The sequence below is a fragment of the Leptosomus discolor genome, chromosome 1, assembly GCF_034619465.1.
Source record: "Leptosomus discolor isolate bLepDis1 chromosome 1, bLepDis1.hap2, whole genome shotgun sequence".
Classification (NCBI taxonomy): domain Eukaryota; kingdom Metazoa; phylum Chordata; class Aves; order Leptosomiformes; family Leptosomidae; genus Leptosomus; species Leptosomus discolor.
Window position 1 is genome coordinate 9,825,118 of NC_141391.1, and position 144,179 is coordinate 9,969,296.

The window sequence follows — 144,179 nt, forward strand, 5'->3', positions numbered from 1 at the left end:
GAGCAGGCTCCTGCCAGGACTTGCAGATCCATGGAGACAGAGGCCCACGCTGGAGCAGGTTTGGTGGCAGGACCTGTGACGCCATGGGGGCCCTATGCTGGAGCAGTTCATGAAGGACTGCATCCCATGGAAGGGACGCACTCTGGAGCACTTCATGAAAGAACTGTAGCTCGTGGGAAGGATTCCATTAGAGAAATTCATGGAGGACTGTCTCCCATGAGAGGGACCCCATGCTGGAGCAGGGGAAGAGTGTGAGGAGTCCTCCCCCTGAGGAGGAAGGAGCAGCAGAGACATGTGATGAACTGACCCAAACCCCATTCCCCAGCCCCCTATGCCACTTGCAGGGGAGAAGGTAGAGAAAATCAGGAGTGAAGTTGAGCCCAGGAAGAAGGGAGGGTTGGGGGGAAGGTGTTTTAAGGTTTGGTTTTATTTCTCATTACACTTCTCTGATTTGGCTGGTAATAAATTAAGGTTTTTTCCCCAAGTGGAGTCTGTTTTGCCTGTGACTGGTCACAGTTGCTGAAGTGACCTCCCTGCCTGTCCTTATCTTGACCCATGAGCCTGTTGTTATATTTTCTCTCCCCTGTCCTGCTGAGGTTGGCGAGAGTGATACGGCGGCTTTGGTGGGCACCTGGTATCCAGCCAGGGTCAACCCACCACAGTCCTGGACATGCCCTTCAGCGACAGACATTGCTGCAGGAAGGACTGCATCCATTTTAAACTGTGAGTGAAAACAGATCTCAGCTATTTAGTCTCTCATGAACAAAATCATCATCATTTATTGTCTCCTGGCACTGTTTAGTCAATCTGCATAGCTGAACACTAGATATGCATGAGGACAGATGATGGCACTTGATTAGAGTCACAGAAACGTAACTCAACCATTTGATACCAAGGCGGGCTTAAAAAATTTGCAAGCGAAAAATAATACGTTTATTTAGACGACTGAGAGAAAAATGCTACAGGATGAAGATGCTGGTTGAAATGGCCTAAGATTCAAGCACTGAGTAATTTCGTAATTTCTATTTAATTTTTGCAGAAATTGTCCTGAATAGTGAACAGAAACTACTTGAAAAGAGGCATAAAATGGCAGTTGTTTAGTGTGACACTCAAGGCAAAAAAATAGGAAAATAACAGAAGAAAGTAGAAATACAGACAACAAGTAAAACCAGAGTCTGGCCCTCTTAGGGAAAATGATTGATATTTTTCACCCCTGTTTTGGCAGAAAAAAGCTCTTTTTTATACACGGCAATACTGGCATTTCACTGTCCCTAAATTCTTAGCAGCCAGTGTGGCCCACAACCCAGAGTAGAAAAAACACTAATTAAAAAACAAACTCAGTCCAATAAGAGCTCCTTTCAACTCTTGCTACCCTTTCTATGAAAAGGGAAGAGCCACATCTTTGCAAAGTTCACAACGGACAAATATCACTACTGGTGTCTATTTCAGACAGCTGCTACAATGACAAGTATAAATATCCTGCAAGGAAAGGATGTTGGCAGCATGATATATTATATTTGGAAATCTTTTTGAAATTGACTTGGCTTTCAATTAGTGACAGCTTTAAGCATAATGGACACTTTGCGACAGGGTCTTCAAACTTAAACTGCTCATGAGACTCGCACATTAATCCTGGAGAGTAAAGGCCATTAGTCCTGCTCTTCACAACAGCTATCAAATCTGATCAAACTCTTATCTAACTTGGAAGAAACATCCCAGTGAACCCTCATAATGGGAAGGATAAACCCACCCAGACTATGAATTACAGGAAAACATGTGAATTTCCTAATGTAGAGCTCTAATCCCTCCAAAAATCCCAGCTTCTTAGTTTGTTAAAAGCAAACTGATTTCGCTCCCAATTGCGCAATTCTACATCTGAAGCAGTATTCCTGTTACAAATGAATTGCTCATTTGTTCCTTAGGAGTTTCATTTTTTGGCTCTCGTCTTAACACAGAACTGCAATTCACAGGCTGCAAACACTGCACAGGGAAGTTTCATTCTAAACGAAACAAACTGTTTCACCATTATTATTTGAAAACCACCCAAGAAAATGTATGCATGTGATGTATATAACAAAATTTAAAAACTCAATTTATACTGTGGCATCAGACAACATCAGCTTAAGATGTTTTCATTTCATCCGTGGGCTTTGGCACTATCCTAAAATAAGTCCTAAACGAAGAATGTAGTTTTATTTTCAATAAAGGATGAGATTTGTCACTGACTTTAATAAAAGCAGGATTCAACTCTATCAACACCATTCAAACACAATGCAAGAAGACAGTCATCTAACCATGTAACTGACTCAAATAAATGGTACATGATTTAGAAACTAAGCATCATCTGTCTCCATACCTTTACTTGAAAGTATTGTAATTCAAAGGGCTTTTATCTGAATATCACCGCTCTGGAAATCATGATCAAAAGTCTTCTGAAAGCATGACATCAGAATACATGTGCAAAGGTCAACAGAAATTTTCTGTGGAAGACATACCAAGCAGCAGCAGTTTTGAGGATGGGTTTACCATTTCATAGTTGCCTATGAGATATAAAGGACCAGATCCAGACAAGAATGCTAGGAAAAAAAAAAAAAAAAAAAATTACAAAAAAAAGTTGTAGTGCAACAATGCTATAATACTACTAGACATGTGAAGAAAGATTAAATTCAGGAATACTATTGCTGCCCTAATGGTCCAGTGGATAGGTTACACAACTGTAAATTCCTCCAAGGAGATATAACAGGGAGCTCATAGGCATATGGTTTAGTCTTATTTTTAACTAAAAGGAGTTCAGACACTATTGGGACAAGGATAGCAGTTGAACATACAGAGAATTAAAAGTCAAATATTGGGTTTCTTTGCCTGGATCGTTTGAAAAAATGAATAAGTATTCAAAGCTCTTATAAATATTATGACACAAATTTTGACCAGGACAGGAGTAAGTTCTCATTTTCTTGATGTAAAGTTTTACGACGATGACTATTACATGAGCACAGAGCAACTGCAAAAGCAATTGCTACAGCCTAGGTAGATTTGTTAACCTCAAACAGAATAGGATCTCATTTATAAAACAGAATAATGCCTGAGTACCTGTCAACAACCTGCAGAGACAAGTAAGTCACATAGATGTGTGTTGCTGAATGATGGGTAGAAACAGAAAAAAAGGGTAAAGGTAGGGGGAGTTTCATTCTCTGAGTGAGGCGGTGGTGGAGACGGGATAGGGTGGACTGTGCAGTAGAAGGAAAGGATCTCATGTCTCAGCATAGTAGGCAATATTCTGAGACAGGGAGCCTATGGGTCATGGTACCATAGGGTATGCTAGAAACCAAACACACATGTTAGTTAGAAAACAGGTATACGCAACAACACAACATTCCTTGACCTAATGTGATTGCAATGCTCATGTATAACCTCACAGCACCATTCACACACTCCCGACCATTGCCTGGAACACTGCAAACCTTGCTTTGTGGTATCACACACAGAAAACACTGCAGTTCTTTAACAAAATAACACTCCAAATTATTTTGGGGTGAAATTCAAGGCAGCGAATCTGATTAGACAATCTGTTGTTGATCTAGACTGTTCAGCAGACCCTTTCAGCTATGCCCATCTCATTTTCTGCGTTCTCCCTTTGTTCCAATGCGTAATTCAGTTATTCAATAAGAATTTTGTGGGTACAATTGCTATGTTATCACTATGATGGCAGCAGTCTTTCTTTTTTAGCTTGATCACTTTCTCCCTTTGCCCTACTGTCCTCTACAAAGGACACCAAGAGTAAGAGTACAAATGAGTGAAAAAAAAAAGAGCTGTTTCACCGTAACAATGTTCATTTGAGGACTGCTTTATATGTTTATGTGAATAAAACTGAAAATTGAATAAAACTGAGTGTGTTTTCTATAGAAGAGTGAGGCCCCAAAATCACAGAGGATCATTTGCCAGTTGACATAGCAAGTCAGAGCCAGAGTAAAGACAGGATGTCAGATGCAAACCTTCACAGAGCTCAGAGAGACCAATTTTCCAAAAGTAGATTCTCATGCCTGTCTGCAAAATCAAATGAACAACAGCAACAAAAGGATAAGGTCTTTTACTTTCTCTCAAATTGGATTCTTGCAATAACTAGCCATTTTTGGAAGTCTTAACACAGGTTTCTATTGCAGTTGTTAGATAACACTCTTTACCCCTGAACATGCATTCCAGTGTGGCATATAAGAAGCAGGTGAAGATATAAGAGCATATATTGTAAAGAGTACAGTTGGTGGGGATGTAAAAGCAGAGGCATTTTCATGTGATCTCAGGAGTAGTACCAGCATTGCCTATTGGAATATAAGCAGATATCTTCTGTAATAATAATAAAAGTTCAAGATGTTTCTATTCTAAAAAAAACCAAATATGCAAGATGGAATTTCCTCATGTATAACGTCTGGTAAAAATAGCCGCTAAGGTCTTCTGTTGCCATGTAGCACAGAACAGATCAACAAGGTCCAAGAGTACAGGTCCTTGCACAACCAGTTCCTGAAGCAATAGGATCAAGGCAAAGGCCAACGGTCAAACTGAGCTTCACAAATATTTCTCCTGTTAAAAGCGATTGGCTAAGCACCGAAGCATTGTCCTTACCAATGAAGTATCCCGACAGCCCAGCAAAATACCAGATAAGGAATTTGCAAGAGTACTTTATCTAACATAAAAAAGTATCTCCCACCGCCAACCAAAGCACTTAGCAACCTCAAGGATCTTTCATAATGTAAATATTCCATAAAGAGGACCATTGCAAACACATTTTTCAAGAATAATGTAACTCTGATTTTGCAGCAGAGGACTCTGGCAAGTAATTTACAGTTCCTGCAGTGCTCTATAGTTTGTGTCCCTCTTAAGTAATAGCAATATAACATGTTTGTTCTTTCCTGTGTATCTGTCTACTGAAAGTGAAAAAGTCTGTAATACAGCAGCTATTAGGGATCTATAAATTATACAATATATATTCTAGGAGGTCACCCACTGCTCTAGTGCAATATTAAGTTGAATAAAAATAATTTTATTATTACTGTGGTGGTTTGGTGTCTGGCGGGGTTTTGGTAGGGGTTTTGGTATTGGGGGAGGGGGCTACAGAGGTGGCTTCTGTAAGAAGCTTCGAGAAGCTTCCCCAGCTCCAGTTTCAGACCCACCTCTGGCCAAGGCCATGCCAATGGCGCCTCTGCGAGTAACTATTTAAGAGTGAAAGAAAGGTTCAGAGTGACTTTTGTTTGTGAGGGGAAGAGAGGAGGGGGATGTGAGAGAGACAGCCCTGCGGCCACCCCGGCCAGTGAGGCAGGAGAGGGGGAGCTGTGCCGGAGCAGAGGTTCCCCTGCGGCCCGCGGGGGGGTGGCGGCTGAGCCCCCGCAGCCCCTGGAGCCCAGCGCTGCCCCAGCCGTTGCCCTGCGGCCCGCGGAGGGCCCCGGGCCGGAGCAGGGACCGGCCCGGAGCAGCCGTGACCGGGCCGTGGCTCCGAGGCAGCCCGCGCTGGAGCCGCCCGTCGGCGGGAGGGCGGCAGCCCCGGGAGGGACCCGCGCCGGGGGGTTCTGGGGAGCTGCGGCCCCGCGGGAAGGACTCGCGTTGGGGCCGTTGGAGGAGGAATGTCTGCCGGGAGAGGGACCCCGCGGTGGGGCAGGGGAGGGCTGCGAGGGCCCCTCTCCTGAGGGGGAAGGAGCCGCGGAGACCCCTTGTGCCGGACGGGCTGTGACCCCCATTCCCTGTCCCTGCGCTGCTGGGGGGGAAGAGGGAGCAGAGCTGAGCCGGGGAGACCGGGGGGGCGGGGGGGGGGGGGGAGGTGTGTTGTATTTAAGACCTGGTTGTATCTCTCGTTATCCTTGATGGTGGTGGCTGTTTGTATTAAATGTATGTTGTTATCCCTGAATTGAGTCCGTCTTTTGCCCGTGACCATAACTGGTGAGTGAGCCCTCCCTGTCCTTTGTCTCGACCCTCTGGCCTTTTGGTTGTATTTTCTCCTCCCCATCCCTCCGGGGACGGGGTAGGGGTGAGCGAGCGGCTGCAGGGGGCTTTGCTGCCGGCTGGGTGGGCTCAAACCAGACAATTCTGAATCATGATATTGTTTCACAGCAATGAAGGTCAGTTTTATGTTCTCAGCTGTGTGACATTACTTTTGTTTGTTTGTTCATTTGCTTGTTTTTTAAAGACATTTGGAAGCTTCGAAAACTCTAATAGAAATGAATAGCAACTTAATTATTCATGACTGACCACCTAATCTTCAAGACTGGAAACAGAAACACACCAGCAGCTCGGGGTGTGCGTGTTGAACTCAAAATATCCTGAAAGTGTAAGGATGCAGCAACTTATTTCAGTGAAGGACTGGCAGTTAATATTCAAAGCAAAAGCTCCAATAGGTGTGTTCTTTCACATTACCTAAACTGAAGGCAAGTGATGACCTTGCCTTAGGACAACAGTAACTTTTTTTTTTTTTTTTTTTTTTTCTACAATGAAAATAAAAATAGTATTGCCAGCTTTTCTTTCCAGAAGAGAATGAACAGTGACTGCTGAAATCCTTCCTGGTTTACACATGTGAAATAAAGTAGGTCAGGAAGCAGTCAATGGTAAAGCCTTTCAGAAAAGCTACCAGCACATGAAATACGTGAGAAGGAAAGAAGTGGGCTTGTGATTTCTTGTCCGTGCAGCATCCCAAATGTGCAGGCTCCTGTCTAAGTTAGATCTAAGACAAGTGGCTACTTAGGAATTAACTTCACATCCTTGTCCCTTTTGAAGACCAGTCCTCAGATCAAAACTAAGGATAAGAAAACTGAAATAGGTGCTCGCAGAACTAAGACTTCACCCTGTTTCAGCCTCTTGCACTGTCCTTCAACCAATGTGTAAGAGAGAGGCACCACTGTGTAAGTATGAGGGACCCATGCAAGTGGTTCTCCCTCCTAGGTACATCAAGGTACATCATCACAGCTTCCTTCCTGCTAACTGATTTAAGGTGTTGGCTGCACCTAGCTGACCTGAGCTGCATCCCACCCCCATGCTGCACCTTTCCATCAGGTACACAGAGCAAGAGAAGAGCCTGCGGGACTGCACTTCAGCTACAGATTTACAGCCCAGCAGGATCCTGTTGAAGAGCACACTGTCCTACCATGAGACGCTGTGATCCCCGTACTCTAATACAATTTTCCATTTAAGCGTGTACATGACCTGATTTCCACCAGCCTGGAGTAACCTCATAGTGGCACCTGGAGCTTGTTGAGCCAGGAGCTTGCTGATGGCCAGGATACCGTTCTGGAGAGTGATGAGACTTACCTATAGAAAATCAGTTCTGCAGCAAGCAGAAAACCCTCCCTTTGTTCTTCTGCCTCACATGGTGACTGAAGAAAAGAAAATTACGTTACTTGGCTTGTTGCTTCCTCAGCCTACCCAAGTGCAAGATTCAAGGTTCCCCACCCATACAAATATTTTTGATATTTTTTTGCCACAGAGAAAAGACACTTCCCCTATGCTGCACCATCCTACATTACAAAACAGTTTGGTAGAAGTTCTAACATCTTTTCTTGTCATCCATGCAAGTTTTTCTTTTGGATTCAAACTTCCTTTGAAGGCTGCTTTTTTTTTTTTTTTTTTTTCTTTTAAGGGAAAGAGGTATTTAAAGAAACAAATTAAAATCCCAGAGTCCTTTTAGATCAATACTCTCCAGGCTGGACAAAGTCCTATTAGATTTAGAGAGTAGAACTTCATCTCTGACAAATGCTGCCAATCATCTCTCTGACTGAAGAATTTAAGAATCTTCTTTCAAGGTATGTAAGTCAGACTTCAACTTTTATGCCACTGATGATGTCAAAGTAGAAGAACAGAGGTGGTTTTGTTACATTAGTATACAAGAGTAGAAGGCTGGGCTGAAACAAGGAGATGGGATCCTAGCAGACTCCCCATACGAAGCATACTCCAAATACATTACAGTACTTCTAGTATAGGAATTAAATATAGAATTTGGGTTGTTCAGCCTGGAGAAGAGAAGGCTCTGGGGAGACCTTATTGCGGCCTTCCAGAACTTAAAGGGGGCCTGCAGGAAAGGTGGGGAGGGACTCTTGATCAGGGAGGGTAGTGATAGGACGAGGGGTAATGGTTTCAAACTGAAAGAGGGTAGATTGAGATTAGAGATTAGGAAGAAATTCTTTACTATGAGGGTGGTCAGACACTGGCACAGGTTGCCCAGAGAAGCTGTGGCTGCCCCCTCCCTGGCAGTGCTCAAGGTCAGGCTGGATGGGGCTTAGAGCCACCTGGTCTGGTGGGAGGTGTCCCTGCCCATAGCAGGGGGTTGGAACTAGATGGTCTTTGAGGTCTCTTCCAACCTAAACTGTTCTGGGATTCTATGATACTCAGTATTTCCCACTCAGTAGGTATCATGGGGTATGAGAGAAGACATAAGAAGGAAGTAAAGAATGAATGGGGGTGAAAAAACTTGAACAGAGTCTCTCACATTGAATGTATGAGATTTAACGAGTGCCAATGTAGTTGGTAGACCGCATGACAGCAGACACTGTAAAACTAGGACTATTGTTTTCACTGGCTTTGGCCAATATAACACGATTGAATGTGTATCACAAGCTGAGGATCTGACCTGACCTGACCTAACCAGATCAGAAAAACAGCTGTGAGCAGAACGTAACTCTCAAAGAATGAATTTACTCTACGGATTTAAATACATGACACAGGCACATCTTTGCACACATTCAGATTCAGCAGGCATGACTCCTCACTTTCCCAAATTGTAAATGCTGTAGTTGCACTTATACAAGGCAAGTGTAAGTGGAAATCAGAAGAAACAAACCCGTGATGTTCATTTTACAGTTGTATTTCTTTTTGCTGACTTCCTTGAAAGCAGAGCAGCGCTGTCAGACTGTGGTCTCGGGTCATAGGAGTTAAACAAATAGGAGGCGAATAGGCTCAGTTTGGTGGGCAGTCTGTGGTTGCCATCTGGTGGCTAAGTCTAAATACTGCAGGAAAATAAGGCTCCCGTCTCTCGACTATGCTTTCTTAACAGCATTTTTAGCGAACGTGCGTGTCTTTTCACTATTTTGTTTTCTTTCAGAGTTAGTAACATGTATAAGATATTCCGAGATTCATTACTTATATATGCAAATTCTCAGAAATTTAATTATTCTCTTTTATCTTTTGATTCCAGAAATCTTCATTATTGTGTTCTCCTTCACGTAACTTACTCTCTGCAGACTAGCTCTAAAAAAAAAAAAGTATTTGTGTCTAAGAGTAAGAGATTTTCATGTGGTCCTCATCCTTTGTTTAGCAGAGCACCAATCCTACAAATGTTGCCACCCTCACCAGCCCTGTACCAGCACATTCTAGGTCCTGTAAAATCTAGACAATATTGTTAGACAGTAACAGATGGAGTTGATTGACTGTGATGTTCAGGAAGCTGATATTGAGGTGGCCAAGAGCGTCTGAAGGACTGATGTCACTTAAGGCTGTTTCATTTATATTTTCAAAATGCCAAGATACAACTTTTGCCATTATTTCTCCCCAGCTTCCCTATTTCTATGCTGTCTTCTCAAAAAACTTTGGCTTGTTCCAACAGAAGAACAAGTTGCTATTGGCAACATTTCTTTTTTAGACCCCCTCTGCAGGATTGTCTAAAGAATTCACCCTCTGAGTTTGGAATGCAGAACACAACTTAGACCTAAATGAATTGCTGTAGTAAGCCTTTATTTAAGCTCTTCAGGTGAGGAAGAAATGACTACACCTTTTGGTAAAATACTCATTTAAAACCTTCAGTCAGGTGTGTGTGGTTACAGTGCCATATTTCACAGGCATCCCTACATATGCATAGCACCAGCCCGATCTGAGGCTGTAGGTGCTTCTATAACACAAATTAATAATATACCATATGAAATATCACATACATTGTACAGAAAACTAATGTAATTTTATTCAGATGATTACATTTACAGGCTTGGATGCAGAATGCAGCCAACCTTTGCAGGTCTTTCTTAGCATCCGTGAAAGAGCCTGTAAGTTATCAACAAGTTTGTTTTAGTAGTCTTGTAGCAGCAAAACCTAAAGTTTACATCGATTTCACTGACCATCAGCAGCTGCTGAAGGGCAAGAACCTGCGAGTTAAATGCTGTAACACTAAATACTTTAACAGAACTGAACTCTGTGTCATCAGTAAGATTCAGGCAGGACATACTCAACTGATCCCCATCCGTAGCTGCTGCCATACATCATTTCACTTCAGTCTTCCGCTATGGAGGTGCAGAAAATGTGTTCGGTTTCTCGCATAGCGACTGAAGCACGTGTGAGGAGACCTTTTTTTGTGATAATGATACTCAGCAATGAAAATAGACTAAGACATAAACAGGACCTGCCTTCTCATGCTTGCCATTCACCTACAAAGAAAAAAAAAACATAGACATGGCAGGTCTCCTCAGTGTCACTGCTTTCATTGGCCTCATACTTGAAGGTAATTTTAACTGAACCACAGCGGTGCTGGAATTATTAAGGTATCTCTTAACAAGACAAGAAGAAAAGGCATTTACAACTGAAGTAATTAATCTTGTAGTGCCTGAAGGAAGAAGTGGACCCCACAGATCCAATTTCATTCCCCTGCTTTCTGCCAGACTCTCATTTAGTTTAGTGCTTGTTTCAAGCTCTGCTAGAATGATGCATTTTCAACATAAAAAGGCTCAGCAGAAGAGGGCTTTCCTTACACCGCTGGGTAGAACAGCCAACGTGACTGAATTCTTGAAGTGGATTTATTTTTTCAAATAATATCAAATTCACTCACTGAACGCAGCGAAACAGATGTTAGCACTTCCTTTTCACATAGTTTCAGAGAACTGATGACTTCTTTTTAGAGGTCAGGGCAGGAGAAAGCATTCTTCCCCCTACACTGCAGGACTTTCACAAGAGTTATTTTAAAGAGTTGTTTATTTCTTGCTTTGCCTTTCTTCAGCTTCTGTCTTTAATCTGAACTCTGACCTTTGGCTCATATTTTTTTTTATACAGCTGCATATCCTTCTATTGCACTCTCAATTGCTTTTTTCATCAGAAGGTTGAGTGTACTCCAAGTTGTCCTTCGCGTGGTGATCACACGCAGTTCAGGAGTCTGATTTACTTGCGCATCATTCCAATTTCACACCAGTGCAGTTTCTTTTCAAAGCAACTAGAGAGTAAGACTGCGGTGATTCAGGCCAACACTACAGGTCTGTATGACGTACTGAAAATCAGTGAAGTATTTAAGTGCCTGCTTGGGGGACAGTTCATTTGAGCCCCTGCGATATTTTTCAAGGAAAGCTAATGCTTGAAATATGCAGACAAATGAGGGAAAAAAATTCTCCCCATTTTTTACTGACAGCAGAAATTATGACACAGTAAGAGGAACTTTCCCTGGTAACACTTTTTTTTCTGCGTGCATGCAGTGCATAGCTATCTTCGTCAAAACAAATTGCCTTTGCAGTAACAGCAATTGCAAAGACCAAGAACTGGTTAGCCCATCATCAGAAAGTCAAGTGCAGATTTAACCAATGCTACAGGCTTTGGATTCAGGGAAGTTATTGTAGTCTTGTGGTCAGGACACAGGGCTGAGAAATCAGAGACTTTCCTGTCTACTACAATGACCTCAGACAAGTCAGAAAGACTCTGTACTTCAGTTTCAGTGAGGATTAAAAGAAGGACCCTGCATAAAGTGCTTCAAACTAACCAGGAAAAATGGTGCTGTCTAAGGCCAAGTGTTCTAATTTCTCCATATAATAAAAGAAATAAAAAGAGATACAAGACCACAGAATTATCCTGAATAGGACAAAAACTGAAAAAGACATTGCAAACTTCTAGAGCAAATATTTATTTCTTACATCTGACTACAAAAAATCCCACTGAGAATTATTAGCCTTTCATTTCTGAGAAAATGAAATTCACAACAGGAAACTATTAAAAAAATAAGCTTCATACTTTGCATGACAATGCAACCACACAACGAACACAAATGTCCATAACAGTGGTGCCTATTTTTAACTTGTTTTTAAGATTTAAAGCTGCTATGTCTTGTTCACCAACAGAATTGAAATGGATCCCTGCTTCTGCCTACACATACTAAACCTCTTCCAGCTGCAACAGAAGATCTTAAAGAATAAACAGCTAGGAGCAGACAAAATTGCCAAAGCACGTAACAGTGATAACCACAGCAACACCACTATTCCGTGAAATTCAAATAATACATATTGGCTAACTGTGACTCACCATCAGCAAAGAGGGGCTTTTAACAGGCAGTACAATTTAAGTCTGCGTAGGTAAGCACAGAAACAAACCCTCTTATGCTTTGCTCCTGTAGCAGGCAATAACTAGCGCATTAGTAGGCTTCAGAGCACTCCAGTGCAGCTCTGAGGAAAGCAAAAATGGTCAGGATGCTCCTCTTAAGGCAGTAGTAACATGACTAAACTGCAGGTTATTGATTTCTTGGAGCAGAAGGGCCCATATTTTGATATCAGCTTTGCACTAACACCTGAGAGGATTTCCGTGTGTACATCATTAATTCTGCCCCATTCTCCTTGTTTTCCACGTTGGCATCCCAGTCTTTGCTGTAAGAACCACCAGAAGAGTCTGTGCTTGCCATATGTGAAAGATCATTGCTCTGGGAAGGCAAAAGCTGAAAACAGCCCCAGGAGAAATTGCCTTTCTGTAAAAACTTGTTCTCAATCCATAGAAAGATTCAAGGCAGTTAAGACATGGGGGCATTAAATCTGCAGTAATAACAGGCCATTTTCATTCTCATGGTGGCATTAACACAGGGCAGCTTGAACTGATTTAACATTCTGCTGCCACGAAAGGGGCAGATACTCCCTGGATCACCTTTTGCCAGGTCTGCAGCTTGTCTGACTCCTCCATGGGTCAGTCCAACACCATAATCCAGCAGCAAACTGAAGCGGAGAGAAGGAAATACTCTTCTGTGCCATACTGATGAAGCCTAATGAATGAGTTCATCAACAGCCCAGTGCGCATCACAATCGGGACAGAACTGACTTGTGAAGCCAACAGCAGGAGTGAGCAGCAAATGCTCCCTCATTCAGCGTGGCAAGCTGTTAAATCAGTGCAGGTGTCTTTACTTAGCTTTATCCTTCTGCTTCTTGCAACACTGGGGCTGAGACAATCTCTGTTACAATTCAGAATAACCTCAGGTCTTTCACTGTGTAGCACAGATCCTTGGAAGCCTTATACCATTTGCAGTACCTTCCTCTTCCTTCTCTTAATATTTGCTACCCCAAAACACTGTACTATTTGAATAACCAGACTCTCTTCTGCAAATAGAAGGATATTCACCTCTAGGACTTCTGTAGAAGCTGAAATGTTCCAACATTTCACTATCAAGCCCCAGAAGTCAGGAGTGTAATTATTTCTGACAGAGTAACAAATGTCACCATTCAAGACAGAAGGGAGTTAACAGAAGAACACACCTGAGCGGGTACTTACTATGGCAAATTTGTTATGATTTTCATTAGGGCATAAGAATGGATTCCCCTGCAGAATTTTAAGAGCTGGGAGAGGAGGAAAGAGGATACAAAACAAACTCAGAAGAGAGAAGGAGGACAGAATGAGCGAGCCATTATAGTAGGAAAGCAGCCCTGATACTGCTGCTTTTTTTGGTAGTTACCAGACTCTGAGCAGAAGGAATGTTATCACAGCCACGTAAATACTCCATGGATCTCTAAGTGCACAGCATAGGGACAAGGCACAAACCCAACACAGAAAGCTAATAAACTTGACCACCAAAAATTAAAATCAGGGAGGTGCTGTTTACATTGACTTTTGTCATTGCTCAGTGCTTCATGTAGGCACACAGGCAGCATCCTGACTTCTTTATACAGAGACCTATAGGGAGAAAGATGTTAAGAAAGCTCAAGTTTTGTTTCCAGTACGCAGCCATATGTGGCACCTTGCAGAATGGGACGTTTCAGAAGCACTGCAGTGACATGGAAATCAAAAGAAGTGATTTCTAGGCCCCTGAGAAAGTTTCATCTATGCAATTTCTATTGCAAATACGAGAAGAATATATAGAAGGGGGATGGAAAACACGACATAAACCTACTTACTATTTGCATGCCTTATATGAGTAAGCAGTGTGAAGCTGGTATTTTGAATAGTTTGAAAATATGAAGCTAGAATAAAGTGTAAGAAAAGTTTTCTAGGTGAAAAGTCTTCTAGGTTTCATTTCCTGCTCTTCTATTGACACTTTACAACAATACATAGAATTTAATTCACTCGTGAAGCATGTAACAATAACTTCTATCAGAAACACTTCAAATTTAATTAGTGAGTGGTTCTATAGCATAATAGACACTTGGAAGTCCTGAATTGCTTTACTTCTTTTCAAAATAAATGATTTAATCCTACAGAACCCTTGGGAGCTGGGCAAGTCTTTTCATTTCACTGTCTGTTATCACAAATTTGGAACAGAGAGCCACAGGCTTTAACATATACAAAGCAGACCGCGTATTAATCCACAAGCAGCTCTCCACTAAAAACACAGAATCATAGAAAAATATTAGAAGGGATCCCAGGAGGTCAGTTCAGACCAACTCCTACTCAAAACAGAGCTAACATCCAAGACAGATCATGTTGCACAGGGCTTTGTTCATGTGTTTTGAAAAGCTCCAAGAATTTCTGTGCCACATCTTTGGGCAGCCTGTTCTAGTCCTTCCCCACTCTCATGCTGAAGCACTTGTAATCATGAGACTTCTTCCAGTTGTTTAACAAAGACTTCATCCGTTTTCTCAGGTTTAGAGAGCAGTCAGTAGCAGACCCACCTGACGTCCCCTTGTTGGCCTCCCCTCAAACCCTGGCACATAAGCTCTCAGCCAGCCTGTCACCAACTCGACAGCAGAACTCCATGCATTTGAGCATCCACTCTTTCACAGTTAAAACCGTAACAAAGACTGGCAGCTATAAGCAAGGACACCTTTATTTGACAAGCTATAAAAGCTGTCCCCAGGCATTACAGTAGTGTTATCTCCACACTAAACTGGCTGTTCCTCCAGTGGGTTGTAAGGGACATAACTGGTTTCACCTTCTTCGCTTTATGCTCTAATCAAAAGAGTTTGTAAGCTCCTGTCCCAATCACCTATCAAACTAGCTTTGCGACTCAGGAATGAAAGGCTACTGCAAAAACTGCCACTGAGACAACTTTTCCCCACCCTTCCCCAAATCCCAAACTTGAGTAAACTCGCAGCATGCATTTAGTAGGTACGCTAAGAATGTACATCAAGTATCCCCACAAATATTTGTAAGCTGTATTTGCAGTAAATTAATGTGGCAACATTTTCACATGCTGAAGACTAGCAAAGCGTAAATCCTGCAGGTATATCAAAGGAAAGTAGCACAGAAGTTGATCTTATTGTATCTGTGTTTGAACAGCACCTTAACGTTACAAATAGGTTCCTCAACACCTTTCAAGTACAGATCCTACCTGAAATAGTCACAGGAAATTGGTATCAGTTGGACCTAGGGAAAACTGTGTCACAATAAATGACATGTAAAAGGATAATCCCAACCAAAACATTGCCTGAGGTTTGCATTTCAAAAAACAGTGAGTTTGTTTCTTCAGGTGGATGAATTGAAAAAACCCTTTTTTTCCTACATTCCTCACATCTCAGAGATAAGAACAATAAGTCATAGTACTTTGATTGATAGAAGATTTTCCACTAAGGCATAGAGAGAGGAGAAGCATTAACTTTTCCTACTTTTTGGTTTAGTGAAATGGCTTTACCTGCAGAGTGACCTATACAATTCTGTGTAGAAACAAGCATAGCACTTTGTGCATTTATCATAACTGTAATTTGTTCTTGAATAAAGCTTTCCTATGCCCTTTGGCTGCTGCTATTGTGTATCTTAGGGTCATAATGTTCTGTCCAAGCTGCAGGCACACTGAAAGACTATCCATAAAATGTCTCAAAGCTGTAATTTAGAGCTTCTAAGTGGTGTGGGCAGGTCAATTAGTTTCAGAGTACTGAACAGAACCAAACTTTTGACAATATTCCCATCTCAATTTCCTCACTGTTCCTTTCCATTTTACTTTACTTGAGTAGGTGTGGCCATTAACAACTGGGATTGCTTAAATCCCTCTGGAATATTAATTGAGAGATAAAACATGCTTTGGCTCAGTACCCAGTCCCATGGTGCTTCATTAACTTAATTTCCAAGTGCTTCAAACAGAAATTCACTGATCCAGGAGCAACTCCAAGTTTCTATGCCCAGAGGTGCCTTGGCTGTATTAATCTTTTTAGGAATACCAGAAGACTTGTCCATTCTTCAGCCCACTTAACTTAAATACCACACTGATTTCAGCTTCCATCAGTGAGTAGTGGTGGAGTAGCAAACACAGGCACATTATGCCTTCCAGGTAGAAAATGAGGAAGGAAAGTAGACTGCTGGGTAGAGGTACAACCTTCCACTGTGCTCGTTTCCAAACTGAAGTTCCCTGTATATTATAGGGGAGAGCTGGGCATTCCAGACTGCTCTCTACAACAGCCAGCACGCTGAGGGCAACTTGGCAGGCATCTGGGTTTGACCTGACAATGTGGCAGAGTACCCTGCTCAGGGTATCATTAAAACCAGGACTTTTGCACAATAGGGCCAGGCTGTGTAGGATAGTATAAAGCAGGAGGTGGGACTAATATCAGAAATATTGGTGCCTTTTTTTTTTAGTATCTGCCCAGTCATTTGGAGTTTTTTTGTCTCTTAGAAAAAATGTGACGCATGCTACTGCTGTGTCATTGGTGTATTGCTCTTTGCAACCAACACTTCTGCTTTCCACAGGGCCTATCTAGTGGTCTTGTACTAAGATTTCCCAGTGCAATGGGCTCTGCAGATGAGGTCAGTCAAAGTCCAGTTTCTGGAATTCATCCTAGAGCTAGGTTTTGTCTGTATCTGCAAGTCGTGTGGTGCACTAGGAGCAGTCCTGCAGCGCTTGCAGCTGCTGTAGGGAACAGGCTGCCCATACTATTTGCGGACATGGTCAAAACGTAACTACAGACTCCATGTCTTAAACATCATCTATCCCCCTAGCTAGCTCCTGAACAAGGGTTCTGAGGATGAAAATCTGTGCAGAACCCAGGAGGCCACCTGTGCCTGCAAAGTTCCTCTCTGTTCATGGACATAAAGGTGCTGCTTCATCCCAGATGGGATGACTGAACACGGACTGGGGAGGTTTTTCCAAAACAATACAGTGGAGATTTTAAGAGGCAGGAAAAAAGACTCCATCGAAGTCAAGGGTGTACAAAGTTTGATGACTGTCATCAAACCAGCAGTTGGGGTTGTACCTGTATAAACCAGGCAGAAACACAGAGCACAGAGACGCCTGGTAGTCAGCCTACCTCCCGGTGAATGAATCCACAGCGGAACGTCTTTATAGCCTTTCAGAAAGCATTGGGTATTGGGGCATAGTATTTCATACAATAAATCTCCGAGAATAATGGGTTTTACCTTTGTTCCCCCTCACACTTGCCATGCTGGTGTTGCCCGCTCTGGTGTGTGCCCCGTGGAGGACGGCGCGGCCCAGCCCTGTGCGGAGCAGCCACGGCGGAACCGCCGCCTTCCCCCCGCACCGCGCTGCAGCGAGGTGACACAAACACGGCGGGCGGGTACCCGGGACATGCAGGGGGAGAGCGGGCAGGCGGAGGGGCGGTGGGCACGGCTGGACCGACCGACGGACCTCAGCGGGAGCCTGGCAAGCGCCCGGGCAGCGGCTTCGGCAGCCGGGCGGGCTCCGACACCTCCAGCCTCGCCCGGGCGTGATGGGGGCAGCGCCTCATCCCCGGGCGGTGGGGGAGAGCGGGGCCCTCGCGGCCGGCCCCGGGGCTGCGTGTGAGGCGGCCGGGCTGAGGCGGGAACCGCTGAGGGGGCCGCGACCGACGGCCGGCGCCCGCCCTCCCCCTGCCCCCTCCGGGGCGGGCCGGGCCGGGCCGCAGCGGGACTTCGGCCGGCGAGGCGGGTGCTGCCGGGAGCGGCGCGGGGCGGCCGGGAGCGGGCCGGCAGCGATGTGGACGTCGCTCGGCGCCGTCACGGAGCCGATCGGCCCCAGGGCAGCCAGCGGCCGCTTCTGGGCCGTCGTCCTGGGAGCAGCGGCGGGGCTCTTCCTCCTCGGGTTCCTCCTCGGTACAGTGCAGCCTGTCCCCCTCCCGATCGGGGAGCTCTCCGGGCCGGTCCCGGCCCTTCCAGCCGGGGGAGGTGGCTCGGAGCCGGGCGGAGGAAGGGCCGGGTGGGGGGAAGGAGCGGGCGAGCTCCCAGCGCCCGGGGCGTTGTGCCAGCGGTGCCCGCGGTGAGTCCGTGCCCGGCCGGCCGGCACCTCCCTCCCTTCGTTCCCTTCACACCAGGAAGGTGCAGTCACCGACCCCTCCTGGGATTTCCATCTCCCCCTCAGGAGAAGGGGCCTTTGTCCTTTCGACTTGTTTGTCGATTTCCTTTCCGATAGAGTAGTTACGCTGTGGGCAAGAGAAGAGGCGCTGGGTTTTCGAGGAGGGGACAGAAGACGGGCCCCTCGACCCTGCTGGTTAGAACCACACCAGCCCAAGCCAGACGGCTGGGAAGGGTTTGAGAAGCGCTGACAGGAGGGGTGAAACAGTCTTTAATTTAATATCCCACCTCCCCCTCAGCCCGAGCAGGCAGGATTGGGGATTGCTGCCACAAGAGATTAGCCTGCCCTTCCTCCCCTTTGGTTCACGGATGAATCAGGATCGGTTTGGGGGAGGAAGGAAAACAAAATAGACGCTTGTATTTTGAAATGCCTTTTGGTATGTATTTGGGGTTCATGCCATTGGGAAGCCCTGACTGAATTCCACTCTGGTGTGGAAAGAGCCTTTTGCTGTGCCAGTGACCAGTGCCTCGCCGGTGCCAGCTTGTTACCGGTTCTCTGCTCCCCACTGGTTCTCTCATTGGCACTAGCCGTGTAACTGCGGGTGCATTTGCAGTGAACATGTCCAGTCGCTGACCCAGAAATAAAAACAGATGCCAGAAACACTTTCTTTCTAGCCAGGTGTTCCTCTCATCACTTTGCACAGTAAGGGAAGGATTCCAGAATAAGAGCCAGACAGAGCAGAGAGTGAGAAAGGAGTTACAAGACATCTGTTCCTTACAAAGGGTGTCTGGGTTTCTGTGCATTTTTGTAAAGCTGCTGCCTTATTACTGAGGTGACTGATAGGACTGACATGACTGACAGCATGACGTTCCGGTGCTAAAGGAAGATAGATAAGTCTCCTTAGCATCTACTGTAAAATAACTGTGATGAATAAATATAATACAGTATTTTATTCCCCTCAATATCTACCTAGCTAAGTAAGTTCTTCTAGTGTGTGGGGGACTGCCACTGCCATCACTGTGCAGCCAGCATTAGGTTATGGCTGCTTGTCTTGCTGAGGTAAAAACAGTTGTAAAACACACAGTGAAAATCTCGTGGTGATACCACAGAGAAATAGTGTGTGTCATGGGAATATTGCTCTGGTGTTTTTACTGTTGTATTTTGGTGTGTTGTACAGGCTGGTTTGCAAAACCTACAGAAAGGAAGACATCTGTGAGTCCTCATGAGGACATGAAGGTGGCATTTATGGCTGAAATGAAAGCTGAGAACATCAAACGGTTTCTTTAGTAAGCAAGTACTTAAAGTAATTAAAAATTGGCCAAGCTCTTCTTCAGCATTTGGTGAATGCTTGTGCAAGGTTCAGCCTTTCTCTTACATGTCCTTTTCTAGTGTTTGAGCCTTTAGTTCTTCCTACAGCTTAGGCCTTGATACCTTATTGCTACTCTCCCTTCACACTTTGTCATGCTGTGACCAAATTTATGTGTTAATCTGTCACGGTTCTGACCTGGTACACACTTTCATGAAGAAAGATTATGTTTCCAAGCTCTGGCCTTTGCGCAGTGAATATCTAGAACAGCCATAGTAGATATCAGCTAGTCATCTGATGGTACATCAGACTGTTCGTAATAAATCTGATAGTCTTAAAGCTTTAGGGACTTTTTTTTCCCAATATTTTTTTCATTTCATCTACTCTTTAGATTAGGTGATTTTAAATATACTCTGTTTCTTTTGTTAAATCTTAGAAGCAAAGCTGCTAACATTTGTTGCTGAAAATTAAAGCAATGGATGACCATATAGATTTTAAAAAATCTATTACAATTTAATTACTGTAATTAATTTCTTAATTTCTGTAACTACAAGGAAGCTGAGGTCCTATGTACACAGATTGTTTTTCTCTTAGTAGAGTGTAGTATTTGTTAAAGCTGTATTTATTCCAGTCAGTAACAGACCAGAAGTGATAGTTTATTGATAGCAATTTACTTTCTGTGTAAAGAAAGTGTTAGAGTATCAGTTATTTTAAGAGTAATCAACAAAGTCAGCTTTGCCTTAAATTCCCAGCCCAATTAAATAGCATGAAGTTCTGTCTTGCTACAGAACTAAATTGCTAAATAAACATTTTTCTTTTATAAGATTGTGGCAATCCCACTCATTTCATTTTAAGTGCACTTGCCACAAACTGTTGCAAATAAATTAACTGGAAAGTATGTTCTTTTTACTATGTAACAGCCATGTCCTGGACTATATAAACATTGAAGACTTCAGATTTTTTAGTCTTAACCTGTGTTTTGACTCCTACAAAGTCAATTGGTATTAAACAGCTCTGTAAAAGGTCTGCTTTCAGCGCTCTGAACTCCCTGTCTCTATGCCAACAGGAAACACTGTACCTTATTTACTGTCATGCGGCCAGTTCTGTGGTGAAATGTGGCAGATATTTAGTTACTGCTGAGAACGGCCAGTACAGGTAGTCAAAAGGTTACAAGAGGAAATGAAGAAAAACAAAAGTTCAGTAAATGGAAATAGAATATAGGAGAATGTTATTGCACAAGTCAAATTTTAATGAAAACATGAGACTTAAACATTCCTAACTCTTACAGAAAACAGCTGTTGGCTCTAACAATAACACATAACTGTGCTCTTGGTTCAATATATCATCCAGAAAATGGTACCGTCACTGCAGCGGGGACTTCTGGTACGGTGTCGATGCTGGATGTTGACTTTATCAGAGGAACATGGTTTTATCTAGCAACGTTCGATACAAAAGCAGAAGTGTGTAATTATTTCAAAGTGCTTTGTTTGATGGCTTTGTTCTCACTGGAACTCAAGAATGAATAATTTTCCCAACCTTATATCCCTTCCTTATTGAAGATCCAGTTTCCTTCATTGACACCAACTGGTGCGACACATGCTTCTGTGGCATGTTGATGGCATGGTCATGTGACAGGATGGGGACATCATGATGACAACCCCATTCAGCTGGGAGTTTCTCCAGCTGACTTCACCATTGGGCTTTCTCAATGGTCTAGAGAATTTTTTTTTTTTTAGAAAATGGATTGCTCACTATTTACGGTGTCTTTCGCTGTTTGTTATTCACACTGGATGACTTTTACGTCACAAACTGTTGAGTTTTTGGTTGAGTTTTTCTGTTCCTTGTTTGTAAGCCACTGTGAGCTCACTCTCTCTTATTTGCTAACAAAACACACTCAGAGTGAACTTTTAGATAAACCAACATTTGTGCCAAAATGAATTAAAATAGTGGGAGCCAAGGAGAATATCCAGCTAATTACAAGTAGGGATCACAGTAGCTATGCACCTTTCTACATTCAATACATGAAGGTAATTATACTCAAATCTTGTATCACTTCACAAGGAAGGTCGGTCTCGTTATGCACAGAAGCAATTGGCCTAAGGTCACCCAGAAGACAAGGAGTAAAGCAAGAACAAGACCCCACAGCTGATGCCATCATGCCATTCTTGCTGAGCCACGCTGTGAGGAAGATATGAACACCTATGGTAGCTCAGGACAGACAGAAAGCCTTTACCTCAGCTTATGTATAAGACAGGCAAAAACATAGCTGCAGAGGAGTCTGGGTCCTCACTTAGCCTGGGTACGTCTGGTCATCTCTAGTGGCTTTATTTCCTTGTAGGCCAAGAGTTCTGATTATGAGCTGCAATGCCTGATCCTGACTCATCGCTTCTTTTTCTCCAGCAATTTTACGCGGCTTCCTCACCTAGCAGGAACAAAGGAGAACCTCCATCTGGCACAACAAGTCCAAGCTGAGTGGAAGGAGTTTGGTTTGGATTCTGTTCAGTTGGTTCATTATGATGTCTTGCTCTCTTACCCTGATGACACTAAGCCCAACTACATCTCAATAATTGATGAGCATGGAAATGAGGTACAGAAAACACCAGTTTTTGCAAACAGGGACCAATATCACCTTCCTACACCTGGGAAGCCTGGGAGGGAAAGCTATCCTCTGCTTTGTTAATGGTGTTGTGCCTGATACAAAGCACACAGAAATCAGGGGTTCCAGTTTGCTTTGATATTTTGTGTCTTTGTTTCATAATGTGCTTGCTAGGAATAATAATAACTACCCTGATTCATATTACTTTATGTAATTCAGTTGTTTTAAAATTATTCTGTTATTTAGAAAGAGGAAAGCATCGTTATTTATGTTGATTCGTTATACAGTATCGATGATTGTGCTAAATTCAGTTTCTTGAAGATTAGGGCTTAGGCCTCAAGCTGTACCATCACAAGCAACATCAGTTCATTACGGAGTAGCTCTGTGTGCTCATAGAAGCTCCAGGGATGAGCAGAATGCAAGTGTTTTTTACCATTATGATCTAATCTGCCCTTATCTGCAGGATTCTGTGTGAAGGGCGGAGATGGGATTTGCAAGGTCGCACATTAAACCTGCATGCTGAAAAGGATGCCCAGTGCTTGCTGAAGTTTTGGCCACTCCTCATGTAGAGTTCTAAAGTTACAGTCCTTTAAACTGCAAAAATGCATGTGAAATGTGCCTGAATAGACAGTACTTCTTTTCCATATTGACTGGTTTACTTTTTTTGTTTCTTTCCCACTAGATTTTCAACACATCATTATCTGAGCCTCCTCCTCCAGGCTACGAGGCTGTTAGAGATGTGGTGCCACCCTACAGCGCGTTTTCAGCACAAGGAATGCCTGAGGTAACATAGTAGAATAGTGGAAGAAGTAGAAGTAGAAACAGAAACAGAAGTAGGAACAGAAGTATAAATAGAAATAGAGACAGACATAGAAATAACAGAAATAGAAAAAATGGAATACCATAGTGTAGGGTAGCATAGCATAGCACAGCACAGAGCAATACAGAATAATGTGAGATTTGTGGGTCTTAGGCTTTAGTTCAAAACCTGACATATCACCAGTAGGAGAGGTGCCCCAGCTCTGATGTTCTTGGGAGTTGTGCGATGGAGCAATGTTCGAATTAAGCAGTCATACATATATGTTTAATTTTTTTCTCTAGTGTGAGTCAGAACTGGATTTATTTTTACCTTCTTCTTAAAAAATATGGTAATATATCTTTATTGTTGTCAGCTGCTATAAGCTTCCTCAGATATTCCTGTGACTATGCACCATTGTTTCCCATCTTGGTGAACAAATAAGACTATTACATTTGCGTAGCCAAATGAACAATGTAGTTTGCAAAATGCTGCTTGCCCAAGGCTCCCGCTGACAGGTAGAACTGCACAGTGTACAGTATGCTTGTGAGTGGCTTTCACTAGCATTTCTAGCTGGTGCTAAAAGCCTTGCTGTGATCTGAGCTGAACGCTAATTCTTTCTATCTTATTGTACAGATGGTACCGGCTGACAGGCTTTCTTTTATAAAGCTGGCCTGTGTAACAGGAGTTTTCTGTCCTATGATCATTGGTGGTTTCAAGTAATATTTTGTAAGATTAGAAACTTTTTTGTTGTTCTCAGTATCTTTCCTGTCTATGCATAGAATAATTCAGGTTGGCAAGGCCCTCTGGAGATCATCTGGTCCAATGTCTACTTTGAAGTTGGATCTGACTTTGAAACCTGCTAACAATGCTTTTACTCACACAGGGCGTTGTTAGAGTCATGTACTTTCTGAACTTTGTTAATAAGCTGTGCAAGTCCAGAAAACAAAAGGCATCCTGTATTCATTTGCCTCGGATACTCACAGGAAAGTGGAGAACCAGGCAGATAGTCTGTACCCTAGCATATGAGAGCTTTGAGTGTTTCAAGAATTGCAGTGGGAATTTTGGAAAATAATGTAAGGTAAAATTCATGGATTCTGACTTTGTATTGTAACATAATATCCCCAAAGACAGGGAGAATCACCTCACTGCTTTATTTGGTTTGTGGAGAGCTACAGTAAGTGATGGGATATGGGAAATAATAAAAACAAGATTAGTAAGATGCAGCTTCCTTCTTTAGAAAATTATTGTATTTTAGATAAAAACTTCATTTCTGAAAAAACAATACCTAAAACACAGATAATCTTTTCAAAATATGATGCTCATCACCTTATTATATAGTATTTTGACAAGCTCCAGGCACCTGGCTAGTGCTGTTAGCAATAACATTCTCCAGTGAGCAGTTGTCTGCACCTGTACTGCAAACAGCATAGGAGGGACCATGTATATAGCTCAGCAGTGTGAACACTCACTGAGTTCAGGGCTCTCCTGAGTTCTCGCAGGCCTGTTTATGTATTTTACATTAAAACCCACTCTATTAAAAGACAGAACTAAGCTGTGGAGAGATATTTGAACCTGCCAAGTGCAATCATCAGTCATAGGTTCTCTTTCTGCTCATTAATTTTGTGAATGATTCCTGCATAATGCTCCAAGCTCAATGAAGGGAGAAGGCTGTAAAGTACCCACATCCCAGGCTAACTGCAGTCTTACGAGTAGGCCACCTTCCTGGAAAGTGGGAGAAATGGTCAAAGTTCTTCACACTGGGAGAGGCCAAGAATGCAGCTCACACGTTTTCTGGGTGAGTGCTATAGTCAGAGAGTTGTGGAAATACAGATTGGCACTGCTATTATGTTTTGAAGGTTAAATACTGTCAGAGTGGGATAGTAGCTACTTGCCTGCTAGAGTGACACCCTGCAGAGATTTAGAAGTAGTTCCCAGTCACTTCAGGTTCTCAGTAGATGGAATATATCCTGTATGAATCATTCTGCAACAGCAGGAAAAATGCTATGAATATGGATTATATACTTTATATCAGATAAAGTTATGAAGCTTCTTCTGAAGATCAGAACTGTTCTTTTCCTTGTGTGATGGCATCTACTTCATCAAAGACATTATTTAAAAAATGCCTGTAAAGTGTGAACAGATTTTTTAGCATAAAATGGTACTCTCCTGTTAACTTGTTTTGCACTTCAGTGTGGAACAAGGACCCTGAATATGAGAACCCCACAGGTTGCTATTAGTTGTTGTAATTACAGCTTCGTGATTGTGTAAACCAAACTTTTGAAATCAACATTTTTGTATTTGTCATAAAAAATACAATAGCCTACAAATGTAGGTATTCTTACAAGATAGTCTAAAGAAATTGTGTTAAAATGGAGGACTAAATTCCCCTTTTGCTTAATTTAGATAGATTGGAAGAACTGTCTTGACTTCAGTAGACTTAGACTTGATTTTACTGAGAGGGAAAACTACTCCATAAATTCAGAAAAGCCTCCCCAAGAATAATCCTTGTGTTTATGAATTATTCTCTGAACAGAGAGAATAGAATCTTACTAGATGTGAAACTGTTTGCCTTATTTAAATACAGGCCCCTTTATTTCATTAATTTGTCTGAAGAGTGCATTTTGCTCAATTTAAGAAGAAATTGCAATTTTAGCAGATTACTGGTGAAACCGGTACAGTCAAAATGAGTGTACCATGGTCTTACTAGGACATGCCATATGCTGTTGTATGAGACCACCTGAATGTCTAGTCAGTGGTTTTTATATGAGATTTAGGCTTATACCTTTTTGAAATTAAACTGAAGATATCTCTGGAGGTGTTCAGTAATATGGAGAAAGGCACTACGGAAGAGTTTCCCGTCACCTAATTTTAGTTGTCTGAAATTGTAGGCATCTTCCCTAAGCCAGTCTTTGTGGCTTTTTGTGGGTGTTTACTCTAAAACAGTCTTTGAAGTATAATCAATGAAAGGTATATCCTGAGGGCAATTTATTACTTCCTAGAGTAGGTGTTTAAAACAGGTTTGCGGTGAATTCTCCTGGAAAGGGTGAGTTCTTGGAGAACTCTTCAGCTCTTCACTGTCTATGAAGTGCACTACAGGACCTTCTTAGACAATGCACACAACTTTTAGGTACCTGACATTAAAGATGAATCGTGCACCAAGTACTGAATAACATGGTTGTAACACAATCATGAAGAATATTTATTCATGTTCAAGGTGTATTCATTTTGACAGTCAACTACCTGTAGCTTCTGCTGTATTGAACTAAGAATCAAGTCCTGAGAATTTCATAGGATATTGGCATCATTCAGTCTGCTGCATAAAATACATTTGATATTTACTGTGGTGTTTGGGTCCAAAATAACTCCAGATGTGCAAGACTGACTTCAGGTTAAACAGGCTACAAAGGGAAGTAAATGCCATACTCTGAGCACTTACTCTAGGTTTCTGGTTCAGAAGTCATATCTTAACTTTCTCCATTGTGGAAAAAGTCTGGCAGCTTTGGATGGTGGGAGTTTAAATTAATTAGAAGTCACTTGCCTACCTAATTGTCTCATGATCAAAGAAGAATTCATACTGGAGGCCCTCCCAGAGCTCACTGTTCCCATCTTACTTCCCTCTTACTACATCCTCCTTCTGACATGCTTACTGACGTTCTTGTTTCAAATTCTGCCTCTTTCTCTCAGGGTGAGTTAGTCTACGTGAATTATGGCCGCACTGAGGACTTCTTTAAGCTAGAACGTGAAATGGGAATTAACTGTACAGGGAAGATTGTTATTGCCAGATATGGGAAAATCTTCAGAGGAAATAAGGTAATGCCTCTATATAAAATGTTACTTGTACTGTCCTTCAGTTGATTTCAAGAGACTGAAACACTTACCTAAAGTGTTCTGGAGATTTTAGCATAAGTCGAGTTTTCACAGAACTGCATTCAAAGATGATTCTTTAATAGAAGACACAAAATACATGTTTGATCTGTAGGATCTATAATGCATGTATAGGATAAAAGTAAATAAGTTGGAAAATGTTATGTATTTTCATATTCATTTGCATACTATAAATTATTCCAAAATATTACTAACATTCTTGTGTAATACACTCTAATGCTGAACTAGACTGTTCTTCCCTATTGGTTCAGCTTTAAGATGCCTATACTGTGTTTCTTTATAATGGTTTCTGAACATCAGGCAGCGACTATAACTGTATGGAGGTTATTTTAAATTCTGTATTTAATAGTGTCCCTATCATATAGATGTTTGTAAACTACAGATTTCTGCAGATTTCCATGGCCTGACAGGAAAGGACACAATCATGTGCATACTTCAGGCTTACATTCAAGTCATTTCCTCAATAGGGATGTAAAAAGACATTTAAATGTGTTTGGCTCTTGTATAAAAATTAGTTTGACCCTAATTTGGGCAGGACTATAATTTTTATTTCTCAGTCACCTAAGGATATCAAACACTGAATGTTCTCAGTGGAATTCCAACTCTTATTATATGCTGTTGACTAATCTTCTGTGAGCTTTTAAGGGGGTAACTCGCTGTTTCACATATGTACCATTTTCACCAGGGAAAAGTAACATGTAACTCTATTCTGTGTCAGATAATGTTTTCACTAAATTGTTTACCACTCTTAAAGATACTATCTGAATGGAAAAGACTTAAAAATTGAAGAAGGTATTGCTGTCTGTGAATCTTTTCTTAAAATGAAATACAAACACCTCAGAGTTACTAATATCTAGGGGGAAAGTTGTCCCATGGTTTGGAAATTACATGCCCTCATTGACACAAAGGGAAGATATGTTCACTCTTATGGTAGTGTTTCTAGTGACTGTTTATATGCTAAAGAATTCAGTAGCCTGTATAAAATCTGGAGAACTGTACTGTCTTTTTCTTACTTCCTAATGGTGTGCAAGAATAGGATAGAGGATGAAGGCAAGTACTGTGTTTCCTAAAAAAAGCTATGGTATTTCTGAATTAAAATACCCAAATTTAAAACTCTTGAGGATTAGTTGTCACTCAGTTACTTATACATCGCTGTCATATATAGTAGCAAAACAGATTGGGATGTCAGAATGACGTACATTTTCTCTCTCTCACTCTCTACCAACCAGTATTATACAATAATAAAGTTGCATGAGAACAGTTTTTTAATCAAAACAGCATGCAGGTCAGTCCTTCTGCCATAATAAGCCTAAAGTACACAGTCTTTGGAGTTAGTCTTGTTCACAGCCAGAGACAGTTTCAAGCTCTCCAATAATAATCTTGCTGTGCAGTCTGAACCCTGAAGCACATTCAGGAGAACATTTAGGTAAATACATGACTGAAAGATAAGATTGCATCAAGGTGATAGAGTTTTTTGTCATCCATGATTGTATTGATCTGGATGACAGAATACAAACTCAAGTTATGTAGCAATACTGTGAAGGATGTTTTCCATACCACTGCAGTTATCTCCTAACTAAAATTCAAAGGAACAGCAAACCATTTAATTTCATTTGGAACCTGATATCTGCATATATGTTTTCAGAAAATTTTATGATATGATACAGTTATGGGCCCTTTACTTAGCCCAACTGTAAAAAGCTTTGAGGAATAATCACTGTGGTTTATATTACTTTGTCATGGTTTGAGGCTGGGCCGGCCACTAACGAATGACAGACGCTCTCTATTAACCCCTCTCCCCTCCCAAAAGGAAAAGGAGAGAGAGAACAAGGGAGAGAGGCTTTATGATTTGGAAAAGAAAACTAAAACAGCGTTAATGAAACAATAACAATAAAAGAAAAGATAACAATAAGAATAAGGAAATAATGAAATATATACAATATGTACAAATAGATACAAACCCAATACCGAACCCAACTCCCCCCACCCTGATGACGATAGGTCACCACTGATGCTGCAGGGCTGGCACTGGGACAGTCCCAGGCTGGACTCGGCAGCAGACAGGGATGGGATGCAGGAGCTGGACTCAGGCACTGGGTTTGGGGATGCATGGATTGGGATTGATGACAGAAGAACAGACAGAGTCCTCCTCAGATGTTGGCCATCGAAGAAGAGAGATTGACCCACGTGATCCCTCAGCTTTATACTGAATATAACGTATATGGAATGGAACACTCTGTGGGTCAGGTTTGGGTCACTTGTCCGGTTCGCTCCTCCCTGCAGGTGCGACCTCTTACGTGCTTGTGACACTTTTCACTTACGGCACCCCATCACAGAGTACAAGATTTAGCAGTGACCTTGGTTGTTGTAAGAACAAGTATAAGCAAGGGCCTCTCTGCATACCATTCCTTGGTACGATCTATAAACATCAGGCCTTATCACTGCTGGAAGCAGTCACTGTCTGAAAAAACATGCTGCTGTTTCAGAAAGTGCCGTTAGTTAGAGGAGACCTAACTGAAAAGTTAAAGCACTAAAACAGAATTAGTTCTGATTTAGCCCAAACCAGGACAACTTTCTTTTGCCCCTTGGACTCTGGTGTCAAGCTATAAAGGACTGGATAGGGACTGGAGATGTGCTTTGCAGGTGAAGAATGCTGAACTGGCAGGTGCCAAGGGAGTTATTCTGTACTCTGACCCTGCTGACTACTGTGCCCCAGGAGTAGATCCCTATCCAAATGGCTGGAACCTTCCAGGTGGAGGAGCCCAGCGTGGGAATGTATTAAACATGAATGGGGCAGGGGATCCTCTGACACCAGGTTACCCTGCAAAAGGTGAGTGACACTAGAGAAGTCGTGCTCTGAGGGTCTGGTTTCAGGAAAGGGGTGGGAAGGTATTTGGGATGTTCTTTCCCTTGGAAAAAAAGACATTTTTTCTTGGTCTTTCTGTTGCTCAAAAGAGACAGCTTTGGGCTTCACATCAGTAGGCCATTTCTGCAAATTTTGCATGAGAGAAACTGAGGGAATGTTAAGGGAGCCACACAGTGCAGTGCTGGGCTGCTTAACCTCACAGACACGCCCAAGTTAGCCCAGAGGTCGTAACACAAGTATTCGACAGCTGAAGCCCAAGTCTTTTCTTTCTGCTTCTAGTGAGTAAGTCAGCAAGGAACCAGCCTGCACAGCTCACAGGTTTCTTTGCTTTAGCAGTTCTCTTCCTACAGGATTTGGGCTGCTTTCCCTCCACAGGAGCCCTTACTGGCAATGCTGAGACCTTTCATGCTGGAACTCATGTCACCTAGCTGCAGCTGAGGCTCCTGAGAAGATGACCATTCCCCACTGGTTCATCACCTTCACCTCTCGCTTCCTCAGCTGCTTATTTGAGCTCTGCCTAGGCTATTTCATTTCACACCTAACCCGGATAATTTTGACTGAAATGCATTAAGAACAATTCATGCCAGCACTTGAGCCAGCATATCTGAGCAGACTATGAGGAAGATTTCTGGTTTTGCATCGTAGAGTCAGTGATCTTGTAGATGAATCTCTGCCTGCTTCCCTCAGCAAGAGTCGCTGTGAATGTTGTATAAGGAGGAAACTGTTCTTTTCCATACCTGCTGGCTTGCAAACACCAAATTTTGTCCACATTGTGAAAATTAAGATTCTCATTTGTAAACAAACTATGGTTTATATTTGAGCTTTGTCAGAACAAAACCTAGGCTTCATTTTGTTCACAAAACCAGCAAAACAGAATATTCAGTAGCCCAGTCTATAAGATTTTACCTGCATCTCTTATCAATTGGCAAAATTTTTGTAGTTCTCAGCTGAATGTCCCAAGCGTCAGACTATGGGTTGCCTCTTTGCTTTTGTGCTTTATCTGTGGCTTAATCTGAAGTTCTTTCCTATGGAGAAAACGTCTATCTAAAAGCATAAAAAAAACCCAAATAATTTTAAAATTTCCAGCCATCTCTAAATGTGTGTTTGCTGGCACTGTGGGAGAACCTTTGTTAGTGTCTCTCTGAAAACATGTTGATAAAGCATAAGGAATGAAATCACTGAAGAAATGTCACCCAACTTCGAGGAGGGTGAAATGACTATCTCTGATTCCAGTGTTAGGACTGTGCTATGAACTGTACAGTTTCCTTCTGAGAGTCATAAATACAAAAATATCTCTCTTTTGCTTTCAGAATACACTTATCGATTAGACAAAGCCAGTGGTGTAGGTCTCCCAAAAATTCCAGTTCATCCCATTGGCTATCTCGATGCTGAGTCGTTACTGCGGTAAGTGTATGGAGTCATGAGGAATGTTCAGCAGACTTTTTTGATAGTTATGAGAGTATCTGAAAAGAAAGGGAAAAGACTTTTGCACTGTGCTTCTACTGTAGCTGTTGAAATAATGTATGTCTGTTTGTCATTAGGTTCTCTCTAGGAGGTAAATGTTCTCTGTTGCTACATATCAGAAATGTGCAGAGTGATCTGGAAAGGATAATTTGTAATATATCATGAGCAGTCAAGTATGCTGAAGTTATAAAGTGCCTCTGAGTTTGAATAAAGACAAAAATTTTTGAGGATGACATGGCTGTCTTGTGACAAAGACCACGAATGAAGTCATTCATGTGTCCAGGGAAATACTTGCCGTGCATGTTTGATGGGACAGTGTCTGTGCTGTCCTCTGTTAAAAGAAGGTGTGTGCTTTCTCTCATCAGGTGTATTGTGTTGCGTAAATACGAAATGATGCTAGCAAACTAGTATAGGGACACTGAGGAAACTCTGGAGTATTATAGGGGATTTATTAGATATCTACGTGTGAGTGTGCTGACTAAACATGCAAGACAGGCTACTGGCTTGCCAGAGGACAACATTAAAATTCCTAACTCTCTTAACAGACCAAGTTCTCTGAAAAAACTAAGATGTGGCTGAGTTGGCAAGTGTATCATTCCCCTAAAAATGTAGCAGTAATCGCCTGTATCATCTATAGAGATACAGAGCAGGAAATGCCAGGGTTGGCACCAATACCATGGATAAGTGTTTAGGGCAGTAAGTGAACATACTCTTGGTGTGTATTTGTATAGGAATTTTACATCTAAATCACATGAGCAATCATTCTGCTCTGTTTGATGCCGCTGTTTGAATATTGAGTCAAAAAAAAAAAATCCATCTTGGTTCTCTATGCAGATTTCCTGTGAGGTATTGAAGGTATTTGTTTTTATATGAGGCAGAATTTTACTGTCTTTGGTGTTTTTGCGTACCTGAAGTTTATCCACACTGTTCTAGTGTTTTTCCTATTTTCTCCTAAACTTTTATGGACTAATATGTCTCCAACTCTCTTTTCTTTAAAACTTTATGGTCATCACTGTTACGAGGACAAGTGCTAATAATGATAAAGGTATAGGTTAAAAAGCCTCTTTTTTCCACTGCCAACTAGTAGTGGTAGAGCAGATTAATATGTATAAATGTGCTGTAACTAGATATTTCTCTTCAATAAATCATAAATAATTAGAGAACTTGGCTTTAATAATTATGAGTGAAATCTAAATCCTCTAAAAATGCTAATCCTTGGTTTCACTTTTGTCTTGAGAAATCGTAACTTTTAGTTATTCCTGCTATCGTATTTTTATATAAAAAAATATACCAAGGATTTAAAGACATGCTAGTGTTCTGTGGAACAAAGCTTGACTGAAGTATGCATTTATAGTAAGGGACACGCTTTCATTTACAATAAATATGTTTTGCCTAATAAGAACCAGAACATCCCTCATACTTTTTAATAATTTTTAGTGTTTTTCACAAGTTCATGTCAAAAATATAAATCCTTTAGAACAGGTGAGTAAGTATGGGTCATTGCCATCCACTGAATTACTGTATTTCTAGTTGTGTTAACTGAGAAAAAACATCTCACCTTTGACAACGGAACAAGAAAAGGTGAATCGGACTGATTGTGTTTCTCCAATTTTAGACATCTTTGAAACACATCAACTCTGTCTATGTTACCAGATTAAACAGAGTCCAGGGACAGGTGCTGGAGCAACTACCTGTGCTGTTAAACTGTTAAAATGGTCCAAGTTACCCCCTGCTAATTCAAATGTAAATAGCTCAAGGCAGTAGAAGGTTCCAGGGACCACTTACAAGAGGCAGTTTGTATGCAAAACCTTTGGAGGCCAAGCCGTTTTCCAGGATAGCTGTAGGCCGTTCCAAGCTGATGTTAATGCCCAGGACTATTCCTATGTGTTAATTTACTGGTATTAATGTAGCTAAAAAGACAGATTATTCTCCTGTGAAGCTTGTTGTATACATTGTCTAAGACAAAGACCATCACTGTGGTCTGTGTGTGCATAGGACCTAACGGTAGGGTTCCTGGTTCCTTGTTCGTATTTGGTGCTATTGTAAGATATCTGTGACTAATAATGATGATTTTGTTTTCATAATAGTAATATGGGAGGACACGCACCACCACATAGCAGCTGGAAAGGCAATCTGAATGTATCTTACAACGTTGGTCCTGGTTTCACAGCAAATTACTCTACAAGGTCAGTTTTGTTCCATAAGGAAAGCATGCTTGGAATCAGAGAAAAACAGGTAGAGCTATAGAATTTGACCAAAAGTAGAGTAGTTGGAGTTATTTGCATCTTTCCTTTGATTATGACCATTTCCTGATCATAATCACAGCACACTCAGTTCAAAGCTTCAGTAGATTTACATCTTGATTGGATGAATATGACTGAATAGCCTTAGTTTCCAGCTAGTCTTGAACCAGTTTCTTTTGAAAGGCGTCTAGCCTTTGACAAACTATTTGATGAGACTGATTGTTTTTTTGAGAACTGAATTTGTTTGTGGCCTTTTTAAATTCGTGTGGGTCCAGCTACTGTTTTTTCCTACAGCCTTATACAAAACAGTATTAACCTACAAGTCAAGTTTTTCAGAAAAAAGCTTAAACTACAATGTCATTTTTACTGCTTCAGATGGTTTTTAAACTGATTTAGTAATTACAGTTCAAGAGTAAAGTCCAGGTGTTTCAGTACTGGCTGAGCTGTTGTACTGACTTCATATGAACCATTTGACTTTTTCCCTATGTCTTAGTCATACCACAGGAAAAATTCTTTTGGAAAAATGTACACACAACCCTTGAGTTGTTGCACCTTCAACTGTGTTGTAGATAAACAAGTCTCTTGATGCAACTCAGGTTGTCTGATTTTCTGCTGCCTGAGGTGCCTCATCAGTATTGACTGTGCTGGAGCCAGTTCTGATTTGCACCAACCTCTAGATGATTAGAACTATTTACCTTTTTATTATTAGGTGGGTTTAATTTTTCTTTCACTCTTCCAAATTTAAAAACTAGTGGCTAGCAAAAAATCTTTGAATTTGGAATTCTGAGCCTGTCAGCCTGTCATCCATGTAAGTCTTACTGACATGAATAACAGTACATAGCTTTCAAGGGCTGAATGCTGTTCTCAATTGCACCAGTATAAATGCAGAAAAAACTGCACTGAAATATTTTCAGATTTACTTTGGTTTAATGGAGGGTAAATTTGGCCAAAATGTTTTCCTTACAATTTATATTGTACACTTTTGAAAGGTGTCAAGATGTTTTATTATCTAATCTTGTGGATTTGCTCTTTGGGTTTTCTTCCCAATGCACTAGAAAGGTGAAAATGCACATTCACAGCAACAATGAAGTAAGGAGGATTTACAATGTGATTGGTACCATCAGAGGCACAGTGGAACCAGGTAAAATCATTTGTCTTCAGCTTAATGTGAATGTGCAGTGACCTCTACATGCACTTCATAGTTACAAGGGGGAAATACAGTTTTCTCTGAAATATTGCACTACATGATCATTGGTGTTGAAATATTTATTGCACCAGCTTTCATATGGTTCAGGGTATGTCAGCACTTTCACTGTAAATGCTGATTTTCAAGGAGGAGTCATAACCAAGACAGAAATATTTCTCTTTAGGGGTGTAACTTTGCAATTGAAAGAATATTCTTAAGTGGATATTCTTCCCTACTAACACAAGAGTGGATTTAGCATTCCATGTGAAGATATCATATCCACCACTATTGACTTTTTGTCTGTCTTACAGCCTCTTGTAACCAGTGTGATTTTACACACTGAAAAACCAGGTATATAGACATCCCTAGGAAGATGATGGTATTGTTTAACTTGTAACTGCAGCACTTCCCTCTTGCCTGAAACACAACTGTTAACCATATTTAGTAGCACAGAGATCTCATCTGACTTTGATCTTATTAATCACATCTCTGTCGTGATTTGGACAGCCCATTTCATGACTGACTATTTATATATTCAGAGAAATACTGCATTCAGCACACCTTAATGTTGTGAGCTGGCATGCTGTGCAAATGTAATTACTGGATCAGCTTTACCATGAAACACACTATTGTACAATATGGAAAGATGTGTCTATCTTTAGAGGAAAGCTGCAGTATTTCTAATAATAAAAGTAACGTTATGGAACTTAAGTTTTATGGGATCAAGTTGTTGTGCTTGACAAATTCTATAGCACTGGCTGAAAATGCAGAAAATTGTCTTTGGAGTTTTAAAATGTCTTTTGCCTTTCTGTAATGTATATTATAAATGATTAAGCTTTATTGCCTGATATCTACATGAAAAATTAGAAATTACTTCCAATTAACATGTCTATGGCAGGTAAAAAGTTTTTGTAAGTAAACCTTTGTAATTTCTGTAGACAGATATGTCATCCTGGGAGGCCACCGCGATGCATGGGTATTTGGTGGCATTGATCCTCAGAGTGGGGCAGCTGTGGTTCACGAGATAGTGAGGAGCTTTGGAAAACTGAAAAGGAAAGGTAATGTAATGAAAGAATTAAGCACACCAAAATCACTGCTCTCAGCCATGCCCATTGATTTCTCAGGGATTTAAGCATATGCTTAAAATTAAACACGTGTATCTCACTGATTTCTTGAATAAGATATGCTGCTCTGCAGTTGTTAATGAGTTCCAGTTACAACCTTGGTATATGTGAGGTACTTCTACTCAAAAGAAAATACAGCTGAAGGAAAACAAAACACAAAATGGAGATACTGAAATAAATAGGACATTTAGGTACAGTTGATTACTGTGTCTTTGAGGCTGGTCAGACTGGATGTTTCAGGGGTCCTGTAAAATTGGTACATTGGCACACACAGTGGTGGACTGATCAAGACTTCCTCACGGCAACATCGAGAGCCTTCTCAGCACTTGACTGTGGTTTGGAGATAGACCTAAGAATAAATAAAGCGTGTTTGTGTAATGCGGAGAATGAGCTGTGCAAACATAGTAGGAGGTAATAGTTAAAAATACCTCGTGCCTAATTACATTAGAATAGGAACAAACGTCAACTGCACCAAGTCTCTGCTGCTGTCAGAGCAAATGCTATCTCCCTATCTGACATCCCATGGAAAGAAGCTCTGACATAACTCAAATACTGTGCTAGAGGAGCTTTCTTTGCCTACCAATTACACTCAAAACCTATTGACATTTAGTTTTCTATCCATTCCCTCTCAGTTATTTGATATCAGGGGAAGCTGTCTTTGGAATGTGAGATAGGGGAAAAAAAAAGGTAAAAAAGAAAGGGAGCAAAAGATGAAAAGATTCCAGTAACCTCAAAGAAAACTTTGGGCAGAGATACAGAAGCACAGCAATAAAGCCTGTTCCATTTGGCCTGGATTTAAACTGAATGCAGAACTTCAAGTGAAAGAGCTTTGTTTTGAAAGTGATCTGTCAAAGTTACAGGGAATTCCTTAGGTTTTGAAGTCTGGCATTTGGGAGGCAGGTCAAAGAAATTCAGTAATAGATATGAAAACACGCCAAACACTTTTCTGTCAAAGGAGACACTGGTATACAATGTGTACTAAATTGAACAGAGCAAAAAAGAGTAGAAAAGCTTTCTTTCAGGAGTTAGTGCGCAAGCATGTTATTTTTCCTTGTTCAGAGTTTTAAATTTTAGAAAATTTTCTTGCCGTTAAATCTGAGAGAAGGAAAAGAACACATTATTTGGCACAATCTTGAAGTAGAAGTGAGATTGTTACAAAAATAGCAAACCATTATTAGATTAGGTTAGTGAAGAAGTTTGTGTTAAAGTTCCTTAAACACACCTCTTTCCCTGCAGATCAGGGTAAAAGATGAGCCCCCCCCCCCGCCCCCCAATTACATTTGTTTTCGCATTAGTTACCATGTAACAAGCAGCCTTTATTTCTGTAGTACCATTTTCATGGTCTTTTATTGCAGGATGGAGGCCAAGGAGAACAGTGATATTTGCAAGCTGGGATGCAGAGGAATTTGGCTTGTTAGGATCCACAGAGTGGGCTGAGGTAAACCAATAGCATTCAAAGAGAACTTTGCACAGTGGCAGATCATAGGGATATCTGTACTAGAAAGCAACATTTCTCTCCCTCCCTCTCTCACCCACACAAGCGCACATACTCTTTAAGATTCCTTTTGAACTACCAAGAATATATGGCTCCTTGCAGTATATGATTTCTTTCCCTGAAACAGCTGTTACTTCTGTGGATGGGAAAACAGTTTTGAGGGAAAAAAAAAGTGCATCAGCATTTTCTTCCTCTTTTCCTTCTCATAGGAAAATGTCAAAGTACTACAGGCGCGGGGAGTGGCTTATATCAATGCAGATTCCTCCATCGAAGGTACATAGTTTTGACGTGTGTTTTACGGGCGTAGTGATGGTAGGTACAGATGACTGGGTGGCATTTTGGCTTGGAGATCCACGAAAGCTTCAGCGTGATAATTTTGTTGCATTAGTTCCAGAGTAGATATGGGGGTAAACAGTGACTCTGAATCATGAAGTATCCTTCAGGTATTCCTGTTGCTTCAGGGAAACAGCCCGTTACAGTAGCTACACTATTTGGGAAGCCATGGGGAGGGACAAGAAGTGTTATGCCCCTGTCAGCAGTTCTATGGCAACTCTTTAGAGTCAGATTCCTGTCTTATAGCATGTGTAATAAACACAGGGAGATAAGAAGAGCTCTTAAGGATTGCTTCAAAAGCTGGGCTGTAATTCATCCTAACCAATAAAAATGCACTGACAAGATCAGTCTTCTACAGGGAGAATCAGCTTGTTCGTTGTAGAGAGTATAGCTCTCTAGTCCCTTTCTTATTAACATTAATGGCACGAGGTTTCAGCTGAGTAGAACTTGCTTCTTCGAATAAATAGTTTTTCCTGTTTTTCAGGAAACTACACACTACGAGTGGATTGCACACCACTGATGTACAGACTGGTGTACAGTCTGACTAAAGAGGTAATGTCGTTTGAAATCTTTAGCCAGCATGTTCAGTGCTCACTTACTGCGTGGGGCTCTGTGTATAAAATGTGGTGTCAGACGTTTCTTCCTTTTCTGACTGCAGTACCCCTTTTCAGTCAATAGCTGGGTAACTGGAGCTTTTTCCCGGGAGTGGCAAAGGGATTTCAAGCTTATACCTTTAAATTGTTAGCTGTTCAGGATAAGGGTATTTTTCCACTCCTACTGTAAAAGTATTCCTTCTAAACCCAACAGAATTTAAAAATGCTGTGAGCTAGAGGGCAGAAACTAGCACAAACTGGCTGCCCAGTCCCACTACTAGGGTGCCCATGGTAGTGGGAGGCTCTGACTCCCTTTAGGCAGGAGAAGAAATTAGGCTTGCTACGGCGTTGTTTTTAGCATGATGTGACAGGTTTGGTCAAAGTGCTCAGCTTCGTTGTGCCTTGTTAGATACTCATTGGCTCTGACCGTGATGCTCTGACACATATTTGTGTGCCACACAAAATTAAAAGCTAGGGACCTTTCTCGGGAATTAACCTCACATCTTAGATGTAAGATATTCCTTGCTTTGAGAGTGGGTTTTAGAGGCTGGCACTAAGGACTTTTTATTTCTGGTTTGTCTTTTCTTTTTTCCCCTTCATCTGTATTAAAGCGTGGACATCTAATTAATCTTCTTTGTGTGAGTTTTATATACATATATATAATGTACATTCAACTGATGTATATATGCTATGAATCTACTATCTCTGTCTTCAGCTGCTGTATATATTCAGTCATCTGTCTTTTCCAGGGTCAATAATTTGTTATCTCTTGGAAGCCGGCCTTAGACTGGTACAAAAGTAAAGGAAATGTATTAAATCAGTATAATCATTTTCTGGCAACTGAAAGGCAACAAAAAAAATTTAACTCTATTAAAATTAGGTTCCAGATAAAGATATTTCTGTCCTGAACTGCAGAAGAGCTGATCACCTGCAGTTCCCATGGCAACCTGTGCTAAGTGCAGGTGTTCAGAACAGTCAGAAAATCAGGTCAGCAGAGTCTCAGTTTGGACACCAAGAGCCATCGTTAAAATGTTGACCTAAATACCAGTAAACACAGTTGTGTAACCCTTCCTCGAGCTGGGAAGCAGCAACAAAGGCTGATGAACGCATGTAACCGCAGCTTGTTGGCAGCTGACGTCTGAAGAGAATGCTGATCAGGAAGCACATCCCGTGTGATCCCACCCAAAGTTAATCTGTGGCGAAAAGTAACACTGCTCCATGAACAAAACCCCAAATATGTTAGTTTTATTTTGATTCCTATTGTGGAGAAATTCTTAGATGGTAGATATAGATATTAATAAAAGAATATATATTAATAATCTTTAATAGATTAAGATAATAAAACCTCAGCAGCCCACCAATAAAAAGGAAAGATGAAAAGACACCCACAGTGTTTAACCTGCTCAGCAATCTGGAAAACAGTCAAAGTGATAAGAATGAACTTTAGTATGGTCACGATTTGTGTGCCTCTATAGCAGCTATGATGACATTAACACCAACTACCGTACACTTTGCCCTTCTAAGGTTACTGCTGCATCCCTGGAAATGATTTTTGTGAACTAAAAAGGCAGAAAGAGTTTTGAATTAAACAAAGACAAAATTGAAATTCCCTGCCAAAGAGAAACAAAACATTCTGGTTTTGTGGGGGATTTTTATGTTGAATATTTAAATTAAATGGCTGAAAATCTTATAAAGAAATTTCAGAATGTAAATACTGAATTGAAATGTTTTTCTTTCCCTGTGTTTTCTTCCATCTAAAATTATCTATTTTTAGCAAATAAACCATTCCTTTGGAAAATGCTATGCATTTGAAATGTTAAAATAGAAATGCAGAAAGGTTGAGGGCCTTGAGACGACTTATTTATTGCCTTAAGCCATAGGCATAGGGCGTAGGGTTGTAGATTTGTTGCTTGATAACATTTAAAATTGTACCCTTTGCCTTTTTTCACAATATACTTTTTTTCTAGATACCAAGTCCTGATGAGGGGTTTGAAGGAAAATCTCTTTATGAGAGCTGGTATAAAAAAAATCCATCAACAGAATATAAAGAGGTCCCCAGGTCAGTGACGAAAGAAAATAAATGATATACCAAAAGTTATTATAACTTGTAGAGTGTGGGTTTTAAAGAATATCCACTTGAAAGGCTGAGCACCTAAAAGAAATGGTGTGATTCTCAGCTGGTTAAATTTCAGAGTTTTATAGATTGCAGCTGATATACTACTGTACAGCAGTTTTAAGAGCTTGCCTTTGTAGCATGGACAGAAGGCTTTATATATGAAAAGTAAAAGTGTTCATGTAGTTTACAAAGATTTAGACAAATACAGGTAGTATGCACAAGCCAGCGGCAGGCTGCTAACAGGATGCTAACACAGCAGCTTGCCCTTGCACTAGCTTCTAGTCTCGTGGAAGGCCTCTGAGTTTGGGTGGCTGGGAAGCACACCAGGCAGGATTTTAGAACTCTGTCCTTCAAATTTGCCTGGATTTCTCTCTAGAATCTCAAAGACTGATTCTATTCCATGGAGCCTTGCTGGTACTGTGGTGATTTCTCTGAGCTGAGGGCTTGGGATAGTGGAAGTTCAGCAGGGGAAAGGTCATTGGGTCCTCTCAATGATTAAAGACAGTGAGTTAAATTCTTCTCTTGAGAGTCTGATTTCTCTGACCCTGACAATGACGACTCTGCTTCTCCGAGAATGCAGTTGATGAAGTGCTTGTAATATAGGGGTCACAGGCAATTCATGGTATGTTGACAGAAAGTGCATACTAGAGAAAGACTGTGTAGTGACTGAAACTGTAGAATAAATAATTGCCACAGTACTTGGAAGTAAACTAAAATTATGCTTTAAGTATTGTCACTCAAGGCATTTTCCTCTTTCTTGTTAAAAGAATAAATAAACTGGGTTCTGGCAATGACTTTGAAGTCTTTTTTCAACGTCTTGGCATTGCTTCAGGCAGAGCACGTTACAGTAAAAATTGGGTAAGTCTTTGTCTTTGTAATTTTGTCTCCCCTGTAACTACCTGAATAATATTACCTGTAATTGAGCCATATAGACTGCCGGCTCATTGGGGTGGTTCAGTTCAGTGTGTCAGAGTGGAGTCCCAGTTCAGTACTAGAACTCTATGTGCTGCTACAACACAAAATTTAATAAATAAGAACGATTGACTTAGTGTCAGTCGGACAAAAGGACCTTTGCTCAGGGTAAATGGATGCACTCAAAATTATCTGTGGTTGATGAAGGCTTATGAGTGGCGTATGATGGCTTTTGAATTATTTATAGTAACTTATGAAGCTTTAAATTCAAAATGGTTCATGTTTTATGGAAAATACGGGTTTGACTCTGGAGCATATTGTGAGATGAGACAAATTGAGAAATGTTCAAGGAGCAATCTATTCAATGTGGTCATTTCCTCTGAATAGGCATATCCAACAGCACAAACAGAAATGACTGTTGAGATCCAAGCAAAGAGAAGAACAATCTCACCTTCATTTAACCAAATGCAAGTTATGTGTCTGTTCTTAGCTACCTTCTTTAGGCTCTGTACATTGTCAGTGGAGAGAGGTGTCTCCAAATGACCATTAATCTCATCATAGGTCTGTGGTCGTGCAAGGACGGACTCTGCCTTCAACCAATATGATTTTGAGCAAAAGCCATTTGTTGAACATTCAGCTGCTTCTTATATACTGTTTTATTTCCGTACACGTGATCATGCATTCTGCCAAAAGGACATGTACACCTTGTCTTGTAGTCGACACTTTCTCAGGACTTGCTTATCTTGCAGCTGCAGCTCTTCTTGCTTCTGTCTGTTCTCTCACGGGCAGACTGGAGTCCTCTCAAGGTCAAAGTCATCCTGTTCAGATGCCTCAGTCCAGCTGAGATCCCCCACATAGGTCAATGTCTAAGAGAGCCGTGACTGAGCACCTCTTCCTACATTTGACTGTCTGTAGTGGCTACATAAGAGTAGTGTGACCTGCACGCTCAACTTTACAGTGTCTTGAATCCCAGTCCCACAACAAAGGTTTTCAAGCGAAGCTGAATAATGATTTTGTTTGGGTTTGTTTCAGAATGTAGAAAAATATAGCAGCTATCCAGTTTACCACAGTGTCTATGAAACCTATGAAATTGTGGAGAGGTTTTATGATCCCGCTTTCAAGAATCATCTGACAGTAGCTCAGGTACGGGGAGGGCTGGTGTTTGAATTGGCCAACTCCATTGTGCTTCCTTTCGACTGTAGAGATTATGCATCAGCTGTGAGCAACTATGCTCACATCATCTATAATTTGTCAAGGAATCATGAAGAGGAACTGGCAACATACAGTGTATCCTTTGGTACGTACAGTCCTTCATCATACTCCTCCTCTGTTAATGCTAGTGGTGCCTTAACTTAATGTATGTCTTACTCATGACCTGATATTTACCTTGTGCTGTATGCATAGTAGAGAAAACAAGAGCCACATCCTCCAATAATTTGAAATTTGAGTATTTTGTCACTAATATGCCTGTGTAGAGACTGTGCCACTGCCAAGTAGAGCTAACACTTACAGTTGCCTGTTCCTTGACCTGTGCATGGTTCACTGATGTTAGCAACAAGATATCTTTGTCTTGGTTCCTAAAAAAAAAAATCACACTGCTTTGTAGCTAATGGTGTTGGATAATTCTCTGTCCCAACACTGATAATAGGATAATTCAGGTTAGAAGGAACCTCAGGAGGTCTCTAGGTCATCCTGCCCAAGGCAGGTTCAGCTCTGAGGTCAGACCAGGTTGCTCAGAGGTTTATACCATCTGGACTTGAAAACCTCCAAGGACAGAGACTGCAGAACTTCTCTGGACCACGGTGCTTGACTGTTGTCAGGGTAAAAAGATTCTCCTTATATCCAGTCAAAAATTCTCTTGTTTCAATTCATAATGGCAAGTGCAACCACCATGAGAGGTTTGCCTCAGGGCTTGGTGAGGCAGGAATGGTTCATCCCTATGTCACAATATTATTTCATGTTATAGGGATTCACAGTATGCCTCCTGCCTGAGAAGCCTCTGTTTTATTGGCAATGTTATATGCCGTTCAGTTTAGGACTTGCCTGGTAATGACCAATGTCGGGGTGTGTGCGCACGTGCACATACACACACGTATACTGTTGGTCTTTCTCAAAACTCTGTATGTGTGGAGGGGCATACCAGTAGAAGACAGGTTGTCAGGATTTATAAAATCCCAGATCTACCTGAGCAGTCTAGTTCTGGCAATCCATGCTTTAGTTTGTGGTATTTCTGTAGATTATTCAAGTAGCAAACAATAAGCAGTATTCACAAAAATACTGATTTCTATTGTCTATTGTTTCTATTGTGGGAAAAGGCAAGTTTTCACACAGAATTACATGGTTTTTAATGTAGGCATATGGGGTCATCTAATTTTCATTCCATGAGAATTAACAGATCATGATCCCAGTGAAAGAGAAAGCTTTAATTTGAAGAATTTGATTTGTTAACTGATTCCTTCAGAATTTGAAGTTAAATAACTTCCTTCCTGCTCCCTCCAGATGCTCTCTTTTCAGCTGTGAAGAATTTTACAGAAGTTGCTGCTAGGTTTCATGAAAGACTGCAACAAATAGATGTCAATAAGTAAGTTTAACTCTTTTTTTTCTTCCAGTCAAATACTCCTCTGGGCTGAGAGGGCATAGCCTTCACTTGCGTTTAGTCCCCTGAATAACCTTGGTGACAAATGACTCTCAGTCATTTGTTTCATTGTAAGTCTTCATGGACTCTTGTCTTTAAGGGTCTGGTTACTCTAGGAAACAAAGTGTAGAAATGTTGAATTAGTGGACATCAGAGACACTGGAAAGTCTGGGAATCTAGCCATGTTAGCTTCAAAAAGTGTCCAAGCTAATTAATGTCAATTCTTGATGGGTTTTAGTTGAGGAACAGTGCCAGGATGACACATGGAGGTGACTAGAATGCTGGTTAGCATGAGCAGAGCCAGCTCAGGTGTGTAACTCCCTCCAAGTGGAGACATATCCTAAGATTTTGTTACTGGATTATCATTAAAGAACAAATGTTGACTAATGGTCCTTCTTTGCCAGCGTTCTTGTTTTCGAGATACTGGTACCACTTAATGAAAAAACAAATAAATAGCCGTACCATGATTGTAGCTGTGGCAAGCTTTTTGACGAGCTTTCAGAAAATTCTGTACACTACCTATGCCAAAAGGCCTAATTTGCACTTGACTTAATTCTTAATTTATTCTTTGTAGGCCATGCCCAGAATGAGAAACCAAACCTCCTTTTATATATACATATGTGTATGTTAACATTTCTTGGGAAGAATCTCATTTAGCCATATGCTTACCCTTATGGAAGATGAAGTGAGAATAAAAGCCATCTTTTTAACGGCAAAAACTTTCAAGATAAATGAGTTAATAATAATTTCTTATGTAAAAAGTAACATTTATGACTTAGACATATATGTGACATTTTCAAAATGGTTTTATTGATGGATGGCCTAAATCTAATTATTAATTCAATCAACCAATTTCAATTTCCATTTACACCAATGTAAATTTGAAACAAATTCATTGATGGTATAGAGTTACTCCAGGCTTACTGTGATATAAATTTTACCATTTTTTTATCAGTGAATGCCTTTGAAGCTGTACAATAAGTTACTTTTGATGTAAAGTACCAAACCCACATATATTCAGTATAATCTTCTTCACAGTTCTTTTATTTGTTAAGCATCAGTAGTATGCTCAGAGCTGTTCAAAGCACACAGACACAGATGGTCTCTGCTCTAGGGAATTTACAATCTGCCGTCAGAAAAAAACACAATTCTTAGATGATTCAAAAGATGATTCTAACATCACAAGTTTCCTGTTTCTCAGATGTTGTGGTTTTACAGAAAAATAAATGTGATTTTATTGAATTAATTTGCAGCTAGCTGGCTTTGTGGAAAATAGGGTCTTTAAAAAACTGTCATACAAAAGAAGAGAGTGGTCTGCCTAAGAGTCTTAATGAAGAGGAGATAAGGGAATAAGATGCAACATGGGAGAAAATACCTGAAAGTCTCTGCCTTCTTTGACACTATTCCTTGGCCTTGAAAAAAAGAGCTTTAAGAAACTTTCAGGTTATTAAGCAGGCTGTCTGACAGTACAGATCAGCATAATTCTGTTGTGCAGATTAGCTGACATGGACTGTCTTGTTGGCTACACTTTAGGTTGGATCTGCTGTCCATAAATCCGGAACTGTATACATTGGGGCACAGGATGAGAGTGGGCCGAACACTCTGTGGCTAACATATTCCTCTGCTTTCTTTTTAGCCTACTTGCTGTCAGATCAGTAAATGATCAGCTCATGTTTCTAGAAAGGGCTTTCATCGATCCCCTTGGATTACCTGGCAGGCCATTCTATAGGTAAGAAAGGCTTATTTTTCGCTTTCTGCCTGGAGTACCCGATGAGAATTTCTTTATGATTTACACTTCTGTAAATGGAATTGTAATGATTTTATTAAACATGTTAAAAGTAGATTAAACAGGACAAATAAGCTTGAAAAGGGAAAACAACATTAGGGAAAGCTTCAGTGAGATACGCTATACAGAATGAGGAAAAGTCTTGTTGGAAGTCTATTTGGATCAGTAAATGCATTTCCATTGATTTCTGTGGGCTTCTAAACATCTAAAATACTGGCCTTTGATTCAGTTCAAGTAATATCAGTGGTAAAGGATCTTTAGGGAGTTATGATTTGAAAGTGAAATAGGGTATAATTGAAATATCTACAATTTGATCAATTATAGCAGAAGAGTCATGCTAGCAAATACAGTGTGGAGGGCAGTACTTCAACAGCAGTGAAATGAATTCAGTAGTTCCCTCATCTAGTTCAAGATGTAAATCTTGTTTGAGAGGCAGAATAGTCAAGGCAAGTCTAGCATTTTGATAGAAAACCAGTCTGCATAATTCAGTACAGTAATCTACTGAATCTACAGTACACTAAAATGTTGCACTAAAAAGTAGTTGTAGAAGGAGAAATTAAGATCTACGGTCATTGTACCTCTCATATCTTCTGATTAAAAACCTGTTGAGAACAGTCTCTTGTTAAAGCATCAGCCCTCCTACCTCAAAGCATGCCTATGTCTGTTGGAGATTGTGTATAGCTGAGAAAAGAAGCTGGCTTTTTTTTTTTATCTTTCCATTTCATCTAAAATGAGGGAAAGGAACATACTTTAGTCAACTTTATCTCAAGTCTTCCTAGCTACAAAGCTCTGGAATTCACATGGAATAGTGTAGTTTATGTAATTTTCTTGCTTCATAAATTGCGGCAATAATCGTATTTATTTTCATCTTCAGCGTCAAGAATTTAACACATGATATAGAAACAGATTAGTTTTATTCAGAAAATAATATGTTTTGTTTTCCTAATGCAGAATATTGTTATTTTTTTCCCTCAACTTCCCTACAGACATGTTATCTTTGCTCCAAGCAGCCATAACAAGTACGCAGGAGAATCATTCCCAGGGATCTATGATGCCATGTTTGACATTAAAAACAAAGCTGATCAACATGAAGCCTGGGAAGAGGTTAAGAGGCAGATTTCCATTGCAGCCTTCACTGTACAGGCAGCAGCAGAAACCCTGAAAGAAGTAGCATAACTATCAACAACATAATCATCAACAAAGTCTACATATGACAGCTTGCAGAAGCCTTAAAAATGGAGCATTTAAAAATACTAGGAGGATTATTACAGAGACCACAAAATCAAAAAAATCTTGTTCTTTGCAAATAATATACCCAAGTGGAATGCATTTAACAACATTAACAAGGTAAAAAGACTCGATAATAGGATTTGGAGAGCTAGGCTTTAGATAACTTCTGAAGTGAGAGTGAAGAATTTCATGTTTTCCTTCAGCTGCATATTTTAAGAATTGCTAACCACTGGATTTGTTTTCAGAGCTTTGAATTTTGCTGGCTTGATTATTATAGCACTACCCATAGTGCATTAGGAAACCAGAAGTCTGTTCATGTTTCTATCAGTTTCTAATTTTGTTGTTGACTTTTTGTTATTTACCTTGGAGTTGCAAAATTATACTCCAAGATAGCCCTTTCAGCTCTCCTTTTACACAAATAATCGCATATGAAGATGGGAAAACTGTCACATACCGTGTGAGGCATGTATAATGATCATAACAAGTTTTGGGCTGCTAGCCCAGAATACTCATCCAGGATGTTCTTCTCTTCACATGCTGAGTCTTGCAGCTGTTTGCAAATAAAATTAAGCAAGAAGCCTTCTAGTCACGGGAGTAAAAACAAGGCATAAGTCTTGTCAGATGTATAATCATCTCACAAAACATGTCTTTTGAGATGAAGACCTACTTTTATTTTGTTATCCAAGATCTACCCCTGCCATGCCTTGTCCATATCAAGCTATTTTTTTGTATGAAGACAATTAGAAGCAAAGAAAATTCATCATGTCCTTAGTTTGAAAGGATACCAAAATATTGCCATCTTTGTAGAGTCTGTATTTCTGATGTTGGTGTGCAGCTTACAGTAGGACAACCAAGATAGACAGAGGAGACTCAGAAAATCAGGTCCCTTCATCTGACACTCTGCCACTGGAGGATTACTAACCTTTTGCACAGCAAGTATTTTGTGTACTTCAATCTGCTATTTTTGCTGAGGACTCAACCATGTCTTAGAAGACTGTCCCATGTTCTGATGGTTTTCAGTGTCATGGTAGATTTTTTTATTTTCCATAAGACCTCATTTATTCATAAATATTTCTACTCTTCACATTAAAACCCTTTAGGCAAGTTACTGTAAGTCATTATTTTACTTAACTGTTGGTCTTTCTCATAAAATAATCCAGTTTACTAGATAATGGGAAATGCTCTTACACCCACAGTTATTGCCCAGTTGTTTTCACATTTTTATGAAAAAGATTGGAGTAAAAGCATGAAGACATGTCTTCCCCTGAATCTAGTTGTGCTGATGGGAGACAGTGCTGTCTCTGTTTTGTCACTGCTGGCTGCTCCACTGCTTCTTTTGCCAATGGAGAATTCATTACAGTGGTCTATAATCACAGAATCACATAATCACAGATCTACAGAATGGCAGGGGTTGGAAGGGACCTCTGGAGATCATCTAGTCCAACCCCCCTGTTAAAGCAGGTTGCACAAGTCTGCCCCCAGGCACGTTTTGAATGTCTTCAGAGAAGGAGACTTCTCTGGCAAAAGAGAACAATCCTTAGCCAGGTTAGTTTAGATCATCAGTTAGGTTAACCTAGAGGATTTTGTCTGAAGCAAGCAAGGGAATGATAACAAATCCACCATGCAGAGGGGGTCAGCATTAAGCAGCTTCTGTTGACCAGGTGGATAAGAAAAGAGTATTTGTCTGTTGCTAAGGAGGATGAACTGAAGCACCAGACTCCAAAATTGTGGAGATCTTTCCCTAAATGAACTGTAAGCTTCCTCAGCAACTTTTTCTCTCAGTCTAGAAGACATAATTTTTTAATCTCTGGCCTAGCCATAGCATTATTTGATTTAAGTTTAATCAAGTCCCTTTTTGGCAATAGCTAGCAGATAATATACAACATCAGGATGCAGGACCTCACAAAATACAGTGATAGTTATACTCTTAAACTACAGCAGCATCCATTAAAAAAAAAAACCACCAACCTATGGGCTGTCCCCTAACCGCTGCAGGGAAAGGATATGGGACAGAAGTTCTCTCTCTCCTACTGACTCCATTCCACTGCGCACAAAAAATTCAAGGCTAACGGGTCCGGAGACAGGAAGCACACATAAGTCTTGTTGTAAACACTGTGGTGATGTTTTGGCAAGGTGGGATTCAAACTGTCCAGTGCTTTCTCCCAGATTTGGGTCTGCTTTTTGGCTCATCTTTGTTCAACGCAATCCACAATGTGTAGTGACTGAATTTTAAAAGCAAATGGAGCTTTGCTTAATTTTTTGAGAGAAGATCCTCAGATGGACTCAGTCCAGCTCTTTCCTCAAACCCTAACCCAGACATTTACTAAAGGGATTTGAGGTCAAAGACACTATGGTCCATGCTCTCAGAGGGTGTGTTTCCTCACTTACTTGTCAGCACAAAGCTTTTCTGATCTCCATTCTGAGAAGCCTAATACCTGGTGCTGACTTCTCTTGAGACCGCAGCTATGATCTTATCCTTAGCTTATCCAGCATCATCCTGGATGTTACTGGTCCCACTACAGAAAACCACCACAATTTACAAAACTACTACAACAAACCAGCATTGTTTTTCCTGAATATACTGGGCTACAACTTGTGCCTGTTCAACAGCTTCTTCAAGAGCTGCTAAGACATCTTTGTATTTTTATCTGGGACTTGCTGGGAGAGGGGAAGAGAGACAGTGAGTGGTAAGCATGATATGTATTCCATAGTAAGCTGTCTGTGCTCGTAAGTGTATACCTCAGACGCGTTTGTTTCTGTGAGGAAGGAAGCACAGGTGTCTAGTTCTACAAGCCCTAACTTAGACATGGCAGCATCTAGCATTTACAAACATTATGTCTCGTTGTGAAGTTCTTGGTCAGTTTTAAAATTTAAAATAAAGATGATTTTTGGTCTTCAAGAACTTCTATGGAAATTCTGAGAATAACATTCTTCTCCCTAAATAATTTCTTATTGTCAGTCTTCTATGGAGTCCAGATACAGCCACTGCAACCTTCAGTTCCTCAAGGTCTATTCTAGGCAGAAATAGCTAGTGTCATTACTGGACAGCACAGGGCAAAGCCTGTGTAGCTAATTACTGAAGCTATGTGATGTGTAGTCAGCTGTCCAAGCCATATGGTAAAATATTTGCATGGAAGCATAAGCAACTGTCCATTTCCTATGTGTGTCACTAGGATTATGACTTCTAAACAAAAAGCAAAAAATGAAAGAACAGTTGTGTATGCACTGAGAAATATCATTTTGCATGACTCATTTACCAGGATGATACAAAGAAGCAAGGATCACATTTGACATTTATGAACAAAATCAGGCCAACTGGCATATGTCAGTGAATGAAGACAACCAGTTCGTACCAGACAAGCGGGGAACAGTGGTTAAATAAATAGTATGCATTAAAGCCACTATTAATATGTTCTTGCGAACTTTGTAACTGCGCTGAGAAATAACTCCAGTTCACTGAGTCTTAGAGCTCAAAACATTGTCTGAACCAGACATGTGGGCAGGGAGATGTAGGCTACGAAGCAGTCTACTAAGGACAGTGAGACACCAGATACAGGAATAACTACTTTTTAAGCATCTGTGGTTTTTGTTAGATCTGCCAGGGTGTTTAAGGGGCATAGCAGTTAGCTATCTCAAGCCCTGAGTGTGAAATCCTTTCCTATACAAGAAGTCAAGATAAGGTTTGTGCGCTAATTCTCCTTCAGTGAAGTGAAACTTCAAGCAACATATAAAAGTCTTCTTTATTCTAGGCTTTTACAGTGAGCTGAAATTCACTCTTAACACTGACAAGTGCTGTTGTCCAGACTAGCTCTTTTGGCTCTTAAGCTTTGATATTATTCCATAGTGACTGGCCAACAGACTCTTGAATTAAGTAAAAAAAAAAAAAAAAAAAAATTCAGTTGTTAACAGGAATGAAAAACAAAATCAATTGTTCTGAATTCACATGTTTTTGATCATCTAACATGAGCCAGTTTTTCATGTAGCTACAGATGTTTTCAGCTAGAGATGGCCACTGGCAGAGCTGTTTACTATAATCAACTTTCAGTTCTTTTATTTTGTAAATATGCTGTAATTAATACTTGGGATGACTAACATGCTAATTCCAGACCGCTCCTTGCAAACAATCATTTGGCTTTTACAGTTACTGCAGGCAAACTCAACGAGTCATTGACAGCAGCAGATGACTTAATTACAAGGCAAGAGCTTTAGAAGTATTTAGTAAGGAGAGGAGGGAACTTAGCTGGCATTGTGGCATTGCTGAGACCACTCTTTCCAATTTGAGCAATTACACTAAAGAATCTGAAGGTTAAATGAAAAAGCAATGCTATTTTTTGAAGAAAATACCTCCTATCATATGATCACAAATTGGGTGCTGTCAAAATTTTCCAAAGAGCTCCATACAATGACCATCCTATGCTCTAAGAGTAAATCAAATGAAATGAAAGCATAACCACGTATGGAAAAGGCAGAAACTATGCTGGTATTCAAATGAATCCTTGCTTTCATGAAACCAGCAATGTTACTTTCTCTGGAAAGTCTGTTGGCCTGACAGCATAATTTCTAAATTAAAATGCTGTTGACACTGATCTTGCTTCAAGTGTTGGTTTAGCTGAGACAGAGCAATCACTGGTAGTCAACATCTTTGAGATGAGACCTGTGCTCATCTCTGCTTGTATGAGCAGTTTGAAATGTTGGGCTACAGGTAATACCGTGGTGGAGGCAGAGCAGCCAACTCTCAGAGCGGGAGTCAGAGTAAATTGTATTCTTTCACTTGATGAACAGCTGCTCCCCAGGGCAGGGGATTGTAATGCATGGAAGATTATCACACAATTGTAGGATCATAGGGTTAGAAGAGAACTCACGAGGTCTTTAGTCCAAACTCCTGCTCAAAGCAGGGTGAACTCCAAGGTCAGACCAGGTTGCACAGAGTTTTGAGTCCAGTTTTGAAAATCTCCAAGGATGGAGACTGCATGACATCTCTGTGCAACATATTCCAGTGCCTCACTGCCCTCATGATGGAAAAGCTTCTCCTTGTATCCAGACGAACTTCTTGTTGTTTCAGTTTATGACTGTTGTTCCTCGTCCTCCTGTCATGCACCACTGAAAAGGTGGCTCTGTCTTCTAGAGAAACTTCTTGTACGTGCTGGAAGATGTCATTTGGTTTATGTTCAATGCACAGTCCTTTACCCTCTCTGCCTCACTGGGTACATTCCTCTTGTAGAAGAAAGGGTCAACGTTTGCAAGCTGAACTTGTCAGCTGCCAGCAATGTAAACTTTATTTTAGCTTGAATCTGATAATGGACTCCTGAAGTTCAAGATAACAGACTCTGACTCAAAGCATTCAAACCTGCTACCCTTTTAATCTCATAGTCAGACAGACTGCAGAGGCCGTGAGAGAGTTCTGGGGGACTGTACAACTGGCAGAGTCAGAAGGAAACTACAGATTTGGAATTGCGGTTGAGCATTCCCCTGTTGCCGTTTTTCCTGCAAGAGCTGCTTTTCCCACAAGCCAGGGCCCTTTGATCTCTCAAGCCACATGTTCAACTTCTAGTCAAACAGCAGGTCAAGCAGCACGACAGGAGCATATCTTTCTTGCTGCAGATATTAACCTTTGGAGCCCAGTGGCTGAGCAGCTACAACCTACCGTTTACAAGCCCTGGCATTTGTTCCATGTATTATGTATTTTTAGGTACTGTGACTGGTTTTGCTAATTGGCTGCATAGCCTAATTATGCATTCAACACACCAATGCATGCTAGTTTTGCATTTGGCATGTGTATCCTTGTCATTTTTGGAGCTTTTCTAGTTTACTAGGGATTTTTTTTTTTTTTAACTAAGTAGAATATATGTAGGTATCTGCAAGTTGTAGGTATCAGCTGAACCTCATTCTCATTTTCACTCTCAACATGAGTAATTCTCACCACTCCTGAGCTCAATATAAGGCCTATGCAGTAGCTGATAGCTTTCTTGCTATTTTAGAAAGTTATATTAATTAAAAGAAGTACTGTGTGTTCAGAATTTGTCTGTGTTTTGGACCTTTTCTACAGATTTGTCACTGGTCTAAGAAAAGAAGTCCCTTTTCCTAGCAATCTTTTTTGCAGTGTGTTTTGCATAATTTTTGTGACTTATTAGGATCAGTTTTATCTCTTAACTTTGATTAAACTTAGACTAAAGTGGGAATTTTCTGTTTATCAGAGAAGCAGTCTTCTCAGTATCTCACACTGGTAATATCTTAGCTCTAGCAGGAAAAGACTCATGTAAAAGAATGGCTGATGGATGGGGTTTTGATTTGGTCAGGAGGTGACTCAGAGAGAGATGAGTCTTATAGGATACTGATCATCTTAACAGCTCTGAGCACTCTCCTCGGCTGCTAAGCGAGATGCTCAGTAACAGAGTGAGATGAGGTTTGATTTGGAGCAGCTTCTTCCACCTCTTCACAGATGTGACTTTGCATTCCAGGCATGCTGTACTTCAGATCTCACCGTAGCAGACTCATTTTTCTCTGGCTCCAGTTATTCTGAGAAGCGTTTGTAAGACATGATACTACAACTTCGGCTTTGTGATTTAGTAGTGCGTATAGTGGGTTATTTAGGCCGTGTCCCAAGACTCAGGAAACGGTGAACACGCAGGATAGATAACTGCATTCCTTATGCTGCCTATGTTGGAACTGGTAGTACTGCAAAGAGGAGAACGTATAGGAGGTAACAGAAAGAAGAAGAAGGGGAAAAGAAAGGAGCAGTAAAACAATGATAAAGAGAATGCCCCCTTCCCTCCCAGGCACTGAGGAAAATGGAAGCTGGTATAGGAGGATGGAGCTTTATTCCCCCTCCCTTCATTTGGAAAGCTTAGTTCTAGCTGCTCTCTGCTCCCTCACCACATTCTTTAAGAAGTATCTGGATTGCTGCACCTTGTTCCCTCTTCCAAAAGGGAAGGAAGCAGAATCTATAAATTCTGTTATCAAGCCAAAACTTCTGTTTCACCTGGGTGAATGGTGTTTATTTAGCATTTATATGCTGTATTTCTCATCTTCCCAGGAAGTACATAGATAAGATAACTCAGTGATGCTTTTGCAATGTATCAGCAAGCAATTTCAATATAAAACAGGTATTATCCAAGAGGGACAGCAAAAATTCTTGTGTGGTAATGTCACTCCTTACACTGGCCTCCACAGCATACCAAGCTGATTTATAGAATAAAATAGTTTGGGTTGGAAGGCACCTCCTGCAATGAGCAGGGTCATCTTTAGCTAGATCAGGTTGTGCAGAGCCCTGTCCAACCTGACCTTGGGTGTTTCCAGGGATGGGGCATCTACCACCCCTCTGGACAGCTTGTGACAGTGTTTCACCACTCATTATATAAAATTTCTTACTTGTAGCTAAGTCTAAATCTACCCTCTTTAAATTTAAAAACATTACCCCTTGTCCTATCACAACAGGCCCTACTAAAAAATCTGTCCCCATCTTTCTTACAAGCCCCCTTAAGTACTGGAAGGCTGCTATAATGTCCCTCTGGAGCCTTCTCTTCTCCAGGCTGAACAACCCCAACTCTTTCAGCCTGTCTTCATAGGAGAGGTGTTCCACCCCTCCAATCATCTTTGTGGCCCTCTTCTGGACCTGCTCCAGCAGCTCCATGGAAAAATCAGTAAATAATCCCTTGCTGAGCTGGGAGAAAGGACAAACATTTCAAGAATTTAGGGCTGGAAAGAGCCCAAAAATTCTGATTTATGAAAATAAGAGGGTTTAGAATGTGGTTTTATTCAACACTGGAGTAGGAGTACAATAATTTGTGAGAAAGAGAACAACTTTCTTGAAAACAGTTGATCGCATGGTTGTTTGGTGATCTGTTCAAGCAATACATATGTGAAGTGCATTACTTTTCTATGCCTGTTGGAGAGCAGAGATTTAAATGTAACTGGATAAGTTTGCAGCACTGGTTTATGAAGACTGTCACTTTCTTTCCTAGTGAATATTTCACTCGTTTACAAGCCCTGAAGGAGTTTAGGAGATAAAAGATCAGCCCAGATTAGCCACTAACTAGAGCACCTCAACCTGGTCAGAATGAGGATTTTTTACAGTGACTTAACTTTCTGAGGGAAATGTTTTAACTGCAGGGCTTTTCTGAGTAACGAATTTGCCTGCCATTTATATGAAGCTTCCACTCTTGCTCTGATATATCTGAGCCATCAGATGATATGTGTTGCACCAGGACTAACATTTATCGTGACAGATCTTTTTATAATACTCTTCCTATTGTAAACCAATATCTTTTCTCAACACCTCCTGATTAACATGAGAATGTCACATTTGACTTTGCAAAACATGAGTTTTATCCATTTCCTTTATATCCATTGACATTTCTGGGACAGGTCTGGCTCAAAAAAATCAAAACAGGAGGAGAAGAAATCAGCATAGCTGTTCAATTGCCTGTGAGTTTAAGACTCAGAGTCTCGTCTAGACAGTGTTCTAATTGTGTACCTTAATGGCATCTTATTATGTAATTAACAATTTTGTTGATTCAAATATTAATAGAAAGAGTCACAGAAAGGCAGCACATAAGATAATTGCTTTACATAGGAATTAAAAACATGCTATGCCAGATCCGACAACTTACTCTACCCAGACACACCTGAATCACAAAAATTAGCTTAAAGACTTTGGTAAAACTGAGATGCTACTGTGATTTTGAGAATTTACTAAGATATTAAGAAGATGTCAGTATTGCATTATTGACATTGACTTAGATTTATAAATTTCTGAGAATTTGAGGGGTTTTTTTAGTCTATATGATGGAAGATTGGAAAAAATCTCCAGCAAAAGTCTGCCCTGGATTTGATGCAATGTGTGATAGTATTTCAATCAAGAAATTCAGAATAGCTGCCATATGCATCAGCATATGAATCTATAAGTGATTTTGTGGATAACGGAGGTATTCTGAGTCAAAACAGATAAGATTGCAAAAAGTTTTCCTTTGGTGGCCTCAGATTAAAACTACCAGAGATCGAGCACAAACCATCCATCCTAGTTGTGCCCTTGACAGCAAATGACCTTGTAGCAAGGTCTGTGTGGAGCCCATGTAACAGAATGCCCTCGATGTCCTTCCTCGTCGGACTGACTTAAGGACGTGACTCTTGGCTCACACTCCTTGTGTTCCCGTACAGCTCTGTGATTGACCAGTCAGTATGTGGTATGTTTTGAAACCGTCATACCCACATGATCCCAGAGCACCCTCTGACTGGCTCCCTGCTTGCTTTAGGTCAGGAAGTGCTCATACAGAACAATAAGCAGATGTCTATAGAGACATTTCTGTATATATATGTGAGTGTACAAATATGTATAAATATATATTTATTTATACATAGATACACTTTATGTGTATAAATACATGTGTGTTTATATATGTGTATATATTGCACATTATATGTATACACATATATATATATAAAATATAATAAGGAAATAAAGATCATAAGGAAATAAGGATCACAAGGAAAGGTCCAAAAGGTTTCCCAAAAACCCCCACACAAAACAGAAGAAGCATCCAATGAGTTCATAAATCAGAAAATTTATTTTGAGGTCAGTTTTGGACAGAAAAGGTGGGTGTTGCAGAGCTCCCCTTATCCATGGCTGTGGGGAGCCTCCAGCTGCCTGTGAGACCGTGGCGGGTGCAGACTGGGGCTGTGTGTGCTTCCCTGTCCTCAGGTCAAGGGCTTTGCAGAAAGCGCCAGAAATCTCAGGCTGAGCGGCTGAGGAGGAAGGGGACAGGAGTGCCCCAGGGTCTAGTTGTGTCCCTGTCTGGGCCTGAGGCTGTGAAAAATAGGACAATATGTACAAACAACAGGAGCAGCCCCCTCGGTCACCATGGGCAAGCCCTGCCCAGGGCTCTCCCAGCCTCAGGCCAAGGCTGTCAGTCCCGTGTCTCCCTGGCAGTCTGGAGACATCTGTCCTGGTGTGGCCATGTCACCGACCCCACCACCAGCCTGCTCCCACTGTGACATGGCCACTGCACTGCTGGGGCTGTTGCCAGCAGCAGGTAGCTGAAAAATGGCACTGGCCAGGCATTATTTTGATTCCTTATCTTACGTTGATGTCCTTGTAGAAAGTTGCAAATCTCTCTGGCTGAGTGGCTGAGGACAGGGCTGCGCCATGGTCCGGTCATGTCCTTTTCGGGGCCTCTGGCCCCAGAAGGCAAAGGCAGAGCAGCCATAACTGTTGCACCACAGGCAACCCCTGCCTCCCGGCCTGTGACCCAGCCGTCCACTTCCCTGCCCTCTTCCCTGTCCCCTCACCTCAGCCTTTGCTCCCCACCGGCTCGCCCCCAGCCTTGGCTGGCTCACCGCGCAGCCCTTCTCATTCCCTCCCTGGGCAGCCATGTCACGACCCCTGTGACACGGCCCCTGCCCACGTTCTGCCTGCTGTGACAGAGCCGCTACAGAACCGGGGCGAGGCGGGTGCCAGGGGCGGGTGGAAGGCCCAGCCCTCGGCTGCCCAGGGAAAAGGGGCTGTCACTCTTCAGATCTACTCGGATGCAGAGGGACAGATGACAACTCGGGCCTATGAGGAAAATGGCCGACACGGACAGCTCACTGTTGCCCCTGTCTGTGTGGGGACAGCCTGTCACCCGGGGCTGCGTCCACATCACAGCCCCGCATCGCCCCCAGACCACCCCACCTCCCCTTGGCCTCTGCCTTGCTGTCAGGGCTGGGGCAGGGGGAGGAGGAGCCCAGCATGAGGGTGCAGACAAAGAAACGTGGTGTCTAAATGCTGGGGAGCAATTCAGGGGTGTGACACACTGACCACTTGGGCTGCCTGAAAGCCTAATGTCCTATGAACATACATGAAGTTGGCAGAATGCTGGACCTGGGAGAAATGCATACCCGGGTGGGGTGCACTAAGGCATCAGAAATGGCACTAAATCCTTGTTTCCATCCCAGCTGTAGTGCCTGGAACTGCACTGGCTCCATCTACGGACGGTTGGCTCACACCTGGCTGCACGGAGCAGGATTCAGTCGTCTGAAAACAGGCTCTGTGGTAGCGCTGTGGGTGCTGTGAGGAGTCTCCCCTGACCTGTGGCTGCTACACCAGAGCAGGGCAGGCCTGATCTAAATGCTGCCCTGTACTGGTCTGCTCTCTCTAGGGGTCTAGGACACTCCATGAGCCCCCAGCTGGCACTGGGTACTCTTCTGTTAGGAACTGAACACTGTACAGAGTCATTCAAGTGCTTAAAGTTAGGTGCCTAGCGCACTTTAGATATCCTAGGGTATCTGGCCTGATCCCAGGGGACCTTCTGTGTCGTATATGGCAGCTCTAGGGCATTGAGGAGTCGGGGGCGGAGAAGGAAAGTTAAGCTGGAAAAATGGTGTGTGGTGTGGGAGAAGATGTTGTTTTAATTTTTGTCTTTGTTTCTCACTACTCAAGTCTATTTTATTTTGCAATAAATTATTTTTCCCTGTGTTGAGTCTGTTTTGCCTACGAGGGTAATTAGCAAGTGATGTCCCTGTCTTTAGCTGACCTCATGAGCTTTTTCATCTTATTTCCTGCCCCTGTCTTGTTGTGGTGGGCATGTGATTCAAGGCATGTATGTTATCTTGCATTTAAATGTAAGATAATATACTCCACTGGTGGCCAATCCATGGAATGCAAGAACATGCCACAACTAGTAACTAAGAGAACTAGGACTGTACTTCAAGTGGTAGAAGTCACATGGTTGCTGCTATTGTTCAACCTCAGCATTGCTGATGCCCTTATCACTTTAAAAAGATGTAGGCATAGAAATAAATACATTTCATACTTTCTCACCGTTGCTATTCTTACCTTCTTCCTCCACTGATGTTATCATCATGTGAGGTCTAATTTAGATAGTATTCTCCAAAAGCCTCTGTCACTTTACTGTCTATTATATGCCAGTCCTACACCTGTGGTGCTATATAAATGCTAATAATGCATCAATATGCTCATTCTTTAAAAATTCTGTAGGTGGAATTCCATCTGGTTTGTATATGTCATGTGAGATGTTGGTGTGAAAAGTCCTTGCTGTTCAGAATTTGTGATGGCTTCTGAGCAGTTGGGAAATGACAGAAAAAAAAAGATCACAAAAGTGGACGTGCTTATCACTTGAATAAAGACGTCCAGCCGTATGCTTGAGACAGTGGCCGTGACTGGTGCAGAATACCCAAGTGGTGAAATTCTTCTCTAATCTCTGAAAAGCCTTAGTGAAGTAATTTGGACATAAACCAGTCTTCTTATCTTTTTCTGAATAATTTCAGCTCAACCTAGTGTATTTAAGAAAGTTTTGGTATTTGGAGCACTCCCATTTCTTTCACAAAATGTATCTACTTTTTGAACTCTTTTGGGGTGAGTGGTAAGAACTTAGAGCATGTCCAGGCTCCCAGTAAAGCTTTCCTGTCTTCACCCAGATCTTTTTATATTTACATACTAGTCTCAGATGTCCAGGTCCTCAGTTCCAGAAAGATCAGTCTTAACTTCCGGGTAGCCGTGCAGGAACTCCCCAGCAGGGAATGATGTGCAAGGTCAGGGTAAGTTTGTACAGAACATGATGATTCTATGAAAATATCTTGACTATTCCCTGGTCTGAATTTGTGTCCTTTCCCATGAGAGTTGGCTGAATTAGACTAGGAAAACTTGATCCTAAGAAACTTGTAATCCAAAATGTAAAAAGCTAGACTGGAGAATATAGGAAATAATTTTGCAAATTTTCCCAGTTGCAAATTGGCTGAAGTCTGGAAGTGTCCCCGTTTGTTAATCTAAATTGTATTCTGAGCTGCTCTTAGTATTCATCACTTGCCAAAGATTAATTTCCACAGATTACAAAGGGGAGCAATTCAGTGCTTCCTTGGTAAAGCGAAAACAAGTTTTCCTTCCTCCGTTTCATCTCTTAGACACTTCCACTAGAACAAATACTGATTGTGATTAAGCCTAAAATAGGAACTTTCAAAACCAGAAAGCCCTGATAATTAATAGAAATTAGCCTTCAAAATAGTACTTATGCATTGCTTGGTGCACAGTCTAGATGCATATTTGTTACAGAGATACACACACAGCCACACACAAGCTGTCTTGCGGGGTGAGACGCAGAAATGGGAATGTTTTCTTGCACTCAGAAAATCATATCGTTGTCATCCAGGGATTAAGGCTGGTTAGGCGGAACGAGAGCTGAGAAACACAGAAGCCAGGGGCAGCCCTGGGGCTGAGGGCAGGAAGAGGAGGAGAGGGAGGAGGAGGAGGCTGCCTGCCTGCCCTCCTCGCAGCCTGCAAAGCTGCCGGCCACCACTGCCGGTATGGCCAGGAGCAAGGGCACCCTCCGCACATGGCTAGCCTGCCCGGGGCTGCTGGGCTGTTTCTTGCTGGGCTTTCTTGCAGGTGAGTAGAGAGACACAGGGACTCTGCTCGCAGCCTTTGCCCTCTACAGATACTCATGTGCAACCCCTGGTAACTGCCCACCAGGGAGCTTTTACGGTTTTTTAAGGATGTCATAAAAGACACGTCCCACTGTTTTCCTAAGAGATGGTTCTCTTTGGCAGTTTTGGTCTTTAAGGAGTGAGGAATATAACGGGTGTGTGCTTCAGTCCAAGACGAGCCCTGGTGAATTGACAGCTTCCCGTAGCAGCCAGTCAGACTTTCAGAGAGGAGAGCTTAATAGAAGAGTTTGAAACTTCTGTGATTGTGAAACCTCCAGGATTTTTTAAAATTTGTATTTACTGATTTTTACTGAAGATCTATTTAAATGCTCCAGTTCAGTTGCTATTTTAGAAATGAAGGGCAGAATGTAGAGGAGGATGAGTTTTGACTGACAGCCAAGAGTGGAGTTGCTGAATTTTTCATCATGTACAATGAACTTTACAAGAATATTGGATTCTTTTCTACAGTCACAGCATTTGATTTTTAAGTCTAAAATTGCACGTCTGCATCTGTCCTTTTTAAACTTGTGTTGTAGCACACACCTAAGGCTAAAGCATGAAAGAAAAATCCATGAGGACTATTAAATATAAAAAAACCATTCATTTGCTTTAGGAGATCCCTGAGCTGCAAATTTCTGGTGCTTGTGCTATTCTTCTGCATTTCCTTGAACACCATCTTTTGGCCATGCTCCAAAACAGGGTACTGGGTAAAATGGACCTTTGGTCTGATCCAGTGTCACTGTCATGTTCAGTGTTACTACAATTGCATTTAAGTCTAACAGATCATGTATATTGTGCACGTGACAGCATATATACTTGGCTTTATTATGACAATTTTCCCAGTTTGGGATTGTCTAGCTGTAAGAATAAAAGGATTTGGGTTTTTTAAAAGACAAATTCATATAGTTGATATAGTCTCTCCTTTCAGATTTTTGGCTACTGAAAAATCTTTAACTTTTTAAAACTGACTTGGGTCACAGTTAGCTTTGTTCCTTTAATTATTAAACAGACTAACCCCACCCTTCCCCAAATTTGTAACTATTATAATGCTGTCAGGGCGACTGTTGAGTCCTAGACCTTTACTATAAATTTGCTTATACACCTATTTTTGAATAGATGTGTAAATAAGGGAATTTCATCATTAGTATCAGGAATTCTGTCCTCACACTGCAAATAGTTAATTGAGAATTTAAAATATAGTTTAAAATTGATGAGAGCTGAATCTGTCTTAAAAAGGGGACTATATTTACCAGAGGTTTAGGGTGTGCTCTTTTAATTACATCACTTTTTTGGCAATTCAGTCAATGAAGTACGTTTTACTTTTCTGCTTCGCTTCTGTGTTTGAGCCAGCAAACACTGACAGAGGGTGCTCTAAGCCCTGTTCATCCTCATGGTTTTAATGAGACTGTTCAGTACCTGAGGTTGCACATGGGCTCAAATATGTGAGGACTGGGGTTCTTGCTAAGCAGGAAGCTTTTCAAATGTGTTTCAGGGTGGTTTACAAAACCGACCGAAAAAAACCTCAGCTCTTCAGATGTCTATGAAAATGTGCGACAGAAACTTGTGGCTGAAATGAAAGCAGAAAACATCAAGCAATTCCTTCGGTAAGACCTGCGCATCTTGGTTTTTGAATAATTTTATCAGTCACAAAATCCGGAAAGTGATAACATCAGCTCCAAGGAACAGCCTCTGAAAGCAGAGCTGTTAAAATGCTTTGGGAGTGTTTGGTTTGTACCGAATGTCTGGGGGAAGGAGAAGGGAGAGTCTCACAACCCTTCTGTTTCCCCCTCCCCATTTTTGAAGTTACCTTTTTGGAGTGGTTGTACTGTTAAGTGTACTTCCCTCAAACTGCATTACTGCCAGGGCTTATCATGCTTTTTTATTATGATTTTCCACAGTCTTGATTTAATGCAGTAGAAGTGTCTGTTTTTTCATCACAAGTGTCTGAAGATCTAACGTTGGATGACTTTGCTTTGTCTCAGACTGAGAGGATTTTGCTGTATTTGGGATACACTGATTGCTGTTAATTACATTTGATTGCTAATTGTCCAGAGACTCCTTAAACTCAGTTTGAGCAGATAGTCTAAGAAGAAAGTGAATATATTAAAAATGTAACATTAAAAAAGCTACGAAGTTTGTATGGCACTGAGTTCTTTATATCTATATATATATATAGATATATATATCTATACTGGATAATGTGCTGTTAATTGGGTGCTTGAGATCCTGTTATACTCTGTCTTCTGTTTCAGAAGACAAAGGGCCCTGTCCATGCACAGTGTGTGTGTAGAGTTGCTTAAGTCTTGCATGATGTAATTGTTATTAAATATACTTTTTTGCATCCTAGTGCATCCATGCAGTGCTTTCAAATCATCTAAAATGCTAAGGACATAGAAATACCCTCTTGTTTTGCTGTGTATCCCACTGGAAATGAAAAAAAAAAACCATTGCGCGTATTTATATCTTCTATATTCACACAAAGAGTAAACAAATATAACCTCTGGTTAGTAATATGTTTGTATTCTGCATGTAAGTCAGCAGCTGCATCCTAAACATCAAAGGATTACTGACAAATTTGGGTTTTGTACATTTATTCTAAAACCAAAGGATTTTATTTCTAATATCAATTAGCTTTTTACGTCTATAGGCCTTATCTTATTTTGTATTTGTTGCTCTCAGTAGATTGGACAGTTCCCAAAGATTATATTTGAGTGGGAGTCTAGGCAACATAGGTGTTGATGACAGAGGGTATTAGTGGTACCTAGTTTGCCTGCTTGCTTTGATGATGGGCTAAATGCTTCATACTGTTTGGATTTTTTTTCCTAAATTCAAATAAAAAGCAGGAACTGCAGAAAAATTATACTAATACACTATCCAAAAAGTTTGTTAAAAGCATAAAGAAATGTGAACTTGAGAACTTAGATCCATATTCTTAGTTTTTCAGACTACTAAATCTGCTTTGATTAAGGGGAGAAAAAAGCTATGAGTCTTAGAAAAAGCAGACACTTTGACCTCAGCGTTGAATCATAGCTCTGGAAAGGATGAAACTGTTTGGAAGTGAAAAATTGAAAAAGGCATCACGTGGCATTCAGTATATTTTTCCTTACAGCATATTTAGTATTTAAACTAGTGTACTTAAGGAATTAAAACGTATTTAAAACGCTAGAGAATTAAAGTGCAAGAAAACGGGCAACAAGCTTTGGCAAAGATTGCTTCCAAACCTCAGTGCATACTCACAGAGTTTAGAGCAAAAGACAACAGCAGAGAGCAGAAGCTTGTAGAATCTCTAGATTCTAGATGCATTCGAATCCAGGGACTCAGGTGGGATTCACATGAAAGTCATGGATGTTGTGACTGCAAGGCTGCTGTCCATGAGAAGCTCTGGTGACTGAAAGAGGTCCCTGGTGGCTGAAAAAGGCTGCTGTTGTGCTCATCTTTAAGTAGGGCAAGAAGGACAACCTGGGGGGCCTGTGGGCTAGTCAGCTTCACTTCAGTCCCTGGGAGGGTGACCAAACATCCTTCTGGAATCTCTTTCCAAACACATGAAGGACGCAAAGATAGTTAGAAACAGTCAGCATTTATTTACTATTTGTTTATATGAACAGCAAGACCCCCTTCTGTAAGGCAATGGCTGGCTATGTGGCTGGGGGGAAACATGACAGTGGCTGTAACACCCTTCAATTTAGCAAGGCTTTGGACATCGTCTCCCCCAACGTTCTTGTTTGGAAGCTGTGGAAGTGCGTAAGGAAGAAAAAGCTGTTCCATGGGTTGAAATCAGTGTGAACTAACAGGTTGAAGTGGTACTAATCATGGTATTTGGTACCGCTAATTAATGGCAATTAATGGTATCTGACATCCGTGGGGCAGCCATTAACAAGTAGCCTGTTGGGAATTCGAAGCTGGTCCTTAGAACCCATCTGACTGATCAGCATCACCGTAACTCATTTGTTCAGTGGGCCAAATTGCAGGCAGATTTGTGCAGGGTCGCCCAGAGGGGCTGGGTGTTGTTTCTGAATATTTATCACCATTATGTGTTATATCTGATCTGGGTGTAAATGTTGTTAAGAAGGCTTTTTTTTTAATTTTATTTTGATTAAGAAAAAAAGAACAAATCTTTGCAGATAATTTGACATAATGATTTTCAAGTTAAACTTATTAGTACATGTTATGCCAACAATGTACAAACCCATCATCAGATACCCAAATTATTTGGAGGGCTCCTTTCTGAATGTGTAGCTTTTCTGTATCTGTTTCTGCTGCTTGCATACTGTTCATACTCCTTTGCTGAATATCTTTGACACTGACTTTCGTTGCTTGTATGTAGAAGTGGCTATTACTGTTACACAAAGAGAAAGGTTCAGCTGACTTATCTTAAGGCCTCAGGAAAGATCCTCTGCTCTGACTACAGTTTGTGCTTATCCTGATGCAGACTCTGATAAACAAACATGTTATACAGCTCAGACTTCAAGACCTTACTTTCCATGCATGTGGCTTGAAGATAAGCTTTATACACACTGATCTTGTTTCACTGTTGTGCCTCTCTGCATTTGCTGCTTAATAGCAATTTTCTGTTTTATTCTAGCTCATTTACCAAGTTGCCTCACCTCGCAGGAACTGAACAGAATCTTCTTCTTGCCAAACAAATTCAAGGCCAGTGGAAGGAATTTGGATTGGATTCAGCAGAACTCGTTCATTATGATGTGCTTCTTTCGTATCCAAATGAAACGCAGCCAAACTACATCTCAGTAATTGATGATCAAGGGAATGAGGTGATCTTTTTAATGATTAAACTATATTTATGTAAGACTTCTTTAAAGAAACAGTATTTTCCTCTGTTCTCCCACCCACTCATCCCAGCATGTGCTTTATAATATGATAAGAAATCCAGCGCAAAGGAAACTCATATTTAGAAATGGTTTTCCAGACTGTTCAGCAGAACAGCAGAGTGGCTGAAGTCTGACCCCACTGGCTTCCTACGGTGTCTCCTAAGTAATAGTGAACCGTTGGTCTATAGTTACCTTCTCCATTTTGTGCACACACAGGGGAATAAAGAAGTAGATGTAAGATCTGACAAAGAGCCTGAGTGAGGAGAGGAGATGGGACTGCTAGAGGAGCATCATAGCATGTAGGTAGGGGTGAAAAGCCCTGGTAGAAACTAAGGAATATGTGCTCAGGGATGAGATGAGCTTAGAGGTGGAAAATGGAGAAATTCTTCCAGAAATCCTATCACAGTCTCTCATCTATAATCTCACAAAGTGATAAAAAGCGGACATGAACATTAAGGCAATATGAGTGTTACAACAGATAATGATAAAAGGCAACACATTTAACTGGAGTGTAACTAGCAAAGAGGTAAAGAGAAGAGTAATAGTACAGGCAGGAGTAATCACAAAAAAACCCTGTGATAGCATGGACGAACCTGGTGTCTTTTTATTGTCACCACCTCTTGGCAATTTTCAGCCACTTCTTTGCTTAGGTTCATCAGTGACTGATGAGCATTTTCTGACATGTGATCTATCTCTCTGTATTCATATCTGCATTCTGTTACACAAATTCAACTATGTATCCCTAGATGTTTTTTTTTGTTTGAACTTATGTGTGCTAGTTAGACTTGTATTTGTTGCTGACTGCTTGTGGAAACTAACATGTCATTTGCAACAACCAAGGTTAGTGTACAAACTTGGGCCTGGAGGTAGAGTGTTTGACCAAAGACTTCTGTTATTTATTCATAGATTTTCAATACATCACTGTTTGAACCAGCTCCACGGGGATATGAAAATGTTACTGATATACTACCACCATATAATGCTTTTTCAGCACAAGGATTGCCAGAGGTAAGAAAAAGAATTATGTAAGAATATTATTAGCTGAAGTCATATTTTGCAAAACGCTTGCTGGGATAGAGTGCTCCAGCTTCTCAAAATATTTGTGTAGTAGCTTTAATTAATCATTAGTATAAGAGAAGACTTAAGGACAGCTAGACCACATATTGTGCAAAGGTTAGAAGTATCCTATTATAAAAAAACACCTTTCTCAAATTGCTCTAAATCACATAATACGTGAAGAGCTTCTATCTTTATGGAAAACGGTGGATACATCTCAGATTACTTCACATTACTCAATCATATGGAAAGGACTGGCTTAAGTCATAAGCAGAAGTAGCAATACATAAATTCATTTGTAACACACTTTACACTGGGTGGATGTCTTCAAAGGCTATAAAAGTCCCTCGCTTAATCTGCTAATTCTTCATTGAGGAACAAATCAGGGACAAGATTGCATAAATGAATGGAATTATATAATAGTGAGTGTTTCTGTATGCAAGGAATACCACTGTTTTTTCAAGCCCACGGAAGTTTGTCAGTTTAGCAAAGTACGTTGGTTTAGTTTCTATCTCAGTTTATAGGGCTGCTGTAAAGTGCAGGAGAGTATAGAAAGGTCCACAGTTTGCACCAAGGCTTCCCATGGAATATTATGGATATGTTTTTCTATGGTTTTTACGAGCACTGGATCTCATTTATGGAAATACAAAGAAACCCAAACTATATCATACACAGTGAATAAAACTGTGTATTTCTGAAAACAGATATTTTGTTTGTTGAATGACCGGTTGCCATCTTGTTTCCTGTGCAGGCAGATCTGGTGTATGTGAATTATGGCCGTACCGAAGATTTTTTCAAGCTCGAGCGTGAAATGGGAATTAACTGTACAGGAAAGATTGTCATTGCCAGATACGGGAAGATCTTCAGAGGAAACAAAGTAAGGGTTGTGTTTTACTTTTTCCTCCGTGGGTCAGACACTGCTCATGGTAGAGCTGGCAGGAGTTAATGAGGGCTGTAAGTTGGAACATATGAGCAGAAGAAGCATGCAATGAATCCATTGTGACTGCATTCTAAGAATAACTTCCAAAACAATAAAAACAGATGAATGTATTAATCTCCTGAGACTGAGACGGCTGCAAACTCCCTAGGCGGTTCTAAGAAGAGATTAGTATAGGGAACCGAATAGCTTGTGGAGCCAAGGCTTTTAATACTTTTCATCCATAGAACTGCAGTATTTTGAAGATTTAAGTATTTAAGGAATCTGATGTACAGGGATTCAGCAACTAACTCTTCTGATTTCAGGCAACAACTCTGACAAAATTGGTAATAGTCGGACAGAGGGGATAATGGTCAGTTTTTGTACTTAGTTTTACGTTCCTGTGCTTTATTTCATAGCCTTGAGCTATGACTAAGGATGTGACACAAATAATGAACATACTGTGTTTCATTGTGGTTAGGCTTCTGCTGAGTCTGTGTCCATTTTCTCTCTTCCACATATACAACTTCTAAAGCTATGTCCCCATGGAAGTAAATTGCAACATTCAGATTTATTACTGCGTTGGAAAAAAAAAAAAAAAAAGGCGTTTCTTAAAAGCAAGTAATTTCACAGGTTAAAAATGCCATATTAGCAGGAGCTCAAGGGATCATACTTTATTCAGACCCTGCTGACTACTGTGCCCCAGGAGTAGATGCTTATCCAGATGGCTGGAACCTTCCAGGTGGAGGAGCCCAGCGTGGGAATGTGTTAAACCTGAATGGAGCTGGGGACCCTCTAACACCAGGTTATCCTGCAAAAGGTGAGTGAAAGATCTGTGCCCCAGGCCATCAGGTTCTTTATGAGCTGGTACATAAAGCTATTGTGGCACTAGAAATTAATCTATTTTCAGTACAGTTGCAAAGAAAAAAGCTGCTTAAAATTATTTTTAGCAGTAGTTAATTTTCCTTTTGCAGACTGAGTTCTACCTGTACGCCATTTCAGCCGGTTGCTTCTGAGTTAGGCAGGGAAAGTAAGTTTTCAGTAAAACCTCTTTGTATGATCCCAGCCTCCTAACTTGTAGAAAAGCAGGATGTGTAGGTTTACAGACTGTGAAGCAGCAGAAGATGACTGAGAATTTATAGCCATTTTAAAATATCTGTGTTTCTCAAGAGGACTGGTTTAAACTAGATTATAATCTACCTTCAAAGAGGAGCAATAGCTTTTGCTTGGAGGTATGTTTCCTTGCTGATCGTAAATTCCATCAGAAAACCAGTTTAAAATCCTCCTTACAAGGAATAAAATCTCCGTAGTAAAAATAAGAGTAGTCTGGAGCCTTTCAAAACTTGGCACCATGTCTTGTCTTTGTAGGCTTCCTGAACTCAGTCTGCACTAAGATGCCTACCAGTCCTGTCTGCTGAAGGGATGGGAATACAGGGGTGCTTCTGGAAATCTCACTGGCTTGGATGATCATTGTTGGAGGGTGCAAGACAACAACCTAGTGGAAAAACAGGGTAGTTTGTGTGTACCTAGCCCACCAGATTCAGAGAGACATTGACTGTCTTCAACATGGATAAATGCATCTGTGGATGCCTTCTGCAGCTTGCCAGCAGGCTGCACAGGGGCCATCTGCACCTCACAAACCAGCTTGCTTATCCCACAGTCAGCTTTGAGGAGGGGTAATAATACGGATGGACAGCAAATCTAACCTTGCATCAAATGTGGGGATTTCTCTTACACAGTTGTGTAGATGCACTATTGGGTTTGTGGTTCAGTCATTACATTTTGGTTTCTTAGCAGCAATATCTAAGAAATGATGTAAGAATTAAAAAATCGATGCATGCTTGTGCCTACAGTGTGGCTGCACTGTACATAAGTGTTTGAACAGTTTAGTGAGAGTTGCTACAAACACTATAAACTTGACATTTTGTTCTGATTTCTCAGAGTATACTTACAGGTATGAAGTTAATGAAGGTGTAGGGATTCCCAAAATCCCAGTTCATCCTATTGGATACCATGATGCAGAAGTATTATTACGGTGAGTATACATCAGACCTCCTCACCAGAAGTCAGTATTCACAAATGTGCAGCAATTTTTTTTTTATACTAAGATGATAAAATCTACGGTGTTACTTGTATTTAGACATAGAATCACAGAATCATAGAATGATTTGGGTTGGAAGGGACCTCAAAGATCATCTAGTTCCAACCCCCCTGCCATGGGCAGGGGCACCACCCACTAGACCAGGTTGCTCAAAGCCCCATCCAGCCCGGTCTTGAACACTGCCAGGGACGGGGCAGCCACAACTTCCTTAGGCAACCTCTTCCAGTGTCTCACCACCCTCAGGGTGAAGAACTGCTTCCCTGTATCTAGTCGAAACCTGTCCTCTCTCAGCTTCCAACCATTACCCCTATCACTGCAGGCCCTTGTAAAAAGTCCCTCCCCAGCCTTCTTGCAGGTCCCCTTCAGGTACTGGAAGGCCCCTATAAGGTCTGCCCGGAGCCTTCTCTTCTCCAGGCTGAGCAAGCCCAACTCTCTCAGCCTGTCCTCATAGGAAAGATGTTCCAACCCTCTGACCATCTTGGTAGCCCTCCTCTGGACTCGGTGCAACAGCTCCATTATTGCTCTTTTGTAGTAGTGTATGCTTCAGAAGATGTGGAAAATTCAAAACAATCTGTTTCTGGCATAATGTTTTTAAGAATTTTGTAAACCCACCCTGGTTTAGGTGCAGTAATCATTAAGGGAATTTAAGGTTTTAGCCTACTGGTCAACTACATTTGTCTTGGTTTTCACTTAACAGTGCAATGGGAGGACCTGCAGCTCCAGACAGCAGCTGGAAAGGAAGTCTCAATGTGTCTTATAACATAGGGCCAGGATTTGCAGGCAATTCTTCTACAAGGTCTGTTTTAACACTTGCCTATTTATAAAATATTGGAAAAAAAATCTCAACAAGAAAAAGACTGTGAAACAATACGTCTAGAGATATTCTGGAGAAATTTATTTCCTTCTGAGTGAGCAACACTTGGTGATAATTATTAGAATTCGAAAATAAATTAGAAAAACTATGGTTTTGCTCAGTGTCCCCAGTGTCAATGGACAGACAGATTCAGAAGGTATAGGTCCAGCCCTGTCATTCCAACTTTACCCTTACTTTCAGGTTCAGACATCGTTTCATGGTGCTTTTCAAAATGGCTATGTAGCAGTATGTAGACATTTTTAAATACTGTTCAATTAACCCAAAACTTCCTCTTCACTTCAAGTTTGGTCTTTCTTTTCTGTTTCTGATGACCAAGGGGACAATAGGACAACCAGCTTGTACCAGTCCAACAGGGAAGGACTGACAGTTCAGTAGTTCTCTTCTATGTGTATTTCCCTTGTCCACTGGAAGCCTCCCAGGTTTTCTGCGAACTTAGAGCTGTGAAGTGTGGCAGTTATTTGGCAGTCCATCAACTGCTCCCCAAAGCTGGAAGGACCAATGGTTGAAAGCCCTGAACAGTAACAGGATGGAAGAGCCCAAAGGACATATGTCTTACTAGTCTGTTTGGGAGGAATTGGCCTTTGACCAGTTGGGATTAGCAAAAGTAAATTTGCGGTTTACTTTTTTCCACCTCTAACAGAGAAATACAACTGTCCAGGTCTTCAGCACTAACAGAGTCAATCTCTAGCAGACCAAGCCTCATAACAATTGCATTTGGTGACCAGGGACTTGACTAGCTGTCAGGCACTGTCATAGGATTCTTCCTTGTTTATAACTGATAAGCTGCAATAGGTAAAGCTAAAGATCACTTTTTCCCATAAAAATACTTTCAGTTTACATGAGAGATTATTCTGTGAGGACTGGTAGTGGACCACAATGAAAAGTGTGTAAAAATGGTGTTATCATTGTCACTGCTTCACCTCCCACAAAACAAGAGTATGTCTGCATACAGAATTTTATGAAGACTTCATTGATCATTATTCTTTTCTGCTCTACTTGAACAGCAGCTGAAAATGAATAATGTAGGGATAAATTAATAAGAAAGCATATTTGACATAATTAAGGTGCTGTTTGCAATGTCTTAGAGAACAACAGTAAGAAAAAAACCAATACGATTCATCCACAAAACACTTACTTGGGAAATATTTTTTGATACACTTTTTAACATCTTCCTACTTGAGAAGGTAACAGTTTTTGGAAATATGGGCTAATCCTACATGTACTTCTTTCTCAGAGTATCTCCATATCAAAATGAACATTTTGAGTCTAGGTAGAAAGTCACTTGCACATGGGAAGTGTGCAAGTGTATGCATGCTCAAGGCACTGGTGCCAGTTATTTTCTGGGCAAAGATCCAGTAGCTGATCTGCAGTAGGTTTTGATTTTGACAGCTATACAGATTTACTGCTGAAAAGATAGATTCAAATGTGAAACTCTTGGGGGTTTGCCAGACACACAAAAAGCATTGTTTGATTCTTTGTTTCTTCTACAGGTTAAGATGGGCTGAATACTCCCTTATTTTTAGCTCTTCTAACACTTGAATTTCCTTCCTTTTTATAAAATTTCACAAGCAGGCTTTGCTAGGGGAGGAGGGATGAAGGAGTGCCAAATCTTGATCACTTAGATCTGGTGTCCTAAACAGAGATTTCAGTTTATTCCTGGATGAATATTTCTAATGATCTCTCCAAGTTCTATCTTATTACGTGGAATTGTGCTAGAAATCCAAAGCGTATTCCTTATAAAAATATGTATATCCACAATGATCATTTTGGTCAAAATGTAAATTTTCTTTAATTACTGTATATGCTTTCAAGTTTATTCTCTAATACACGATCATCCAATTGACTCCCAGAAATAACAATTTAATAAATTCTGCAAATGTTTGAAAGTTTATAAGTTGGCCCACTTCATAGGATTTTTTCTAAGGCATCTTTCTGTCAGCAGGTTAACCTGAAATAAAAAATGGGACAGTGACACAACATGACAGGTTAGATTAGTGCTGAACACACAAAGTAGAACAGAAGTACAAACTTTTTGGCTTACAAGTTATTAATGTTGACTTTTTATTGCCTTCTCAGTCAGAAATGATTACTCTGTACCGCTTTTCATTTCAGGAAAGTCAGAATGCATGTTCATACAAAGAATAATATAACACGGATTTACAACGTCATTGGCATTCTCAGAGGAGCTGTGGAACCAGGTGAGCTTGATGATTTTGATTCCTTCTTTATTTTATGTTTGCTGAAATTGTTCTCATGTTACAAGAAACAAGGTTTTTAGATAGCCAGACAATACGGAATCTGAGAAACCCTTATATGATAGTTGTTCTGTCCCTCCCATAACACTGTTTTTCATTTGCATTCCCAAGAATATATATGAATGGGAACGCTAGAATGATAGATGTCAGAGAATCTGATGTTTTACAGTAGGTTGCCCCTTACATCATTCATACATTTTGCCTTTGCAAAAATTAACACAATGCAAAGTACAGAAAACTAGTGATGTTTTGAGACCTCAGCATACCATTGTCGATACACAGTAGCAGGTGATATACATGCAAGAATTTGATGTGGAAAACTATGTATAAAATACTTCTTGACTTCATTTATATACTTCAGTAGAGTAAGTGAATGATTAACTTAAAAAAAAAAATTTTACCACTGGTATTGAACTTCATATTTCGTTTGACACAAGTAGGGACGCAATCAAAGGAAATACAGCTAACCTAAATGCATTTTTAATTTAAGGTTGATATTGTGTGTTTATTTCCAGACAGATATATTATTTTAGGAGGTCATAGAGACTCTTGGGTATTTGGTGGTATTGATCCAACTACGGGTGCAGCTGTTCTGCAAGAGGTTGTACGGAGCTTTGGTAAAATGAAGATAAAAGGTAAGTTACTTACTACAGATATAAAATGATGGATATGGAAAACAGCAGCTTTGAGGAACTGTGTTGAATGTTCCCATAAGCAGTTGTGTTGGTTTAACTTTTCGCCTTTACAGAAAGTTGTGTTTCTCATTATGAAAGATGCAAGTTCATTGAAGTGATGCATATGTAGCATTGCATCTTAGTTGGCTGAATTTATTCCCTCAAGTCTCTCATCAGTGTAATAGTACCCTCTTAGTTGTGTGGAATGAAAATATTGCATTAACAAGAAATGCCTCTGCAATAATATGTTCCCCTAAGGAGTTTAAAGAGGATTTTTTTTTACTGCTATATCAATTAAGTGCTATATTTTTGAAGTGTTTTCAATTAACTGTGGTGATCTTTCACTAGACTTTCCAACTTTAAGTTGAATTTTCAAGTTTAACTATGTGATTGCAGGTTGGAGACCTAAGCGAACTATTATTTTTGCTAGCTGGGATGCAGAAGAATTTGGATTATTGGGTTCCACAGAATGGGCTGAGGTAAATAAAAAATGTCTCCTAGTGCTCTCTATGTGGAAATCTATCTCTCTATTTAACAGAATGATAGCATTTTATATAACCTAAACTGATTTATTTTCTAACTTTCTATTTGAGAAATTCCTTAGTTTCTGTAAACTGAAGCCCAGATCATGTACCTGTGATCCATAAGCACAGCAAGCCCTCTGTGTGGAAATTAATCCTCCTGGGCAAATGAAAGTGTAGGTAACCTATGAGTGAATAGTTCAAAATTCTTGTGAAACTTACAGTATTGTAGTGTCTCAGGGGCAAGACAATTGATTAATTCTGTAGTGGGATACTTGACTATTGTTCCTGCCTGATAGAAGAATGTCAAAAGATTCAGAAGTGAGGTTCTGAATGGTTTTCTCTTCCTTTCCTTGTATGACATGTTCAGTTCTTAACCCTGTAAGTGGATTTGTTCAGTCCCAGTAAGAAATATATGTCTTACAAGAATTTTCATTGCTTTGTCTGTAAAATTAGAAATAGAATGGGCAGAAAATTGGCTGATGAAACACATGTCTGCTGAAATATGTGAATTCATTAGTACTGAATGGTTTAACAGTAATATGTTGTCTTGTTCTTCTGTTAAAATTTTATTTAAAAGGTTATATTTAGACCTGTGGACAGAGATTTCAAAATGTATAAAATAAAATATTTTAATCTTTTTGGTTTAGTTTATTGTCATTACAGTAAACCACAAAATTACATAGCAAAATGACAGTGTCAGAGGAGGGAACAAAATCAGAAGTGTGCTCCCAAACAGTAAAGAGATTCCACCATTCTTCTGTTAACAAAGCTGAGATCTCTGTTCCTTTGGGTTTGCACTAATTCTTTGTCCCATAAAGTGGCTTTCAGCTGCAATAGACTCTCTGCTTCTTACTGTTGCTTTATGGAACATTAGATGAAGAAAGCATGATTTAAATTATCTTTAAAATAATTTACTGAGAGATTTTAAAGAGTCAGCATTAATGTTTCATCCCACCTGAACTCCACTGGTAACAAAAGTATACTGTACATAAAACGTTATTTGTGACTTTGTTGTCTATGTATCTGTGCACATATTTAAATGAGAAGAGAAAACACACAATTATTTTAATGATGAGAAATATGAAACAATTATACTTAAAAGATTAATTTCTCTTGAGCAAGTCAGAAATAAATTAGGAGTTCTTTTTATGTTTGATTTGTTCACATAGTGCTACTGCTGTTCTGTAATGTTTTTTGCTTAATAATTTTATATCTAGTAATCTATCATCCATTATGTCAAGAAACAGCAGCTGTACTAGATTAGAAAGCCATAAGCACAATTCATATTTCAACCCCAATTTTTTTTATTATTGTTTTCTTGCTTTATCTTGGTGATGTGCATTCCTACTCTTTTACACCTAAATTAGATTCAGTTTCTCTAGAGACATTCCTTGCAGCCTGCATTCAAGTTTTCTGCAGCTGCCAAATCTATCATGCGCTAAATCTTGAGGCAAATTAACCCATGATATTTGTCTTCTGTGTAACAAAAAGACTCTGCAACTGTGGCAACATCCCTTTGTTACATAGACAATCTCCATTGCTCATAAATGAAGGAATTTATTTCTGCTGCAAATACGTTTTTGCATATATGCATACACAGGCTTGCCCGCTCTCTTCGTATTCTTTTGCAGAATCTCCTCTACTGTTTGTTTTAAAGATAGTGACGTTTTTATGAAGTTATCAATTACTAACTCAATTTTTAGTTCACGTGATTTACAAATGATTAGTTGGGTTATAAATTGAGTGAATCAAGTAACAATTACTAACCTAATTAGAATATCTATCACAAAGCCAAGTCTTAGTAAAATACCACTTACTGATTAGAATATCAATTTCAAACATAATTACAACTTTGCAAGAAATTAAACAAGTGTGTGTATATATTTAGCATGAAAGCAATGCTTGGTTGACTCAAAACAATCAGTTGAATTTATTTTAATAGGAAATGTCGGTGCTTTGACTTATCCCTTTTTGAAATGGAAGACTGCAGAAATGACAGCAATACTTGCTTTATCAGTGTGAAAATTGACTTCAGTGCTGGGAGCTCACATGATTAACTAGGGATTACGAGCATGGAGGAATTCTGGCTGACTTCACAGTCACGTGTTGCACATTCAAAAAGCACTGGAAGTGCAGAGTTAAAACACATGTATAACCTTAATTTACCCTGTTACAATGCTGCTCAGTAATTTTTCTGTTCCATCTTGCTCCTGGTGATGCAGCAGGCAGCACCTAGATTTTGTGGATGTTTTCCACAACAAATTAAGTCCCAGAAAGACTGGATTTCATATGCCCAGATCATTGACCCATCCTCAAACATTAATATAATTAATAAGGCACATAGTGCTGCTTACCCTGACTGGATTCCTAAAGGTAATGCTATTAAAAACAGTGCACTTAACATGCTCCTAAGTAAATGTTACTAATTGAGAGTAATAATTACACTTTTACAACCCCAGGAAAATGCCAGAGTCCTCCAGGAACGGGCAGTTGCTTACATCAACACAGATTCTTCTATAGAAGGTGTGTCTTTTATTTTTAAACTCACTTTACTTCACAGATGCCGATTTTAATAGTTCAATGTGTATTATTTATGGCATCCAGAGCTAGCAAACATAAGATAGATAATGTGATGTTCAGCATAAGTGTAGCAAATACAGAATTAAGTGGAGAGAGAGAACAATTTAAATCCTCATGTTGCTTTCTTGTTGCAAATAACGCCATCCATGAGCTGCAGCCCACGTGTCTGGAGTCCAGAATGTCTCCTCTGGAGGAGTTTAATATCATGTGCTAATGAACTGAGTGGTCTGAATGTTAAATTCTCTCTTAACTGCGGTAGCTTTAATTTACAATTACAGCTTTAATATATGACAGACTGCTCCTTGTTCTGCATGCAGCTCCAGCTCCTTTCCCTGTGGAATTGTAATATTTTTGGACACCAATTTGTTACGATCTTAAGACAATTTTTGTTGAGACCTTAGGTTTACATTTTGTGAGGGTGGGACCCATTTTGGTGCAATGGGCCAGTGTGGTGACCTTTGTTCATTGCTATGACCAGGGACAACATGCACGGCGTTACATATGTGTTATTGCAGGGCTTTTCTAGAAAAATAAGCTCTGAAGAGTGTTTCCCAAAAAAATTAATCCACCATTATCCAATTTACTATGCCCTTCAGATTACGAGAAGAATCTGTCATATAGGAACGCTGCTTAGAAACTGGACTTTGAATTTTGGGCCCAACACTGTCACCTAAATCACAAACTCATTTTTAAATTACACTGAGCTTTACTATAGAAGAATTTAATTTACTGTTGTCTGTGCTGAAATAATAGTCAGTAGCGTCCTGTGAAGCTGTCCTGAAACATAACCTCAGCTATTTAGGGCATTGGTCTTCCTATGTTAAACCCAACTTATTTGGGCTTACTGTGTGTGAATAAAATGGATATCAACAGGCATATTTAAGAACTCTTTTTATTCCTGTCAGCTGAAAATTTTGTCTGTCACAAAAGGTTTGGAAAGAAAGAAAAGTCAAACCCAGTTCCTAAACGCTCAGTTGGAGTTGGGGTGTAGGGAGTGTTAGAGTTGTTCCTTCAATTATGCAGCCTACATGCTGTGTAAAAAGTAGAGCAGAATTTCACGCCTAGAAGATCACAAATGAAATAGTAGCTTTACAACTGCTTCATATTCTCAGCATGGATTGTAACACATATTTTTTAGTTGGTTTGCAGCCAACATGCTGCTGCCTTAACAATTTTCCTCTAAATCTTGATTATTCAAACATGTCTCTTGCTTTATGCATTAAACAAAATGTGAAAGTAAAATCATTGGAAAAGAAATATGTACTAAGGAAAAGAACACCATATTCAGTGTACTTTTTCAGCTGTCTTGGGTATCTTTCACCTGACTGAGCATTAAAATCCCCTGTAGAGCTATAGCTGTACCCTGCTGATTATTTTGTTTATCATCATACATTCTCCACAGCGCTTTCTTACGCCACATTTTGGACAGCAAATTATTTCTATTCATTGTCCTTTAGCAAGGAAAAGAAGAATAGTGGGTCATCCTTTTGAGCATTTTTGTGACTTTAATTTCCAGCTCTCAAATATAGACTCTCCTTGGAAACATCGTTATCTACTGTTATTTCCATTACCATGGGTTTTTTTGTAACTGTCAGTCTAGTCCTTTCGTGAGTACACACTGTGCAAAGGATGGCCCAAAGGTCTAAACCCATATCAAAACCTAGCAGCTATGATATCTGAGAGCTTATGTTTTATTATGGCCCAGCTTTCTCATCCCTCTTCCCCTCTTTGTCGGTGTCTCTATTTGAGGGCAGAGAGCTTGCCCGGCTGCTGTCCAGTGGCTGCTTTACGCTCCTGCCTGCCTCAGAATTGGCATTAGCTTCTTTTCCATGGGGCTCTTGCTGCTGTAACTGGCAACTTCATTATAAGATACTTACCTAGCTCAGTGTAGCCCGCAGGCAGCGTGGAAACCTTATGGCTGTAAAGTATAGAAACCACAGCGTGGTGGTAAAAGGAGAGGTTTAGAAGATAGTAGATGAAAACTACTCTGCATCTTTGTTGCCTCCTATTTGGGTGAGACTTAGTTGTGAAATATAAAATGCCAAATGTCTTGCATGTCTCTTACTCAGAAGATGCCCTGTCTTTCAGATACAGCCTGCAAAAGCGTTGATAAAATACTCTATAATAAGAGAAGTAGCAGCTGCATTGAAACTCTTCTTAAAACATCTTGCAGGGAGTGTGTTTTTCCTCCTGCACAGTTCCTGAATGCACTAACTTTATTTTCAACATCCTACAAAAAGTAGGATGTTATCATTGCCTTCTGTTTAACACAAGCTTCAGGGAGTGTATGAGTGATGAGGGCTTGCAGCTAATGAGGGATAGTAAAGCATCATTTAGGACTATGGGAAGGCTTAATTACATTACTGTGTATGTACTGTAACCAATGCATCATCGTTGTGTAGTAGCAGTAGCTTATACGATGTGACCAAGTAGTCTATTTCTGTATATATTCTGAGGCAAGACCTAAATTCTTGCCTTGGAGTCAAGAAGGCTGTCAAAGAAAGGGCTGCAGGGTTTAATCCATTAAGAAGATAACGCCACTGTACATGAAGGGAAAATTTCCATATCTTTGTTTCACTTTCAGGTAACTACACATTGAGAGTTGACTGCACCCCTCTTCTCTACAAACTGGTGTATCATCTGACAAAAGAGGTACAGAATCAGAGTGTCTGTTATTTGTGACTGCAACTTTATTGAATAAAATTGGATTATTGAATAATATTGGATTTATCTTATCACTGTGCTAGAAGAATCTTGATCCCACCAAAATCAATAGCAAAACATCCTACCAGTGGTACACAATCCAGGCTCACAGTTCCTCAGTATTCTTAGAAAGGTTGAAATGTGTCACTGACATAAGTGGCATATTATTTTCAATATATAGTAAAAATAATAATAATAAAACCAAGACAATAAAACACCTGAGCAAGATCAATTCTCTAGAGTCATAAGCATTCAAGGGAATAAATTGCATTTAAAATTTCCATTTCATGTGCAAAAGAGAATCTACTCATTTTCACATTGGCTAGCTACCATTTTCTCTCTGTGTGTTCCCCCTGGATCTCCTTCATATCACACTGAGGCCCTGAAATATTGTGATAAATATTGAAGGATTGAGTGGGTTTTGTAATAAGCCAGATGTATGGATTTGCATGATTACAAGTGGTCTCCTTTGCTTTGATGATTTTCATGGATTATCATAAGGCTGAAAGATTGTGATCCATTAAAGCATGAAACTTCATTGGCTGTATGAGGCATTAACCAGATCAGGCACCTAGCATGAGCCTGAGGTCTGGATTAATTTCAATTAACATAAGACATTTCCGTCTGACTAAAGCAATGCAGGCTCCCTTTAAATGCAATGGGTAGAAATAGGCACCTTTAGGGTGAGATTCTTTGACCGAAAGTGGTTGTCTACTCTTGTGCACACAGGACTAGTTTTTCCCTTGATATTAAGGGAACTCCAGGTGACTTGGTTCAGTGTAAAAAATCTTCATTGTAATGGCACTTAGTAGGATGACTCCAGCTATTAGTCTCCAATCCCACTAGATGCATTCATCTTGAGCTATTTTCAAATGCAGTACACTTTCTTCTAACACTGGAAATGCCATGATCTGAATCTGTGGCAGTTTATCTATCCTATTCCCATGTCTTTTCTCTTTTCTCTTTTTCTTTTTCTTTTTCTTATCAGCTCTTTCTATCTTACTCTCTTCCTTGCAGGGGAAGAAGCCATGCTTGTTCAAATGTTAGCTGTGACATGTCATACACTGAAGTTCACCTATAAAAGTTTCCATGTCTCTAGTGCTGCAGAGCCCTGAAGAAAATAATTTACTTTCTGACTGCAGCAAGCCACTTACCCAGGGATACATTTTTCTGCGAAAGATAAACAAAGTAAAAGAATGCTCTGAGCTAAAAATAGTACCTCACTCTTGATCTGAAGTCAACTATTCAACTGTTGCAGGTTTGAGTGGAAAACTTCCGTTACAGTACCGTATGAAGTACTTGACACTGGCTTTCTTGAAAATTTTCCTATTCAGTGTTATTTAAGCTTTTAACAGTACAAGTGTAAAGTAAACAGCAGAAAACCTGACAACTGTTCCATAACTCCATGCTGTCTCGCTGCTAAAAATCTCCTAGATTATAGTCATCCGTATTCTTCATAGCTCCATTTATAAAGGGGGTTATTTTGTGGTAGAGAGTTGTCAGTGAAAAGTCTGTCTATTTCTTGAGCTTCTTAAAGCCACTGTTGGATCATCTTAGATTTTTTTTTTTTTTTGTGTTAGCTTGTTACAGACAAAACCCACAACTACTTTTTCTTTTCTGTTGTTCCACAGAGCAGGATTCTGCAACAACATTCTGATTCTCAGCTGTTTTCTGTTTTCTGTACACAGTCAAAGAGAATTTTCCCTGGCTTTATCATATTGTCTCTGTCCAAAGAATCTCCTTTTTTTCTTCTACATATTTTTTTTCCGCTGTCTCGCTAAATAAATTTGAGATACTCCTCGCTACATTTGTCTAGAGGAGCATTTTCCTCTTTTTTTTACTGCTAAGCCTGGGACTGCCTCTTGTCTTTTTGAAAAATGAAATTGTGGTTCAATTTTTACTGTGATTCAACATTGTAGTTTTAATTTCTGAACCATCTTTCATTTACCAGCGTTGGTGTGCCACTAGTGACCTCTGGCAATCCATGAATCACAGGCTGTGAAACCTTCCTTCGGAACACTTACACTCTTTCGAACTTTTCTGTGAGGTCATTCATAGAGATTGTTGGAAATTTCCCAAGGAAAAAGATGTTTTGATGGACTCTTGGAGACAAGTCAGGGATACCACAGGGTGTTTGCTGAAGGACAACTTCTCGCTAGGACAACATTTTTGTTGGCATAGAAACATGTATACAGATGACTGATAGACCCTGTAGAAATGTGGCACATCTTTTACTTGCCTCACTGCTTCTAGCATCACAAAACAAAATTAATTTAAGGGTTCAAACATCTTTATTCTCCATGTCTCTAACAATTCCAGTGAATTGCCTTAGGAAAAGGGAGAGAAACCAAAGCAACAGCTAGAACAGGGGGGCTCTGTTTTGCAGAGGGATCTGCTTAATTTTCTTTTTTTTTTCTTCACTTGTGTTTAAGTACCCTTTTACAAATATAATCAAAGACTACGATCTGTACCTTTGCTAATCAGCTGTGTCTTTTCCATTAATCTAAAAAAAAACCTAGAAGGACTAAGAGAGAGTGATTATATTCTTAGTTTTGCTGTTTCAAACTATAATACACTTGGTTTTGGATGACACTGGGAAGCTAAATGTACACATCAAAGCCTCAACCTGTTAAGTCTTTGCATATGCCGGTTGTTAGTTTCTTGAACAGGAATAGTGAGAAGTCCTGTGCACCGCAGGATTCCTAGTTAATTCTTGGAAACAACAAAAATAGGACTGAAATATTCCCTGTGCCTTGCATTAGGCTTTTGCACGGGATTGAATTTCATGCAGGAAGACCAGCATGTGGAAAGAACATCAGAGCAGGTGTGGGTGATCATGCGTGTCCAAAAGGAAGTTATTTCTGCTCATAATAAAGAGTCCAACATCCACCTATCCAACATCCACCTATTCAACATCCTAAGATGTCTTTGCTCTTCTTGTTTTTAGTGAGCCGCTTCTCACCAAAAGAATGTAGTGTACCCATGAAGTGTGGTCCTTAGCATACAGATGGGACATTTGGCTGTTGACAGGCTTTTTTTGGCCCTGCTCTACTGCTAGGCTTTAGCCAATTAGTTACGACCGCCAGTGTCTGCAACAGTTCAACTCCAATTCCCCTGTTCTGTTCATCACCTCTTACTTTGTATTTAAAGAACTCTGCATTTTCCTTTGAGGCAGCAGTACGTTTATGCTGATTCTAGATTTGGATCTAAGTCAGGGCAAACAGTATGTTTTACTAGGCCCTCAGTGTTGTGCGAAAAAGCTGGCCAACAGTTTTTACATGACCAGACCTGTCAGAATAACATCGCTGCCAGAGCGTGGAGGACTTTTACTCCCATGTGGCAGGGTTCAGCTTATTCTTATGTATGTGCCATTTTCAATTTAGCTCTAGAACTTGACCAAAGTGCCCTGAAAATGACAGCAGCCAAGCAGTTACTTTACAAATTTGTTATTTTTCTGCTCGCTGCTGACATAATCTCAGAGATCAGAACTCTTTGGCTTTGCAATTCAATGCAGAATTTAGGTCTCAGCAATACCGTGGGACCATGTATCTAGCCATGAACATTTCTGCTTTATATTTTGGAAAAAAAAAAAAAAAATCCTAATCCTCTGCACAGCACAACCAACCTTATATTTAAAGGACCATGTCTATTAAAGATTGTTTAAGGGTAGGTGAAGACCAAGGGCGGTCTTGATTTATTTTTACCTCTGCCACAGATTTTCTAAGATCTTTGGTCAACTAATTTTATACTTTTTCATAGTTTTCCTGGCTGTGTAATGACTGTACTAATACTTACCTTTTCCGTCCTGCTTACATAGATTTTTGACATTTTAAGGCAAGGGTGGGACCTGCATTTGTATATACAGTGTCTTGCACAATGGTTCTCCAGTCTTGGTTGAATCCCCTTGGCACTGCTGTAATAAAGTTAATGACTGGTTTTGACTGTTCCTTCTGGTGCAATTCTTTTGTACCCAACCTATAGAAAAAGCAGTAAAATTTCAGGCTCAGCCTGTTGACAGAATATTGCTGCTTTGCGGGGCAAATGTTCATAGGGTTAGGGCTGTTGTCTCCTGTTGCTTGCTGAAAGGAAAGCAGCTGGGGCACCCTGGTGCTGGAGGAGCTCCATAGTGTTATATATGCTGTTGTGCGTGCACATACACAGTGACATAAGGTGGTGAGAAGTCCTGGAAATCCCCAGGATCCACTTCCCTTAGAAGTGGATGAGCTCCAGCTACTGTCCTTGAGCTTTTAACCTGCTCTTCCCCACTGTCTGTGGTTGGTTCCAAGTGCCTAGATGGATGCTAAAAGATATGCTTTCTATGGTTGGGATCCATAAATGTATGTGACAAATGCAAATAGTGTATATGTACTTCCCTGCGCCCAGCAATGCTCTTGATTAGGAGTGATGCAGATAGCTATAAAGGTCTCCTTTGATAATGAATTGAGTCAGAGGTACTTCCAATGAGAATATAATATTTTCCTCTCCAGATTTTAAGCCCTGATGAGGGTTATGAAAATAAGTCTCTTTATGACAGTTGGCTTGAGAAAGACCCTGCAACTGAAAATAATAACTATCCCAGGTACGTTGTTAATCTGTTTTTTCTTTCCCAATATTTTCATCATATCCTAGCATGGCTGCTCTCCAGAATTTTTCAAGATGTGCTATTGATGACAGCAATACAAAACCTTTTAGTACAAGGTGACTCTCTAGAAATATCTTTTAAAGTAAAATAAAATAAAATTTTATTACTTTTTTTTTAATGATGGTGACATCTATGCCTGCTATAAAATGAAACCTCACACTTTTTAAAGGCCTTTTATTAGTAGAAAAGCAATTTGGAAAGCAGTCAAAAAAGAGCAAGGCAGGGAAAGAGTTCAAAATATAGTTTAGTCACCCTACTGGATGAGATAATATCAAAACTGTTAGGATAAGAAAATGCTCGGGTGAAAGAAACTGCCTAGAGCGGCAATTTAAAAGCTCTCGTGATACTTATTCTTTGATTATACAATGATGTAAATGTAATATATTACAAACCTCTATCTGAGGGTATTAAAGCTTCATATTTGAAGGTATTAAAATGCCAAAACACTCTTTGAGCCTGTGACTCGTAGGACTAAGTCTTATTCACAACGTGGCATTACTCACGTAAGGTAAACAGAACTGCCCCTTTGTGTGATTTGACCAAAATGTTCTGCATTTATTATCCTGTCTTTCAGGCCATGGTAAGATGAGTTTCTTGACATATGAGACTCACTGAGATGTCTTCCTTTTGAAAAAGCTCCTAGATCTGACCTTTCTCAGTTGATACAAATAGTTCCTTGCAGAAATTTATACTAAGTAAAACTTCAGCTGGAACAGAAGAAACTTTTATTTTTTAGCTGAGAAACACCAATTATTCACCAGGCTAGACATATAAACCTAAAACTTAATATAAAATTTAAATAAATATTTGAAAATACTTAGAATACTGCATCTGCCTGTATTATAATTTTCTTTTGCTCTGTCTTGTCACACCTACCCACCAGATGGCAATATTTACTTGTAAGTAACAAACGCTAATTGTGTCTTCTGCAGCAGAAATTATTTATCAGTCTTTGATTCTGCTGTGGAATATGTGAAGTATATAAACACATCTGTCTTTACATATATCGCTGCCCAATTCATATTAGTTTGGAAATAGATGATTAATGTTTTAAGATTGCAGAGACATATCTGATGATACAATTTTACAGCTCTTGTGCATAATGTGTATATTTTTTTAAAAAATGTGTTCAGTGTGATAATCAGGATTGCTACCTTTAAAAGACTTTCCGAGCAATACTGAGTACTGAATTAGTATGGAGGAACAGAATCTGTTAGAGTAATTAAGCTTGCCACTCATCTAGTCTCTGATCTTCCTGGTGTCCCTGATGTACCCTCCAGAAGAACTGACCTCCATTTCTTTGAAAAAACCTGAATTTTGCATAAATTACTAGCACACTACACGGTAAGCGCTCTCACTAAGATGTTGTCTTTTCTACATGTAGAATAAACAAACTGGGATCAGGCAGTGATTTTGAAGCTTACTTTCAGCGACTGGGAATTGCATCAGGCAGAGTCCGTTATACCAAAAATAGGGTAAGTTTTCCAGATTGCTTAGAGAAGTTTGATAGTGCTGAGCAGTCATGTTTTAAAAACATTTATTCATGATTAATGAAAAAGCTTCAAAGAATCCTTGACTGGTTTGTATATCAGTGCCGTTTCTTAATTTAGCAAGAAACCTAAATGTTTGGAGAATAAAACTTGTTACAGTGATGTGTGTGTTCTACAGGCTGTCAAGTTCACAGAAAGGTATTTATAGAATCTGATTGGAGGTGTGTATTCCATTCCACCATACTCTTCCTTGATTTGGTCAGAAATAACTACACAAGACAAAAAGGGGCCCTGATTGCGGACTTCTGCTGTCCAAAACCACAAACTGTTTTCGCTTTCAGTGAAGGGAATCTCTGCGCAATGGAACGGAAGGTGCATCTGTGTAGGCAGAGAGAAGGAAGCCTGCTCACCTAGTCTTGTGCAGGTTTAGTTTCTTAAAATGAACACTCAAAAATGGAAGGACAGCACCTTGTGCCTTGTACCAAATAGCTTTTTTTAAGTTGGAAACTGTGCAAAACACAGTAAGTCATTAGGTGATTCACAGATCCCTTAACTGCAGTCAGAATACAGGGCTCTGACAAATTTGCTTGCTCTTTTTCAGAAAGCAGACAAATTCAGCAATTATCCTGTTTATCACACTGTGTATGAGACCTTTGAGTTAGTGGAAAAATTTTACGACCCCACCTTCAAGAAACAGCTAACAATTGCCCAGTTACGAGGCAAACTGGTTTATGAACTGGCAGACTCTCAGGTCATTCCGTTCGACTGCAGAGATTATGGAGAAGCCTTAAAAGGATATAGCAATAGAATTTATAAATTGGCCAAGAAACATGAAGAACAGCTGAAATCTTACAAAGTATCATTTGGTGAGTAATATCCACAAGACTGTTTCTCAAATGCATTAATTAGAATCATGCAGAGACACGTTGTATCTGTTATAGCTCTGAAACTGAGTTCCGTACTTTCCTGTTTCAATTCTGCCAGAAGCTAATTTTTTTCCTAAACCTAACACTTGTTTAACACATTATGGTCTAGATGAGAGGGTTATAACAATTTACACGCATATTATTAATTATGGACATTATTACAGTGCTCATGAACAGTCACGGACCTCAAATGCAGAGCAAGGAGATATATCAGCCTAGTTCTCACTCTCTTGCTTAAAAAAGAAGAAAAGTTTAATGTTGAAGGCAACTGTCTGGATCTTGAGGGACACAGGTCCCCATTCCTCCTCAGCCAGACTTCACCTGACCCTGGGAAACTTGCTTACCATCTCTCTTAGTGCCTGGCTACCACTTTTAGGCCACAGAAGCACTTCTCTAACTCTTCTGCATAAATATATCCGTTTGCTGAGCACTTGAACTTGCAATGAAGCATATAAACTAGGTCTGAAGGAGCAGAGCACTCTGGGTCCTGGGCTATGATAGCTTCCATGGTAATTTTATTTCTCTACCTCTCTCTCTCTCTTCTTTTTCCTTCTTGTCTTATTCACCCCTTGTGCTTCTGTAACAAGTCAGTCCTTAATTCACTTGCTAGAGACATAAAGTAGGTTTTTGGAGAAGCAGTACTCTTTTGGGTTGTGTGAAACATCAGAAGTAACTCAAATGGAATCCTCATTTGAGGAAAATTAAAAATGACATTTAAAGCTTTATGTAATGGCTTAGGTGACAAATTCTTGACTATTTTGAAAAGACACACTTTTTTTGTAAAAAGGCCACTCAAGACAAAGGAAGCCTTGTATGATGGATCATGTGGTCTGGGATTTTGCACAACATATTTCAATATGTTCTTGTGTTTACTGCAGCATACCTCGTATACCTACCAAAATTTCTGTTAAATCATTTCTTTTCATTTTTTTAGTTTCTTTCTCATTTCAGATTAGAAGTTGCCCAAACTGCCTTCTGAGCAATGCATCTATTTTTGTTCCTAGATTCTAGAAGCAACCTTTTTTTTTAAGCTTTTTTTCCCCCCAAATATCACTTAACCATCTCCTTAATAACTTTTTAGATGTGTTATTTTGACCAGTTTTTTACAAGGCATATTTTTCAGTCTTTTCATTATTTTCATGGCCCTTCTCTGATGCTTGATCAGTTTTAAATTATTCCTTGAATAAAACTATAATTTTTAATTTTTGTCTAGTCTATTGCACCAGAGTACATTAAAACATATAGGCAGTTTTTACATACTGTGAAAATTAAAATTAATTTCACTCAGCATTTTCATCGAATTGCCTATTGATAGCACTGAAATGTCAGAATATGGTTAGTTAAGCCTGAATAAATCACATAATTGTCCTTCAAAATAATAGATTAAGGTTTTTATTAGCCTTTGGATTCACATTTCAGCTGTTTCTCTGCAACAATGAAGGCTGGAAACCTTTTTTCATAAAATATGTACTTATAGTCATATACTCTCAGGAATTAAGGTTTGTGGGGCGGAGGGGAAGAAATGTGAAATTTTCTGAAATAACCAACACTGACAACACTGAATAGCTAGTGAAGATGAGCTCAAATTCTCTTACATGTTTTCAGATGATCTTTCCTTTTTTCTCTTAAATCCCCTCCTACTGCTTCTGAAACATAATCTGGTGCCATGAAAGCACCATGATGTCAGCAGAGCAGAGCTCTGTCCTCTGGCAAACTTATAACTATTGCTACGGTTGTGGACAAGTGTAAATTCTCACCCTCACAAGGTGACGTGGGTCTGTCTATACTGCAGTCTGTAAACAGCTTGCATACACAAAGCCTGTGCCTCTAATTATGTAAACTAACAAAAATATTAATAAAAGAACAAGCACGTGGAGGCTGGCGATGAATGAATAAGTTTGCTAGAAATAGAAGAGCAAACAAGACAGCAGAACAGCTTTCAACAGGAGTCCTGGGAACAGAAAGCCTGTCACACTAAATAGTGTGATAACTCTGTCTACAGAGAGCCCATCATGCTAAGACAGTGTGATAAATACATCAACAGGGAAGGGCCGTAGATGCCAACAGAGGACTGGCTTTAGGAGATGACCTAATCTTATGCTCTGTATTCCTGTACAATTGAAGAGAGAACGCGCCGGTTTATCTAAAGTTTTCAGAAACTTGTGGGCAAAATGCACAGGTTGTACTGTTTCCTTCTCTGGGACCGAGTTGAGTTTTGGCAAGGCCAGAAGTTGTCAAAACATCCACCTATTACTTTACAAAAATCAGTTGTAGCAATTGATGCTTTTCCCAGGTCTGTATTAAATAGACCCTTCCACAGGAAAATCGTCAGGGCTGATATGCCGTTAAAAGAAAGGCCTGATGCCTCTTTGGCTGAGTCATTTTGCGTGGCTTGGACGTGCTGCCAGGGACAGAGCAGGTAAAAGCAACCGACTTACCCACCAGCCTGCCTGCACACAGTCAGGCACAACAGGCAAAATCCCGTGGTTTGGGCCGCAGCTCTGTGGGTGGCACGTGGGGTCGTGGCAGGCACCTCCCGTGCTGTAACCAGTGCACGTGTGGACTCGGCTGCTTTAATCTACCTTGTCTATCACTGTGTGCCATGACAGTCGTGTCTTCTATGCCTCACCTAACACTATTCAATATACACATCACACTCTTCTGTTATGATATGAATAGGACATAATGTTGCAAGAGAGAAATCCTGCTGTCCTTCACAGCCTGCTGGAAAAGCTGGTGTTTTTGATGTAAGTCAGGCTTTTTATACCAAAATGCTGCAATGCATCCCTTTGTCAATAAAAGGGAACTGCAGAGTTCTCTGTTTGCAATGCCAGCCAGTCTTCTCCTTGCTGGGCAGAGGGAAGATATGCATTTGTGAAAGCTTTGTCAAGCATTTGGCTTTACTGTTGGCCTCGTTGCACAAGGTCTCTGTCTATTACTGCTAGTAGTGCGGCTCTTTAAAGCCTGCACCGGGGAAGTTAACGAATTACAGAAAGACAACGGAACTAATGCAATTAAAGCATCAAAACAAATGTAGTTTTTCTCCCACTGGGCAACTGAAAGGTGTATTGGGCTCAACAGAGACTCTGAAGTTGTTCACAAAGTCCTTCCTTTTCTAGATCCTCTTTTTTCCGCTGTGATGAACTTCTCAAAGGCTGCTACTGAATTTCACAGGAGACTTGAACAAGTTGACAAGAAAGAGTAAGTCTGAAAAAAATGTATTTTATATATATGGGCATCTGGTACCACCCTTAGGTACCCAGGGTGGCAGTTCTTTCTTTCCAGTGACTACACAAGGAGTCTCTCTGATTAGTGTAGAATAGAGCCCACGAATTCTGAGACAGGCAACATCTGTTAAGATGAATTCTGCTCCCCATGATGAATAGTGTCAGCTCTCACTAGTATCAGCTTGTCATTAAAGTTATTGCAATACCTGGAAAGGCAGGTAGCAGTGAAAGTTAAAGTTGGACTGAGCTCTGTATTTAGACACCTACACTTGGCTGTTGTAGGTGATGCCAGAATTTGTACTTTCAGCACACTGTAGGGTGACACTTCAGAGTATCTCAGATGTCCATATGGTGCTTGCAAAACTTAGGGCCCTATGAGTGCAGTGTCGAGGGGTCAGGTGCTCTTAGGCACCTAGTATGGTACCAGATAGTTGTGTTTAGGCAACTGAATCCCATCCTTGCTATGTTACTGTATAGATTAGAGCAGAAGTTTGGACACTTGCCTTATGAGTGACACTTGTCTTATGGGTGGACACCAAAATCTGGCTGTCTTCCTCTTGACCTAAATCTCAGCCTTCCTGTCCCCTCTGCTAAGTGGGATCTTTCTAGTGACATTTAATACTAAGCAAGTATCTGACACTTTCAGAAAGTCTCCCATTTTATTTTGCAGAGTGAGAAATCTAGTAGTTCTGTTTCCTCACTCAGAAATTCCAATGCATTAGTATAACACGTATTGAACATTTCCATTTGCAAACCCTCATCTTTTTAAAAACTGTAGGCCATCTTTGTAATTTCTTTTCTGTCCAAAGACGAGGAAAAGTATTTAAATGAAACTGGGAAATCATGTTTCCTCATTGTGTGAAATATCTCTGTCTCCGTTTTCTGCAGTCCAGTTGCAGTGCGAATCATGAATGATCAGCTGATGTTTCTAGAAAGAGCTTTCATTGATCCTCTTGGCTTACCAGGACGGAAGTTTTACAGGTGAGGCAACGAGTTTCTTGACCAGCTGTCTAAGGCACTGCATTTTTGCAAGTAAACCCCACCCTAACTGACTGGTCAGCTGAACTGCTGTATAGGCCTCATACAGGAATTACAGCTCAGCGGGTCGGTTTAGGTACAATCCAGTGAGTAGCGGAATTTGTGTGTAACCCCCAAGGACAACTCTTTGGCTGCACCAGCCTTATGGTGCCTAATCCCTCTTCTTGGGTCTGGCACTCTGTTTTTATTAGCCATCATACTCTGTGACTTTTACTTGCAGGTGCGCAGTACTACTTCTGTTACCACTTGCTCTTTTAAACCCATACAAAGTGAGGACTGAGTGGAGAATCAACTGTGCTGAAAAGAACAAGAGAAGAGTAAAAGGGAGAAGAGGATGAGAACAGTTGTGTAGTGACGGTCAGGTGAAGAGGGAGGTCCAGAAGAGAGAGCTTGGAGAGAGAGACCTTTGAGCACAGGATAGATAAAGGCCCATGAGCTCTGCTGCATTGTCCCATCTGTCCCAGCTTTGGCTGCTTCTATAGATGCTGCCATTAGCTCAAATTGTTAACTCGTTATTCAAGAAGTTTTCACTTTACAAGCACATGGGCCCAGAGAAAGACAATGTTTGGTGCACCACAATACCCTTTATAGAAACGCCATGCGTATTAGTAATACTCAACAAAAAGACTTGACACCAGTGTCAGGTGTGTGACTACCTCACTTAGTACTCTCAGTACCCCCCTCTTCCTAAGGACTGGATCTCTCTGACTCACTGATTGATGGCTTTCACACAAAGCCAGAAGTCCCTCAGGCAGGTGGAGTTGAGAATCACACTTCCATCCTCCTAGGAAAAACTGTTGTTCACACTTTCAGAAGAATGAAATGGTTGTTTTCTACAGTTTTCTTGTTGAATGTTAGGTATCATTTAGAGCTGTCTGGATTTTTAAATATTTTTTTACTTGCTTGCATTTATTAATGTAGTTTTAGTGTTTATTTTGATTTTGGGGGACTCTTTCACAGCTATGAATCTTCTTTGATACTTCATATGAACAAAATCGGTTTAAAAGCGGATCTGCAACTATTTATTATTTAAGAAAAAAATGCCACCAACAAATAAAATTGATGCTTTTGCGCAGTTCTGTTCCAATATGATCTCTTCTCTGAAGAATTCATGCTCTTCTCAAGAATTGTCCCATAGATTGTTTTTCCCTTTTTTTACACTCCTTTCCCAGATCTGCTGACCATCATTCAGCTGCTTAGTTATTTTTGAAGTTTCTGTTCCACATTCTCATAGACCCATAACTAGTTTTATCCCCTGTTCCAGACTGCCTCAGGTTTGTTGAGCTCCCATTTTCAAAAAATGCAACACGGTTTTATTCCTAATTAGACATATGCATCATCTCTTCCCAAGAAGAAGGCTACCTGTGCTAAACCTGTGCCCTTTCCCACAGATTTTGCCCTTGTGGGTGTTTCCTCCTGTCCTTTTAAAGGCAGGTCCAGCTCAATTTCCTGTGTATTTAGTAAGTTCTGATCTTCACAGGATTTATAGCTGCTTTATGGAGCACACACACAGTTCCCTACAATGAACTCACACATGGTTACCGGTTACCTTTATTTAGTGTACCTACATGTTTTTCCTCCTTCCCCGCAGACACGTCATCTTCGCTCCAAGCAGTCACAACAAGTACGCTGGAGAGTCCTTCCCGGGGATCTACGACGCCATGTTTGATATTGAAAGCAAAGCTGATCAGCATGAAGCCTGGGAAGAAGTTAAGAGGCAGATTTCCATCGCAGCCTTCACTGTGCAGGCAGCAGCAGGGACACTGAAAGAAGTAGCGTAGGACAGTGGCTTCGAAAAGCTCAGTCAAACAGCAAAGTCTGAAACGCAGCGTAGTCAGGAGACTGCAGGGAGCCAGTCTCTCCCGACTGCCTGCTGTATCTGAGTTTCCAACCTTCGGAACGCGTGCCAGCTGACTGCTAGGGTGAGCAGGAGCTCTGTGCATCAAAGAACTCCTGAGGTAGAAATTGCTGCTTCTCTGATACTGACAAAACTGTAGCTTTAAGAACGACCCTAGATGGAAGAAAATTTGAGGGTGGGGAGAAGGAAGAATCAGTTCCCAAAACTCCCAGAGTTTTCTGAGAGATCTGCCAGTTTTGATGACCTGTTATTTTGGATGTACAATTACAAAACCAGTTATTTGCCAAGCTACCTGTAAATCTTGTCCATAGCGGTGATCAACAGCACGCATTTCAAAAGAAAAAAAAATAACAGTCCTCAGCATGTGCATTTTTGTTGTTCTGAGAATTACTTTTAGAACATAAGACACCAAAGGCATCTCTGTATTTTAGAATTCATTCTGCAGGAGTGGTGAACGCTCATTATACTGATTTGCTTTCTTTTCCTGAAAAAATAAAACACGGGCCCTCCTGCTGGTTGCCAAAGCAGTACTAGCCATTGATAACCCGAGAAAACAGCTGCTGATATGCAGAAATCCTAGAGCATTTTCTTGGGGAGCGAGTGTCCATCCCTCGGAAAGTCACTGTGCACCTCCCTCCTTTATGTTGGGTTGACATTTGGACTTGATGATCTTACAGGTCTTTTCCAACCTTAATGATTCTATGATTTGCACTTCAGAAAATAAAAAATTAAGGTGGATAACCAAAAGCTGACCCCCCCGACTCCTTTTGGCACTTTCACTAGTCCCAAACCCATGGAAGCTTTTGTTCTTATTTTTTCGCGGGAGATCTCTTTCATGCAGATGTCTTCTTCCAGTTGAGGGAGCTAGAGGACGCTGTCACTATCGGCATGGTGCTTGAGGTTATTCTGTCTTCCCATCAGGAGCTGCTGTTGTATTCAAAGAGAAACTGAAATGCATGAGAAGGGTAATTGTACAAAACTGTTTAATTTGTAAAAAAATTGATTCTTGCCTCATTTGCCCTTTAAAAGTACTTCTCATCTACATGCTTTACAACTAATAAAATTGCTAGAATTTTATTAAATCACAAACCAGTTTGTGGGAGCTGATAATAACCAATTTCTTCTCTTATGTAAAATACACTACAGTTTTTCCCACAACGACAAATTGCAACAGGTTGTGGGAATAAAATCCTTTTTGTTTTATGGGGAATAGAACCGATGTGGTACTAAAAAAGACAGAATTAGAGACACAGGGCAATTAGTAGGCTACAGGAGGAGTCGTTCTCATCTCAAATCCCTTGAATTCAGACAAGGGAACCAGAAATTGCTATAGTTCAGTCCTTTGGGAAGTTGGTTTGGGGGGGTATATGCCACCAAGGAGAGAGGCTTTCATAGTGGCATCACTTCCAATAAGCCTCTCTGAAAGACGAAGGACTGTGTACCTATGGATGTTGTGCTCATAACTTACAGTTAAACTGCTTTTCACAAATCAAGCCTTAGGCACACGAGGAGGAAATTACACTTCCACAGTCCATGCTTTACCCCTTCTGCTGGAAAAAGTAGCGCTTCACTGACCTTGTCAGCACGCTCGTAAGAGACAGGAGCAGTCACCGCTGAGGACACCAGAGCAGTGACTACGTTTTTGTTGCTCCCTTTACTGCTGCCTAACTGGGGCCACTCACCGCCATTAAGTTGTCCATGTCCACATCTGTAGCTCAAGGCGCCACCGAAGGATGCGATACCCTGTGAACGGTGACCGGTACGTCACTGCACTGGTTTTTCTTCCCTTTTCCTGACTCACCCGCTCTTCCCGCTCCATCACAGCTTTATGGTAACTGCAACGGGCAGCAACAGAATGTGCCCCCAGGGAAGGGTTAGGATATCCGGATGGTGGAAAAAAGCCACTAGTGCCCCTTGCGAACAGCAGCCAGCTTCGGACCTGTCAGTGGTCGCTGCTGTAAGATCATCAGAGGATAAGGCAAGCAAGGACTTTCCACATAAAAAGGAAATATCTCGATGAAGCGTGCTTCCTCCTTGATTTACAGAACTCTCCTTCACAGTATAAACCAGTGAAGAAATATTTTACCCGTAAACACACTCTTCCAGTGGTAGTTAGCCTTTGAATTTCTGTGCCATTACCTTGCTGCTGCAAAAGCACTTATTATCTCTTCTTGTTTCTGTGAGTGGTCTGAGGCTCTAAGAATAAATTCCAGCTCACATCAAGCTGAATGCTCAGCTGGCACCGATTGCCTCACTCCTCAACTTAATTGATAACGCTGTATGAAGGTACAATTCATCCTGACCCGCTGCATCCCGAGAAGTACACAAAACAGCTTTAACTTATTTCCATTCCTGTCTGTAAAGTTCTGCTGAGGGACCCTTATAAATAAGGAAACCAAACCACTTATAAATGGCTTATGCTAATTAATTTCCATAAAGTCCCATATTCTTGGTATTGAAAGGATCAGTTACTCAGAGCTGAGATTGCCTTCCCTGCTCCAGTCAGTCGTATCTCCTTTTCCACAGATGGGCAACCAAGCAACTGCTGCTGCCTCCCAGCCCAAAGGCCACTGCATTTGTGCAGCTCTTGCCTGCCCACAATTTCAAGGTGGGGGGTGGTGGTGGTATTTTTCAGGCTCTCCTTACAAATGGGTAACACTGGACCACCTCTCTGTCCTTCCCCAACTCCGTCTGCACAGCTCATTCACTCAACCTGGCTGATGCAACCTCCAAATCACATAGCTGGGTGAAACAGACCCTTCAGCCTCAACCAGGGCCGCAAAACAATTTTGCAAAATTAAACTTGGATGAATCAAGTATCACCTGGATACCTGGTTTGCCAATCGTCTCTTGAGAGAATCAATTTCAAAGGGACAGTGCCAGGAAGTTGATTTCAAGTTGTCTTATGGTTGAAACACCTCTGGTTTGCCTTTGGAAACCCTAACACTTGGTCAGTTCAGTGACGGCTGGGAGGTGGGGATAACCTACATGCTCCATTCTCCACTGCATAAGTGATAAACGCAATCCCATTACAACACTCATTCATTTGCACCAAAAAAGGTAGTAATTTAAAATAGTTATCTGCTGTGTTTTTCGATTGCTCAATAAATAGAAATAGAACCACCTAAAATGCTCTGCAGTTCTTAAGGTTAATAAACACTCAAACTAATTAAAAAACTTTGAAGACTGAGTGTTTGGGACTAAGTGATGCCAGTGCTTCTCTCAACACCCTGTAATTTAGCAACCCTTCCCGAAGCTGACCCATGCACCAAGGGACTGCCTTCGTAGAGCACTGAAATTAAAGTCTCCCTATCCCAGTATCCTGATGGCTGAAGTACAAGCACACCAGCTGAAGAACTTACATCAATCCCCTCAGTAGCTCTACAGTTCAGGTGTTAGAACAGGGCATCTGGATTTGTCCCTTCTTTTGGTTCAGGCAAAGCAATTTGTCAAGTCCGTGTCAAACTTTTAAATTGCTTCAGCTGATCTCCAATCGCATACTTTTATCACTGTGGTGAAAGAAAAGCACCCTGTGTAACTCAGTGTATCTGTTAAGGAAAAGACATTGCAAGAGGAAGGTCCTAAAGCAGTCCATCAGCCCCGTAAGCAGATGACCACAATCAGTACCGGTGCTGTACGCTGACTTTTTCACAGACCTGATTTCTATTATCCTGCCCTTCTTCTATAGACCCTGTATAAAATAACCTCTGCATGTTCATAAGGGCCAAGAGAATGTGAACTCCATGGACCACATGGTATTTTGCGACAGAAGAGGACCTGAACACCCGGCCGGCAGCCAGTGACCCAAAACCCTTTCCTTGTGTGGAGGAATTATTGCTGTTCCTGTCCGTGCTGCCGAGTAAGACGGCAGGCAGCAGAATCACAGAATGGTGGGGATTAGAAAAACAGGTTTAAAACAAAGAGATTCCTCACACTGCATGGGATTATGTGGCGAAGCTCATTGCTACAGGAGCTTGTGAAAGGTGAAGTGGGTTAGAAGAGGATCCGATGCATGCACGGAGTGCTCGTGCCTAATGATCCAGATGCAACCTTGCATCGAGAAGGCCCTAAAGCACTTGGGAATTAAAGCATATATGTGCATGAAGGGATTAAAACACACCTGCTCAATTTCTTGCTTTAAGCATGTCATGGAGAGATTATTGGGAAAGACAGTACTTTGCACTCTCATTGTAGCGCTTTCCACTGAATAGACAGCCCCTTAAGCGCTGCTGGTGGTCCTCTATTTGCGTGCCCTTGATTAAAACCCATGAAAATTAATAAACATATCTTCAAAAGGTTGCTTGTTCTCCTCTTTAAACCAAACTAATAACTAAATACGCCAATCAGAGGCTTTTTTTAAAAAAAAAAAAAACACAAAATTGCTTAAAAGCAGAAATAGTTTATCCTCCAGTGATGGCATTCAGGGGGTAAGAGGTGCTGTGCAGCATCTGCAGAGAAGAGCTACTGCAGTGACCTCAAATTATTCCTAAGGAAAACAGCAGCAGGATATGATTCTAGAAGACACTGAAAGTCACTGAAGACTTTCTGCACCTCCCAGGCATTGCTGTAGAAACCCTCAAGGAGGCAGAGCTGGAATCTTCAGGTGACACAGCACCAAAAGCAGCTGAGGACCGCCTCTCCGCAGCTGGTAGGAACAGGATACACTCAGCACGGCCTGTTTTTTCTCTCTCTTACTCTAAATTTCTCTATTTTCCCTCATGAGTTTTTTAACATACAGTTAAGAGTGCCATTAAGAGAGCTGAATGATGATGAATGTCATGGACTTCCTTACGGCAAAGCAGAGGAGACACCACTAACTAAATGAAATACAGAAATCTTGCTTCTGCTACGCTGCTCTCCTCTGAGCCAAACCAAAGCGCTGCGTTCTGCACTGAGCAACACCTGCTGCGCAGCAACGGTCCCTACAGAAACCAGCAGGAGCAGAATTTAGTGAGCAGCCTTTTTTTGACACAAAAGACTGTCCCCATTGCACCACTGGGACTAAAAGCGACTCCAGTCAAGCCAGAGTGGATACCGCTTAGCCCTGTGATTCTGCCACAAGGCTATGCTGTATTAAAGCTGAGCTCTAAGTCAGGTTCAGCAGTTACTTCTGACGATCAGCGTCAGCAGGAGGAACTTAGAAAGCCTAAATGGTTTAGGAGCTGTCTGTCTCATGGATTGCTTCTGTATTGGCTAATGCCAGTTATAACCTGTGAAGTCAAGGCAGCTCCTCTCAGCGTCAACACGGTGTTTGTCCTGATGGATCACGCACCTTTAAACATGTTCTTCCTCGTCCAAGAAACTCTACAAGCTGTTCTTCAACCCACCCTGCAAGGCACATCCGTTTTCTGGATGAGCTTGAAGAGCTCAAACACGTTACAACCTTCCATAAAGGGAGAGAACAGGAGAGGGGATAATGGGAAAAGCGTTTCATCGGAGGGTGGCAGATAAGAACAGACTTGCTGTGTTTGCACGGCACCTTCCCCAGATGCGCTTTGCTACCTTGCGGACAGCAAGCTGCTGGCGCCTTCCCGATGCTGCTCTCCACGTTACCTCCAAACTTGGCTGTATTTTCAGAAGTAAACCCAAGCCACAGCTGCCGGACACAGCGACTGTTGTGACAACAGGCCCTTACGTAACCCACAGCAGGAGGACATCAGGCTGGGGAAACACGGCCAGCTGCAAACGCTGAGCACTGGAAGATGTAAGTCCCTCTGAGATCACTCGTCCCTTCAGATATTCCTGGAACCAACACCCCCCTCCTGAAGGGCTGCTTTGGCTTCCTCAGCTCTCTCCGTCTCCCAAGCCATCTTTCCGTACTCTTTCCACCCAAGCCTGCGTGCCCTGGCATCTCCTGGCTGCACTAAAACACCCTCTTCAGCCCGAGCTCAGACGGGATTACCCTGGCACCCAGCCTTGCAGAAGGGTGGGCACTCGTGTAGCATCGCCCACCGCCACGGCAGAGGAGTAAAACACAAGGATCCTGCCTGTCTTACTACGGGCAGAAAGAAAAGCACTTTGTCAGCAAAGACAAGGCCATTGCAGTACACCTGCAACCTCAACGCTGTGATCATGAACGCTTCGTCTCTACAGACCAACAAGGAATACCCTTACAGACCAACCTTCCAATAACAAAGCGGTTAAAATGATTACGAGCCGTTTATCTTCCTGGGGTCTCCAGTATCATCCTGTGACCCTTCTCTAATCATCCTGTGCCCATGGTCCTCTACACCACATCCCATGCCCCAGTTTTCAAGGCCCCTGCTTATACCAGGCTTGTGTGCCTCTGCAGCGTGACGCTAGAATCATAGATACGGTGCTCTGCAGAGAAAACCTGCTCATGACTATACAAAAAATACGGTTATTCCATACAACTAGAAAGGAGCAGCGAAGGTAGAACAAGGAAGTCAATAGCCACTTGGTCATGAGAAAACTTGTAACAGCCCAACAAGGTAAAACAAAGCCCCAGGCAGGAGAAGAGGTCAGAGAACACAAGCCTGGCAAGTCCTGAGACCCTGCGGGGCTGGGGCAAAGCTTGTGCCCTGCTACGAGCCGCGGCAATGCTGTCTTTACCGAGCTGTCGGCGGAGATCAGCACTCGGGGACTACCTGGGGGAGATCCTGAGCTTTTGAAAGAACAATCGTTAAGGACAGCTACTCATACCGAGTCATACGCATACTTAGTATCTGGTCCTGGCGAATCTGAGAAATGGGTGAAACAGACGCAGCTTTGCTTTTCTGCATTTTCAAACCACTCCAGTTCACAGAACTCAGCCTGACCGGACCTTGGGTTTGAAGAATCAGTCGTTCCTGTCATCTGCAGTCTGCTAAATGATCACCTGCCTGAGAACTGGGTATTTCTATAGCATTCAGAGTGTTAGTGCAGGACTCAGCACTTGCCTCTCAGGCAGAATCATACTCCATTTTCTACTAAAACATAATATCCAGAATACGGAGAAGCTCTGGCAAAATCTATTGTTGAGGAAAAATAAGAGCAGAAGGATAAATGCTAAACAATGCCGCTGTGCTCACACAGCAAGAAGGTGAACCTTTAAGAAGATACAGGGGAAAATTACAGAACAGTGTGATTTGAAAAGTTTCAGTGCTCTGGCTCATTCGCAGTTGGAATTGCTTTGTATTAACCTTCAGTCTTAGCATGTTTTCTAGGAATATTTCATTTTTCTATAAAAATGCGAGAACCTTTCTCTTAAAAATTTATTTTCAACTGCATTTTAATATTCACCACTCATTTCACCAGCTTTATCTTCTTTACTGCTGTTAACCGAAAACAGAAAAAAAGCAGCAGAGCCGTAACAACTTCAGCATTCTTAGACACAGCCCAAACATCATATCTGGAATTATTCCAGTTCCAGCAAGTTTGTGACAGCTCAAAACTCTTGGACAGACCAATTTCCATGAATGAGACTGGCCCCTCTCCGAGTAGCCACACTTACTCAAATTGCTGCAAAACTGACGTATCTTGACTGGGCTGTTGTGTTAAAGCAACGGGCAAAGAAAGGAACCAAGGGGTGGGGAAAGAACCCCAACCCTTTGCCCCACCATTTCCAGCACTGACCTGTGGAAAGCACCCACTTACGTTTTACTTCAACAACCACATTGCAAATCCAATGAGAAGGTTTCTCCCGTAACAGACATCATCAAATAAAACCCCAAATGCAACCAGCATGTAATAAGAATTTTATTGAATACATTTAGAAAAAAACTAGAGCATGAAGACATGAGATTAATTTCTGCATATAAGTTTTATGAATGTGCAGAATCAAACAACCATGCAAAGACATCTCCCCCCTTCAACTGTAATTCAAGACTTTTATAATGGCAAAGTTATTACCACCTCAAAACAGTGTTCCAGACACACAACTCCTTACTTTAAAAAGGATCTCATTCCTGAACGGAGATAAAAAAAATTTCAGTAGCAATTAGGAGAGACCAACAATTAACGGGTACAGTATTGAACCGATACTCATGCCATGTTATAAGAATGCAAGCAAAAAAATGCATCATTATGTAGAATAAGTAGATTTCCCCCCCCAAGGCAAAATTCCCAGTAAAACTAATCCCTAAACTACTGAAATGGTGACTTGATAATGTTCCAGAAGATCATCCGAAGGAAGATTTCTTTTTTTTGCCGAGTTACATCAGTGCCATGTAAAACCTAAGAGTCAGGGCGGCCAAACAGCCTCGTGCTTAAACAGTGCATTGACATTAAAAATTCCACCTCCTCCAAGAAGCGTTGTCGCAGATCTAGTACACAACGCTAGGTAGGGCTTAGACACGAGGGAGAAGGGTACAATTTCTGTCACAAACTTGTATACCCGCACAACTTTTTGTAAGAAAAAGGGATTGTGAAGGAAAAGTTTTATATGCACCTGGACGACCGGTCAGTTCTGAGACACGCGCTGTGCCGCGTGCACGTACATGTAAACCCACACTGAGACACGCCACAGCTTTTAAAGACTCATTAATGACAAAAACACAGCTAGGCCACATCAGGTTATCCAGCTTGTTAAATACAGCACAACTGCTGAAAACATGAAAAAAAGGGTAAATTTAACAGCAAGCATTCCAGTACAAGCTTGTTTGCAATTTCGTGTGACCACTACCAGGCAGGTGAAAGCCCAGGCGATCAGAACGCCCTCAGCTCAGTGTCGAGAGGCGCTGTGACTGCCCGGGCACCCCGCGCCTGGCTTCACCTTCTCTCCCCCTTTACCAGCACGTCACAGCCAGCCCCACGTCCCACTGAAGTGCCACCCACCGCTGCCCCTGTCACGAGGCCACTTCACGAAATCGCAGGACCAACCACTGCTGTGTCGAAGCCTGTTCTGAGCAACTGCTCCAAAGGCTCAGCCTCAGCGACGCAGCCCTGGCAGCTCGATGACGGGTGCAGACCTACGGTTACATAAAGCTGCTACGAATCCCTGCCGGTCAACAGGAGCCTCATGGCAGTCTGCACCGTCTGAAAGTGCAACCTTTTATTTGGAAACACAGCACAGGCCACAGAAAACTAGGGTATTATTTGTAAGACCTACACCTTCTTGCCTGATCAAAGCTCGGGGTTTTTTTTTTTTGCTGTTGTTGTTGTTTGCCTACATTTTTAAAGAGGTGAATTTTAAAAGTGGTTTTATTGCCACTGATGGGCAAAGTCATTACGGAACTCCTGAAGTATCTTTAATTTTGTGCTGAAAGTATGAACAACAGGAGGAGAGCAGGAGGAATGAATAAGAAGCAAAAAGCAGAACTAAGGACCACATTTACAGGAGCTTTCTTCTACTTATGGCCAAGTGGACCCAGCTACCAGCAGAAGGGAGGTTGAAAGAGCCTAACAAAAGCTAGGGGCTCCCAGAGCCCGCGGCACTAACAGCAGAGGGCCCATTCATCCACATTGCTCTCCAGTTAGCATTTAGCATACTATGGGAGAATATGACTTGCTTAAAACCAGAAATCCTGTTTTCCCAAGAAACTCCATTTCCCTCGTAGTGCTTTAAAATGGATTTTACATGACGTAAACCTACTGCATGTGAGGATGCAAATAAATTGAAAATAATGTTTAAAAAACGTGGAAAACATATTTAATGTATTTATATATCTATATGGATAGACACACATTTGAACTTGCTTGTTAAAGAGGAGCTTCATCCTAGCATTTAAACATTGCTCATTTTGCTGTCCAAGTTCAGAGCTCTGCACACAAAACCACAGATGGCACGCTGGTAGCTACAGCTCTCTCAAGTTTTTCATCCACCGAAGTGATGGTTCTCAGTGTTATACTAATAAAAGCTCTACTTGTCGGTTCAGGACACATCAGGGATAATTTGTTCAATATTTAGAGGATCATTTGCAAGCATACATTTTTGTAAGCTTTTCCCCTATCACCTCACAGCACCTGACACTTTCAAATTTAATTAAAAAAAGGCATTATTAGAAGTTAATAGAATCTTTCAGGCAGAACTTAGAGCTGGAGCTTCTAATAGGGGCCCAAGGGAGGAAGAAACCACACTCCCTCCAAGTCAATAAGAAAACAGGATCTTGAAATGAAGGTAAAGAAGCACCAAAGAGATTTCATATATACAGCACTGGTGTTACTCCCTTGGTGTTTGGGGATGGTTTCTTTGGTAACGTATTTCCTACCACTTTAAGCATGAAGTAGGATTTCAAGTACTGCTAGAGACAGAACTCTGAGCTCAAGTCAAATTATACCTGCTGGAAACCTGCAAGATTCTTAGAAACCCGTACCTATCTTGGGAATGCCTTTACTACGTTCTGTGTTTCTTCTGGCCTTATTCCAGGTCTGCCAAGGTAGGCAGATGAGCATCCACACATTTCAACAGTCCACAGGACTGCCTGTTTACGTGTGTAAGTTCTGGCACAATAAATAATGCTGCACCTTTTTAAATGGTTTATATAGGAAAACACTGTTTTTCTTTCAGCTGCAACCCAAAATTAAGAAACTCTTTCAAACAGAAAGAGAAAGCAACATTACCGCACGTGCTGCTGCTTGGATAAAAGTCTCATCTTCAAAACTACCCTGTTTCCAGCCACAAATCTTTACTGATGGAGAACTGAAAACAAAAATAAGGTCTTGATTTCCAATTACAGTCTTTTGCTTACGCTATTCAAAAGAAATAATATTTTTAAAGTTTGTTAATTCAAAGGTACAATTATGAATTGAGACAGACATTTTAAAGCTTGTTGTTTGTTTCTCCTAAGATTTGTCCTGTAGATAAATTTAGTCCTTAGTTACCATCCTCACAAACAAGAGCTATTATGCATATCTACATGGAAATAATTTTCCTGAGACACCTACAGTGTGCACTGGCTTCTCCTACTACACGTATCCACCTACTTTGAAAAACAGATCATCATTTTGAATGTTGTAGAACGTATATTCTGTCCTAAAGACTGTCCAGTACATACAGCACCTTGGTAATTTTACAACAGCCTCCTGTTATTCATCCATTTCACCGCCCATTTACTTTCTTATTTCACAATTCAAATACCAAAGGTACAGGAGTGAAAAAACAATAAATAAAAAATCCTCTCTTGACCACTTTGTTTTTATTTTAATCTGATCTCCTGCTTTTACATATGAAAGACAGCAAGGAGTCAGAAAGTACTGAAATCCTTAGCAGAATACCGTTTATTCCATCCCTGCACAGCCAAAAGGTAAAGAAACAAACCTCAAATTTCAGAAGACAAAAACAAAGTCTACAAACAAATGTTCTTTCATATTTATGTTTATGCACCTTTTTATTCTAGATGTAGAATTGCATGCTAATCATGTCAAACTCAAATTTTTGTGTCTGTACTACAGTATGCTTCAGCACTGTAGCTACACGTGCTACCCAGTAGATCCAGTCTAAACTGAACACTTGAATTAACATGCAGGGGCCTGAGAACACGTCTATTTGGACAGTCAGTGCATGGTAGGTAAGGTTGTAAGCAAAGGGCAACAACTCTTTTACTCTAAATCCCCATGGAGACACTCCAACTAGAATAAATACACTCATGGGAGCAAGAGCAGAAATAGCTATTGCCCTTCAAGCTTACACCCCCATTTACTGTGCGTCAAATTTCTTTGTAGAATGGAACATGTGATCTAGCATTAAAAAAAAAAAAATCTATATAAAAGTTAAATATTTGATTACAGTAGCAAGTCACCACTTCATCATGGGAAATAACTTGTCTCTTGGAATCATTATTGATCTGAATTCTCTTTTTTCTGTTGTGTGTTGGATACCGGTAATTCCAGACTTGCCCATAATAGGGGCTCTGCTTTTCTCATAGTAAGCTCAATCTTTGTAGCAGTCATGTTCACGTAACTCCTCTTTACATCGATTACCTAGAACAGAAAACATGTTTCACATTTCAATGTAAGAAACAGACTGCTAGATGCTTGGGAATTCAGGTAGGAATAGCACCTTATCCCTAAATTTCTGCTTTAGGCAGATGGGGCCCCCTCCATTTTCTAGGAGGGTCAGCCCTCTCCCCTTCCCAAACTACAAACATACACCTCTGTGTATGTAACATACACGTTGGTCTCACACACACATAAGCCTGCAGCTACACAGCGTCAAGGGTTTTCTGCAACATCACTGTCATGATGCTGGGATCAGAAAGGACCTCAGGAGGTCACCTTCAGCTCAAAGCAGCACCAACTATGATTGCATACCTGATCACTTGGGGCATTAGATTCAGATTTAAATGTAATTACCGAATGACATGCAACTGAATTTCTTTCAATAACCAGAGTAATGAGGAAAAAGAAACTGTTCTGAAAGACAAGAAGCTGAGGGTTTGTTTTTTTTTTGCTGTTGTTGTGGGTTTTTTCTTTTTTTCCAAATAGAAAAATTATTTTTATACTTACTCCCCATAACTTCACATTGCGATGAAATTCTTTTTCTCCTTCAAATACAATATGGATATTTAACTGAACGGGGAAAAAACATCAGAAAATGTTGTCAGGCTAATAAAACATTTGATACCTGAAGTATGTTTAAGCAAAATACATCACATGAGGGCTCAGATCCTACAACGAGTAAAGTGATCAAATTGTCCTTCAGACACAGAAGTGAGAATCTATTCTAAGAGATTCTGATGCAGTATCATAATCAACAGTGGCCATTATACATCCTAGAGGCTGTATCATTCTCTCCAAATGTGTGATTAAGAAATCAGAGAAGCATTTTAATACTTGGTTAATATTAGAAGCCATGAAACTGCATACCGTGAAGACTGATATTAGGTTACAATAAGCCAAATACAATTAAATGATGAATCTCTAATTATTTACACATACAGTGATGCAAATCCATCACACTCTGGTTTTAACTGCAAAGCCAAATTAAAGTGGTTTTTTTTTTTTTTGGACATATTATATTGCAGCTTTAAAAAAACCCACACGAAAGCACAGATGTCCAAACAGAAGGGAAAAAAAAAGCTATACATACTTGAACAAACACAAATGGCAAGAAAAAGCTGTTACTCAAAAAAGATTCTTATGCTACCTCTGCCTTGTAAATAAAGCAGAAGTCAGATTTTCCTAACTTCAAGCTGCTGTAAGAATTAAAAAAATATTAAAAATTACATCTTAAGGTCGATACTCACCATTGTGCTATTGGCTTCTACGTAACTCAAATCAGGAACAGAGTTTTTAGCATATACAGAAATAGTCACTTCTCCTCCAGTCTGGTGCCAATCATGCCTGCATGGAACTACTTTCTTACCCTATATAAGGAAAAAGGTACAGAAAAGACTTAAAATTGCATTCAGGAGTATTTTTACAAGAGTAATTAGGATAAAAGCCCAGGACTATTTTAACAGCCAATAAGCATAGCTAACAAAGGACCAGATTTCATGTTCAGAGGCGACTGCAAGACTGCATTTACATCTTTTCTTACTAAATATTTCAGCTACTGGTCCCTGACAAACAGTAGAAGCAAGAAAACCAATGCTGATGAGAGAGACTACAGTAAGAAACCGGGACAAAAAGACCCCACAACCCTAAAAAAAAAACCCCAGCAACAACCACCATGAAAAAAGGTTACTTCTTGGATTAACTTCCTTTCCAAGACTACAGTTATCCAGCACGTTGTAGAAAGGAACAGAACAAAGAAAAAAGAAAGCCAGAACTTCAAGAAACTTTCATATTACTGAAGAAAATGATTGAATATTTCCCTCTGTTCTCTCAGGAAAAATACAAGGTGAAAAAACCCCAAACAACAACAAGGTAAAATCAAAAAACCCATTAGCCCATTAATTCAATACACACACACACTAAATACACACATCGTTTCTTAACATCAGGGTAAATTCTTTACAAGAAGCTCTCCCGCTTTAGGCTCACAATTTCAGGGTTTTTTTTTTTTTAAGTCCCTCCTTTCTGTATTTGAAATTAATTCTTAAACACAAGCATACATCTTAAAAGCAAGAAGCAATTCCATGACTTAAAGGAAGGACTTGTGAAGTCACTACTGTAGAGTGAGGTAACAGAACCACACTTTCTAGAATATATTTTTGTTTTCTCCTATTAAATGTTACTGATGTTTGCAGTATCAAACCCATTTTCCCTCAGCAGTAGACAATATATTCGTAATGAGAATTTTGGTTCACCTGACCCCACGTGACCAGCTAATGTTTTTGAAGGAAGTGTTCATTTCCATTATTACGTTCTATAATATTCTCTAAGAATTTTTTTAAAACCTCGATGGAAATATTTTTCACCTTGTAATTCTGGAGTTTGCTCCCACCATTGCCATGAAATACCTACAAACTAAACAGATGCTCTCTCTGTGTTTGTTTTACAGATATATTTGGGAGCCAAACCAAACCACTCAATTAAGATTCAGATCAGAAAAATATTCAGACCTGTACACAGAATCAACATTAGACAGAAAGAGACCCTTCCAACCCCACCCATGGAACCTCACCAACCTCATCTGCCCTGCCATCCCTACCTAAACAACAACTCAACTACTCCGAATGGAACTGGAAGTATAGCTATTTTACTGCAGAACATGTACAGCTGTTCTCTTCACGGTCTTTAGGGGAGGAAAGACTTATAATAATCTTATTTTAGAGTAATATACATGGCATATATTCTATGCGGAATACTGTAGACCTTCTTAACTAACAAAGAGACTGCTTTTTTTCTTTTCCAAATTTGCCCAAAGCACTTTTACTATAAAACAGTGATACTACACGTATCACTAAAAGGAAAGGTTGTGCTCTCTTGCAAGGATACTTCTACCACAGATTACTTCAAACTCCTTTTCTCTGTTGTCATGCAGCGCATAATATCCTCCGTATTACTGCAGAGGCAGCGACCTGTAAGAGCTCAACTACAGTAATAACTCAACCAAGCTACTAAGGACATTTCAGCACTCAAAATTCAGAATGGCCAGCTACAGAACGCAACGTTCATGCTACTTACCGCATCCTTTTTAGTCCATATGTGGGTTCCCGTTGTGCAGCCTTCTTGAGCTAAAAATGTATTGAAGTCAGATGTTTTTCTTTTACAACAGCTCCAATACTTCATCCTTGAAAGTTCGCAAAGTAATTAACAAACAACATTTAGGACACTATTTACTGTGAATACTTAAGATCTTTCTTTTATGCAATATTACTGTTCATTTAGCAAACCCTCCTCAAGCATTGCCATTTTTGACTGCAGAAGAAACACAGAACGAAAACAAGGAAACATCTACAAAGAAAGCAGCAACACATAACAGACTAATTAAAAAAATCAAAGTTAACTGAATACTAACCCTTCATGGAATATAGGTACACCAGAATGGTATATACATACTTCTTCTGTGCTGTGTGGTCCTTCGTATGTCTAGTAAAACAAAACATTTAAAGCGCGTCACTGTTACAGGATGAGGAGCAGAGGAAAAAAAACAAACCACATCCCACAACAGAAACACTGGACAAAGCACTACAGAGCTTTTGCATAAGTAATTTCGGTCTAATGGCTTGCCATAGCTCTGCCAAGTAACAGTTCCATCTTCATTCACAGAAGGTTCCCTGCCACTCCTTTTAACAAGGTTAGTTCAACGGCATACATCAATAGTGACACGATCTACGCTCATAAAGGTCACTTTAGACTCTCAGAGATATCTATCTTTAAAAATACTCTTGACTACTCCGAGAAAAAAAGTACTTAAGTGGAAAATAAATTAAGTTTATCATTCATAAAACACACGGTTTCTCAAAAGGATATACAACTCTGCCACTGAACCTCAGATCAGTTCTTCCTGACACAACCAAGAGCCTGCTGTGAGTTCTCCTCCCACCACAGTTCCAGTAGGAAATGCAAAACCTGTCAGACGTCCAGTGAAATACCTATTTAAATCCTACTGTCCTGTTCCGTACAACACAAGGGTGCCAGTGTAAAAAACTTCCAGTTCACATGACTGTGTAATATAAAGACTAATTTTGATGCTAGAGGTGTTGAAACATTTTCTTTGTGGGTTCTTCTGGCAGGACGCATTAATTGAGAGGATCTGCAGATGCTTCTGACCTATACACAGATTATCAAGAGCAATTCAAGCATATCAATAAGCCACCTCTCACCAATACTATATGTAACATTTTAAGTTGAAACACGTCAGTATCATGGGTTTGGCAAGCTTGCTAGTTAGAAGTTCAGGACAGGCTTCAAAAAAATAATCTTAGACCTAACTGCACGCACAGTACAAAACAGCCCACATTTGTCCATGCTTAAGTGTGTTATCAAACGTGCATTCATTAAACCTGATGGACTTTGTGCCAATTCTAAACAAACCTGTTGCACAGGAAAGGAAAACAAAACTGTGCATTTCAGAGTTTAGCAGCTGGGTTTGCGAGTGGAATTGAACCACTTACTTTTGAACAGCCTGCATTTTTACATGCCGTCCCAATCTTGATTTCATCACTGTCTTCCTCTGTAAACAGAATCACATTATAGAAAGCAGAAACTAAATTGTATAATGTACTAAATATTTTGAGAATTCAAATGAGCTAAGGAATAGATTAGAAAAAAAAAAAAAAAACAACCTCTCAAGCTATTTTCTGCCTGGCACTGAAGTCTGCCAGAAAGGTACAAAGAAACAGAAATTAAGCAAAATTCCAAAATTATTTGTATTATCTATGCATCAGAGTCTAGGTTCTATACCATTACACTGTTTTAAGTGGGGAAAAAAAAAATTGATGAAGGGGATTATTACAGTCATATGGGAAGAGAACAATCACTCATCTTGTTTGGTTTTGTAAGACTAAGGAGGTAAAAGGCTCTAACTGCTGTCTATAGATACAAGCAAGGAATGAACCTGGATACCAAGCAGAAAGAAGAGCTAAATGACAGTTTTGGCACAAGACAAAAAGAGCATAAAATAGCCACAAATGTAGGCTGAAATTAGACAGTGTCTCTTAAGGAGCAGTGCAGTCCTGGAACCAAATTCCAAATAAACTCTGGGCAGAGGGAAAAACAAAAAAACCCAAAAAAACCCCAAAAAAAACCCCCCAAAAAACCCCCCAAAAAAAAAAAAAGAGGAAAAACAGATGAGAGAGAACCAACTAGTTTTCAGAGGAATTTCACCAGTTTATGAAACGCTTTATATGACAACGTGTTTTCAATAACACAGGAGTAGAGTTCATTTCTTGGGAACTCTTTCAGTCACATATTCAGGAATGGATGTTCCCATCAGGCCCATTCTAACCACGAAATCTTACAAAACAGGCAGTTCAAATAATTTTAATGGCAACATACTGCTCCTAACACCCAAGTCACCACATCGTTCACATTTAAACTTCCCAGGCTGGAAGGTATGTCCCAGATTATTAAGAACAAGAACATAATTACATGAAACAATCACTTCAGAAACAAAACAAAAAATAGTATTTCATTTAGTTGTGACAATTAGCACCATTTACCTAATTAACCTTCCCAGATCCTCACCTTTTTTCTCTTCATTTTCTGATGACAGTTTCAGTTTATCTAGTGCCTGCTTCAAGGAAGCTGACACTTTCAGCTGCAAATTTGTCATTGGCTCATCCGGGCTAAAAAAAAAAGTCCACGTATTCATGTCAGCTTCATCAAAAATAACTTGCAAAAGGCCACAAAGTAGTAACTTGTAATCTTGCTATAAGGCTCTTCCTCTCCAACCCCCCCTTACAACAAGAAATCAACAAACTGGATTTGTAAATGCCAATTCTTACTGTTTATGAAAAAACAGACTAGAAAGTCAGAAGGCAGACTCTGCTTTCAACAGGAAATCCTAAATACTTACAACAATAAAAATCAATCAGAAAGACTAAGGACTCTAAATACAAGCTCTCTAATACTACTTTTTAGGACTGCTTCACACACTAAACACAATTGCTAGTGGCCTCTAAGCAACAAGGCTTTAGACTGCAAGTTCTGTTTACTGTGAAGCTAAATGCTGAGAGATCCAGTACTACCTTGTCCTAACCAGAATTCTTCTATCTCATTTTGAGGCTTAAGATTACATCATCAGTGCTACCAAACCCAAACTCTTTTAAAGTTAATTTGGGACTTTTTACACTATATGAAATGTGTAAATCTAAATAACCAAACAAGCCTTAACTTGGCCAATTGACCACAAATTTGGCAAAACTTAAGTTTCATATACTGTACCTTGGCCTTTTAATTGTTTCCAATGGTTTTGGTGCCTGAATTATATGTTCTTGAAACTTGGGTTTCAGTTCAGCTAACTCCTTTCGTTCAGAGGTAGTTTTGACTTCTGGTTTAACAGGCTCAGGAGGTTTCTCACTGTTATGGAGACCCTTTGTACAGCCCTGTTGTGGAAAGCATATGTTTATACGTATGCAGTGTGGTTTGTGTGCACAATTAACAATTGCCAAAAACTGCAACAAGTTTTCTTGATTTACTTCTTCAGCTTGCTCTAAACACTGGCTGCAAAGGAAATCCTACAACTACAGTGGAAAATATCTTCATTCGGACATACATTAAAGAAAAACACATACTTTCTGTAATCAAGCAAAGAAACAAAACCCATTGACTTTCCCTCATTGTAAACAAGCATCTAAATAGGTTTTGATAGAACTAATTACAATCACAAGCTTGAAAATGAGCCCCGACTTCAACACTATATCAAGAAAAAATAGTGCATGCAAGATTTAAGACAGCTGAATGCAAGTATGCACATTTTAAACATGTAAGCATATGTACCATTTAATATTGATCAGTGTCATTTGACCAGTATAAAAATTGTAAATAATCATGAGTACATACCACAATGCTTAAGAAGTCAGAAAAGTCTGTTGTTCTTCTCTTACAACATGACCAACCCTATAAACATTTTGGAATAAAAACAAAACAAGCATGACTACCTTAAGTGGCTTATAAAAAGCAAAGGACTGATTATATTCCTTGACAAGATGCAGCACATCATGATTGGAGATTATTTTCATCCCTTCTTTGGACAATATTATCATTATTTGCATTTTTAAAAGCCAGAGAAACCCGGTACACCTGCCATTTCTAGCTCACTCAACACTGCCTTAATCAGAAAGTTCGGGAAACGTGAGGCAGTATTTCCATGACAAGTTAGTGCCCACTCTGTACAACAGAAAGTAGAAATGCTACTTTATCTCATAAAGTAACATGTAAGCAAACCAAGCAAATACTATACTTAAGACTAGGCTCGCTCATGGCAGAATGTACAGGCCCCCTTCCCAAAATGATGAAGATTTTTTCCCACCTTGAACACTAGTCAAGTCTTTCAACTGTTTATTTCCCACCAGAAAGCTGGCTGGCTGCACTGCATAGCCATCTATCCAACCACATCAATCAACCGCATTTTTCATTATATAACCCAGAAATCCGATTTTAGAGAAAATTATCTTGTCACTGTGCATAATGTATCTTAGAACTTAAAGAACCTTACTAAAGGCAACAGACTCATAAATGCACTACTGCTTTGAGAGCTTAAGCAGTGCAACACAACGAGTTTTAGGCAGATGGTTCTAAAACATCCTCAAAATATCAACTATTTCCACAGTCAAGGAGACAAAATGTTCACTCTGCCCACTTAAGATTATCTAAAATTCATAGCAGGAAGAAAACTGCTCATACAAAACTATGATAATTTTTTAATTAGGCCAAGAGATAGGCTAAGGAGAAGGGGGAAAGTCGTACTTGTTTCACAAACAGCGTGTATACAAGAGAAAGAGGGAGTAAACACAAGCTTTTGAGGTAACTATAATTTCTGTCTTTATAATTAGGCAAAAGTTTCATGTACCACGTTATGAGTGAAACTTTAATTTTGTACAAAAGTTGCCATAGTTTACGTAACTGTATTGTATTTGATCTAACGGCATCTGTCCCAACGTGCCAGCAGCACACAATGGCCGATTCCACAGTCCCGTACTGCAATGCGATTAAGAGCTCACAGAAAACATGCTGCCCAGCACATGAGCCCAAAAGCCACCACATGATGGGACAGGGATGAGACACACGGCCAGTAGAAGCAGTTCCCACATACCAAGACATGCTCGCCCCAGAGCTGGCTTAAATAGCAGTTTGGAGTCCTAAGAAAGGTCCCTCAGGCTACATCTGTATTCATACAGTAAACAGCGCCAGGCTCCATTTCTGGACATCAGATTTCTGACCATACACAACTAAATTCTAGGATGATCGTAGTGTCTCAGATAATTCCCTGAAGGCACTTTGGATGCATCCAGTAGCTCCTGAAGCAGGAAAACAGTTCAATATAAGGAACACGGGCTATGCAGTTGGCCTAAGCACTGGAGACCAGTCACAGGCATATTTAATTCACTACTGAAGATGTAGCCCACGAATTCTGGACTGCTGCATCAGAGGTGTGAGTGACCAGGCCCAACGTAACCAGCATTCTCATCTGGCCAGTAACAGAACACCATTATTTTTACAGTAGGCAAACGTCACGGACACATTAGTGCTCTTGCCACACAAGACCACAAGCAGCTTGTTTGAATTCCAAGCAGGTTAATTAACTGAAAGAGTATGACAACTCTCAACGCCTCCACCGACCTATTCAGAGGACCTAATTAAATGAGACACCTAAAGTCAATCAATAGGAAACACAGGTCATACAAATTTGCATGACATTTAGACCATATGAGTACAGTTTTTAATTTCTTCCTCAGGTTTGAGTAAGTGTGTTTTTCTAATTTCATGGGGTTGCTCAAAACGTGATAGGCTGAACACCAGATTCTGTAACACTGAAAGATTTGGAATTAACAGGAAAAAAACCAAGCATACCATTTCGCATACATGGGAAAAAAGGTAAGATTTAAAAGGATAGTTGCATACTTACCTTGAGAGCATCATGAAAGACTGGCACACCTGGATGATACGTGCATGAATCTAGAAGAAAATGACTATTATTAACATTCAGGCATACCACGAATCTTTATTCATCTGATCACAAATCCAGCAAAAATTTCACACTTGCAATTCATGTCTGCCATGAGCTGTCTCACTTCCCCACGTGCACATAATTATGAAGGAAAATACAGACTCCACAGAACAATCTTTCTGAGTGCATATATTAAACCTAAGTAATCAAGATTTTTTTCTTCTGTATTATACAACACAAACCAGAAAGCAGGCATCTAAGACAAACTTCTACTTCCATACAGAGCAAGTCAACTTTCCATGGACCACCCCTTGCCTTCATCAATAATCAGTCCTTACTGGTAATCCTGTGGCCACTCAACAGACATAAAATACTGGTTTACAGCACCAAATATCTCTATTTCCACCTGATCCAGGCTTTCTATCTAGAAGTGTTCTGCTAAAAAACTCTCTTAACACAAATCCTGAGTTCATTATTTTATCCATGATAATTAGCTTGTTCTTTTTCCAATGTTTGCTGCATCCTAGGTCACTTAAGGACTCAAACCCAAAGGCTAGTCTTCCACATACACAATACAGACGTGTCAATACTATTAATTATTAATAGGTTCTGTACAATCACTACACTGAAACACAACTTCCATTAAGGGAAATGCTTATATGCATAGATGTTTATCAACATTACAGCTTTTTATGTAGCAACTGTTCCTTTTTTAATTCTGTATTTGTTCAAGTTAACATAATTGCTTTGATTATATAACTTCTCTTTGACATACATTGCATGGATAATACTATAATGACCTGATGGAAAACACTAGCTATCTTTTAGCCTTTAAACAGAATTTTTCTTGTTGTTAGCTAAATTTAAGAGTGACACAAACAGTAAGAATTTTTACAGTAAGCCCCCATAAACCAGAAGAGTGAAAAATATCGCAATGTGCATAATAGGAAGCAAAGAGAAAAGTGATAAATACTTTTATTAGTAATCTGCCTACAGATATTACAGGCAAAAAAAAAACCCAACAAATTTTGTTGGTTTTATTTTTTATAAATATGTAGATTTTTAAGAAATCTTGCTTAGTATAATTTTCTTTAATTCTATATTCAGTGCTTAAGTCTAAGGCACTAATATAGCCTGACAGACATCCATTCGCACCTTAACTTAAAAGGCACAAGTTTTGGGACATTAGTCCTTCAGCAGGACTTATAAACATATCCATGAACTTCTACCAACTCCTTCAGCTTCAGGACAAAAAGCTGATGCTGGTAAACCTCACAGGAAAACTGAAGAAAAAAACCCTGTGGTTATTTTATGTAAAGAGCCCAGGACTTCTCTGCTAAATCAAATAAAAATAAAAGTAGTGGTTATTTTTTTCCAAAAGTATGCCATCACAAGCACCATGGTAGTAAAACTAAGCTCTGTTTGCAGCAAAGATTATTTCTAAATCAGACGACTTAAATAAGCATTTCTAATCCCTCACAAGCACGTGGCTTTAAAAGAGAGAGGTGCTGCTAATCAGTGCAACGCTTTTAGAGACCAAAACCACCTTATGATCCATTAGCTCGGGGTGGCTACCCTCCAGCTCCCAACTCAGACACCGACAAGCATCTATTTGTCCATCTGGCCAAGGCCAACCTTTTCTCCTTGCTCCCTGCAGCCCTCTCCGCAGGAGGAGCAAGTGACAGTCCGCTTTGCTGCTGCCTCCTGAGGGCCATACCTGCTCAACAACCGAAGGTGCTGAGGCAAGGAGCTCTGCAACGCCTCAAGCAGCAGCAGTGGGCCGTACCCACTAAGCAGCCGGACCGTTCTGCGTACCAGAGGACAGTAAAACACCAACTTGTTTTCACTCCTACTGAGTCAAACAACTCTTATCTGAGTAAAGTGAACATCCATAAACGTATCTCATCTCAGACTAGGTGTGGAAAAACAGGAATTTTGGATACACTGATAGCCACTCAGCAGTTAAAAGCACGTTCTATTTCTGATTTGTCTGAGTTCACATTCCAGCCTTTGGTTGCTATTCTATATCCTTCACTGCAAAAAAAACAAGTTACCTCTCCACTGCTATTAATATCTTCCCTTAACCAGGAAAAATGTAAGGTTTTTCAAAGCAAGCCATTTTCTCTCACACTCAGATAATTTTTGGAGATGCAAGTACCACAAATTTTCAGTTTGTCTGGGTTTTTTTTTTTCCTTTTTTTTTTTTTAAATTCTGATTTCATACCCAAGCCAATCCACTCTCACAATGCACACACTGCTGTCTGCTCTTACCTCACTGCTACAACCTTGCTTACTCATTGAATCACTTTATCAGTCGTTTTGTTAAATGTCAAAGTAGAAAATGGTACAGGTCACTTAAACTTAGAGGTAATTACAACGAAATCCTGTCAAGTTCTTGAGGAATGTGGTACCTGCCTATAACTTGCAAACCAACCTGCTATCCTGTGGAAACACTCCGGTACTTCACAAGCTATGCTCTACAGCCCCAAAGCAATGGCAGGCCATTAAACCGGATGAACTTCATCCAGCACCTTGAGGAAGTCGATACCTCCAAGTGGTTGCTGAAGCTAGGAAGCTAATTCCACTGAATTTCTCACAGTATTGGAAAAAAACCCATAGAAAGCAGGACAACCGTGGTATGGCAAGAACTTATAAATAGTTCACAAAGAAAAGAAAGGCTCAGTCTGAGGAACAGAAAGCCATGGCGAAGACAGAAGATCAGGGGGTGCACTTAACAGGAACGAAGTTTGAACTGTGGGGACCAGAGAAGCTTAAAGAAAACTGACTCTGGGCAGGCAGATTCCAAAAATCCACACTATCATTTCTTGCAACTACATCTCTCACTCACATCACCTCAGATATATATTAAGTAAGTTTTCATCAGCTCTGTGATCACGTTTATCCTGTGGGTGCAGCATCACTAAGTTTGACCTAAGGAGAAAGGGTATAAACAAACACAAAAGAGTATGTGCTTCTGTTCTGGCAATGGACCAAACTGCATTAAGAAAGAGGCAAATTATAGCCTAAACAAAAAAAAAAAGTTGCAGTACAGTGAAGAAATTGAGACAAACAGATATACACAATTTCAGTCTGTTTCTGCACACCATCTTTTCAACTGTCATTAAGCAGCACTGCTTTCAAACCTATGCCAAAGTGTGCACATATTACCTCGTAACAAAGTATTAGCGGCAAAATTTGACCTGGCCTTGAAATGGATTAGAAATGTGAATAAGTCATTCACAGGAAAAAAAAAAATAATCCCCAAACTTACTACCACTTTTGAAGTTAAGTTCTACCTTCTGTGCCAGGTGCTGTACAGGTCTTTAACAGTCTGGATTAATTAGTAATTAACATATCTAAACTGCATATGAAATTTGTACCTTGCCAGGCATGCCGCAGATGAATTCATAACTCTGCACTCAGTCACAAGTGTGAGGACATACCTTTAATGCTTTCCCTCAGGCTGTTTTTTCTGCCTCTCTTTAAGAGGCATACAGTCCTTCATGTCAGCCAGTTGCCACTTGCTCATTTTTTGGAAACAATGAGAGTTTCTACAGAAAATACATGCATATATTATTTCAGTCATCAGATTCTGAAGAGATTAATGGCCTCTTACATCAATCACCACCACGGGAATACACTGCAGGCTGAATGTAGGCAAAAAAACCCTGAAAGATCCAGAACTGCTTTGGGGCAAGAAGGCCTTATTTTCTACCTATTTTGATTTAAGAAAACTTCCTAATATATTTAGCCTAAACTTAACTATTGGATTACATCAATGCAAAATTTATCAAAGGGATAAGTATTTCGGTGTTTAACACATATACTAGCTTTAATCCCCACAACATTTCAGAGGTAAATCCAAACACAGTTCTGAAACACAAACATTTGAACTTGACAGCCATACACAGCTAAGCGTGGACTTAGACGCCTAAGCAGCGATCATCCCACTGACCTTGGTGAAGCTGAGGGATGACCAAAGTTACAATCACTCTACATCCGCAGAAAATGTCAAACTGTTTTCTGAAGTGGTCTGTGAATAACTACGTTCACCTTTAGAACTGCTTAGTCTAGGACACAGTAATTCCAATCAGTGTTCCAGTCACTTACTGAAACAAACTTCATATCAACAAGCTGTTTTCCCCAATCCAACCACCACGCAGTTAGCGTAGGGCCATGCCAACCAGATCAAGTCTGCTACAACTTGGTCACAAACATAGAAATACATGGTAAACAACTGTTATTTTCACAAGTACAGACCATGAAGCCCCAGTGAGATTTTTTAGTATAAAAGCCCCTGTCTGCTTTGTCTTTTGGGGCAAAGGGGTGCAGGGGGTGCTCTTGGAAAAGATCGCTAAATGGAAGCATTCCACAACCGTGCCTGCTTTTCCTGTTACTAACATTAGTGAGTCTTACTCAAAATGCTGCCCCTCTCTTTGGAAACATTTAGCTCAGAAAAACAAACACACTTTATGCCACACTTCTTAATCACAGAATATGCACAGGCTAGAACATGCAGCCTACTTCTAATCTTGTGGATCACTAAAAATTAAGCTAATGCAAAGAGGCCATTAGAGAAATTCAGCCAACAGAGTCACTTTACAAACCAACTGAGGGCAATCCCACTGAAAACTCAGATCACCCCTTTGCAGCCTCCGTGGAATTATGAAACCTAAACTGATAGCGCTTTAAAGGTGTTTTGCCAGGTACTGGACTCTCAGTACACATAGGGGAAACACTGCAAGACCTCACAGTGCTTGGCAAAGCAGACATACACAGACCACAAGATACATTTAACTACCTGCTACAAGCCTACATACTACAATTTAAAAAAAAAAAAAAAATCAAAAAGTAGTTGATAACTGCTATGTATGCAACACCCCCAGAGGCCCTCAAAGGAAAAACGTCTGTTGCTCAAGGCCTCCAGTTTCCACCTTTAGAACATGACAGTAACGTTCAGAACTGCTTCTCACTGCCTCTTTTCCCTCATGCTGCTGGGAACAGCTTTACCATCACCGAAGAACCTCAGAGGCAGGCTCGCCGCCCGCACCCAGGGCACAGCTCCCCGCCGGACAGGTCTCGCTGCCCAGGTGCCGCCCGCAGCGGAGCCAGTCCCGGCACCGCTTTCCCTCTCCGGACTACCCCCCCCCCCCCCCCCCCGAAGCGACAGAGAGCGCCACGGGAAAACACGAGTTTCCCCAGGGACAGGCGAGCCGGGACCAGCACCCTGCAATAACAGGCGGGAGGGAGGGAAGGACACACAGACAGACACCCCCCCCGCAGGCCAGGGCTTTCCCGGCCCCTCAGTGCTGACCGCCCCCAGCGGCCTGGGTGACAGCTCGGCGCCCGGGGAGGACAGAGAGCGCGGCGGGCACGCCGCAGATCGCCCCCCAAATCTCCTCTGCACATCCCTCGTAACCCACATCCCCCCCCTCCCGAGAAGCCCTCCCGCACCTCCTCCAAAGCCAAAGCTGGGGGGGGGGGGGGGGGGGGGGGGAACACGGACACGGCAGTGAGGGAGGCACCCCGCACCCCCTTCCCCCTCCTCCCGCCGCTCTCACCCTCCGTATTGGTTTCGGGGTCGAAGCGCTGGCCGCAGCCCCGGTTGTAGCAGAGCAACGACATGGCGGCGGCGCGGCCGGCGGCGCTCCCTGCCGCACCGGCCGGCAGAGCGGAGCCCGGCGGAGCGGGAGGCGGCAGCCGGAAGCCGCGCTGCGCCGGGGGACCGGGCAGCTCCCTCAGCGGAAAGAGCCGGCCGGAGCCTTCCGGAATCTTCACGAAGCTTCGGCGGAAGGGGAGAGCGGGCAGCCGCGGCTGCGCAGGCGCCGCCGCCCGGCGCGGGAGCCGTTGCCAGAGCGAGAGGAGGAGGAAGAGGAGGAAGGAGAGGAAGGCTCCGGCTGGCAGGGCGCCGCGGGGCGCATGCGCACGGCGAGGCGGGTGGGAAGCGAGTGTGTGGCGGCGCGCATGCGCGGCGCGGCGGGGACGGGATGGCGGCGGGGAGAGCGGGTTCTGCCGTGCCCCGGGCGACTCTGCGGCCTCGCCGCCCGCGGCAAGGCTGGCGCCGGGCTGAAGCGTCCCTGGGACGGGACGCCCTCCGGGCGCAGCAGGAGGCGGCGGGTTGCCGCCGGCCGCCGCCGGTGCTCCCAGGGCTCTGTCGCGCCGCGCCGGCCTTCTCACGGCCCCGCGCGGCGGCTGGGCCCGGCGGTGCGGAGGGGCTGGCGGCGGGATCGCTGCGGGAGGGCTGTGCTCTTGTGCGGCGTGGAGTCGACGAGCACTTCGGCCTGCGACCGGTGCTGGGGCTGGGCTGGCGGGGCGCAGGTGCAGCCTCTGGCGAGTTTTTAGCTTCTATTTGAGATGTAGGTTGTCTAAGCCACTTCAAAGTATGTCGGGCTACATAAAACGACTGTCCTTGGGTGACTATGAATGCCTACTTCCTAAATGTCTGTGGTGGATGCAAGTTTAATTAAAAAAAACCCCAAAACAACACTTTTGTGTATGTGTTAAAGGATTGGCTCGTTTGTACAGAAACAATGATGCTAGTATCAGAAATTACTATGAAAAAGATTATTTTTTTATGTTCTTGGTTCCCTTATAGTTACCCTGAATGTTCTTGTCAGCTGACCAATTTGTGTGTCCTCTACAGTGTGCCAACTTCTTTGATATATTATAATAGGTTGTATATAATAATTACAGCTATCTACGTTTCTGCAGGCAAATACAAATTGATTTCTTCTAATTAAACATCTACTGCACAGTTTTTAAAATAGAAATGCCTAGATGTTGCATGGCATATGGCAAATCCTGAAGTACAGGTGCACAGAGTGAGCAGATTAAGTGTTCCCTGCAAATGCTTCTTTAAAGGGAGTTGAAGGATGGAAAAAGCAGTATCAGAAGACTGTTTCTGATATAGCCCTGAACTTCTGCAAACTTGTAAATTTATGTGAGATGGACTCTCCTTGCCTCATTTTCTGAATATCTTGCACAAAGATACAGGTTTGCTTGAGCCATCAAATTCCAAGTGCTTCTGAAGGTCCCACTGATGCCTGTTGTCAGACTGGGAGGATAAGCTGCTTATTTTCAAGCAGAAAAAAACATTCTTTTGCTATTTGCCAGGAGCTTTTTAGTGTATAAATGCTTGTGGTGATAACAATTTGGAAAGAACGGGGAGAAGGAAGAGTTAAGTTTTACACGTCCGTTTTTCTGCAGAAAGCACTGAAGTTGTTTGTGTTTGTTATTTATTGTCTTTTATAAGGAGAAGATTGGCGGAAACGTTGCAGAATTAAAGTAGGTGTATTTGCATTGTCACCATAGGGCCAAGAATTGTTCTTAAAACATGAAATTGATCTTATTTGCTGTCAGTGAAAGTACCACATAAGAATAAAAGCCTGATTTATGCTCATAAAATAATTTTTGTGCAATTTCTGTGGCTGTGGTTGCATTTCATCCGTAGTGAGCAAGCACACTTCTGTTTTAGTAGGAGCCAACATTTTTTGGGCTTTGTGCAATGCAAAAAAGTTAACGCTTCTGCAGAGGCAGCATCGATTACTGTGTTGAGAATATTTCTATAAAAATTCAAAAAGCGTTATTTTACCAGTGTGTTGTTTACTGGATTAAACAGTAGTGTTCCTATGACCAAACTATGGAGTTTGGTTCAAACACTCACAAAGAAAACTTGTGGGGAGAAAAACAAAAATACGCTTGATAGGAAGGTGTAAGAGATTTTCAACCCATTTTTGAAAATGTAGGGAGTAACTTCTTCAAATAAGATTTAGATAATTGTTGTCTTGTGTGCATGGTAACCTTTTAAGCCTCATTTATTCCTGTGCATTTTGTGTAGGAACCTCTCTTTTTTACTGAGATTCACAATGATAAGGAGTAACTCAATGGTTGGTCACTGGATTTTGGGTCCCTAGAACTTAAAACATGAAGAGTACTTACATAATTTTTGATGAGTTTTGTCCTTTTATCTTCAGTTGCAAAGTCTTCCGGAGTGTTAAGACAAACCTTTATGATGTCTTTAACAACTGGATCTTGTATTTGGTGTTATGAGACACCTGAGAAATAGTGAAAGGTTTGTGTTCGTGTAACTTTTTTTGTTTACACATGCTCAATTTTTCTCACATCAGAAATCCAACCCTTTAAAAAATATGGAAGCAGCGTTCTACAGTGAACAGACCCACACACGGGGATGTACCGCTGCTCTGGAGCCGTGTGTGTGTTTGCATTCGGACGGTTAAAAAGTTGGTGGGAAGCGATCTGTCTGTGCCAGTCACACTGATGGTAAGAACACAGGTTTTTTGCTCATCAGAGATGATTACAAAATGTCAGAATATTCTCATCAAGGGAAATTTTGAAGCAATTCTAGTTAAGGTTAAGACTTGATCATAGTTTGTATAATTCCTTGGAAAACCACCATTTTGGATGCAGGATCACTGAGGCAAACAGAAAGGTATAGGAAAAATCAGTGGCTAGAAAAGGAAGCTGCACATCTGCAATCCGGAAATCAGATGCACATTCTTAAGAGCAGTGATGATTGATGGGATTGTTATTATTATTCCATCACTGGAAGCTTTAAAAGGATGATTGGTGTTGTGTGGTATCTATTGGGTTTATGTATAATACATATGTATAGAGATGTATATATAAAACAGAGCGTCTTTCAAGCACAGATTATATATATATCCAAAGCAGTAGTTGCTCCAGGAAATTCCTGTGTTTGGTTATTCAGGGGGTCAAATCAGATGATCAGACAGTGAAAATGAGTTTTTCTTGCGGTGAAGAAGTTAAATCTCTTTTTCTCAGAGAAAAGCCTTTCTAATTAGAGAGTCGTTGTCCTCAATCTGGACCAGAAGATTGAAGTGTCGCAGCAAAACATTCATTGTGACCGTCTTCTCTTTCTAAATCCTCTGCTTCCCCCAAAGTGGGAGTTGGACAGATTGGACTAGTACAACCAGGAACGTGTGTTCTCTTTTAGAGTGCGGAGCTACAGCCCATCCTGTGGTCTTGAGAACCCATGAAAAATGTTTGCTTATTATGCCCTGGAGATGACCGCTGTCACGTGAAGCTTTCTCATCCTTTACACCTGCCTACTATGAAGTATTATGCATTGTGTTATTTTTAACATTTATTTTCCTAAAAACAATAATTCAATATTTCAAGGACTTGTTATGGAAGTTTTCAGTTCAAGGCACTCTGTACCAAGTAGGAAGCCTCTACCAAGGACTGTATTTGCTGCTTTGGACCAAACAGGTGGGTGAAATGAGCAGAACGTGATGTTGAATTCCGTCAGAAGGTAGATTGCAAGGCGATTCTTTGCCAAAGACAGCTTTAGGCAGGCAGAAGTCTATTTGTTGTGCTCTAAGCTTGAAAATATATTAACAGATCTGGTGTGCTTTAGTAATGTTATCCTCTGCCATCTCTCCCTGCTAGGTAGCGGGTCAGCGCACCCTCCTCTTAGACACAGAGTGCTTTCTGTGGGTCCTGACATGCTGGGTGTGTTTTCTGGCTGATAGCAGAGGGGTTTACAGCCCCTTTTTTTGCACGGAGCTGGATTCTGTGCAAAGATTTCCTCTGCCAAAAGGCATCCTGAGTTTCTACCAGTCAAAAGCCATCCCATCTTGCCCATGGTTAATGGAACTTCTGCAAGAGGTGGTCACAAATTTCCAAGCGTTTAAAACAGCAGTTTTACTGCAAAACCCGAATCTGTAAAGAAGCAGTGGGTTTCAGTTCACTTCTCAAAATGCAGAACCTGATGGTTTACTTGTCAGTTTGTTTGCTGAGGGGCCTTGGGTCCCACTGCCTGCAAGCCAGGACATTCTCTGTGCAGAATTGCCTATGCTAGGATTGCAAAAAAATCCAAACTAAACCAGTTTTGAGTAAAACTGACGGGATGGGGAGAAGATTGTCAAGACTGTAGCTCCAGACTAGGGCCACTGTGTGGGTGACACCTGAATGTTTTGGCTTCTCCTCAGTGGCAAAGGGCGTTTTGGGCTCCCTCAGCTTTCTTGGAACAGACAGGGAGTCCTTGAAATTTAAAGGGATCCTAGGGACTCATTGAGAGTCAAAGCAGGTAGCTCTGTTTCAGATCTGGAAATATCAAAATGCGAAATAATTAAAGAAATCTTTTCTTTAGGAAGCTTGGCAGAGCTTTAAAATATAAATGTAAATCCCTGTAAAGCTAAGAGTCAAAAGCCTGCAGAGTGTGCAAGAAACTGTCCAGTTCAACTGAATATGCTCAGGCTTGATGGGCAGAACGCCTGAAAATGTCACATCTCGTGGAGAAGCAGAACAACCAGCTTTTTAGGATACAACTATTTTCTCCCCCTTCTGTGACTGCTGTTGCCAACATTTTTTAAATGCCAGTTTTTCCCAGGAGGTAGGAAAGATTAAACAGCACCCGCTTCTAATAATCCACCTGAGTGCTGGCTGCTAAAACACGGCCTGAATTTGAGTAGATGCTTCATTAAGGCTCACCACCTGCCTTTGATATCTGGCTTTAGCATAGGCTTGCTGTGTGATCGTAAGAATTCGTTTAAGGCAGAATTTTCAAAGGTGTCATTTACGTAACCTAGGTGCTGCATTTCATTTTGAGAGAGGCTTAGTCACTTATGGCTGGATTCTCAAGGGGCCTTTGAAACCTAGAAAACATAATTTTTAATCAGTTTTCAGAAGTCTGCTTTCAGCTCCTGATAAGGAGACTGGAAATTTCGTTATTGAGTGCAATAGGATATGGGTTAAGTCCAAATAATACACTGATACCTCGCCATTTAAATTTTTCTGTGCCTTTGACCCAGCTGCAGAGAGTAAAACCTCTTTGATGCAATCCATACAGCCATTCTGTAGAGTGGTACTTTGTAATAACTCGCAGTGATGTGCGTATTCTAATGATCTTTTTGATCCTTCATGCAGCTGAAACAAGGATGAAATACAACAGAATCCATGAATAAATAAACATAAATGCTATGATGAAATTTAAAAAATTCAACTCCCTAGATGAGAGAAAATACTCAAATGATTCATGTGGGTACACGTAGTGCACTGCTGCCACGACCCAAAGGAATAGGAAAATAAAGTTGATAGATCACATGAATTCTGGTGGGAGAAGAATGAAAACTATATTTAGATCAGATATTTAAAAGTTACAGTGTAGTTACATGTTCACTTTCATTTTGTGGATGTTTTCACAACCACCAAACTGAGTGTGAGCTTCCATTTACCCCACCTCCAGCTTTTTTCTTCTTTTATCCTGGAGGGAACTAACACGAATAATCCGCTGTTGTGCATGCTGAGAGGGAGTTCACCTGTTTCAGCAACAGCAGGGGCTTATATTAGAAGCAATGGCCTGGTACAAGTTATGGAAAATAATGATGACCTTTACTTTACTCCTGTATTCTTTATGCATGTGATTACTGCCACCTGGCCAGCATTGCCAAATTGATTCAAGGTGCTCTCTTGGACAGTTCCTCAAATCAGACGTTGTTTTAAAAAAATAAAAGTTTGAAATATTTAAATAGGCAGTCCTTTTTATTTATCATCATGTTTCTGAACCTTTAATCTTACAGCTTCAAGCTTTCCTTTGGCTGAAGGCTGGATAGTTACTTAAGAGCAGAAGTAAGAAGTGCTGGTTTTGTTACGTTAACTCCACAAGTTTTGTGAATAATTTGTGGCAATGGTAGAAAAGGTCATAACACAGCGAACGAGAGTGTGATCTGGTTGTGCTCTTTTTTCATTCGGTTTACTGCAAGCAGTTGTATTCAAGTAAAAGCAGCCGTCCAGCATCCTGATCGTCTTTGTTTGTGGTGCTGTGACGTTGGTGGGACTAAATCACATGTGCAATGGGAGAAGTCTGCAAAAGGCTTTACAGGACTGCAGCACCTTTTGTGGGTTATTGTTGTAGTGATGGAAACAATGGATTTCTCCATTCGTAACTAAATGAAATAAACTGAATTGAACCACAACACTTTCTTGGGAGGGATAAGAAGTTTTATGTCAAGAAGTTTAATTTTAATTATGATAAATTGAAATCTTAATTTTACAAACCAATGATTTTCAAATCCTTAAAATTTTTTCACAATAAATATTTAGGCTTTTTTTTTTTTTTTTTTTTTCTTTCTGTCAGAAAGGTTTGCAAAATGAAGGGGTAACTTTTTTGTGTGTATTTCCTATTTCTGTGTTAAAGAAAATGGGGCAGTTGCATGCGAAGAGCGCAGACTGAAAAAACAGCAAACACATGACGAACTCGGTGTACGCTGCTTAAATAAGTGCTAAATATTTCTGTCAGCCAGAAGGTGGTAGCAGAATTCTCCTGTAACAGCTCTGAACTGTGTTCCAGCAGACGTTCTCAATACAAAGTGATTTTGAAATGCAGTTCAGAAAACATATTTTTTTTAGTAGCAGGAACAAATAGCATTGATTTTTTTTCATTTGGCAGCATCTTTGAGTAGAAAAGTGTCTGCACTTACGCCTGAGATGTCATGCGTTGGGAATGCGTGTGGGATCTGTTACTTGGGTTTTCTCTGTTTTTTTGCAATTGTAATTATGATTTTTACAGACTTTTTAATGCCAAAGGGAGCCATTTATGGACTGAAATGACAAGAGATTTGTTTTCCTGATAGTGTCGCAAGACTGGAAGATGTCAGTACCATGAGAAGACCAGATAACACATTATTTCCATCCAGAGGAATTCTGTCATTCTTTCACAGATACGAAGACAAATGCAGAGAACATTATCCATCGGCTGGGACCGATGCAGCACCCCAGTCATAGTCTTAACAAGTGTAACATCTTGAAGATGCGAAGGGAAAAGTTTTGTTACTGTGTTTTATTGTTTTGTCATGGACCTGTGATGCTTGGGTGACTCAGTGATAAGTCAGTTCACTGTGCAAATAGCCATTCCTGTTTCAGCAAAGACACTCTTCATCACTGTGAGAATCTTATGAGAAATTCAGGCTCTGGAGCACAGCCCGTCCCTCATCTTCTGAACCATTGTATCATGACTCTGCTGATACTCGGTACTCCTCTGCAGACTTCTTTAATAAATTGTTCTGCATCTTAGAGGTAGTTTCTATGGTAACTATGATTGTGGGTTCGTGTTTTTTTTTTTTTTTTGAAACTTTGTGGATAGTTTGGAAATAGAGGGAGCAGAGTTTTAATGTGACATTAGGAAGAGTCACCACAACAAAATAAGCTAGAAAAAGAAAGCGTACTGTGCTTGATCTATTTATCAGTAAACTGAAACAGCAGTTCAAGAGAGCATCAGTCTCACTGCCTGGCTTATAAAGCAGACAGGCTGGAGCTGCTGGAACTACACAGGAAAGCAAAGAAAAAGGAAGAGCCCCAGAGCAAGCCCTGCCGCTCTTACAGTTTTGTGACTGGCAGTCTTTTTGAAATGAGCAGCTTTTTAGAGTGACTGCAGCTTTCATAGTTGCCTCCTGCCACAGTCCTGACAGAGAAAAACGTTCACCCAAGATTACAACAACTGAGCATTATTTCAGTGTGCTCCTCTCCCTGTTTCTTGTTCTTCACAGTATAAACATAAAATTGTTTGGGGCAGTGTGTATAGGGCAGTATGTATGGAATTGGTAGTGGAGCCGCAACAGTTACAGTGATGAATGAGCTGATATAGAACACAGCAAAAGATGGCAGAAAATAGAAATAACGGGTAGCTATAGATACCAGTACAGGTATAAAATATAGATACTAAAATGCAGATATAGAAAGACCCAGTATGTATGTGCTATGTGGAAAACATGGCAAGGTATTAAGATAATCAACAAAGATCAGACTTCTGTTTTGCACGGAAAACATATTCACAGGGGAGATGTGTTTTAGGCAAAGATGCCGGAGACAAGACTGACTGTGGATTACATCATAACAGCTGGGCATTTGAAAAGCCCCAGAGTAGTTTTGTGAACAGCCCTGGTTTTTTTCTTTTTATTGCTGAGGCAGAAGCTTGTAGAGGGTTAACCCAAAATGAATTTATTCAATGAAAGTACAACTGTTTGGATAATAAATAATACATTCCCTAGGATTATATTTAGAGATCATTACCATAATGCTTACCAGTTCTCTGTCTGTGTTTAACTGTTTCATCTCAAAAGCAGACAAAATTTTTATTTTGGGGAACCAAAATAATGATATGAAATCAAAGGGGGTTGATGAAGGATGATGCAAAGGAAAAGGTGCTATCAGTGGAGTGCTCTGGTGTTCTGTCAGTACTGTCACAGAAAAGACATTATCCTTCCCTTTCTTTGCAATATATAGGAAAAAAAGACCACAGTATTAAAAAATGCCTTGCAAATATGGAATTCAGTTCAGCACAGTACTGAAGTGCACAGTGACTGCACTTTCAAATGTGCAGGGTACAAAAGCATAATTTCTACAAAGCCACAAGTGAATATTTTAGAAATAATGTATTATTCCCTTATCTCCAAGTCTGTGAGGAGTCCTAATGAAACCCAGAGATGCTCCCATTTTCTTTAAATTGGTACTTGGCATCTCCTTTGAGATTACTGAATGTTATTTTATCTTCATATAATGCTGAATGATTATTTGCTGAAAAACTGAAGTTCTTTTAAGATGCTTTATGTTGGACTCAAATTAATTGGGGTATCTGAACTCTATTAGTCATCTGAAACAACTTGGTCTCTATTTCCTGCTCTTACTGACTTATTAATGTGGTTGTGGCAGGAGAGTAAGAGGGCAGAGAAGAAAATGTCAGTGCAGTTATTTGCAGGTATTGCTTCCATCTGGAGAGCAAGGAACGCCGCTGTTCATGCAAAGAGGCTAGAGTGTACAAACCTTCTGGAGAGTTGCTTTCCCAGAACTGAAATGAAAACCCTATTGCAGTAAAAAGTGGAAAAGACCACATTCTGTAGAGTGTCCTATGGTGACCCCTTTGAAATTTTCCATTGGTGGCAGTGAGAGACCAAGCAAGGAATGAGGAGACCCAACTGCAGCTTGTCCTCCTCACTGCTCGTATTTCTCTTTATCCTGTCACACTGATGGAAGCAAAATCTGTAGCCTGTGTCTATTTAACTGTAAATAAATGGATGTGTCAGTCAGTGAGAAATTTTAAAAAGGAGGAAAGCTGTGCAATTGATCATATGTAACCAGTATGAGAAACTAAGCACTGAAACTGCTGACACTCATCATGTTGTCAGGCATGAGTAATTAGAAGTAGGACCAGCAAAACCAGGGTACTTGTAATTTAAGCTGCCTGTCTGGACTCGGAATTCTCCAAAGCATGGTGCAAATAGTCATGTGACCAGCTGTTTAACCCTAAATCCATAAGAATAGTGAATTATTGCACAAAATATATGAGCAAGCAAAGAGTTACTAGAGGTCTAAAACAAATTATCAACATTTTTTTGTGTAAAAGAAGCTGGACTTCCTTCCAGATTCTTGTGATTGGAGAATACGTCCCGGTGGGTGCAAGTGCATTGCAAACTGAACTTGTGCTGGCAGTAGAAGACCACAGAGGCTTTGCAACAGCTCTTCTGAGTGGAGAACAAGTGACATTATGGCCAGGTCTGCCTTAGAATGGTTTTAGCACCATAGATTGAGCCCTACACAAGAACAGTGCCCTGCAGTAATATGTAGTGGTAGTTACACTTCTGAGCAATGGGCACGTGTAAAATACACAGCACAGTCCGAGCATAACAGCACCTGCCTGAGGATGGGTTCTTGGTCTAGAAAGGCTGATACACTAAATGTAAAAGGTGAAGACGTTACGTGAGATTAGATTGACATAATTTTCTTAATTTTGAGTTTATTTGGTGAAATTGTCTGAGTCTTTTTCCCCGATTGTTGCTCAGATCTCTATAGTTGATGGTGGTTTCCTTTCTCTGTCATTTATTATGGTGTGCTGTAATCCCTGCTTAACATCCCCATAGAAAATTATAGCAGCAAGCGAAATATTTATCTGCACACTACAGCCTGTTTCTGAGTTTAAGGTGATGAGATTTTCCTTACAATTTCTAGAATTTGAGTTACTATTCCACACTGAAAACCGATCTCATCAGTAAGAGCTGTGAGATTTCCCTGTTTTCACAGTTATGTGAATGCCACCCTTCCTGAAGTAATAATCACTCGTTAACCTTACATTTGCTGCTCTTTCAGATTTCGCAGCCAGAACTGACACTGCTGACAGCTTGATAAACTGTTTGCCACTTACAATGGCTTTGCCTCTTCCAGGAACACTCTTTTCTGCGTATACTCACTTTGTAGAACCACCCTGGTTTTAATCTGAAACTTCTGTGCAAATTAGGCAGCCTTTGCTGCTGCAAAATTATCGAGGGTAAAAAATGTGAAATTGTGGCTCGAGAAAATGTTGCCTATAGTAAAAGAAGGGTTTGTGCGGAAGAATAGTTCTGTGGCACTAATAATATGGGTGTCCATTGATGTGGGTCCTAGCTTCACATATGGGTCTTGGCAGAAAGATGATACAGTTGAAGACAGAGTTTGAAGGTTGTATCTTAGCATTTGATTTCATGGTCTGCTTTGATAATTTGCTATTTGCTTTTTAGATAACTTGGTGACAAATTTACCGACAGGTGGTGCTGCCGCACTGAATCCTGTGTATTCAGTCTTGATTTGGGAAAGGGATGCTGGCACTTGTATTTCAACATCCCAGCGATTTCTCAGGCTCTAAAGAAAAATATTATGAAATATTAGTGGGGTATAATCTTTTCCATGTATTCCTGGGAAGATAATTGCAATAATGAATCCAGATCTTTTATTATAACAGTGTTACTGTGCTTGTATATAGCATCTCTCAAAACAATTGTACTCATCCCACATGGGAAAGATCTTGGACTGGCTGACTCTTCTTGCCGTAGTCTCTTGTAATATGCAACAAACGTTTTCCTAATATTTGCTGAAGTAAGTAACTATTTCCATACGTAATGCTTGGGAACAGAGAGACAGAAAAATTACTTGTCTGAGTCATGTGGGAAGTCTTCATCAAGGCAAGGAATTAAATCCAGGTAACCTGTGTCATACCTAATTTACTTGCTGTTGGTCAGGCGCTCCTTCCTTAGGAAATAATTTGGGAAAGGATGTCTGTCCTGTCTGGCAGTGATAGAAACATCAGTGTAACATCAGAATGAGCAGGAATATAGTTATGCCACCCTGTCCTTTTTTCCAGAAGCAAGGAGGCATAGCTATTTTATTACGTTTGTTGTCATTAGTCAGGGCTACTGCTTGTTGTCTGAGGCTACCAATAAACACAGTGTGATTCATGCAAAACCGCTTGAGGGATGGCTTGACTCCAAAAGCACAGTTTAGCCTTTATTTCACAGTTGTTTGCTTAATGCAGAAAAATGTGTATGAAAGCTATGAAAAATGAATCTGTGCTATAACACACAGCTTGTAAAATCCACTTGATTTATCCTGCAGAAGATATTACAGTATAAAGGAATAATGAAGACAATGCCTACCTTCATTTTCTTTTATTTTTTGGTTATGCTGTCATCTTCCATATTATTGCAACGGATTCTGGCCTACATGAAGTCATTGTAACTAATAAAATGTCTTTATAATCATAGATTAACTGTGATGCTGAGCTTTGAAAAGGACTTTTTTTCGTCTAATTGTAATATATGTGGTATATGGAATTTTCTTTCCATTGTATGATTACTCTGATTTAATCCTGAACCGTATGGGACAGATGCAGTGGCACGGAGTAGCAGAGCATTTGAAGAGGCATCGTTACCTCTCCAGAAGTAGGGCATTGACTGTAAGTACTGCGTTACTATCATAGGCTGACTATTGGCTCTGTCCTTTGCTCTGTGGGTAATCTAAAACAATGGTTTCCTTCTTGGGGCCTTTGAATCTCTGGAGATCTTTGGGCTACTTCCTTAGGGTCCTTGGCCTTGGACAAGGTATCAGAGAAAGGCAAGGTTATTGTTTAAATGTGATATACACAGACTGCTGTTTCCAATGAAAAAATAAATGTATTAGGGTTCTACAAAGAAGGAAAGTTTGAAAATCATTGATCTAAACAATCCTCCCTGCAGAAACTGGAAGCACAAGGGTGAGTAACACAAAGGTAAAAATGCAGAAACAAAAGACCTTCAAGCTGGGAAGGAAGCCCGGATTTTTCTGACCCAGCTGAAGAGGGCTAAGAAGACAATTGCCTGGAAACTCTGAACAATTGGATTAATCTCCATTAGCATTTTAATTTGGATCGAGAGTGCACTTTTGAAGTGAATCTCTCAACCATCCCATTTCTCTGCTTTGGTTCAGAGTGGCCTCAGAGCACCTAAATTAGAACCATCTCAGAAGAGACCAGGCTGGAAGAGGTACCCCAGGAGCACACCTAGCCCTTTTTAGTTGGTAGTGAGCATGGAGGAGACGACTGGACTAGATGTAACCTGAAGGAAATCCCCTGAAATGCATGTGTTGCGGTCATCGCGTTGTCAGTGACAGGGCTTCTGGTCTGCTGATCCATGCCCGGTGGCCACCACTACTCGCTGACGCAGGTGCAGCTTAGCAGGTAGTGTGCAGTGGGGTTCCACTGTGCTGAACTGAGCTCCAGCCAAGCAAGGTGATCAACATGGGTGGCAGGGGACTGTAGCGGGTGGCCCTGCCATTGAGAAAGGGGACAGCTAAAGGGCCAGGGCCCAGCTGGCTGACCAGCAAGAGAGCAAAGGTCTCAAATATGATGTTTTCCCTGCTGGAGTCCCAGTTATTGTTCTTGTAAATTTTTCATATTGTCTTGCCCAAATATTTTATTTTTTTAAATTTGCAGGTACTGATAAACACGAGTTGGTTTAGCTCTCCTACATAGTGTGAATAATTCTCTTCATTCCTTGATATTACTTCCTTCAGGGTATTTAAACTGGTTTATCATCTCCCTTCAGGCTCCTTTTATCTGACAGTATATATTAGACTCCTGTTTTCTCTTATTTTTATGTCACAGTCTCCAATCTTGCTTTCATTTATTTGCCTGTCTCTGTCGTTAAATGTGTGGGATAAGCTAGCATACTGATATGGCATTTTGCTAAGGTAATAGAAAATTTCATATAATTCTAGGTAGATCATTACTGTGTCATATAAAACTCCTCAGGATTCAACTTGGACTGTTTTAAAGACACCTGATATTCCATTTTCTCTTACATACCCAGCTTTGTTAAATTATATATCTAATGGAGGATTTTTTAATGGTATTTTTGTTTTTATTTCGGCAAGTGAGATCTACAGAAAATGCGTTTATTTAAATGACAAGTTGGAATTGTCTGAATTTTTTTATTATTTGATATTTGTTCTCCTTTGCTTACAGAGAAAGTCTGCAAAGTCTGCAGTCCTGCAACTGGACTGGTATGGATGCCTTTGCACTTGGGCATAATCTCATTAGTATCACCAGGTCTTTTTGCAGGCATTGAGGTGCACCGATATAAATCCAATTTAGGGATTAAGACATAGCTATGGCAACACACAAACCAAAAGAAAAACATTAGCTAAGGAAGTGTGGCACGTTTGGAGGATGAAAGACAACAGGCATATGTGGAAACAAGAGATTCACGTACATGTTGCCCAGAGAAGTTGTGCAGCCTCTGTATCTGCAGGTTTCCAAGACCAGACTGGATAAAGCCCTGGTGTGACCTCAGAGCTGACTCTGCTTTGGGCAGAAGGTTGGACTAGGAAGGTCCCATCCAACCTGAATTTCTGTATGATCATATGAAACGAATGGCTACAGATCTACATGGTGATGTATGGGAAAATAATAGTAGCCCGCAGGAATAAATCTGTGTTTACTGACCTTCCTTCCGTAGTCATTATTATATTAAGTTTGTACAACCTCACGAAAGAACATTATTCTCATTTCTTTAAAAGTTATTCTCAATTCTTTAAAAATTGCTCCCATAATAAATATTATGGAATATTTTGCTAGTCATATCTTCAAGATGGCAGAACCAAATTTACAAACATCTGTAGATGTTTATGGTTGAAAATAGAGCCCAATTTTGGAACTGTAGCACATTTTACAGGTAGCTTGCTGAAGCAAATACCCTTTTATATGACCATTTGAACCAGTCAGGATTTATCACTGTGAAGGGGTCAGGACCAAAAAATATAACAACAGGGCATAGACTCCCTACTAAAGAATCTTCCAGTCTACTTTAAAATTGTATAGCGTTTTATAATCCTATAGCAAATTCTGTAGCACTTTTCTGTACAGGTGTGGATTGCCTGCTCACAGAGAATAACCTTGTGTTCTGAACTACTAAAACTACTGGGTTGGTTTTGTTTTGTTTTGTTTTGTTTTTTTATAGATGTATTTTTCAGAAGATCTTCCATCTAAGTGTAAATTTAGTCCAAGGCTGCTTGGCATATGAAGTCGGAAGAGATCTTGAGACTAGACAGCACAGAACAGCCTCATGTGAGATAATTCTGAATGTGCTTTAAGTCAAGGAGGGGGTCAAGAATATTACACAATGTTGATGTATTCAGGATGAAGTCACTGAAAACAACCCTGTTAAATAAGCAGAGATAAGGCACAGATTTATCAGAGGAAACATTTAGATATAAACATGCTTGTTATCCACAAGGGTTTCCATAGAGGAGAACTGATTGAAGAAACTACCTCTTGACTTGTGCTTTGATCTACAATTCACTCAGCTCTGTTTCACAGTGCAATCAGGTGTGTTGATTCCTCTAGCCACAGGGTAGCTGCCCGTTTTCCTTCCTTCCCTCCCTCTCCCCCTTCACTCTCTCAGTTTTCTTTTCCTTCCTTCCTGTCTTTCTGACTTTTTCTCTTCCCCTTCCCCTTCCCCTTCCCCTTCCCCTTCCCCTTCCCCTTCCCCTTCCCCTTCCCCTCTGTCTCACATATCTGTAGCATAACAACCTACAGACATGACTTTCCCAAACATCCAACGTGTTACTACTGTATAAATCCAGAAGGAAATGTATTAACCATAAAATCACGGACAGATCAAGAAAAAAACTTGCATGAATCACATGGGACCACAGTACTCAGAATAAGGTGGGGGTTTTTTATTTCTAAGGATGAATTGATATGTAAATTAAAGGCAGGAGTAACAGAAGAATGGAGGCCCAGATTGCTGCATGAATAATACTTCTGTAGTTTTGAACAATGAATTTAAGAGCTTTTTAGATGGCTCATACAACCACCTGTATACTGGTCATACAGGAAACAGTATTCTGTTCTGTCCAGATATTTAAAGTATCCATCTGGAAGCATTCCTGACGACCTAACACACTGGTGAAAGGAACATCAGAAAACTGAACGCGGTCAACATTGTTGAGTCAACCTGGACGAGTGTAGGAGATGTAGTTACTCACCTTTCATAGACAGGTCAACTGAGAACATCAAGTCTAATATTCTTTAAATTATGAAAAGAATTATTAATTGTCTTATGGCTAGAAAGCGGTATATTCAGAGGCAGGACTTTTTGTCTTCTTTTCATGTGTGGTACTGAAAATAATTGAGCAATGAAAAATCCTGTTTAGGACTGTAATAACAATTAATCAAAACTGGGCATGTTATAAAATATGGTTTGGATGTTCATCCAATACAAATCAGCTCTTGTTTGAAATCAATAGAGCTGTGGCAATTTATGCCAGCAAAGGGCTTGGCTCTTTTTCTTTTGAATGAATAATATACACAAACTATTCATTTTTCTTTCTTATAGTAAGTGCCAGATTTCAACCTGTTCATTCACAAAGCTGTGGAACACAACCAGTTGTAAACCACTCTGTCTCACATAATTCAGTGCTTTCTAGGGTAGAGTTTGTCGTTGTCCATTTTTCTCTTCAGTGTCACCCAGGTGAAATAATGAGTGAAATTGTGAGTTTGGTCATGCTGCCAGTCTGAAATTAAAAGCTAAACAATACTGGAATCTTTTCTTGTTTAAATCTGCAAAAATCTGGTGTAATGCTTATGAAGTCTTGAGTGTTAGAGTAGTGTGAAATAATTCCTGCCCTTGGATATTTACTGACATGAAAGAAAACAGTGGATCTAGGCTGATGTGGAGCTGTTTTTTGACAGAGATAGAGAAGTACTTTGTCGGATATAATGCTGCAGCATTATAGCAACAGCATAGCAGGTCTCGGTGGGAGACCTTGGAATATCTTTAAACAAAGCTGATTTAATTAATTCATCCACACATTCCCACAAGCAAGGACAACACCAAAACATGTGTGTCCAAATAGTCTGTATACCCTTGGAGCACCAAGATGCTGGTGTGCAGGCAGGCAGACCGAGTTTCCCTGTTGTGACACAGGACAAGAGAAACAGACGGTTTCTCTTCACGTCTTCTGGGTTCATCTTAGGTTGGTGATTTTGGGTACACCTTTTTTGTTCCTCTTACAAACTGACAGGGATTAGTCTCTGCATCCTGTCCCACCTGTGAGTCATCAGGATTTACTCACTATCTTTTGTTTCTCAGTCTGGTTATCCTGAGAAGAAAGACAGAGATGTGCTGGGATCTTGATGACCTCCTATCTGAAGTGACATCAATGCACGTCATTCTTCTAGCCCTCCTGCTGCCGTGTGATCCTCCTGGTTCTCCCATACCCATACATTTTTATTTATACCAATCTAAACTTCTCCAGTGCAACTCTCTACAACATGAGACAGGTTCTGTTCTCCTGATATTTAACGTAGACATTTATGATGAACTGTGATGCTAAGAAATATGTTAATAGGGGCATTACAGAACAGATATCGAACCCTGTCATAAATTGTCATATTAAATATCAGTATATCATCACTGGTGTATTACTTCCCACAAGAAGGAATGTTGCAATAGCAGGACTATTACGGGCTTGAAGGCAAAAGTACATCAAGCTTGTTTCTCGCTTAATCCACAGTTGAGTATACCTCATAACATGGGTAATTGCTGCTAAGAAGCATTACATAATCTGCATCTTTTCTTATTCTTGGGCCTGAATTAATCTCCTCTAACTATAGACATCTGCAGTGCTGACATTTGCTTTTGAGCTACCCACCCAAAGTTCTGTGGTACTGGTGAAGAGAAATGGGCATTTCTAAGGTGCAGTTCTTTCGACCTATTTTAGATGCCTACTTCAGCATAAGAACAACCAACAACTAAAAATGTTTATTTTTCCCCACTGATTGTAAAGCAAGCCTATAGAGAGTAGTTAAAATACAGAAGTCTGCATTTAGTTAGTAAATATCACCTGAGATGTCTGCTTTGTGTAATAATGGCCCCACAATATTATTGTGACCAGGTGTGGACAAAACAAAATCTGCCTGCTGCCCCCAGAAGAGTCACATCAGTGATGAAAATATTTCTGGAATACAAAGATTTTGAATTAAAGTGTCTTTTCCATATGTATAGGATGGAAGGACTGACTTCCTTTTGGGTGTAATTAAATGCATTTTCATTTAGTGGGGGACACACACACAAAATCCATTTATACAAGGAGCAGATTTGATCCAGGATCTCAGTTTTTCATCTGGCACGTGATAAAAGTCAATCAAATGTCTCCTGCACATAAGAGCATTTTGTATTCAATCTGTTTCTGAATGATAACTATATTGATGACCCGTTTAGCTCCTCTAGCGGGTGGAGATCAGCACCCATCACAATTATCAAGGGCAATTACATTGTAGCTGCTCTATTTTTCGTTTTTCAGTTTTCAGTGGTGACTACCATAGTTTTGAACTACCGCTGCTCTTGCTAGTTTAAAGGCTTAGATTTGAACTTTTCTTTTCCAGACAACTGACGTCCATCTTTGTCATCACTACCGGTTACATGACTGGCGCCGATCTTTGGATCACCACTGGTACGCTGTAATGGCTGTGCTTCCACTTGAAGCATTATGGCTAAGAATTGCAAATGTAGCTACTGGTTTTTGTGCTCACCCTGAAATACTCGTGTCCAGACAGAATGGCACAGGTCTTCCTGAGGACATGGCTGACGGCTCCATACTGAAGTTTGAATACCCTAGTGGATCCAAAATCATGCTATATGTGTAAGTTTAGGCAATTGATTCCTGCTCCAGCTGCTTTTGAAATTCTTGGACAAAAATACCAGACAGGTTTTTTTGAGCCCTGTTTTAGTAAGGTAAAGGAGAAAGTAAATAATTTGTCATGAATAGGATTCCCTTTGAATGACTCAAGGCTCATTCCTCTACTGAAAGCCACCTTTCCTGGCCCCCCAAAACCCCAATCCCCAAGCTCTTTTCAGCATGTGTAATTACTATTAAATCTGATCCAGATGTTAAGAAATAACAAACTGGTATTAAAAGCTCAGTGGAAACATTTCAGCAAAATGCAGTGAAGATGGTCACAAATGTATATTGTCCAATACTTGTGCTTTATTCATTTTTTGACTGTAGCACATGTTAACAAACCAAGCCTGATACTTTCTTTTTTCTTCTCTTTTTTTAAAGTTAATTTCTTTGTACAAAAGACTTTAGCAAGTCATCTACTTGTGATGTTCAAAGAGCTTGCCTACAGGAAAGACCGAGTTCTTTGAAAAAGTGTGTAGGATCAGGAACACTGGTTAATATTTACTGGCTTACAACAGCAGATGCTAAATAATAATTGGTTGCACAGTTACACAAAAGTCAGAATATTGCACAAAACTACAATTAGTCCTGGAGACTTTCCTCTGTTTGTAGCAGGTTCTGCCAAAGCAGATAAAGAATAAAGGGGATCAGAAAGAAGCTCTCCTTCAAAATAAGAGTTGACAGCAGAAAGAGCAATTGTACCACATGCCGCTTGAAATGGAGAGAAATTGTGTAAGAAGAGTTAAACTTATCCATAGGCTAAAGCTCCTGGAAGCACGCTCTGTCCTAGAACTCTGCTGCTGAATGAACTGCTATGAAGTGAAAATGGACAACAGCACAGATGTTCGAGGGCAATGCCCTGTGTTGGTGGCAGTTGAACAGTATATCTGAGAAGCAAGCCTAGCAAAGACTGCTCAGTTTCTGGAGGAAGCTCTTTTTGTAAGAAGAGCTGCTAGTATCACTGCATAAAATAGGTTTGATGAAGGGAAGAGACTATGCTATGTCTTTGATCCTCCTATATCCCATCATCCCCAGTCAGTATCGTGTAAAGATGCTGTATGTAGATGAAAAAATGTGATTTAACTTCCTTGTCAGGAAGGTCCACTAGTTTTTTTAATTCTTCTCTCTTTAGAGAAGAACTTGCTACATCTGCTGAGTGGGAGCCTTGACAAAAATTGAGAAACAGAAATTGGGAAGGAGGAAGTCCTTCAACTGACGTTCTCAATAATGCTTCCTGTCATGCTGACTCTATTTTTCTAATTTGCACTAAAATTGCCAACATACTTTTTTTATGCTTAGACCCCTGTTCAGCATTATTACTAAGTTGAAAATGATGGGTTTAGCTGTACGGGAGAATGCTGATTGCAGGTTCCGTTACGTTATGTCAATACTCTTGTGTCATTAGTGCTACACTTTCATATTGCTTATCATAATCATAGAATCACAGAATAGTTTGGGTTGGGAAGGGACCTTAATGATCATCTAGTCCCAATTCCCTGGCCATGGGCAGGGACACCTTCCACTAGACCAGGTTGCTCAAGGCTCCATCCAACCTGGCCTTAAACACTTCCAGGGATGGACCATCCACAACTTCCTTAGACAACGTCTTCCAGTGTCTCACCACCCTCACAGTAGAGAACTTCTTCCTAACGTCTAATCTAAATCTACATTCTTTCAGTTTGAAACCATTACCCCTTGCCCTATTACTACCCTCCCTGATGAAGAGTCCCTCCCCACCTTTCCTGCAGGCCCTCTTTAAGTACCAGAAGTCTGTTACAAGGTCTGCCCAGAGCCTTCTCTTCTCCAGGCTGAACAACCCCAACTCTCTCAGCCTGTCCTCGTAGGGGAGGTGCTCCAGCCCTCGGATCATCTTTGTGGCCCTTCTCTGGACCTGCTCAAGCAGGTCCATGTCTTTCTTTTGTTGAGGGCCCCAGAGCTGGACGCAGTACTGCAGGTGGGGTCTCACAAGGGCAGAGCAGAAGGGGAGAATCACCTCCCTCGACCTGCTGGCCACATTTCTTTTGATGCAGTCCAGGGTGTGATTGACTTTCTGAGCTGTGAGCGCCCATTGCTGCCTCATATTCAGTTTTTCATCTGCTAGCACACCCAAGTCCCTCTCCGCAGGGCTGCTCTCAATCCACTCATTGTGCAGCCTGTATCTGTCCTTGGGATTGCCCCGACCCAGGACCTTGCACTTGGCTTTGTTGAACTACATGAGGTTTGCACAGGCCCACCTCTCCAGCCTATCAAGGTACCTCGGGATGGCCTCCTGTCCCTCCAGCGTGACGACCACTCCACTCAGCTTGGTGTTGCTGGCAAACTTACTGAGGGTGCACTCAATCCCACTGCCCATGTCTCCAACAAAGATGTTAAATAACCCCGGTCCCAACACCGACCCTTGAGGAATGCCACTCATCACTGATCTCCACTCGGACATTGAGCCATTCACTGTGACACTTTGAGTGTGATAATGATCTCCCTCCTACTGTAGTCCACGGTGACTGGAAAAGGGGAAACATCACCTCCATTTTCAAAAAGGGAAAAGAGGAAGACCTGGGCAACTACAGGCCAGTCAGTCTCACCTCTGTGCCTGGCAAGATCATGGAGCAGATCCTCCTGAAGGCTCTGCTATGGCACATGGAAAATGTGCAGGTGATTGGTGGCAACCAACATGGCTTCAACAAGGGAAAATCCTGCTTGACTAATCTAATGGCCTTTTATGATGGAGTTACAGCATCAGTTGACAAGGGAAGGGCAACTGATGTCATCTATCTACACTTGTGCAAAGCCTTCGACACTGTCCTGCACGACATCCTGGTGTCCAAATTGGAACGACATGGATTTGACAGATTAAACGCTCAGTGGATAAGAAATTGGCTGGAAGGTCGCACTCAAAGAGTTGCAATCAATGGCTCGATGTCTGAGTGGAGATCAGTGACAAGTGGTGTTCCTCAGGGATTGATACTGGGACCTGTGCTATTTAACTCCTTTGTTGGTGACATGGACAGTGGCATCGAGTGCACCCTCAACGAGTTTGCTGACAACACCAAGCTCTGTGGTGAGGTCGACACGCTGGAGGGAAGGGATGCCGTCCAGAGGGACCTCGACAGGCTGGAGAGGTGGGTCCAGGCCAACCTTATGAAGTTTAACAAGGCCAAGTGTGAGGTCCTGCACCTGAGTTGAGGCAATCCCAAGCACAGATACAGGCTGGGCAATGAGTGGATTGAGGGCAGTCCTGGGGAGAAGGACTTGGGCATGCTGGTGGATGATGGGATGGACATGAGCCAACAGTGTGTGCTTGCAGCCCAGAAAGCCAATCACACCCTGGGCTGCATCAAAAGAAGCCTGGCCAGCAGGTCGAGGGAGGTGATTCTGCCCCTCTGCCCTCTTGAGACACCACCTGGAGTACTGCGTCCAGCTCTGGAGCCCCCAACACAAGAAAGACATGGAGCTGTTGGGGTGAGTTCAGAAGAGGGCCACCAAGATGGTCAGAGGGTTGGAACACCTTTCCTATGAGGACAGGCTGACAGAGTTGGGCTTGCTCATCCTGGAGAAGAGAAGACTCCGGGCAGACCTTATAGCGGCCTTCCAGTACCTGAAGGGGACCTGCAAGAAGGCTGGGGAGGGACTTTTTACAAGGGCCTGCAGTGATAGGGGTAATGGTTGGAAGCCGGGAGAGGGCAGGTTTAGACTAGATATAAGGAAGAAGTTCTTTACTGTGAGGGTGGTGAGACACTGGAAGAGGTTGCCTAAGGAAGTTGTGGATGCTCCATCCCTGGAAGTGTTTAAGGCCAGGTTGGATGGAGCCTTGAGCAACCTGGTCTAGTGGGAGGTGCCCCTGCCATGGCAGGGGGTTGGGACTAGATGATTTTTGAGGTCCCTTCCAACCTAAACCATTCTATGATTCTATGATACTGTCAGGCAGAATGTGTAATTGATGCTAAGTACAAACCTTCCTTGACTGCAAGACATCTCTTTTAGAAGCTGCATCACAGCCTCCCTTCCAAACCCCTATCATTCTTAATTAGATTACAGTGAATACTGACAGAGAACAGAATAAATATCCACATGGTGGTGCTTTATCAGGACCTCTCTGGATTTGTGCCTTTATCGCATTCTTGTGTTTTCACGGTCCAATGTGTAGAAAGAAAATGCTTAGATGCTTATGTGCTGCATATTTCATGTCACAAATGCTGGGAAAATATGCAGGGGTGGAGGGGGAATTCTTCTTTCTGCAAATGGGCAATATAAGCTGAATACATCATGTAAACTCTGTCCCATACTACCAGCATGACTTAAATAACTGAAGGTCCTCTGCTGGCTGTTTTTGTAGAATAATAAATTTTACCAGCATTGTTAAAATGAGCATTTAAAAGTATGGACAGAAATTTAAAAGATGTCAGTGGAGCTCTTACTCTGAAATGTTTCACACAACCCTGAATCTGTGGAACTAGTGAATGGCAGGGGTGGAAACAGGGTAATTTATCTGCCCTAACTCAAACAGCTATAAATTTGAAGACCAAATTTGAATGAAACATCACAGGCTCCTTCTGTAGTCAGGGTGAGATTCATCTTGTGCTAGCACAGAAACTTTTAAACTAGCTCTCAGGACTCCAAAGCTTCAGAAGTCACCTGTTTACAGCCTTCTGCACTGCATATGTCCAGGACCTTATTATTACACCCATTAAGAGTTTTTAAACAATTTGCTTCAACTGCTTGAAGATAGTTGTTCCACAATATTAATGAGTGGACTTTCACTGCTGTCAAATGTGGTAGTGATTCGAAGTTATTGCCAAGACTTCTGAATGCTCAAGAAATCCAAAGATAAGGTATTTCCATATATGAATTGACACTAGAGTGATTTACACAAAGGCATTAGATGATAGAAGAAGGAGACAGTCTAAGTCCAATCCATGAATGTGATTCTCTTTCATTGAATAGAGTGATTTTGCAACAGTTACAACTTGGTGTCAATAGCAAGAGCCAAGCCCCGTGTTTGCCACACACCTCACCTTTCACAGGGATTTTCACAGTAATGATTACAACAACTTCTTATTGCCAAACATGAGCAAAGTGTCTTGGGGCTGTGTTTTGACTCTCCTCAAGTTGCCTAAGCAGTCTGTTGCAAGATAACACTTGCATTGGATCCTCTGCCTCAAAGGCACTGGGAGTATCTTTCTGTCTTCACTGTAATTGAAGCCAAGACCTGGACAATAACATACGTTAGCCCCCTGCTAGGGTGCCACCTGCTTTTTGAGCTTTCACACTGCTGTATTTATGATGACAAAGTTCAGCACCTCTATTAGGTAGTTTGAATGTGGCCTGGGGTACCTTTTCACTTGAAAATCAATTGACAATAACAAAACCCCTAGGTGGGCTTTCCTTCCTCTAAGTATTAAACTCTCTTACTTTGGAAAAGTGGTTTCATGGTTTAGTTAGTAATTATTACTCTTTTTCCTCATAATGTGGTTTAGATCAACATTTCATTTCACAGTACCAAAGTGAGCAAATGCTCTTGTTCAACTAAGCCTTCCCATACAATAACAGTACAACCAACTGTCTTTTTGGGGATCAAGCAACAGAGAAATGTTTACACAACAAATGAACATCAGAGCTATATATCATTCCCTAGTAAACAGAGACATAGCAACCTGACAACACTATAAATTGGTTTCTTAATAGTAAATAAACCAATCTCTCACTTTGTCAGTCAGCAGTGGAATCTCATATTCCCTGCACTACAACTCCGATAATATTGTTTATTATATACCCCAGAGGCTGTTTCCACGCTGATCTAACAGGCATTAACATCAACCAATCTACTTGGTAAATAGCTCTGAGATGCTTTATTGCCCAGCTCCCCGGTAGTCTACTTTACTTACATACTAACACTAGCCACTTTTAACCTTCTACTGACAGAGGGAATAAGTCATGGAAAGTCTCTTTCCTAAAACAGGGACGTACTGTTTTCATTTACTTTCTTTTGGAGAGTAGTTTGATGCCCAGAAGTGGTGATGGTGTTGGCAGCTAAGGGCTGGTGCTTGTATAGGTCTGAACTGTGACAACTCTAATAGATGCAAAGGAGCTATACTGACTTGTACCAGCCAACATGATAGCCCAGAGCTCAGACAAAGGGTACGTGCTGGGCTGTAGCACTCTGGCCTTCCTCTGTGTGATCAGCTCAATGCTGGCTGCAGCAGCTCTCAGGAATAGAAAACAGCTTCCTCTGATCTTCTCATTTCATGCTGTCCTTGCTAAGATCACACACAAAACCTGAGGTTTGGCAAGCCTTAGTTTGAACAATAGTGTTTGCAATGTGCGTCCTTATTCCAGTGTGCATTTCCCAAGGCATTAGGGGACAGCAGCCCTCCAGCTCCCACACATTAGCAGTGCTGGATGGAAAAATGCTCTACATCATGGGAAGAAGGGGATATTATGGCAAGGTGTCATGGCTGTTAAAGAGGAGGATAGAAACCTAATCTAAAGGCAGATGGTGGCTTATGGGTAGAAGAAGGCTAGAAAATGTCAGTATAGGGTTTGATGACTACACCTGTACAGACACATCCCTTTTATGGGTGAGGAAAGGAAACAAAGTAAGACCTCTTTGAGCTATTATGAAATGAATTTTTGGAGCAAGAAAAAAGGGGAGCCATGGCCTCGCTGAAACCTGAACTAAAACTCCAATCTGTACTAAGAAACTTTTCCGTGGGGGCACAGATGGAAAGATCTTTTGTCTTTCATGCCAGAGCACATGTCCTCAGAACCCAGCTGTGATGGGAGAAGGGATTACTACCACCACCGTTCCCCTTGCTGGTGACTGTTGTTACTGTAGTTCTGCTTTTGTGAAATAATTGCCTTTAAGCAAAAGTAGCTGGGTTAGAATAAGCAGTGTTATATCCATGATCAGTACTACCATGAAGGAAATTGAAAAATACCGTGTGAACTGCTCAAGTGGTGAATTGAGAGAGTAACATCCAGCTGGTGTGCGGCAACGTGCAGCCGAGGCAGCATCACCCGTAGGGCAGCTTGTCTGCTCTTGGCTTTGAGTTAATGAAATTGGAAGAATAGCTGGGAAATACTTCACAGTAGAAATGCTGGTGGAGGGGACAGGTGGCTGAAAGCATGGAATATCCGTGTTGTTTGGTCTCCTCACCTCTTCTCCCATGTTGTCTTTGCTCTTCCTTCCCTGCCCCTCTGATACAACCTCTCCTCTTCCTGCTTGTCAAGAAATGTCACTATGCCTTGAAATGCATAAATTAGTTTTCTTTCTCCCCTCCTTCCTTTCT

The 144,179-nt window shown here is 40.9% G+C and overlaps 3 protein-coding genes across 5 annotated transcripts; 2 read left to right on the forward strand and 1 right to left on the reverse strand.

Moving 5' to 3' along the window:
* The first annotated feature begins 18,023 nt into the window (after positions 1-18,023).
* LOC104346970 (glutamate carboxypeptidase 2) lies at positions 18,024-46,855 on the forward strand. Of its 3 annotated transcripts, none has more exons than XM_086481714.1 (19): positions 18,024-18,141; positions 19,518-19,626; positions 22,047-22,233; positions 22,925-23,026; positions 26,726-26,851; positions 29,570-29,756; positions 31,103-31,196; positions 33,344-33,442; positions 34,555-34,640; positions 35,624-35,743; positions 37,165-37,247; positions 37,514-37,577; positions 38,122-38,189; positions 40,198-40,289; positions 41,114-41,204; positions 42,291-42,555; positions 43,758-43,839; positions 45,530-45,622; positions 46,666-46,855. In XM_086481714.1, the coding sequence occupies exons 1-19, from the start codon at positions 18,024-18,026 to the stop codon at positions 46,853-46,855; spliced, it is 2,256 nt and encodes a 751-aa protein (XP_086337840.1). The 3 variants fall into 3 exon arrangements, with proteins under 3 accessions (XP_086337840.1, XP_086337841.1, XP_086337842.1); XM_086481715.1 differs by having other exon boundaries at positions 18,126-18,141; positions 38,122-38,197; positions 40,206-40,289; XM_086481716.1 differs by lacking the exons at positions 18,024-18,141; positions 45,530-45,622 and having other exon boundaries at positions 19,529-19,626.
* Positions 46,856-60,124: 13,269 nt separating this feature from the next.
* On the forward strand, positions 60,125-91,935 carry LOC104345173 (N-acetylated-alpha-linked acidic dipeptidase 2). The gene is made up of 19 exons (XM_009949525.2): positions 60,125-60,284; positions 61,815-61,926; positions 64,905-65,091; positions 66,055-66,156; positions 66,956-67,081; positions 67,754-67,940; positions 69,062-69,155; positions 69,919-70,017; positions 72,208-72,293; positions 72,866-72,985; positions 73,421-73,503; positions 76,008-76,071; positions 78,713-78,780; positions 83,319-83,410; positions 84,858-84,948; positions 85,565-85,829; positions 89,009-89,090; positions 90,005-90,097; positions 91,746-91,935. The coding sequence occupies exons 1-19, from the start codon at positions 60,203-60,205 to the stop codon at positions 91,933-91,935; spliced, it is 2,223 nt and encodes a 740-aa protein (XP_009947827.2). The 5' UTR covers positions 60,125-60,202.
* A 9,173-nt stretch (positions 91,936-101,108) lies between these two features.
* CHORDC1 (cysteine and histidine rich domain containing 1) lies at positions 101,109-118,515 on the reverse strand. Its single transcript, XM_086475889.1, has 11 exons — positions 118,452-118,515; positions 112,849-112,898; positions 110,784-110,840; positions 110,166-110,326; positions 109,467-109,567; positions 108,395-108,453; positions 107,296-107,366; positions 106,962-107,067; positions 105,137-105,256; positions 104,397-104,459; positions 101,109-103,871 (listed from the first exon to the last, which is right to left on the reverse strand). Exons 1-11 carry the CDS (start codon positions 118,513-118,515, stop codon positions 103,728-103,730), a joined length of 996 nt encoding a protein of 331 aa, XP_086332015.1. The 3' UTR covers positions 101,109-103,727.
* Between the last annotated feature and the right edge of the window lie 25,664 nt (positions 118,516-144,179).

What these genes read in the sequence shown, in the direction of transcription:
- CHORDC1 (XM_086475889.1), bottom strand. Translation starts at nt 118,515, where the DNA reads ATGTCGTTGCTCTGCTACAACCGGGGCTGCGGCCAGCGCTTCGACCCC. An exon ending in TCTTTCATGATGCTCTCAAG is followed by an intron (nt 110,841 to 112,848) that starts GTAAGTATGCAA and finishes AAATGTTTATAG; the next exon opens with GGTTGGTCATGTTGTAAGAG. An exon ending in GTACCTATATTCCATGAAGG is followed by an intron (nt 107,068 to 107,295) that starts GTTAGTATTCAG and finishes CGAACTTTCAAG; the next exon opens with GATGAAGTATTGGAGCTGTT.
- LOC104345173 (XM_009949525.2), top strand. Translation starts at nt 60,203, where the DNA reads ATGGCCAGGAGCAAGGGCACCCTCCGCACATGGCTAGCCTGCCCGGGG. An exon ending in TTGATGATCAAGGGAATGAG is followed by an intron (nt 65,092 to 66,054) that starts GTGATCTTTTTA and finishes ATTTATTCATAG; the next exon opens with ATTTTCAATACATCACTGTT. An exon ending in CACAGATTCTTCTATAGAAG is followed by an intron (nt 76,072 to 78,712) that starts GTGTGTCTTTTA and finishes TTTCACTTTCAG; the next exon opens with GTAACTACACATTGAGAGTT.
- LOC104346970 (XM_086481714.1), top strand. Translation starts at nt 18,024, where the DNA reads ATGTGGACGTCGCTCGGCGCCGTCACGGAGCCGATCGGCCCCAGGGCA. An exon ending in AACATCAAACGGTTTCTTTA is followed by an intron (nt 19,627 to 22,046) that starts GTAAGCAAGTAC and finishes CTTTTTCTCCAG; the next exon opens with CAATTTTACGCGGCTTCCTC. An exon ending in CCTGGCAGGCCATTCTATAG is followed by an intron (nt 45,623 to 46,665) that starts GTAAGAAAGGCT and finishes ACTTCCCTACAG; the next exon opens with ACATGTTATCTTTGCTCCAA.